Source organism: Pelodiscus sinensis, chromosome 1 (genome assembly GCF_052426305.1).
Source record: "Pelodiscus sinensis isolate ZL-2025 chromosome 1, ASM5242630v1, whole genome shotgun sequence".
Classification (NCBI taxonomy): domain Eukaryota; kingdom Metazoa; phylum Chordata; order Testudines; family Trionychidae; genus Pelodiscus; species Pelodiscus sinensis.
In genome coordinates, this window is record NC_143052.1 from 142,873,330 (window position 1) to 143,012,089 (window position 138,760).

Consider the following 138,760-nt stretch of genomic DNA (forward strand, 5'->3'; position numbering starts at 1 on the left):
ACCATCTATCAATATTATAGCACTGGCTGAACTAGATTTACATAACCACACCTAGGATCTCTTTCCTATTCCAGCATGAGCTGTATTTACATATCCACAGTTGAATACCTTGCAGGGCTAAACAACTGAATGAGCCTACCCACACCAGGAATCCTTTCCCTTTCAGCTGGCTGCACTGGAAGCAATGGTTCAGACACTACTTACTTCAGCATGGGAGTGAGGGGGAGATGGGTCACCTGAATTGGGAACCTAGGTCTAGTCTGAGAAGAAAGGAGTCAGCACACACAGGGAGGTGACTTGGTGATCCTTTAATGCAGTTAGATATTGAGTGGAACGGAGAATACATGAGAATACATGAGTCAGAAGTCAGTGGCCCTCTGTTGTTCCACTGAGGAGAAGGAACCGCCCTTCTTCTGTTGGCTGGCCAGGCTCTGACCCTACTCCTTGGGGACCAGCTATTTCCCCCTATTGCCCCCATTGATGGGTTTCCACAGCAGAGCTTTCATGTGGATGGGGCATGACTAGCTCCCTCTGAAAACTGAGGACCCGGAGCAAAGAATGTTCTGGGAAAAGGTGAGTGTGGGGGGTCTCTTTACCCAGAAGGCTCTCTGCTCCTGTTCAGGCAATGCCAGAGGAGGAGGGAAGAGAGAAGTTTTTCCCTGACATAGTTCCCGTGGAACAGAGACCCCATTGCTCATGACTCCCCACTCTGGCACAGCCACAATGGGCTGGGCTGGTGCACAGAGCAGATGGGATGAAAGGTCAGCCGATCTGCTGGGACATCTGACCTCAGCACCTGGTACCCGGTGAGATGGCAGGGTCCTAGCGTGGGAAGGGTCTATTCCTGTGACTCCTTGGCCTCCCCATATTGGCGCATGGTCTCCAAGATCCAATCTCGGTAGCGCCCCACTCTGGTGTAAAGGCCGTATGTGCCACACTGTGGTCCCCAGGAGACTAGCCCCCCTACATAGTACTGACTGTCATTGTGGGGATCTGTGATGGCAAAGGCTCCGCCACTGTCTCCGGCACAGCTGTCCTTCCTGCCACCTCCTGCACAGATCATGTTCTCCGTGAAGTGGAAAGTGGTGGCATCAACAGATGATTCCGGCTTCACATTGCGGCATTTTTCCATGGTGACCACGGGGATCTGGGCCATCATGAGATGCTGGACTCTGTCCCGCTTCTCTGTCCGGCCCCAGCCGGATATGTAGCCCACTCTGCCGTCTGTCAGCTCATACTCAGGGGAGGCACCAGGGAGGCAAAGTGGTGAGATCCTGGGGCCCATCTTCACCGGTTCTATCAGCCTCACCAGGGCAATGTCGTTATCAAAATTCGTCCGAGTGTTTGGGTCTGCCACCTTTGTCCAGCCGGGGTGAATGAACACTTTGTCTTGCTCCAGCTGAACGGCCTCCTCATCCTGGGATTGATGGCGGATGTTGATCGCGCCAGCGTACATTGTGGACTTGCCTCTTGAGTCATCCAGCACATGCGCCGCAGTCAGCACCCACCGCTCAGAAATGAGTACCCCACCTCCCCGGGGGTTTGGGAATAAGACCTGCCAGGGGAAGTTGCCTGTCTTAGCACGAGTGCCCCCAAAAATCCTCTGTTGATCCTGGATGGGTGTACTGGGGAACCCACAGACTAGAAGGAAAAGAGAAAGGGAGAGACACAATAGGAGAATTACCACTTGCTGAGTGATGCTGTCTGTACCTCACTGACAACCCCATAGTCCCCTCTCACCTGCCTCCTTGACACCACCGTGGTTCAACATAACCCTTGTCCATGGCAGCACTGTGTCAAATCATTTGCATCCAAAATTTACAGGAAAGAAAATATAAGGAATAGGGGGACAGAAAGGGCTCCTGCTGGCAGGGGAACTGAGGGGAGAGAGAAGCCCTGCCAGCCAGAGGGGCTGTGGGGAAGTGATGGCCCCTGGCAGCTGAGGTGAGGCTGGGGGAGAATAGAATCCCAAAGGCACTGCCCTGACTCCTTCAGCCCCACTTTGCCATCTCCCTGCCCTGAAGGACCCGGGAAACACAGGATAAGTCTTCTAGTATTCCAAATATTTTCATGTTTTTCTACCTTTTCAATATATTGATTTCTTTGTAAGGGAGTATTTGGTACCAGCCATAGGAAACATTAAATCAGACAAACCTTCTCTTCTAGATAATGTATATAAAGACTGTGTGAGTCTGAAATATACACTGATTTTACACATATTTACTTTGATCTTTTGTCCTTCGTATACAAACCCTATCAGAGGGAGCCTGCAGAATGAGTCACAGGTGAGAGACCCACCTGCAGGAGCTCTGGGAAAAAATGGTCTCCATACCAGCCAGAGGAAAAGGCCTGTCTGGAGCTAACTGTAGCAAGAGGCAGGAACAACTCCTGCTTAAGATGAAAGGGGCGGCCCTGAGAGAGGATATTCAGGGTAGTCTGGGTTGCAGAGAGTTAACACTTTACCATTTCTTAGGGGTCTAGGCTGGGCTTTCCAGCAAAGGTGGGCAGAATATGCCTCCTATTGCCCTGCTCCAACAACTCTTAGGCTACGTCTACACTGGCATGATTTTCCGGAATGCTTTTAATGGAAAAGCTTTCCATTAAATGCATTTTCGGAACAGAGCGTCTAGATTGGCAGGACGCTTTTCCACAAAAGCACTTTTTGCGGAAAAGCGTTTGTGGCCAATCTAGACGCACTTTTCCGCAAAAAAGCCCCGATCGCCATTTTCGCGATCGGGGCTTTTTTTTGCGGAAAACAACTCTCTGCTGTCTACACTGGCCCTTTTGCGCAAAAGTTTTTCAGAAAAAGACTTTTGCCCGAACGGGAGCAGAACAGTATTTCCGCAAAAGCACTGACAATCTTACATGAGATCGTCAGTGCTTTTGCGGAAATTCAAGTAGCCAGTGTAGACAGCTGGCAAGTTTTTCCGCAAAAGCAGACGATTTTGCGGAAAAACTTGCCAGTCTAGACACAGCCGTAGAGTGTGTCTAGACTACATGGCTCCATCGACGGAGCCATGTAGATGAGGCAGGACGACAAAGGGAAATGAGGCGGTGATTTAAATAATCGCTGCTTCATTTAAATCAAAATGGCCGCCACGCTGTGCCAATCAGCTGTTTGTTGGCACAGCGCGGCAGTCTAGACGGGGATCTGCTGACCCCAGAGCCCTTCGTCGGCAGATCATTTATGCCTCGTGAAACAAGGCTTACAGGATCTGCCAACAAAGGGTTCTGGGGTCAGCAGATCCCCATTTAGACTGCCACGCAGTGCCGACAAACAGCTGATGGGCTCAGTGCGGCGGCCATTTTGATTTAAATGAAGCAGCGATTATTTAAATCGCCGCTTCATTTCCCTTTGTCGTCCCGCCTCATCTACATGGCTCCGTCGACGGAGCCATGTAGTTTAGACGTACCCTTAATGAGCTGCTGAGCCCAGGAGGGGGCTGCAAGAGAAGCTGCAGCCCAGAGAGTGTGGAAAGGGTTTGTGGCCTGGGGAGGATGCATCTGACTAAACTGGGGAAGACCCAGCGGGAGGTTGCTGGGGACATTGAGCCTTTTTGTTTACCTGCTGGAAGGGGATGAATTTTAATTTGTTTGAACAGCTAAAACTTGAGCACCAGCATAGCCAAGAGCAGGGAAACTGAGGCATCAGGGTCAAATACTGTCTGTGGTGAGACCTGTTTTGGCTCACTAGAAGACCAGCAGAGCTTATGTACAGGCCAGCTGCTCCCTCTGATCTTTCTCAGGAATCCACCAATCTTAGAAACACCCACTCTAATGTGACTCAAAGTACTCAGTCAAATCCCACCCTAGGAAAGGAACCAGCAATTTTTCAGGCAGATTGGGTCAGCTGTCTTTAAATTAGAGAGAAGTGTTATACACACACACACACACACAAATCTGAGACACATGTGTGCACGTGCACACAAACACAGACAGTTCTTTGTGATACCTGGGACACACACTGGAAGCTCTGTTCCCATCTCTTCGCTGACCCATTTCCCATTGTCTGCACACTGATACTGCCCTTGAAAAACACAGAAACATGGAAAGGCTTTCAGTACAAAACACCATGAGCATGTGACCAAGAGCTCAGGGGAACTGTAGCCGGAAGGGATGACTGTGATCACCTTGTCTGATCTGCAAAACACAGGCCATGGGACTTCGCTTGATTTATTATTTCCCTTGTGGGCTTGAACAGATCTTTTAGACAAACATCCGATCTTGATTTTAAAATTGCCTGTGATGGAGAAGCCAGAATGGCCCTTGGTCGGTTGTTCCAATGGATTAGTTCCCCAGCTTGTTAAAAAGTTGCCTTATTTCCAGTACAAATGTGTCTGGCTTAAATGTCCAGCTACTGGATCTCGTTATACTTTGGGATGTAAGACTGAAGATTCTGTTATCCAAATTCTGGTCCACATGGGGGTACTTATAGTGGCAGGGGGAATCTCAGACCCAAAGGCCACGTCCAGCCCCCGGCTTGCCTGGGTCCAGCCCCCTGAGGCTCAAGGCCCCACCCAGCATTGGGAAATCTGTGCTGTCATTCAATCTCACCACGGGTATGGAGCACACAAAATGTACTAGGCTACTCCCGCAAGCTCTGGTTTGCGAGGGGAATGTGGGATGTGCCTTTCTTCTTTCCAGTCAGGGGCCATATGAGTGAGAGGTGGGGGGTAGGGGGCATGGTGTTTTACTTGTGTGGCTCCTGACTAATCTTCCTATGGGTGAGTGGCCCCTGTCCCAAAAAAGGTTCTCCACCCCAACGTATAGACTGAGGTCAAGTCACCTATTAACCTTCTTTGTGATGTTAAATAGATTGTACTCCTCAGACCTAACACTAAGACATACTTTCCCTACTTTTAATCATTCTCATAGCCCTTCTCTGAATGCTCCAATTCAGCAACCTCTAACGTATTAGGAACACAGAACTGGACCCCGTATTCCAGTAGTGGAACTGGACCCCTTAATCCTCATTTTTTGAGGAGTAACATTAGTTCGAAGGGGTTTGGTTCAAACTAACGTGTCCCAGCTCACACTTTCACTTTTGAAACAGCTGGCATTAGGAGTAATGCGCCGGCGAGATCATGCTAATGAAGTGCGGGATATTTAAATCTCCGCTTCATTGACTATTTTGAATACCTGCATTTTCATCCCTAGTTCGAACTAGGGTGCAAGTGTAGACATACCCTAAGAGCCTATCAAGCAGTGGCAGTACTGGTGATGCTGCTAGACAATATTCACTTCTCGTGGTTCAGCAAATTCTCTGGTCCAGCACCGGTCAGGTCCCAAGGGTGCTGGAGTAGAGAGGTTCAGTCTGTAATACATGACATGCATCTGACGAAGTGGGTCTTTGCCCACGAAAGCTTATGCTCCAACACTTCGATTAGTCTATAAGGTGCCATAGGACTCCTCGCTGCTTTTTGCAGATTCAGACTAACACGGCTACCCCTCTAATAGTCTGTAATACAATCTTCCTACAGCTATTCAGTATTCCCATTTATGCATTCAAGGATCATGTTAGCTCACACAGCGTCACACTGGAAGTTCAGTTCTCCACAATGACCCCCATGTCTTTGTCAGGACCATGGCTTTCTAGGCTACAATCCCCCACCCTACAAGTGCAGCCTACCTTCTTTGTGTCTAGTGTGTACAGTTACATTTGCTGGGACAGGTCATGGTGTATCAATGATGTGTCCTTTTCATTATTTACCATGGCCCCAATTTGTGTGTCATCTCCAACCTTTATCAGTGACGATTTCATGTTTTCTTCCAGCTCACTGATAAAAAGCCTAAAAAACATCAGGTCAGAAACCAATGTCTGTGGGACCCCCAGTGGAAACCTGCCAGCTCTCCCCTTCTGAGACCTATCAGTTAGCTAATTTTTCATCCAGTTAATGCGTGGGAAGGGAGAGAGTCCTGTGCAAAGGAGGGAGAACAGCCCAGTCAGCAGCAGTGTGGCCAGCACAGTGGCCAGTGGCCATTTCACAGGGCCATCGGCTACAAGCCCACTCAACACGGGGATTCCATCTGGGTGCGGCTGGGCTACAACACCCAGTTCAGGCTTCCCTGAGAATATCAGCCCAGCTGCAGGCCAGGGGTCTGATGGGGGCAGTCAGAATACAGCAGTTAGACAAGGCTCTTTCTGGGCCTGTAATGCCAGGCGGATGTGAGGGGGCTGGGGAATGCCTACCGTCCCCGCGGGTTTGCAGAGCGTAGTAAGGCTCTTCACAGACATAGCGGACAGTGGCTCCGTACAGAGTCTCCTCAGATCCTGGCTTGTAGGTGGCTTTGCCATTGGCAATAGTGCTAGGGGGACCACAGTCCACAGCTGCAGAGAAAGACACAAAGGCTGGTTATCAAAGGGGCACCCCTACTGGCTCACCAGGAACCGCGGCAGCACCTCACTCCTCACTGGGTAGGCTCAGATCCCATTCCCATCCCCCGTGGGTCACCCTTTCCCCCAGGTGTAAGGCCAGGCTGGGACAAGCGCTGATAGGCCCAGACCCCATCTCCAGTCACCGGTAGCCGCACAGGAACGAGACGCTTACGGACGCATTTGTAGTGTGAGTTGCTCCATTCTCCATTGCTCTGGCATCTGGCCTGAAAGGCTGGCAGGCTGTCTTGGGGCTGAGAGAAAGCAGAGTGTGTGTCAGCTACCGAGAGAGAAATGTAACAGGACTGAACTTCCCAGCAGGGGGTTTCACGATAGGCAGGGGTGTCTGCACAGCAGCTAGGTACAGAAGGAGGCAGAGTGCTGAGCCAGACAAGGCTACCGGCCTGACCTGTCTGCAGGGGGGCGGAAGGTGTGACATGGGGCTAAGCAGGCCCAATGGTCTCATCGGCCACAGCAGCATCTTGTTCCATGACCATGAGGGCATCCAGAAGCCCTCCAGAGCTGCGGGGGGAGGGCTCCCCATTTGGTCAAGAACTTCTGGGATGAGATCAGCACACAACATGTTCTCTCCCTGTTGGGTTTTTGGGGCCTGGCCCTCATTTCCTTGCTGGGCAGGGGAAGGAGACGGCGCTTCGGAGAGTCTGGGCGAGACACTGAGAAGTGAACAGGGACATCTGGGCATCTGAGGGGAAGGGACTGGAGGGAGCTTACCGTCACAACCTCATAACCTTTCACGCAGGTCACCGTCACATAGTCCCTGTAGCTGTACTTGTCCTTCAGGGGGTCAAGCACAGAGTTCGGGGTGACACTCTGGGGACAGGGTATTGCTTTGGGAGGAAAGAGTGTGTCAGTGACTGATCGGTTTGAGACTCATTCCTTCTCCTTTCCCACCTTTCACTCTTTGGGTACGTCTAAACTACATGGCTCCGTCGACGGAGCCATGTAGATTTGTTGTTTTGGCAAAGTCAAATGAAGCCGCGATTTAAATGATCACGGCTTCATTTAAATTTACATGGCTGCCGCGCTGAGCCGACAAACAGCTGATCAGCTGTTTGTCCGCTCAGCGCGCTAGTCTGGACGCTCCCCTGCCGACATCAAAGCCCTTTGTCGGTAGTCCCGGTAAACCTCATCCCACGAGGAATAACGGGGCTGCGACAAAGGGCTTTGATGTCGGCAGGGGAGTGTCCAGACTAGCGCGCTGAGCGGACAAACAGATGATCAGCTGTTTGTCGGCTCAGCGCGGCAGCCATGTAAATGTAAATGAAGCCGTGATCATTTAAATCGCGGCTTCATTTGACTTTGCCTATGTGTCTAATCTACATGCCTCTGCCGACAGAGGCATGTAGTCTAGACACAGCCTTAGAGTCCTAGCCAGTGATCGCCCTGTCCCCCAACCACAGGGATCTGCTTACCAAGCCACCTATCCATCCTCTCCTCCGAGAGCAGCAGAGCGAGTCTTTTCCCAGCCTAGAAAAGGATTTACTTACGGTCCCCAGAGTAGCGCATTTTCCAGCCTTTCTTTTGTATCGTTTTGTCTGTTTCAAAGACAATGTCAAGAATATTGCTCCTGCTTTTAATTTCTGAAGGCCCTGGGAATGTGTTGCCACAATAGGGACCAAAATGTTGTTGTCCATCTGTGAACTGGGAAAATAATAAACAGGAACCAATGAGAAATTGGAAGAGAAAAGCAGGGGGGGGGGAGAGAGAGAGAGAGAGAGAGAGAGAGAGAGAGAGAGAGACAGTCAAAGGGTGTGAGGGGAATTTTTACAGGCTATACAAGTGAGGGGAAGGAAATCTCTAGGGGGCACATCTGGGATGAGGGGTAACCAGGAAGGGGGGAACCCTGAGTGCAAGGAGAGGGAAACCTCTAGGGGAACCTGGCTGGGACAAAGGGTGAGCAGAGGAAGGGGATCTCCTCTCTATTTCCCACCACCTACCGTTAAGCTGTCGGGGCAGTTCCCTTCGTTGTCAGCTGGTTCCACATCAAAGTCCCCACTCCTGATGTTCAGCACCACACGGTAGCCCGGCTCCAGGACCACACGGAATTTACAGCGCGCGCTTTCAGGGTATTCATCAGGGTAGTTGGGGCTGGAGATCTCCCCTGACAGCTCCGTGAATACATTCCCACTGCAGTTCACTAGGGTGAGGAAGGAACGTGGACAGGGAGGTCAGGAAGGGAGATGAGGGGCAAGCCCCTTGCATTAATCATGCTGAAACCCTGCACCAGCCAGAAATTAGAGCTCGTCTCTCCCTGGGGTGCATCCAGAGAGGTCTGTGCTCCCACCCACTTTCTGGGCAGCCCATTTCTTAGTGTCCTGAGCTGTGGTGCTTCATTTGGGGAGACAGTGGCACAGATCTCCCTGGAATGGGGGGGGTTGCACCTCAGCACCTCTCCTTTGGTTCAATCTCACACACACCCCTTTTCCCTGGTTCTCCCTCTTCAGCCTTCCAGAAAAAATCCCCCTTCCTCTCTGAGGTGTGCCCCTCCCACACCTGCACACAAGGCTTGTGTGGCCCAGCCAACAAGGGCTTTGCCTAGCTGGCAAGGTGTAACACTTGGAATGTAACCCTCTGGCTCCCTGCGCATTTTGGGCTCCACACTAAGCTCCTTCGGTCTGACACTCTTTCTACAATTAAGGATCCTATTGTTGTCTCCAGTACCCCAGGTGAGGTCTCCCCTGAGCTCTATGAAGAAGGGCTGGGATGTGAGGCCCCCAAGACTCTCTCCTGTGACTGAGCACAGTGTCTCAGTGGGGTCTTCTCAGCACTGTATTGACACTTCCTGCTCCAGGAAGAACACCTCCCCCGGTGCAACCCCCAAAACTGCACTGGCCTCTCTGGAAGCAAAAACACTTTGCAAACTTCCCATTTACTGGTCTCCTTCCTTCTTTGTTGCCTCCCATTGTTTAGCGCTACAGGCAGTCCCCGAGTTACGCGGATCTGACTTATGTCGGATCCGCAGTTTATGAATGGGGCCGTCTCCCTGGTCTCCAGCAGACCAGGGAGAGGAAGCAAAGCCGCGGAGCACGCGGGCAGCGGACAGCCCAGACACGTCTGGGCTGTCCGCTGCCCACGTGTTCCGTGGCTTTGCTCCCCGTCCCCCTGGTCTGCAGACCAGGGAGATGGGGAGCAAAGCAGAGCAAAGCCGCGGAGCCCAAGGGCAGCAGGACAGCCACGGCGCATCTGGGCTGTCCCGCTGCCCCCGTGCTCCGCGGCTTTGCTCCAGACGCCTGCAGTACAGCAGCTGGGGTGCTGCTGGTTGGTCCCGTAGCGCCGCTCTGGGCGCTACTGGACCAACCCGGCAGCACCCTAGCTGCTCTGCCCCAGGCGTCCTGATTCAGCCACTGCTGGTCAGTTTCAGCAGCGGCTGAATCAGGATGCCTGGGGCAGAGCAGCTTGGGTGCTACTGGGTTGGTCCAGTAGCGCCGAGGCGCGGCGCTACTGGAGCAACCAAGCAGCACCCAAGCTGCTCTGCCCCAGGTGTCCCCAAGACAGCCGCTGCTGAAACTGACCAGCGCTGACTACAGGAAGCCCAAGGCAGAGTTGCTCTGCCCCGGGCTTCCTGGAATCAGCCGCTGATCAGTTTCAGCAGCAGCTGACTTGGGGACGCCTGGGGTTCTTAAGCTGAATCTATATGTAAGTCGGAACTGGCGTCCAGATTCAGCTGCTGTTGAAACTGATCAGTTTCAGCTGCGGCTGAATCTGGACGCCAGTTCTGACTTACATACAAATTCAACTTAAGAACAAACCTACAGTCCCTATCTTGTACGTAACCCGGGGACTGCCTGTATTCCCCCACATGCGGATGGTGAATCATTTTGCTATTCCAATTCTGTGTCCCACTGGCTTATTGTCCTGTGTTCCTTGTCTATTGCATCCCCTTCCCATGTACCATCCCCTGTGCATTTCCTTAAGAGCCAGATCACAGATGGAGAAGCTCCTCCCAGTTCAGAATCAGTGGTGCCTATACCCCCTCCTGCTGTTGGAGACAGTATGTGTGAGGCCCTCACCTCCACATGTCCTCTGATCCTCATGCAGGAAGTACTCTGGGGGGCAGGAGCAGAAGAAACCCCCAATGTAGTTATTGCAATAGTGGCTGCAGGTCTCTTCCATGAAATCCGTGCACTCATTCACATCTGCAAGAGGTAACAGGACACCTGAGTGAGCCAAGCAGGGGAGAGGAAATAGGGAAAGAGGGCAGGTCCAGGAGAGGAGTAAACAGGCACTGCTGCCAAGCCAGAAGGGCTCTAGAGCGGAAGCACTGGTGCAGAGTGCCGACTGGCATTGCTGGGGAGAAGCTCACTCGACTGGGGTGTCTCCCCAGGGAGAAAGCTCTTGCTGCCAAAGCCCCTCCCTCCTGCCAGACCCTGGACACTGCTGTGCGAAAGCTCCTGGCTACTGGGCACTCCAGAGAGGTGGAGGCAGCCCTGAACTTACCCACTGCGATATAGTAGGCAGCAAAGCCAGTAAAACGCTCCTCATTGGAAAAGTCTGACTGGAAAGTCACAGTCATCTGGTTATACGGGGCGTAGAATTCTTCCAGGATAGGGGAAGCAGGGTCTGTGCTGCGCTTTCGCCCACAGAGCGGGCCCTTGACAGGATGGCCACCAGACAGGATCTGCAGAGGACCAGAGGAGACTTGTCACACGAGGGAAATGTGTTGTGGTTGTCAACGTCTGAGCCCCTTGGCACAACAGCAACACGTCCCATGTCCACACTCCAGCTCCCAGAGCCCCTCAGTACTGTGCAGCCAGTTACGCTGTGTGGTTTATGGTTGTCTGGAGCTTAACTTTGAGCCATTTCAGGCTAAATGTTTGGGCGCCAGCAGGAAGGCCCACAGCACCTCCCATGGCCAGTGACTGGAAGAGGGACATTAGCAGCGGCGGGGAGTGGAGCTTTTCTAAAGGAGGCAGTGAAGGGGGGACTTAACTGGAAGGCAAGTGGGGAGGTGAGACTGGACACTTGGCTGGCAAACTAGATCAGAGGCGGAGTGGCTGAGACAGCTGGAGAACGGAGCTGGCAGCTCTAATTATAATCCTGTAGTGAGAACGGGTGACCAGAGAGCATTGAAACTGAATTGATTTAAATAGTGCTAGTGAGGATGCCAGGCAAAGCTCAGACTGGTTCAGCCATGGCTAGTGTAGACGCACTGAATCATTTCTGCTTCAATCAGTTCAGCACGAGGCAGGGCTAGTAGGTCCCCATACCAGGCCTGGGCTCCCATACATAGCTCTGCTGATGACCTTCAGTTCTTCCCCACAGGCCCTGCTGAGCTCTGCTGCACCTCAGTCCTGCCCCACAGCCCTCTGCTCCCGAGTGGGGTGGAGAGGATACTGTACCGTCACAGAGTCGTACTCGCAGTTCTGGGATGGCTCTATGTCTAGGTGGGTGAAAGAGAGGCGGATGCCGAACCCTGGGGGGACACTGATTTCCCAGGACTCCTTCACATCATTGGGGTATCCCTGAGGGTAGTTTGGGGACAGGATCTCGCCGTACATGGGAGCTGCATTAGCCCAGGCCAGAGGGCAACAGAGGATGAGCCACCTGAGAGAGGGAAGAGGAAGGCAATGTTACAAGGGTGCTCTGCCTCTAGCTATCTGGCAGCCGTTACTAGAAAAGTGCCAATGGGTGGCTCTGGAGATCACTATGTAGCATAGTTCCAGAGTTTTGCAGACTTGCTGTGGTACACTGAAAATGGCTTCCTCCTTACACAGAGCTCTTGCCAGGTGTGACATGGGCACTGACTCCCTCCCCAGCCCCAGTCTCCCACTTCCTTGGGTGCTGGGAGTGCTAAAGGGGTTGAGTCCAGCACCCCTTTGGGGTTAGTCCTTGCAGGGGAACTAAGTCCTATTCTCTGTCCCCATCCCGTGCCCTCTGGGATCTGGGAGAGCCGTAGATAACTCCAGACTCCAGAACCGATGCAAGACTCAAGGAGAGCAGCACTGGTCATTGCTTTGCGAATAAGCCAAGCTCCCATTGTATACCCAGCAACTCACCACTTCCACAAACGCTCCATCCGGTGTCCTTCCTGAAAGGCTCAGCTTCTGGACTTTGGAGTGACAGGACTGGGGCAAAAACAACAGCCTTGATCAGTGAGCTCTGTGTGTGTGCGTGTTTGGGGGGCAGGACAATGGCTTCAATGTCCCAGCTAAGGGAACCTGACAAAGCAGCTTTAGTTCCTATGCCTGGAGAAGCTCTGCCTCTCTAAATAACAGCACCTTCTGCTCTCTCGCACCCCAGCCCCATGGTGGGGTATGGGGGCCAGTACAGACTCAGGGGAGAGGGCACCCCTCTGAGTTACATACACCCCCCCCCCAATCACACAGCACCCTCAAGCCCCAGGCTGAGGTATTTGGATTAGTCCTGACGCAAGGTAGAAAGTGGCCCCACTGCTGAGACACCCCACCCTTCAGTGCAGAATCCCCTGTACTATGCTCGAGTCTGGGGACACTGCTCCCCAGATTAACCCCTTTCTGACCCAAGCAACCCAAACAATAGCAAAGGGGAATGTTGTTCAGGCCCTTTTCTAATGTTAGTTTTGGAGCTTTTACCTTCTCTCTCCGTCTTTGCCTGTTTCTCTCGCCCTGTCCTGTGTCTCTTTTTTCTATCTCCAGACCACATCCTAGCCCGTCATGTGGCGATTGGTAGGGAAGGGATTGCGCCTTTACTACAGTCCTGTAGCACCCCCTGCTGTGGAGTGTGGCACCCCGGCTTCTCCTCAAATGCTGCTCTTTCCAGTGGAATTTCCAAAGCCTGTTACACAATCCCCTTGGCTGAGTCCCTGGGTGGGAGCATGTGGATCGGGGCTGGCTTAGCACATGTTGGTTTTCAGGGAAATCAGGTGACTTTTGCAAAAAGAGAGGGCAGCGGAAAGTCCAGCTGGAAGGAATTCATCTCTGACACGCACACTCCCCCGCTCCCAGGAGACTGTCAGTGGAGACCAGGGGATTTCTGGAGAAGGAGGAGTCCCAGTGAGAAGCTGTCAATGAACACTTTCAATAAAAGGTGCAGGCTTTTCAGCCCCGGACAGGCACAGGGCAGCTACCACAACCACACTGTCCCCTGCTAAAGTGCATCACCATGATCTCTTTTGGGGGGAAAGGGCCCATTCACTTCTGGTCTCTCTGCTTGAGGCTGCCAGAGAGGGACAAGCTAGTGCCCATTGTTCTGCTGGTTTTTGCAGTGTGAGCCCTCGTCATGTTAGGCACTGGGCTGAGAGCCCACAAACTTCTTTCATATACAACCCATCAATTGGCCATGAGATTCAACATGAGGCCATCTTGACAGTCAGCCTGGGTCATGTTAGAAGTGGGACCCTAGAGAAGTTTCATGTCCTATTCCCACACATTCCCCCTAAACCAGCCAAATTGAGGTCTTATTGGAGCCTGTGGCCTGGTGGTGAAAGGGCCCTTAACTCCTTCCTCAGACCTCCCTCCACCCCCCAGCCTCCTCAAACGAGCCAACCCTCCCATCCTGACACTGGATTGGGAAGAATGCCCAGCTCCCATTCATACACACTCTTAGCAGTGAAGCATTGCAGATCTGAAGGCTTCACTCAGAGCGAGTGACTTTCAGCTGCACATGGCTAACGTGCTAGCTACACCCCACAAACACCACCTTTTTTCTAGTGTGGGTGCAGGGTAACATCTGTCTCTTGGTTTTAGCTGATAGAGGTGTAACCTGCAAAAGGCAAGAGTTGTTCTCTGCCTGGCTGCACACATGCATTCCTCTCGGCCATGTTCATGCTGGAGCTGGTGAGTTTCCTGCCACAGCACCTATCAGGATGGCCCATGTACTCTGTGCATCCTTTTGGCCCTGCTGATGCTATGTAAGAGCAGCATCTCCGCAAAGTCCCTTCCTTACTTCTCATCACCCAGAGAACAGACCAGAACCATTTACGGTCAAAGAAATCTTCTTTTTTGTTTTCTTCTTCAGAAAATGGCTTGAACCATCACTGAGACTCCTAGGTTACTCAGATTAGGTCTGGGCCATCAACACACGTCTCCCCAGCACTGCAGCAGAAAGATACCAGTACTGTGCTGTTGACCCTGGTAGCATCTATGGGATTGAACCCAATGGTGCTGTTTTTTACCTGTCGTCATCAATACTAACAACCCCACAGGTTTATGAGCAGCAAAGGACTTTCTCCAGAATCACTTGTAGTGCAGGAGTCTACCACACCTGTGGCAACTCCTTGCTATTCCTGGCCTGTCAAGCTTTTCAACTCCAGTGCAGAGACTGTTAACAGTACTGGGGTGGGTACCACCTAGGAAATATGGCAAAGACTCAACTCCTCTCAGAGACTGGGAGCTGGGTGATAGTGGTTAGAGCAGGAGTCGTTAGCCAGGGATAGGAGATGGCAGGTGGAGATGGAGTCAGAGGCCAGATACCTGGGCCAAGGGCAGGGGTGCCATTTCAGATTTTCATAGGTGGGGGGGGGGTCTGACCTGTGCATGCCATGATGGGTGGGGGGAAGAGAGTGAGAGCATGGGGGGCAGACTGAGGAAAGAGGCTTCAGCAGTGTTACTGAGCATGCTCAGTACAAGGCAAGCACCAAATGGGGAGGAGAGGACCAACCTCATCTGCCCCCCTACACACACATATTCATCACCTCTATCCGGGGGCTACTAAGGCACTGGGAAACTCTAGCATTTTTGGCAGACAACTTAGCAGTAAGCTGGCAGGAGCATTGTGTCTAATTCCTATATGAAAGAAAGACAGTTTAAATAAATATTAGAACCACTCAGCTCTAACACTAACATGACATCTTGTGGCAAGTCACTTAGGGGACACTGGTTAGCCTTAAAACTTTAATGTCTATTCTTACTTTGTTTACTAACTCCATGGAGAGAGACAGACTCTGTCAGGCTCCTGGGCTCTATCTCAGCTCTGGCAGGAGAGTGGGGTCTGGTGGGTTACAGCAAGGGGGCAGATATAATTCAGTTCTATATAAGAACATGAGAATGGCCATACTGGGTCAGACCAATGGTCCTTCTAGACCAGTATCCTGTCTTCCAGCAGTGGTCAATGCCAGATGCTTCAGAAAGAATAAACATCCTGATCCATCTCCTGTCGCCCATTCCCAATTTCTGGCAAACAGAGGCTAGGGACACCATCCCTGCCCATTCTGGCTAGTAGCCATTGATGGACTTATCCTCCTTGAACTTATTTTGCTCTTGTTGGAATCCTGTTATAGTTTAGGCCTTTCCACCATCCCCTGGCAAAGAGTTCCACAAGTTGACTGTGAAGAAATAATTTGTTTTGTCTTTTTTAAATCTGCTGCCTATAAATTTAATTGGGTCAGCTTCTTGTGTTAGATCAATGAAGGAATAAATAACATTTCCTTATTCTATTTTTCCATACTATTCATGATTTTCTAGACATCTAACATATCCCCCCAACCTTTTAGTCATTTCTTTTCCAAGCTGAAAAGTCCTAGTCTTGTTAATCTCTCCTCATATGAAAGCTGTACCTTACCCCTGATCATTTCTGTTGCCCTTTCTGTACCTTTTCCAAATCCAATAGCTCTTTTTTTAGATGTGGTGACCAGATCTGCATACAATATTTAAGATATGGGCATACCATCATTTTATATAGCGGCAATATGGTATTTTCTGTTTTATCTATTCCTTTCCTAACGATTCCCAATATTCTGTTAGCTTTTTAGTTTTCAGACTGACACTGCACATTGAGTAGTTGTTTTCAGGGCACTATCCACAATGATTCCAAGATCTCTTTCTTGAGCTATTTTAGACCCCATCATTTTTATATCTATAGTTGGGTTTATATTTTCCCTGCATTACATTCCACTTAGCAACACTAAATTCCATCCACCCTTGTGTTGCCCAATCACCCAGTTTTGTGAGAATCCTTTGTAACTCCCTGCAGTCAGCTTTGGATCAGTTCCTGTTTACCCCTTTTTCAATAATATTTATAAGTTTAACACAGTGATCCAAATGCAATTCCCAGCAGCACAACACTCATTCCTACTCTTTTCCCCCTATCTTTTAAGTGTCATGCCTGGCAATGTTTTCATGATGATCTAACAACCCTTCAATTACTGGAATGCCCAGCCTTTTGTTATTCTTAATCCCCCTGCCCCTCCCTCTTTTTATAACAAACTCCCTGCCCCAAAAGCAAAGCTCAAACTCTCTTGCATTTAACAACTGCCTCTGGAGTCAGGGCATTGGCTTTAAACAGACCTCAAGTATGAAATCCAAGGGCTCCAACTTCAGGGGGCTACTTCCCTCTTAGGCCCCCATATACGGTGCCCTTGGCCAAGAGTCACAGACTGAGTCAGAAGTTAAGAACAGGAACCAAGGGTCAGAGCTGGGTTACTGGAATGAGGCAAATCAGGGGCAGGACTGGGTCCAAGGCAGGAGCAGGGCTAGAGCAAGGCTGGAAAAGCTGGGAGCAAGGCTGGGAACAAGCAGGCACAGGAGCTACCACAATCATAGGCAAATGCTCTGAGCAGCCACCAAATTGCTGCTGCTGTTGGGCTTATAGAGTTTCTCTGCTCACTCTTCCAACCAGTCTGGTGGGGTTGCCAATCAGGCAGCCTATTACAGGCTAGCTGTGATCATTAGGGGCATGTCTACACTAGGAAACTATTTCAAAACAACTAAAATTGATTTAATAACTCCCAAAATAACAAAATTGAAATATTGTGTGTCCTCACTACAGGAAAGCCTCACAATTAGTCTGGGACAGGCTCCATTAATGTGGACACACTACCTCAACTTAGAATCCCAGGAAGTACTGAAGCATAATTAGTTTGAATGATTCTGGGGAATAGTTATTTTGAAATAGCCACACTGGATGGACCATGCCCAGTTACATTATTTCTCTGAATTATGAACTCCAGGGAGACAATCTTCTCCACGACTGGACCCAAAACCAGCTGGGAACTATCAGGAGCTTAAAGCATGGCCAGCATGGCAGGGTACCTGTAGGGCCTGAACAGTAGCTGCATCCATGGAGCTGTTTGCTGCTCCCACACCAATGAAAATCTGTTGGAGGGAAATCCATTAGGGATCCCCTGGAATGTGCAGCTGGACAGACACCTGCAAATGAAGAGCCCCTAAATGGGGCTCAGAGTGCACCTCAGTGAGAAGTAGAAGAGAATCTCTTCTCTGAGGGTACGTCTACACAGCACCATTATTTCTAAATAACTTAGTCCGTGTCTACACAGCAGGCAGTTCTTTCAAAATAATGTCGAAATACTATCAGACTGGTGAACTTCTTACTCCAACTCCTATGACCCTCAGGCTGCGTCTAGACTGGCAAGTTTTTCTGCAAAAGCAACCACTTTGGCAGAAAAACTTGCCAGCTGTCTACACTGTCCGCTTGAATTTGTGCAAGAACACTGACGATCTCATGTAAGATCGTCAGTGTTCTTGCGCAAATACTATGCTGCTCCCGTTCGGGAAAAAGCCCTCTTGCGCAAATGTATTTGTGCAAGAGGGCCAAGTTTTTTTAACGGAAAAACTTTTCTGTTAAAAGCATTTGCGGAAAATCATGCCAGTCTAGATGTAGCCTCATTGTACGAAGAGTAAGGGAAGTTGGAGGAAGAGTGCTCAATTTCGAAATAAGCTATTTCAAAATAAGCTATGCAATTGACATAGCTCAATTTGTGTTGATTATTTTGAGTTAAGCCCTGCAGTGTAGATGCACGCTAAAGGGCCAGGTTGGTTTTTCCCCCACCAAGCCAGGGTTGGCTTGTTTCCCTGAGCCCCATGGCATTTGTACATGGCAGGCCAAGGTGGCATGGCCAGACTCACCACAACAGGCGCACGGGTGGCGCTGACAGCACCATTCCTGTTCTTTGGGGGTCAGTCGCTGACAAGCCAGATGAGTTTGCATCAACTCAGCAGGCGATACAGATGCTGAGGTCATGGGATTCAGGTTCCAAAGATCTTACTTTCTCCTCCTTTGGCTCTGGCAGTGGATTATCCCTGCAGATGGAAAAGTCCTCAAGGGTATCCAGGGTGTCTCTACAAAGGCAAGTTCATTTTTGATTTCTCCCCACAAGCAGCCTGAGGACTTGTGCCCGTGCACTGCTTCATGCCACTCAGTACCCACAGAGAGGTGGCCGAAGAAAGGTGCTGCTTAGCAGACCACTGGGCCCTGCCCCTGTCAGAGTCCTCTGGGCATGGCTTCAACTGTTCGCGCTTGGCATGGGCCACCACAGATGGCTGGCATGAATTGATGAAAGGAATCTAGTTTGATAGCACCAAGTTATGGCCATTCAGCTGTAGGGAGGCCCACTCTAGCACTTCTCTCAGCAGGCTGATTACCAGGGCCACGTTGGCCAAGTCAGAGGCATAGATTTGGGGATGCATCAGAAGCAGAAGGCGGCATTGGAATGCCCATCAATTCCCATTGAGCCACTGGGGCAAGGCTATTGCAGGTGCCTGTGTGGGGCAAGGTACAGCGTGCTATGATCACAGCACAGGATTCTCAGGGCCGAGCTGCCTCTCTTGCTCCTACAGATGTCAGTTGTCCAAGGTCAGCTGCACAACAACTTGGCCTGCAGTTTTCCATTATCCACCTGGAAGCAGAGAGACAGTCCAATGCTTCCAGCTGCTGTGTAGGTCCATCCTTCTCGCACGGGGCTTGGTGGTCCATTAGGCAGTGGGTGGCCACTCGTAGCAGCCAGAGCCAGAGTCCACTGTCATGACACAGGAGTCAAAAGTAAGTTGGGTCGGGATGGGGCAGGTCAAAAGCAGGAAACAAATTGTCAGAACTACCAGCTGGTAACTAGATTCAGGCTGGGTTAGGATACCAGGGGGACAGTGGCAGAAGATAAAGTGGAGGTCAGGAACTACAAGTCAGATACTAGGATATCAAACTGAGGGGTGCTAAGCGTACATAGTCAGTCCTGCTGAGGTGGGGGGGGGGGAAATGGGGCAGTTTCTCAGGGGCCCAGCATTTCAAAGGAGCCCAGGGGCTCCAGCTACCACCACTACTGTAACAGCACAGTTGCTGTGGCAGGCTTGGTGGCCGAAGACCCGGGCCCCTTTGAATTCCTGCAGTAGCACTGCTCTGCCACTCCATGCGGCTCAAAGGGCTGGAGAGAAGGGGACAGCACTAAGGACTGACTGACAGCCCCGCCTCTTCTGCCCAAGACTCCGCCCTGGGAGCCAGGCCCTCCCACACCTTGCCCCCAGAACTGCAGTGGCTGTTGGCCCTGCTGCACATAGCCCAGTACATGATGCAGCCCAGTTGTTCAGACAGCTTCTTGTGCCTGCAGCGAACTTAAGTAGGGCTCCTGGGCCAATCAGCCACTCTGGGACTTTGCCAGTCAGACCTCAGGGTGGGCCCCACGCTGCCACTAGACATCATGGGTCTCAGGTAAGCTATTGCTAGCAGGCTGCTAGGTGAAGCCTTTGACCGTCTGGGTTTGAGACGAGTGGGTCATGGTTGGGGTCCTAGAAATCCATGTGCCACAGAAAAATGTGGAATTTCCATTTTTACAGAGAATCTTTAGTTCTTACATTGTGTGAAAAATAAAAACATATTAACTATTAACTAAACTTTACTGAAAGTACCAGCATCATTTATTCAGTGTGTGCAAACGCCCCCTCTTGTGGTTGATTTTTGAATGTGATTTAAATTTACATAGCTGAACATACTCCAATAAGTTGCTTCTGGCCTATTGAGGTTTCCTGATGATATCTACAGGTTCATGTTTTAATGCATCTCAAATTCCACTGCAGCCTGCTGCTGTGAGCAATTAGAATTATGAATAGATGCTGAGCACTTTAAAAATCACCTAAAGACCATGTCACTGAGTTTGACAAGGACAAATTTCACACTGCTGGTAATGTGTTATTCTGTACTGTACACAGAAAGGCTGTAGATAATGTTTCAAGGCAGATAATTGTAAAACACATGGAAAGCAATAAACACAAACTGAATGAAAAGAAATTAAAGAAGAGGCTGAAACAGCAGGACCATCACTAAAGAAACAATGCGCTGTGCCTGGATCATCCAGCTTTTTTGTGCATTTAAAAAAAGCCCAATGTTCTGCAAATATAGAATACACACTGAGAAGTATTTGATAGACATACAAATAGTAATTCTAATAATTTTATTTGATTATATAGATTGGTGACACTGGTAAGCTTTACACTTGCTTGAAAGTTGTATGTCAATAAAACGCATATGTTCAACTGATACATAGATACGTACAGTTTGAACTTCCCTGGTCCAGCACTCTTGGATCCTCACCTGACCCGAACTGGGGAATTTGGCAGACCAGGGAAAGTCAATGCCAGCCCCTCTGCTGCTGTTGGCTGGGGGCTCTGCCCTGGCAGCCCCAGAGGATGATGAAGTGGGGATGCAGGTTGATGCTAGGGGAAGAGGCAGGGTAACAGTGGAGCCCTAAGGCTGGGGGACGGAAGTGCAGGATCACAGCTCCCTGGTCATGGAGCTCTGCTGCTGGCTGCAGGGCTACACTCCCAGCCCCCCGGACTCGGGGTTCCATAGCCACCAAGCACCACCCCCACCCCCACTCTTTCCCCTTTCTTCATGAGCTTGAATGCTACAGATAGCTACTCCAGAACCTCTGGGAGGGTAGCAAAGGAGTTAGGGTATGTCTACACTACCCTGCTAGTTCGAACTAGCGGGGTAATGTATGCATACCGAACTTGCTAATGAAGCCCGGGATTTGAATTTCCCGGGCTTCATTAGCATAAAGCCGGCGCCGCCATTTTTAAAAGCCGGCTAGTGCGAACCCCGTGCCGCGTGTAGCCGCGCGGCACGGGGTTCGCACTAGCCGGCTTTTAAAAATGGCGGCGCCGGCTTTATGCTAATGAAGCCCGGGAAATTCAAATCCCGGGCTTCATTAGCAAGTTCGGTATGCATACATTACCCCGCTAGTTCGAACTAGCGGGGTAGTGTAGACATACCCTTAGAGAGCAGGGCCCTTGGCTCCGCAAGTGGTGTTCTCGTCCATCCTCCCTGTTGAAGGGAAAGGAGGGTATGTCTACACTACAAAGTTAGTTCGAACTAACGGACGTTAGTTCGAACTAACTTTCATAGGCGCTACACTAGCGCTCCGTTAGTTCGAATTTAATTTGAACTAACGGAGCGCTTAGTTCGAACTAGGTAATCCTCATTCCACGAGGATTAAGCCTAGTTCGAATTTACTAGTTCGAATTAAGGGGTGTGTAGCCCCTTAATTCGAACTAGTGGGAGGCTAGCCCTCCCCAGCTTTCCCTGGTGGCCACTCTGGCCAACACCAGGGAAACTCGTCTGCCCCCCTCCCGGCCCCGGACCCCTTAAAGGGGCACAGGATGGCTACGGTGCCCGTGCCAGGTGCAAGCCTGCCAGCACCCAGCCAGCAGACCCTGCACCTGGCACGGATCGAGCCACACACCCGATGCCCCCCAGCCCTCCCCCTCTTCCCGGGACCAGGCTGGCGGCTCCTGGGAGCTTGCCCAGGACAGCAAGAGGCGGGCACCCGCCTGGGCTAGTGCAGACATCGTGGACCTCGTCCACGATCTCCGCACTAGGCACAGGAAGGTGGCCGGCTAGGGCAGGAGAGCTGCCAGCCTGGCCACCCAGGAGCAGGAGTGCATGAAAATCAAGGTGGTCCACTGAGACCCCCGACCCTGAGCCCTGAGCTTACAATGGCCGTCCTGGGTCAGACCAAAGGTCCATCTAGCCCGGTAGCCTGTCTGCCGACAGCGGCCAACCCTAGGGACCCTGGAGGGGATGGACCGAAGACAGTGACCAAGCCATTTGTCTCGTGCCATCCCTCTCCAGTCTTCCACAAACTTTGGGCAGGGACACCACTCCTACCCCCTGGCTAATACCACTCCATGGACCCAACCTCCATGACTTGATCTCACTTCCCTTTAAACTCTGTTCTAGTTGTAGCCTTCACAGCCTCCTGCAGCAAGGAGTTCCACAGGTTGACTCTTTGCTTTGTGAAGAACAACTTTCTCTTACTAGTTTGAAGCCTGCTACCCATTCCTTTCCTTTGGTGTCCTCTAGTCCTTCTTTATGGGAACTAATGAAGAACTTTTCTGTATGCACCCTCTCCACCCAACTCCTGCTTTTAGAGACCTCTATCCTGTCCTCCCCCCCCCCCCCCGTCTCCTCTTTTCTAAGCTGAAAAGTCCCAGTCTCTTTAGCCTCTCTTCATATGGGACCTCTTCCAAACCCCTGATCATTTTAGTTGCCCTCCCCTCTCCCACCCTCTCTCTTCCCCTCTCCCACCTCCTTTTCCCAGTCTCCCCCCGTTTTGTTCAATAAAGACAGATTCCATTTTTGAACACAATTGTCCTTTATTTTGTACATCAAGAAAAGGGGCTAGGGAAGGGTAAGTGGAAGGAGGTGAGGGAGGAATGGGGTACGCACCCCCGATGGGGAGGACTGGGCTGGCTCTGCGGGCTTTTGGGGTGGAAGCTCTCCTGCAGCCCCCCAATTGCCCCCTCTCCCCAGGTGGCAGCCTGCGGCAAGTGCAGCCGGTCTGATGGCCGAGTGCTGTGATGTGCCCAGTGTGGGTACTCCGGGCACTCCAAGCCAGGACTGCTTTGCAAGCGGGGCACCCCTGAAAACTGTCTGTCCGGGGTGGGAGTCGGGACCCTTTAAGCACAGCCCTCGGCTAGCCTGAGACAGCACTTCCATGCTCTAAGTCCTCCTCTGATGCCCTGCCGGCACTGCTTCCGGCCATCCTTAAGCCTGGCTCAGGGTCCACTTAATGTGGACATGCTAGTTCGAATTAGCAAAACGCTAATTTGAACTAGTTTTTTAGTCTGGATCCGTTAGTTCGAATTAGCTTAGTTCGAATTAACTAATTCGAACTAAGTTAGTTCGAATTAACGTTGTAGTGTAGACGTACCCGGACTGGGCAGGGATCGTCGAATTGAGGACGTAAATGCGGGGTTGCGCAGGTGGTGTCGCAGAGAGGGCTTTGGTTTCTTTGACCATGGGACTCTGTTCCGGGCACAAGGATTGTTAGGAAGAGATGGGATCCACCTAACGAAGAGAGGAAGGAGCATCTTCGCGGGCAGGCTTACAAATCTAGTGAGGAGGGCTTTAAACTAGGTTCGTTGGGGGACGGTGGCCAAAACCCTGAGGGGAGTGGGAAAGTCAGATACTGGGAAGAAATGCAGAGAGGAAGGAGCAAGAAAGGAGGACCCCTGATTCGAATGGAGAAGATAGTGCAATCAACTGGTTACCTGAAGTGTTTGTACACTAATGCGAGAAGCCTGGGCAACAAACAGGAAGAACTGGAGGCCCTGGCCCAGACCAGGAAATATGATTTAATTGGGATAACAGAGACTTGGTGGGATGACTCGCATGACTGGAGCGCTGTCATGGAAGGGTATAGACTGTTCAGGAAGAACAGGCAGGGGAGAAAAGGAGGAGGAGTTGCACTATATGTAAGAGAGCACTATGATTGCTCTGAAATCCAGTATAAAGAGGGAGAAAAACCTGCTGAAAGTCTATGGGTTAGGTTTAAAGGAGCAAACAACAGCAGTGATGTTGTGGTTGGTGTCTGCTACAGGCCACCGAATCAGGTGGATGAGGTAGATGAGGCTTTCCTCGGACAACTGAGCGAAGCTTCTAGATCGCAGGCCCTGGTTCTCGTGGGGGACTTTAATCACCCTGACATCTGTTGGGAAACCAATACGGCAGTACACAGGCAATCCAGCAAGCTTTTGGAGAATGTTGGGGATAACTTCTTGACACAAGTGCTGAAGGATCCGACCAGGGGCCGTGCGCAGCTTGACCTTCTGCTCACAAACAGAGAGGAACTAATAGGGAAAGTGGAGGTGGGTGACAACCTGGGAAGCAGTGATCATGAGATGGTAGATTTCAGGATCCTGACCAAAGGAAGAAAAGAGAGTAGTAAAATACACACCTTGGACTTCAAAAAAGCAGATTTTGACTCCCTCTGAGATCTGATGGGCAGAATCCCCTGGGATGTTAACATGAAGGGGAAAGGAGTCCAGGACAGCTGGCAGTATTTTAAAGAAGCCTTATTGAAGGCACAGAAAGAAACCATCCCGACACGTAGCAAGAGAGGCAAACATGGTAGGAGACCGGATTGGCTTACAGGGGAAATCCTTGGTGAACTTAAGCACAAAAAGGAAGCTTACAAAAAGTGGAAACTTGGACAAATGACCAGGGAGGAGTTTAAAGGTATAGCTCGAGAATGCCAGGGGGTTATCAGGAAGGCGAAAACGCAAATGGAATTGCGACTGGCTAAGGATGTGAAGTATAACAAGAAAGGTTTCTACAGGCATTTTAACAAGAAGGTGATCAAAGAGGGTGTGCGGCCCCTAATGGATGAAGGAGGTAACCTAGTGACAGATGATGTGGGGAAAGCTGAAGTACTCAATGCTTTCTTTGCCTCTGTATTCATGGACAAGGTCGGCTCCTCGACTTCTGTGCTAAATGACGCAAGATGGGATGAGGATGGACAGCCCGTGGTGGGTAAAGAACAGGTTAGGAACTATTTAGAAAAGCTAAACGTACATAAATCCATGGGTCCAGACTTAGTGCATCCGAGGGTACTGAGGGAGTTGGCAAATGTCATTAAGGAGCCTTTGGCCATTATCTTTGAAAAGTCATGGAGATCGGGAGAAATCCCAGATGATTGGAAAAAGGCAAACATAGTGCCCATCTTCAAAAAAGGGAAGAAGGACGATCCAGGGAACTATAGGCCGGTCAGTCTTACCTCGGTTCCTGGAAAAATCATGGAAGGGATCCTTAAGGAATCCATATTGAGGCACTTGGATGAGAGGAAAGTGATTAGGAATAGTCAGCATGGATTCACAAAGGGCAAGTCGTGCCTGACCAATCTGATTAGCTTCTATGATGAGGTAACTGGCTCGGTGGACATGGGAAAGTCAGTGGATGTGATATACCTTGACTTTAGCAAGGCTTTTGATACGGTCTCCCACAATATTCTTGCCAGCAAGTTAAGGGAATGTGGATTGGATATATGGATGGTAAAATGGATAGAAAGATGGCTAGAAGGCCGGGCCCAGTGGGTAGTGATCAACGGCTCGATGTCAGGATGGCGGTCAGTTTCTAGCAGAGTGCCTCAAGGTTTGGTTATAGGACCGGTTTTGTTCAATATCTTTATTAATGACCTGGGTGAGGGGATGTATTGCACCCTCAGCAAGTTTGCGGATGACACTAAGCCGGGGGGAGAGGTAGATACGCTTAAGGGCAGAGATAAGGTCCAGAATGACTTAGACAAATTGGAGGATTGGGCCACAAGAAATCTGATGAGGTTCAACAAGGGCAAGTGTAGAGTCCTGCACTTGGGATGAAAGAATCCCAAGTGTGACGGACCCAGCGGGGTCTGCACTAGGGGCGGGAGAAGGACCCCCCTCTCTGAGCAGGAAGCGGCCGCCGCAAGCGGCAGTAAGCTGCCCGGCGCTGCACTGCCGGCCCCGCCGCGGCAGGGAGCGGGGGCGGGCGCGCTCTGGGGAAAGCGGGGCAAGTCCCGGGCCGCGGAAAGACGCTCGATCAGGGCGCCGCAATTCGCGTCATGGGGCCGGATCGGAGAGCCCCAGAGGAGGCGGGGCTTACGCCCCAGACGTCACTCGCCCGCGACTATAACCGGGGCGAGGAGACGCTCAGGAGCGGGGGAACAAGAGGGCAGCCATCCTGGCTTCCCGGAACACCAAGCACCCAGCCCTCCGGGCGACGAAGAAGGACGACGCAGGCAGCTGGCGACTCGCCCTGGGACGGGCACGGCGTCTGCGACGGGGTGAGTGATTCCACCTGGCGCCGGCCAGGGGGGCCGGCGGAGGGGGAGTGGAAGGAGCCCGAGGCGGGACCGTTCTGGCGCCCATGAACAGGCGAGTTTTGGGCAGCTGCCCTGCCTGCCGTGGGGGGATCGCTTTAAAGCACCCACCCCACTTAGGGCCTCGGGCTGGGACCCGGTGGTGAGGGCGGGCCCGGGTCCCCCACTCCCCACACCCCCTACCTCGGAGTAGGTCCCCGAAGCTGTAATAGTCCCCGAGAGAGAACGAGAGAGAGAGAGACTGAGACAAGAGGGGCGGCTCAAGAGCCCCGGCCGGACCCCGGCCGGGGGCCGCCCAGGAAGGCACCGGGCCGGGTCCGCCGAACCCCCTTGGCCCATACAGGGCAAGGGGTGATCGCACCCAGCCCCCGCACACTTACGGACCCCGAATCCAGGGCCAACTAGACTCCTGGAGGCGGTGGGTTCGTGGAGCCCCACCCCCGCTCCGCCGGCCCCATCCCAGGACGCGGGGGAGTGGCGGGGTGTGGAGCTCGCACCCTCAAAACCTGCCACACCAAGCATAGTACAAGCTGGGGACCAACCAGTTTAGTAGTTCTGCAGAAGAGGACCTGGGGGTTACAGTGGATGAGAAGCTAGATATGAGTCAACGTTGTGCCCTTGTAGCCAAGAAGGCTAATGGCATATTAGGTTGCATTAAGAGGAGCATTGCCAGCAGATCCAGAGATGTCGTTATTCCCCTTTATTCGGCTTTGGTGAGGCCGCATCTGGAGTACTGTGTCCAGTTCTGGGCCCCCCACTACAAAAAGGATGTGGAGGCATTGGAGAGGGTCCAGCGGAGGGCAACCAAAATGATTAGGGGACTGGAGCATATGACTTATGAGGAGAGGCTGAGGGACTTGGGTCTGTTTAGTCTGCAGAAGCGAAGAGTGAGGGGGGATTTGATAGCAGCCTTCAACTTCCTGAAGGGAGGTTCCAAAGAGGATGGAGAGAGGCTGTTCTCAATAGTAACAGATGGCAGAACAAGGAGCAATGGTCTCAAGTTGTGGTGGGAGAGGTCCAGGTTGGATATTAGGAAAAACTATTTCACTAGGAGGGTGGTGAAGCACTGGAATGGGTTCCCTAGGGAAGTAGTGGAGTCTCCATCCCTAGAGGTGTTTAAGTCTCGGCTTGACAAAGCCCTGGCCGGGTTGATTTAGTTGGAATTGGTCCCGCCTAGAGCAGGGGGCTGGACTTGACCTTCTGAGGTCTCTTCCAGCTCTATGATTCTATGATTCTATGACATGGATGCAGCTCATTATACTCACATCAGCAGGACTCCATCAGCTCTGTGTCAACACACCCCATTTATGCCTTTGGCCCATTTGCTGCCTGTACCCTGCTCCTGCAAGCATCTCCCTGAAGTTTTCAGTCCCTGGGGCTATGTCTAGACTGCAGGCTTCTTTCAGAAGAAGCTTCTCTGGAAGAGATCTTCTGAAAAAAATTCTTCCAAAAGAGAGCGTCCACACCGCCAAAGTGCATCAAAAAACCAATTTGCTTTTTCAACAGATTGGCTATGTCTAGACTACATGGTTCCATCAACAGAGCCATGTAAAATAGTTTATTCGGCATAGGCAAAGAAGCGGGGATTATCAGTGTGGACACAATTATTCACGAGGCATACCATAGTGGTCGACAAAGGCTTCCCTTGTCAACCGCGGCATATCTAGACTGCTGCGCTGTGCCGGATCAGCTGATCATTGGCACAGTACGGCAGCCATTTTTATTTTAACGAAGTGGGGATTATTTAAATCCCCACTTCTTTGCCTATGCTGAATAAACTATTTTACATGGCTCCGTCGACGGAGCTATGTAGTCTAGACATAGCCATAGTGTCCACACTGAATGGACACTATCTTGCATTTCAGCTGTGATTGCTATGGACGGAGTGACCACCAGGGCACCTGTGCTTTTTCCTCTTCCCTCTTCTTGCAAAAGCTCTCCCTCTTCCCTGTCCACACACACCTTTTTTTGAAAGAGCTCTTTGGGAAAAAGGCTTCTTCCTCATAGAAAGTAGTTTACCAATATCAGAAAAACCCCTCTGTTCTTTCAATTTTCTTTCAAAAGAACGCAATTTCAGCGTGGATGTTTTTCTGAAAAAAACTTTCCAGTGTAGACATACCCTGGGATAGAAATGTTTCTGCTGCTGTTACTTCCCCTGACTCTCATGAAATGCATGGAGCAAAGGGCAACTGTGCTACAATGGAACGGTCTTCCTGGTTGCTTTCACATTGGTTGGGAGGACATAGTTTGTGGCAGGGCCAATGACAGAAGTCAGAGACAGAGTTTCTGTTCCAAAATACTGATAGATCCTCTAACCCCGTCCACTACATGAACCCCATCTCTGCAAACCACTGAGATGGCAGAGCTTGTAATATTTGTATGCCATACAGTACACACTCCAGGTGAGTCATGAACTCTCCAGTTTTCTGATTAATGGTGTTCCAGCAGTTCAGTAGCTTTTGTCCAGTGTTAGGGGGCATTGGCAGAGCTGTGGGGGGCAGGAGCTTTGGGGGCAGAAGGGTTGAGGTGCACTGACAGCTGGGGGTAAGGATGAAAGGTGGCTGGAGAGCACTGACAAAACTGGGGTGCAGGGAGTTGGGATGCAGGGAGGTTGGGGTGCAGGATGGATTTGATGAACTGAAAGAGTTAGGAATTCTGGGGGATTGGGCAGCATTGGCAAAGCAGTGCTGAGTAGGCAGGTTGGAAGGCAGTTGGAGAGCAGGGTGGTTGGGATGCACTGGCAAGACTGGGAGGTACCAGGGGGCTGGTGGCGGATGCAGGAAGGTGACATCCACTGGCAGCGCTGCAGGGTGCAGGCAGATAGAGGTGCAGGGGAGCTGGGATTTGTAAGGAAGTGTACTTGCCAATTAAGCCTAAAGGGGGCCAGAAGAGCCCATTCCTGGGGTATTGCTGTACACACAGGATCGGAAACCAGATGAAACTGGGAGAGTTGGTCCTGGGAAAACCCGACTCTATCAATTTAAGGACCCATGGTCAGGCAGGCTGTAATGTAGGCTGGAGAAGTGCTCCCTTTTCCTGTAGTCCTGCCCACCTGGGAGAAGCTCCCAGAAGCAAACTACTGCCTGTCTCAGAACAGGGGGGATGTAGCTAGGCAAAGGAAGGAAGGAAGAAGGCTAGACTTCTGCTGACCAGAATAAGGTTTCTGTGGAGGACACAGTGCTGGATTGATGCACAAGCTAAGCTACAGTTTAGGGCCTCAGATTATGAGCGGCATCTAAATACAAAAAAATTACTAAATTTCATTTTTGGTAATGACATTTGTTAATGACAACATAGCAGGGCCTCAGCTAGGGTTGCCAGGTGTCCGGTTTTGAACCAGACAGTCCAGTACTTGAGCTTTCTGTTTGGGAAACAAATTGAGAAAATAAAAATGAGAAAATAGAAATGTCCGGTATTTTCTAAATAAGATGTAATGTCGATTGTGATGTGATGTCAAGTGTGTCCGGTATTTTTGTTGAAACCATCTGGCAACCCTAGCCTCAGCAAGTCTTAATGGAGCCCTGAGAGGACAGGAGTATGGAGATGGGTATGACATTTACTGTGGGGTTGTTGTGATGCACTTTATGTTTGGGGCACTGAGGACTAGACTGATTTATTTTCAGCTACTGACCCCATTTCAGGAGAATTTCCACAGGACCTGCTCTGAAGAGAGGAGCCAGATAAAGGGCCTTGCAGAAACGCCTCTGGCCACAAGAGGGCACCTGGTGAATTGCAACTCTCCTACCAGATGCACTAGCTGTGCTGGGGCTGCAGGCTGGCTGGATTCAAAGGGAATGGGATACACTGGGGGAGCTCAGGGTGTCAGGGATCAGGGTACACTGACAGAGCTGGGTGGATGCAATGCTTCCCCTTTATCCTCCTCATCTCACTGCCACTTCAAATCTCTTTCCGTATTTCCCGTTCCTTTTACCCTAGTGCCCCTCCCTTCTTAGGAACTATCCAAGTGTCTGTTTCTCCCACAATTCTTCATTTATGTTCCCTTCAAAGCAAAATTACCACCCATGACTCACATATTGCAGCATCTCCATCCACTCAGTTCAAATCTCCTTTTGTCCTGGGTGGGGGTTGTGAGTAACTTGTCCTTCGTTATATTAATTAAAGGATGAAGTTCACAACTATCAGATCTGTGATTCATCCGTCATTAGTACCTCTCAGTACTAGGCAGCAGAAAGAAACTGGGGGGAGGGTGGTTTCTGGGAGGCCAGTGATAACTTACAAATCTCTTGATCAAATGACCCCAAATTTTTATCCCTAATGCTATTGTGCACTCTCATCAGGCACACCATATTTCAAAGTAACCCAACTAGCTATTTGGATTTTAGTGCACTTATGAGAGCTGAATGAGTGTAAAGCACATACAATGGGGAGAATGGAAACCCTCTAGATCAGTAGTTTTCAACCTGTGGTCTAAGATTTCCAAAGGGGTCCGCACCTCCATTTGAAATTTTTAAGGGCCTACAAATGAAAAAAGTTCTAGCTTTCTGTTTTGTACATATATAGATGCATCCATAACGTACAAAGATGCATTTTCTTAAATACTGTTTTCAGTTTGGGTCCCCCAAAGATTTAGCAAATGCCATGAACTACCTATGGCTCTCAACAGATTGAGAGAATTTTGACTAGTATCACATCAATAATTTTATATCCATCTCTCTCTCTCTTTCCCTCTCTCGCTCTCTCTCAAAAAAAAGCCCCAAAACCTAGAAACTCTTTTTAATAGCTATTTCTGTGGACTCATATCCCTGTAACCCAGTGGTGGGCAAATACCATCCTGAAGTCCAAATGGGCCCCCACCACTATATTTACCTGCGCCTGTGCAGGTTTTGCAATCATAGCTCCCGTGGGCTGTGGATCGCTGTTTCCAGCAAATGGAAGTTGCAGGAAGCAGTGTCCCAATCCACACCATTTTCTGCTGCTCCCATTGGCTGGGAATGGCGAGCCGTGGTCAAGAACTGTGATCACCGATACCTGCAGAGATGCAGGTAAATATAGCAGCAACAGCCCACCAGGAACTAGCCTTACTGGGTCACCACCTTTTTATTGCCCTCCCCTGCTGTAACCCCTAGCTAAAATGACTCCAAATTTGGATTACTAATTCCACTCTTTGCTCTCCTGAAGTATACCACATTTAAAAGAATCCAACTGAACATGTTAAAATTAGAGGACATAGAAAAGTCCACCCTTATACAAATGTCATGACAGCCTTAAGTATAGGATTGCTCCTGCACTGCTATAATATTATTGTGCATGTAACTCTTCTGCCCAGGTAGCACCAGCAGCAGCCAATATCCAGCAGTTCCTCTCCATCCATCCGACACAGAACTGGCTCGAGCCCCCACTCAGTGACCTGGGAAATTTACAAACCCCTGGGTGCCTCTGGGCGGCAATGCAACTTGCAAGCACAGAGTCTGAATACAGAAACAAAACCTTTAATAAAAGGGGAGGGAAGTATCGTGGCATTAACTTGGGAAAACACCCCAGACAGAGCTCATAACTAAAGCCACAAGGAACAGTCCCACTCCAAGTAGGTTGGGCAGTGTCCTTTTCCTCTCTGATTCTTAAGTCCAGCAATGTAAATGTCCCCTCACATGCCCAACCTTTCTCTGACCCCTTCTCACAGTTGCTGCCCTTGGTCAGTGCTGACCCAGAGTTCAGAGGTGCATCCACAGCATTCACCTCCCATCCTAAGCAGGAGGGAGGTAAAGAGGCATCTTACTCATTCAGCTGGTCACTTGCCATCTGCCTGCTCTCTGCTAAGCATTTGTCTCACCTCTCCACCACCACCCTACTGTGCATTCTACAGCCACCCTGCTGGCTTTCAGTCACCATCTGCTGCCATCCACTTCTTGGTTGTGACTTCTGCCCCTCAATCTCCAGTAATTTCAGATCTCAGTGATTTCAACTAAGCACAGTTCTACTTTTCTGTATTTCCACAAAATTACAAATATTGGTAACAAAATTGTAGCTATCCCTGCATTTAATCAGTGTGGATAAAAATCAATTATTTTTTTAAATACAAAAAATCAGATTTCTTTTATTTAATCAGATTTTTGAGAAAATGTTTTTGAGGAAAAACCCTATCTAAAAATAGCTTTAATTAAGATACATTATAGCTCAAAGATATCTCATTATGGAATAGGGATTATAAATTCTAATTCTATAGTATGAAAATATTTCACCTCTCTCTCTCTCTATAAAAAAAAATGTTCCTAGTGATGTCATCACATTACTCTGTGTCCACAGGAGCCAAGCCCCACCTACTTCCCACCTGGCCCTCCACAGGGCCCATGTAGAGACCTGGGGCTGCTGTGCTGTAGCCCCTTCCTGCCCCTTCTCTCCCCAGCAATGGGACAGGGGATAGGCTGAGAGACCAGGGCTGGTGTGGCTTCAGTTCCGGCCCTCCCCAATGGCTGGGGGGGGGGGGGGGGGGTGAGAGACCAGGGCGTGGCCCCAGCCCTCCCCAGAAGCCAGGGGGAGAGCCGGGGCTGCCTACCCCCAGAGAGAGGAGGGTTGGCGAGCATAGCAAGCAAGGGATGCAGCCCCCAGTAATGTTTAAGAAAAGTTTTGTAAATGAGTTCCAGCAGTTCAGCCAATGGGACTCAGTGCTCAGTCGAAGATCCCACCAGAGATGCTCAGTTTTGCAGTTCTCAGACTGCAGATTTGTGTCTCCAGTAGCAACATGCTTGTTAACGGTAAAAATGTTTTAAATAAATTAATAATATAAAGAGGTGAGAAATAACAGGCCTCAACTTGTTGCCCCTCTGCATATTTGTGCACAGAGTCAATCCCTCACCTCTCTCTAAGGCTGTGTCTAGACTACATGCCTCTGTCGTCAGAGGCATGTAGATTAGACACATAGGCAAAGGTAAATGAAGCCGCGATTTAAATGAAGAGGATGAAAGCTGCATTGAAGAGGATGAAAGGAACATGTCTAAACATACAGGATCTTCGGGTTGGTAAACTTTTTATTTCATACTTCTGTTTTAAGGACTGCCTGTCTTCCTTCTGGACTATTCTTGAATTCTCATATTGGAGCAAAAAATATAGTTATTACCTATGGTGTAAAAATACAGTTATTACTCTATCATTTTTGGTCCAGTTGTGATAAAAATAAATAGCTGAAATAGGCAGATCTTCCTTTTACAATTTCACCTTTAAAGTAGTTCTGAATGTCAGTGAATGCAGTGAGTAATACTAAATGAGCAGGCTGGTAATAATAATTAAATAATTGTATTGATTTATTTTGTTTAGAAGAATCAATCCTCAACATATAGGATTCTGAAGACCATCCACCTTCAAGATTACCATCATTTTCTACAGTTTCAGAGTTACCTGCCATTGATCCTGTTTCAGTCACATCATATATGTCACATAGCCACAGTGTATCCCCTGTAGCAAAAAGAAAAAACCCTCCATCATCCAGAAACAACCATAAATAAACGTGTTATAAGAAGCAGCAGATGACGAAAACAGGTAATTGATAAAGAAGTTGCCCTGTTTGTTTATGCAACAAATTCTCCATATGACTGAGAACCCACACTTCATTAACATGGTTCGATCATTTTGACCATGATATACAGGCAGTCCCCGGGTTACGTACAAGATAGGGACCGTAGGTTTGTTCTTAAGCTGAATTTGTATGTAAGTCGGAACTGGCGTCCAGATTCAGCCGCTGTTGAAACTGACCAGCAGTGGTTGAGCCACTCCTCAGCGCTACCGGACCAACCCGGCAGCACCCCAGCTGCTCTGCCCCAGGTGTTCCCAAGTCAGCCGCTGCTGAAACTGATCAGCGGCTGACTACAGGAAGCCCGAGGCAGAGCTGCTCTGCCCTGGGCTTCCTGGAATCAGTCGCTGATCAGTTTCAACAGCGGCTGAATCTGGACGCCTGGGACAGAGCAACTGGGGCACTGCCGGGTAGGTCCCCGCAGCGCCGTACCTCGGCGCTGCGGGGACCAACCTGGCAGCATCCCAGCTGCTCTATCCCAGGTGTCCCCAAGTCAGCTGCTGCTGAAACTGATCAGCGGCTGATTCCAGGAATCCCGGGAATATTTTAAATTTCTCATATTGACTTGGCTGACACAGTCGATTTAATTTCTGTGATTTTTTAAAGTATTTCATTTAACTATTTTAGTTAAAAACAATGTTAACAAAACCAAACCTGACTGTAAAAAATGTGAATGTTTAACTAAATTCAAAAATTCACATGCTTGTTTTGTTAAAATATTATTTGTTTGCTGTTGGAAAAAATCTAGAATACATTATGTTGCTGTTTGAGTTAAATAAGATAATTTAAATGTTTGTCTGGTGATATTCTCCTGCTTACTACAGCAAGAAAATCCTCCAAATATTAATGATTAACCAGTTGAACTGTAGATAGTTCACCTCCCCATGACTTCATAATTATCTGCTTCTATTACCTTTGGTAAATGAAATAACCAATCAATCATTCATTTTCCTGATGTAGCTACAGTACTAATCTGAAAACTTTTCAAAATAAATTACTGTTTGAAAATGTGTGATGTGTACATTCTAAAAATGAAACCTACATCTATCTCTGAGTTGTGAAGAATATGTATTAAGAATGCACTTTTAGGTAGAAAACCATGATTCAATCGAGTCTTCCTAACTAGTAATTTAAATACATTTGATTTAAATCAAATCCACCCTTCATTTCATACACACACAGCTGGTGTTGGGTCACTAATTAAGTTGATTACAATAAGCAAAATATCACTCCTTCTAACAAATCTGAGCAAACTGTATTTACATAGACACATCCAGGGTCTCTCCACACTACCAGCTAGCTGTAAGGGATACCTTCCTTCAGCTCCTGTTTACATGCATATCAATTTCCACATTATTTATTATTCATGAGGTAAATCTACATATAGCTAATTGCTCATGAGAGTTTTTAAACAGTGGCTTTTTTTTAAGTGAGATACAAACACCACACCTCTGAAAAATCAATTTGATACTAATAAAATGACTTTCTAGGAAGGAGTACTGCAGAAAGGGATTTAGGGGCATTAGTGGACCACAAGCTAAATAAGAATTAACATTCTGACACAGCTGCTTTAAAAAAAAAAAAGCAAACATCATTCTGGGATTCATTAACAGGAGAAGTCATTCTTCCGCTCTATTCTGCGCTGATTAGGCCTCAACTGAAGTACTGTGTTCAATTCTGGTTACTACATTTCAGAAAACATGTGGACAAATTGGAGAAGGTCTGGAGAGAAACAAGAAAAATTATTAAAATCTAGAAAACATGGCCTGTGAGGGAAGACTGAAAGAATTGGGTTTGTTTAGTCTGAAAAAAAGACAGCTGAGGCTACATCTACACTGTAGGCTTTTTGTGCAAGAAGCCTTTTGTGCAAGAGTTTTTGCACAAAAACTTCTTGTGCAAGAGCACGTCCACACCTCAAAGCGCATCTCAAAAGCCATGTGCTTTTGCGCAAGGAGTGTCCACACTGCACAAAAACTTGTGCAAGAAAACTCTGATGACCACTCGCAGAATGGCCATCAGAGCACCTGTGCTTTTTCCCATAGGGGTTTCTTGTACAAGAAACCCCTGCAGAGCGTCCACACTTGCCTTTTGCACAAAAAGGAGTTATGCCTCATAAAAGGAGGTTTAGCTACACTGGAAAAAGCCCTCTCTTCTGCCATTTTACTGTTGATTTACTTGCGCAAAAGCGCATTTGAGTTGTGGATGCTCCACGGGATTTTGCACAAAAGCAGCCATTTTGCGCAAAAACCTTGCAGTGTAGACGTAGCCTGAGAGGGGACATCATGATAACAGCTTTCAAGTACCTAAAAGGGTGTTACAATGAGGAGGGAGGAAATTTTCTCCTTAATCTGTGAGGATGGGACAAGAAGCAAGGGGCTTAAAAAGCAGCAAGGGAGAATTAGGTTGGATATTAGGAAAAACGTCTTATCAGGGTGGTTAAACATGGAATAAATGGCCTAGGGAGGTTGTGGAATCTCCGTCATTGGAGGTATTTAAGAGCAGGATAGATAAACACCTGTCAGGGAGTATCTAAATGATGCTGGGCCCTGCTAGGAGGGCAGGGGACTGGACTGGATGACCTCTCGAGGTCCCTTCTAGTTCTAAAACAGGTTGAACTTCTGTGATCTGGGACTGTCTGATCTGGCAACATCTGTGGATGTTGTGGGACTAGAGAGCCTCAGCAGCAGAGGTTTCCGGCAGCTTAAAGTAGAGCCAGCTGACAAGGCCAGCAGAGCAGTGGAGCCTGCGGGGCACCAGAGCCCGCAGCCAGCGGGGCAGGGAATCTGCTGAGGAAACCGGAGCTTGCGGGGCAGCACAGCCAATAGGGCCGCTGGCACCACTGGCTGGGTGGCAGGGCTCCACAAGGTCAGCAGGGTCGCTGGGAGCTGTGGCTGGGCCATCGGGAGCTGCAGCGGGGCCACCAAGAACTCTGGCAAGGATGCCACAGCTTGCAAGGCTGGGAGGCTGGGGAGAGGAGCCCAGCGGGGAGGTTGTTGTCTCCCCTCCCATGCCTTCTCTGGTCCAGAAAACTCCCTTGGTAGCCAGACCAGGGAGATCCAACAAGTTTTCCATTATTCTAAACATGAGGGATGACAGCTGAAGTGTGGTTGCATTGACATGCGAATATATGCAAATAGCTTCTTTCACACTGACAGGAATGAATACAAAGATCAAGGCAAGACTACACAACATGCAGGCCCCATTTAAGCCAGTTCTGCTGATATTAATACAAAGCCATATTTACCCAATTTCCACCCATATGACAGCACTTTTAATGAGTAATGACAGTCCAGGAATGTAACTACTAAAACGTATATCAACAGAAGACCATTATACTGACTTCTTTTTTGTTTTGGCTCCCACCCCTGGGCCACGTGTTGAGCCCTGCGTAAACCCAAACTTCACTGCGGGCCACGTGTTGAGTAGCCCTGGATTGTTGGAATATATCTAGGGATCCTGGAGCGTACCTAGCATCCTTCACCTGAGAAACAAGCTATTTGTGTGTGTTTGTCTTGTGAATGGAGAATCGCAGCTCACCTGACTGTTAAACACTGTTAAACTAAACTTCTTACATCAGGAAATTTCTTGGTAAGTCCAGACTCTAGAAGGCCTAGTATGATTCTTGTTTAAGAAGTTTGTTTCTGATATTTCTACCTATTTGCTGTCATTTCAATCTCTGTTCTTTGTTATGAAAGTGTGCCTTTATTCGTTACAAAGCAATGTACTGAAACGCTCATGGTAAGTCAGGTGCTGGAAAGGGTTACAACTCACAGTTGTGTGTAGGCACAGGCATCATAATCACAGTTGGGAGAGGGGTTGGGAAATTTTGGATTCTCAGAGAAGGAAAAAGGGTGTAAGGGGGGGCGAGTTTGCTGGACATGGCATTTTGAATTTGCCTCAGTGTGGGGCCAACCTGTGTTAGCTCATTTTGCTGTTTCACCGAGTACTTTAAGATTTCAGTCTGTTCCTCTATGACCTTGATCATGCGTTCTGTGATCTGCCTGGCAAAGGCCTGGTTATTTTTGCAGGTCCTGAGTTCCCTTTTCAAGCACTGTTCCCAATGTCTGCACTCACTCAATAACTTTGTGAACCAAACTCTCCCTATTTTTGCAAGGGCATCACCTTATCTGTAGCAAGTGCTCCAAGGCAGCGAACACCAGAGCCATCAAGGTCTCTGATATGGAACAAAAGACACCAAAAGAAATTTCTTAACATTGAGTCCTACATTGTAACATTTCAGTTTTATAAAAGACTTTCCTACCATTTTCACTCATTGTCCCACTGATCCTTGAACGGAACGCATCTCAGCAAATACCATAATCATGGAGGGTAGAGGCATCAGTGAATACACACAACATAGATTGTTGCAAGGGCTAGACATTTCCCTTTGCAGGAACAAACACAGTCCTTTATTATGCCACATTTGTCCACAGGCAGGTAACATTGTGGCTCCCTGCTCAGAATAAGCAAGGAAACCAGTACACAACTTTTCCAGGCTTGTGGCTTTTGCCCTGCTCTTTATGCAGTTCACTTATACTCTGCTTTGATTCCTGCACAAGAGACTGATGAATGGCAGGGACAAATCATCTGTAAGGGAAGGGAGAGGACAGAGCAGCACTACCATGGAATTTTAAGCAGAATCTGAAGGAATGCTTCCCTTACAGCTAGCTGGGTGTGTATATGTAAATACAGTTTGCTTCTGCTTTGCTTAGATTTGTTAGCTATTCAGTCAATGGACTGTAAGCAACTTGTGACTCAACACCAGCTATGTTTGTATTAGATGCAGGGATAGCTAAAATATTATTACCAGTGTTTTATAACGTGGGAATACAGAACAGTGGGACTGTGCTAAATTGTCCCAAAGGAAAGGGCTCAAAGGCTACATCTGGACTACAGAGTTAAATCAGAAAAAGAAATTCAATTAGTGGTACACAAATTGCATATCTTTCTCCAATTTACTTTCGAAAGAGCCTTTTCTGAAATTTGGCGTGTCTACACGGCACCAAATTTTGGAAAAAAAGTGCTCTTTCGACACATCCCTTATTCCTCAAAAAACGAAGTTTACAGGGATGGCGAAAGAGTATGTCCACTTTTTCGAAAAAAAATTCAGAAAAGCAGATGCATTCCTTGGGCCTCAGCATTGATACCAAAGATATCCCGGAAAAGCAATGCAAGTCTAGACGTAGCCACAGTTATCAGAAAGAATCTTGCTAAGCAGGGGCTTGACTTTCAGTGATCTGTAAGAGCAGAGGGAAGGTCATTGTGGTTAGGAGGCAGTGCAGTCTTCTGGGCAAGGCCTTCTGAACATGGTTTTCCTGGCTGTTTGGGCTCTTGAGGTGTAAACATTTGCTCCAAATTCAGTGCTTGCTAGAGGATGGGGATCTGTGCAAGTAGCCTCTTGGAATAAATGTTTACACCTCATGAGCCCAAACAGCCAGGAAAATCATTCATAGGTCTTATGGAGTCTTCCCAGGTGCCCTGGCTGCCCATCACACCAAACACTCCCCTGCTTGGACCATGAAGCAGCTGCTGGATCTTATCAGTGTATGGGGAGAGGTATCTGTTGAGTCCTAGCTGAGAGTGACCCGTCTTGATGCATGGTCTTCTTGTGCCCATAATGGTGTTCTCATATCAACTAATATCTACCCCACTCCCTTCACTCCTTGTGAATGGGGAAGTAATGTCCCTTGGTTGGTGTGTGAATTTCCCACATCACTAGGTGGAGACTTCAGCCAGTTCTGTGTTGGAGGGATGGAGAGGAATGCTGGGTGCTGCTGGCTCCACCTGGCAGAAGTGTTACAGAATTTTAAAAAGAAAATCTTCAAAAATATCTCTCCAAAATTTTCAATAATCTCTCTGGGTATGTCTACACTACAGCATTATTTTGAAATATCTTATTTCGAAATAGTTATTTCAAAATGGCTTATTTTGAAATAACGCATCTACACACAAAATGCATTTTGAAATAGCTTTTTGCTATTTTGAAATAGCACGTCCACACTAAGTGGCCCCTGAATCACATTTAAGACCGGCCAGAACCAATTCCAGCAGGGCATCATGTCAGGAGTTACTTTGTGTGGCTGCTGCCTGAGGCTATCCGAGGCCTGTGCTTAAAGGGACCCCCCCCCCAGAGGCAAGTTCTCAGGTTTCCCTGCTTGCTTGCCTACCTCAATGAGGGACAGCAAAGCATATTGCCTCTGCGTGCTCTGATTGCTCTCACTCAGGACTCCACAGAACTCTGCAACATGGAGCCAGAGCTACCCCTGGGCACTCTGATGCTTCTCGTGGATGCATTGCTGTGAGCCTGGCTTCACTTTCTGCAGTCTGCCATCCAGGAGGTCCATCGGGGAGCTGTCACTATCCAAGAGCCTCCCTGGTCTGCCCCACTGGGGGCTTGTGCCTCATTCCTCCCTCATGTCCTTCCACTTACCCCTCCCTAACCTCCTTCCTGATGTCAAATAAAATACATGTATTTTCATGAACACAAACTCTCTTTATTTAACAAAACTGGGATTGGGGGAATGAAACTCTGGTGAGACTGGGGAAAAGAGGTGGGAGAGGGGAGAAGAGAGGGTGGGAAAGGGGAGGGGGAAATCTGGAGGTGGGAGCTGGAACGGCGGACCAAGAGGAAGAAGGGGGAGGGGAAGCTCAGGGCTCAGGGTTGGGGTTCTTGCGGGACCAACTTGATTTTCATGGGTTCACATGTGGCCTTTGGTGGCGAGGCTGGCAGCTATCCTGACATAGACGGCCTCGTTCCTTCATCTAGTGCGGAGATCATGGACGTTGGGGGCATCTCCCCTAAACCTGAATAAGGCCCATGATCTCCACCCTGGACCAGGAAGGTGCCTGCCTTCTCTGGGCCCTGGCAGGCTCCTGGGAGCTGGCAGACAGCTCCTGGGGAGCGGTGGAGGGCTGGCTGCCAGTGGCTTGCTGGCTCATGTTTTGGGGCCCCTGGGTCAGGGGCAGTGACTGCTGGCTCTGGGCTGGCAGGCTTGGAGCTGGCACAGGCACTGTGGCCAGAGTCAACCCTGAGAGGGAGGAGAGAGAGGAGTGTTCTTGGTTGAGGCTGGAGTGGCCACCAGGGCACCCTGGGAAGGCTGGAGGCCCTCTATTTCGATATAAGTGTCTACTCAGCACTTATTTCGAAATAGCTATTTTGAATTTGGCATTATTCCTCATGGAATGAGGTTTACCAAATTCAAAATAAGCGCTCTGCTATTTTGAATTAATTTCAAAATAGCGGTTTGGCTGTGTAGATGATAGTAAAGTTATTTCAAAATAACGGCTGTTATTTCGAAATAACTTTGCTGTGTAAATATACTCTCTCTCCTCTCTCTCTGGCTATGTCTACACTGCCATTTTTTTCCCCAGAAGATATGCAAATCGTGCTCTCATTTGCATATCTTCTGCCAATCCTTTTTGCGGAAGAGGTTTTGCCAATAAAAAGCTGCATGTAGGCAGGGCCATTTGTCGGAAAAAAACCCTTTTTCGCAAGATCCTGTAAACCACATTTTTGAGGAATAAGGGATCTTGCGAAAAAGGGGGGTTTCTCAACAAATGGCCTTGTCTACATGGGGCTTTTTATTGGCAAAACCTCTTCTGCAAAAAGGATAGGCAGAAGATATGCAAATGAGAGCATGATGTGCATATCTTCTGCAGAAAAAAATGGCCTCAGAATTCCATTGAGATCATGGCAAGCATCAGCATGATGCTTGGACATACTGATTAGCTACACCACAGAGATAAGTGCAGCTTATAGAAACACCTCCCTCTGTTCCATTCTTCAGCCCTGCACCCCACAGCCACAGCCTGCATCTCATCTCCTGCATCCTGATCCCCAGAAAGCTGCTATTTAAAACTAGCTATGTCTGACAGCAGTGGACAATAGTTCTGGCTGCCAGACTCCTCTCCCCATACACTGATCAGATCCTGCCGCTCTGTGGTAGTCCAAGTGGGGGAGTGTTTGGTGAGATGGGCTGGCATGGGCACCTGGGAAGACTCCATGAGACCTCTGCATGCTGAGCCAGCCCACAGAACAAGAGGAAAAGGGGGTGTTCCTGGTGTTCAGGCAGGAGGAAAAGGGATTTAAATGTTGAGGGGCTTGGAAGAGGATGGTGTGGGTAGTTGGTCACTTGGCTGAAGGGCAGCAGAGTTCAAGCTGCTGACCACAGTAGCTGATAGGAATTATGGGATACTTCCTGGAGGCCAGAATCAGTGATAAAATGTCTTGAGGTGTCCACACTTGCATGTTTGTTGACAACACAGAGAGAGGAAAAGACAAAAATCCCTCATGGAGCTGGAAGTTTTTTGTCAACAAAAATGGACGTTTTTTGTGACAAAAGTTGTGTTGAAGTGTGCACATTCATGCTCTTTTGTTGACAAAAGGCACTTTTTTTTTGCCCGTGTAGACAGTCCCTTAAGGAGCAGCATATCTGTGAATTTTGTGTGTCCAGCAGATCAATGGCTGGGCGTTCAAGGGGAGGCTCAGAAGGCTCAAAGGTTGGATTGTGGCATTGGTGGGAAACGTCTAGACTACATGGCTCCATCGACGGAGCCATGTAGATTTGTTGTTTTGGCAAAGGCAAATGAAGCTGCGATTTAAATGATCGTGGCTTCATTTACATTTACATGGCTGCCGTGCTGAGCCGACAAACAGCTGATCAGCTGTTTGTCGGCTCGCGCATTAGTCTGGACATTCCCCCTGTCGACATCAAAGCCCTTTGTCAGCAGCCCCGGTAAACCTCATTCCACGAGGAATAACGGGGCCGCCGACAAAGGGCTTTGATGTCAGCAGGGGAGTGTCCAGACTAGCGCGCGAGTCGACAAACAGCTGATCAGCTGTTTGTCGGCTCAGCGCGGCAGCCATGTAAATGTAAATGAAGCCGCGATCATTTAAATCGCAGCTTCATTTGCCTTTGCCTATGTGTCTAATCTACATGCCTCTGCCGACAGAGGCATGTAGTCTAGACACAGCCGTGGTTATCTGCAGAAGGACAGCTGAGCCTGTACAAGCTAAGAGGGGACTCAGAGAGCTGACCCCTAGAAGGCATGGATAAGGCTTCCTTAGGCAAAAGGCAAATGGTAACAAGGTGCCTCGCACCCTTAGGTACCCTCAGGAAGAGTCACTGCTTCCAGAGACACAGAGACAGCTGGGTCCATCCCACATAGGGAACCATGTAATTACAATGATGGGGACCCTTCCTTTCCCCACAAGCCCTAATTGCCACTGTATGTCTAATTGTGTTTACCATTCCCTTGAGGACAGGGACTGTTCTCTCCTATCTACTTTGGGAGCCCACAGCCATGCGCACACACACACACACACATATATATATATGATAAATGATGATGACAGTGATGATGTACATGCAAGTTGCATGAATAATATATGGGGGAAATGCAAGGCTTAGCGATGCGTGAGAAAAGAATCTTACAAAAATGCAGACATGCAATTTGCATAAAATAAATGATGTATGTGAATATTATATTAATTATGCGCATACGTTTTCATAAGTTAATTGTGTAAGAGAAACACTCATAACATCAGCAACTGCAAAGCACAAGCCGAGAGCACAGCAGAGGCACGGTCATCTCTGCACAAACATTTCCATATTCAAGAGTAATATTAGCTTAAGATTATTAATCGAGGGAACTGCCCTGCTTTGGCTATTTGCACTACTCATGAAGCCGTGACAATAGGAGACACGCTCCAAAAAAGCAGGTGTAAGGCTAAATGAGGCGGACAGTGTCCCAGGCTTATTAGCATATGATTAATATGCATGAGTTTGGATCACGCCCACTCTAACGGTATTGTAATTTAGCTGGTGCGGCGGTTGGGACGCACCATCCGCTTCTTCCGTTCGCCTAGTGCCCGACAGTAACCCCCATCACGCCTCCTCTTCCCCCTCCCCTGACCGGCTCTCTCCTGTCCCCGCCAGAACCAATGGGGAGCCCGCCCCCGCCCCTAGCTCTGGGCCCCGCCCCATATTGCCCAATCAGAGTCCGACTGCCGGAAGAGGCTCCTCCAATCGTTGGTTGACAGGGACGTTTATTGCTCCTCTCTCACGTGGGGGTAACCTTTGCCTCAGTTAGCTTTGGACCCTGCCCCGCTGCCGCACACTAGCCAATGGGAGGCGGCGCGAGGAGCGCGGCAGGAGCGGCGCAGCCAATGGCTATCGAGGGGGAGTGTCCTAGGTGAGGGGGCCGCGCCGGCGGCTGCGGTAGCTGCCGGGTTCCGGGAGCGGCGGCGGGTCCGGCCGGGCGGCCCGGGAGAACATGGCGGCGGCCGGTCTGTACCTGGCCCAGGCCGCGGAGGCGCTGGGCTCCTCCGAGCAAGCGATGCGCCTCATCGTCTCCATCTTCCTGGGTAAGGGGGGGCCGGCGCCGGGCGGGGGCGAAGGGGCTGCGGGGGGGGAAGGTCTCGCGGGCGCCGGGCCCCCTGGCGGCTGCGCATCCCCTGAGCGCGCCGGGGCTGCAGCGCGGCTCGTGTGGCTGAGCCGCGGGGCCAGTAGCCGCCTGGCTGCACCGACCCAGCGGGGCGTGGGGAGGCCCCCGCGTGGCGCAGCGGCACGTTCGCCGCGGGTCACATCCCGGGCTGGACGGGAGCGCCACGTGCAGTGTCGGAGAGACAGCCCCGGGCGGGCCCTAGGCACCTGGGCATCCAGAGGGGCCGAGGTGGTAACGAATCCCAAGGGCTTTCTCGCTGGGGAGAGAGCAACAAGAGAGGCCTGCCTTGTGTGCTTCTGAGGCAGTCCCACCTGCGATGCTGCCTTGAGCTGGACTCTCAGTTCTGGAAAGATATTTGGCAAACTGGAGGGTGCTCGGGGAGGTGCTGTGGGTGGCTGGAAGAGTCACACACGGGTTCAAAGAAGTCTGTTTCCCTAGCTTTCTCGAAGTTGTGACATGAGAGGTTGGTAGCTGACAAATAGCTGAAGGGCCTAAACCTCTACTAAGCAAATACACTCTCATTCATCACAGAAACTAATGTAACTAAAAGGAATGAGATAAAGGGAATGAAAAGTGGTGTTGGGTGCCCTCACTCTGTGGTGGAAGAAGCTGTGAGACTGGAAACACCATTCTTCAGAACACTTTACATTGGAAAACCTATGTGGACATAGAGATAAAATAGTTTTGCCTGGGTGACTGTGCAGGGGATGTAAAACTCAGGACTTTTTTTTTTCCATTCCCTGCTTTGTCCCTGTATTGTGCAACTTTGAGCAGGTCCCTTAGCTCCCTATGCTGCAGTTTTCCCATCTATAAAACAAGGGTGAATATATCTATATTGAGGGATTTTGAAGTTAAAGTACCTTGTCTGCAGTATACTTTAAAGCCTTGGTACTGTATGTAAGTGCTAAGTGTCACATGTACCATAAATTACACATGGTCTATCTTATATCTGGATGGGCACACACATGTGCCTCTGTGCTGAACATCTCTAGAGAAGCATTTCTGCTTAGCTGGGTGTAGCTAGTTCCCTGCTAAGGCATAGGCACCCTATTAGAAGGATGCCCTGAACTGATATCATTCCAGTAACTACCAGGTGGGTGAGATAATGAGGAATGTTTATTAGTTAATAGCTTGGACACACCCCCAATGCTTCATCTAGAATAGAAACTGTTGCAGAATTAAATCACTGTTAAGATCAATGTACACCACAGAGAATAGCGTCAGCTGATCTGTATATGCTACATATGCAATGATTGAGTGTCCCTAGCAGTGGTATGGGACCAAAGAAGAATTTTCATAGACAAAAGATGTGAACTTGAAGTTTCTTGGATTTTGTGAACTTGGAACGGTTGGATAATAGGATCTATTTAAGTTGTATCCCTTTCGCTCTTCCAGCCTGAGTGGCTATTGCTGCTGCTAAATAAAGTTGCTTTGTCTTAACTATTGATTTAACAAAAGGCATTGTTTTAAACCAGTGAAAACTAGAGTTCCTTGAAAATGCTGATATTAGCAAGCAGGAACTCAACAGGCTAGTAATCTAATGCAGTGTTTCTCAACCTCTTTTTATAAAGTACCCCTTTTAAAAAAATTTAAAAAGTACCTCAGTACCTACAGATTTCAGACACACAATTTTTTTTCTACAGTTGCAACACATTTGTTTAAACTACTTAATCGTAGCTGCAAAGGCGATTATTATTTTTGTACTTTTTACACCCAAAAATTTCAAGTGCTGTAAAACTTAACTGAAATTTGGAGAAAACTGAATTTTTTATTTAATATTGACATACACCCCCCCTCCTCTCCCCCCAGATTTCTCTCAAGTACCCCAAGGGTACTCTTACCACTGGTTGAGAAACACTGTTCTAGTGGCCTTTTTGCCCTGTTGATCTCCATTTCCATGTGTGAAAATTAGTGTTTGCTGCATATAGTTTTTTATTCATGGTTAGAAGTGATATGTAAGTACTGTAACCAGTTTTGATCTGGGGGCCTGGCCTACACCGCAAAGTTAAACAGATATATAAGCCACCTTGCCTTGATCTAGTTGTGTGTGTGTGTGTGTGTGTGTGTGTGTGTGTGTGTCTACACTTAATTTTGTTTCCCATTGACATAGTAACACTGCCTTTCTGAGCAGCATAGGGCCACAATGGGTGTTGCATAAGTGCAGTCCTAGTCTAGCAGATATCCCATAATGTCTGATGTTGGTCCACTATTCAAGTGTCACACAGTGCACAAGGCCCCACAAATTTGTTTTCACGGCTGTCTGGGTTAGCATCCCCCATTGTTGTGTGCACCACATTGGCTGCATGCTCCATATATGCCCTTGCTTGGCATAGATATATTGGATCCCCTAAGGTTATGGGGAGAAGAGGCTGTGCAAGTACAGCTATGGTTGAGTTGTAGAAATGCTGACATCTCTGAGGGGCTTATTTAGGGCGTGAAGAAGATTGAGACCAGAAACAGATGCCTCGTGAAAGTGAGGGAGTTGTGGCAGGCATATCAGAAGGCCAGGGAGGCCAACAGTCAATATAGTGTTGAGTTGCAGACCTGCCACTTATACAAAGAGCTGTATACGATACTTGGTAGAACCACCACAGCCCTGCACACTACTGTCAATACTCAGGACCCTGGTCTGAACAGCAAAGAGGATGGAGGAGTCTGCACCTGGAAAGTCCCAATTGTGCCATGAGCCAGGACCTGTTTGAGACTTCACTGCAGTCTAGTCAGTCTTGGCAATCAAGCACAAATGAACCCAATGCAGGGGAAGGAATCTCAGGTAAGTGTAAATTTTATTTCCCACTACAGTGATTGTGCCCCCAATTTAACAGGACACAGCTATCAACTTTGCATTGATTTATCCAAACTAGAAGTAGTAGTGGTACAACAGTGTTGTTGTCTGTAGGCAGGGAGGACCATGTGGAGCAGTTTGTGTATACTGGAATGTCCCTTGAATCCTCTGGAGAGATCTTAAATAAACTTTCACTGAGGTACTCTGTAATCTTCTCCCAAAGGCTTCTAAGGAAGCAATCGTATTTCTCCTCTGCAGTAGAATACTTTGCTTGCAACGCAGCAATAATTTCATCAGTCACCATTGTAGTACACAGACTAGCAGCATGTGGGCCTGAGTGGCTTTGGAATGCCATCAGCTTACTGCCTTTCTTACCCTCTGGAGTGAGATCAGCAAAAATCACCACTGCCTGTGGAAAATGGTGCCAGTATTCTATACCATTGCCCTAAACCAGTGTTTCTCAAAAGAAGGCCATGGGCTGCTTTGGGAAAGCTGCTAGCGGACCTGCACCACAGTATTTACCTAAAGGGGCCATAGCCACGGAGCCTCACAGCTCCCATTGGCACTGGTTCGCCATGTCCAGCCAAGGGGAGCCATAGGAAATGGCAGCCCAGGCTATGCAGCTTCCTACAGCTCTACTTGGCTGGAAACAACGAACCAGCATCAGTGGGAGGTATGAGGCTACGGACTCTAAAGGAAACAAAGCAGGCCAGTGGCTCACTTTGAGGAACATTGCCCTAAACTCATGGTTTCATCGAGCCAAGGAAATCTCTTCTCATTTCCTTCATGCATGGTGGTCATTCTTTCATGGCTGGTGCTGTGAATGGCACTTGGGGGTCAAGAACTCTGAAGCAGAAATGTCCATAAACTTAACTTGTTTAACACTTTAGAAGTGCAAGGGAAGGGGAGAAATCTGAATCTAAGTTTTGCTTTCTGTTGTAACCATCTTGACTGACTATAGTACCTCTTCATGTTTTCTCTACAGCTGCTACCACTGCATCCTTGCAGCTTTCCGCATCGCACCTCTGGAACACCTGAGCCAGATAAAGAAAGAAGATGACCTGTTAGTGAGATCCTGCATGCCAGTGCTGCAACAGAGCATGAGCAAAGGGCCTAGAGGGTCAACATTGCAGTTAGCCTAGAGAAAGGAAGAATGGAGAGGAGGGGCCCAGGAGTCTCAGCTGGTAAAGGAGAGTGAAATGCACCAGGACATAATGGGGCTTTTCAGGCAGCAATCTCAGATACTGCAGGTGCTGATGGACCTACAGGCTCAACAGTTTCTGGGCTCACTTTCCTCAGCAGCCCATTGAGAACTCCATTATCAAACATCCCTGCACCCTTTGCCCCCCCCCCCCACACATTTCATATGGCATCAGGAGCTGCTGCACTACCCCTACAACTCTATCCTGCAGTACTTTAAAGACAATCACAGATTCATATGTAGTGATCTATGAAAGCCACAGTTGGTCTGTGTAACTGAAATGGACATGAATGTTCTTTCCCCTTCATAAGTTCTGTTCTGTTAATTTATTAAATTTTATAAAATATTTAATGTGTTTGTTTTAAAATTGCATTCTTTGGCAAGGGGGTTTACACTAGGGATGTAAAATCCTATTTAATTGGTTAACTGGTTAAATGTAATGTTTAACTGGTTAATCAGTTTGAAGCAGCATGGACGGGGAGGCTGAGCTAAAGCAGCCCCCTCTGCCTGCGGTGTGCCTGTCATGGATGGGGCTGCTCCAGCCGGGCTGGAGCACACCTACCTGTGGGTGCACCTGACCTGGCTGGAGCAGCCCCCTACCCATGACAGCTGCTCCAGTCTCCACTAGTTAGCCAGTCACATCCCTAGTTTGCACTGATTTGGTATAATTTAGAACATAATTCATCTTTCAGTTCGCAATGTATATTGCTGAGTACTTAGCAATTCTTAAAGCACAGTTACTACACAGTGTCACACAACTCATAGGATCAGTCATAAACAAAATTAATAGGTGCATTGACAGAATTACATTCATACATCTATACCAAGCACCACACAGTTCTACCAGGTTTTGCTCTTTTGTGGCCTGTTAAGAACACATTACTGTGACTCACTCTTGAAGTGGTCTTTCTGAGCTCCATGTTATGTTCTTTTTATAGCCTTTGTGTCTGGCTGTTCAAACTCAGTAGGTAGCAGCTCTACCTCTGCCCTTAACCCTAGTGGAAACTTTTCTCCCTTTGCTCCAAAGATGATATGCAGGACACAGCAAGCAGCTATAACTAATGCTAAGGTTGTCATGGTTATTTTTAGTAAAAGTCAGGGATAGACTACAGACAATAACAAATATTTACAGAAGTTTGTGACCTGTCCCTGACTTAATGAAAATAACTATGACAAAACGGGGAGGTAGGAGGGTTCAATACCCACAGCTGCTGGAGCTCCAGGATCCCTCCCTGCCCATGCCTCCTGTGATGGCAGGGATTTGTGGAGAGACTGTACCAGCTGATGGTTCCAGTCCTGTTGCTCTGTGGCTCAAGTGGAAAAAGGCAGAGGCGCCTGGAAGTCAGATTCTATAAGCTTGTGACAAAACCTTAGCCTTTGCTATAACCATTGGAATTTTGTCTTGCTGCGTTCCAGTCTTGCTATTAAACAGTGCCAGCATCCCTTTGATCTACAAAAACACATTCAACTGTTCTGTACCTGCTGAGCCCATAGTTAAATCTCTCCTTGGTGCTGTCAAGGGGGCCAGTGTGATGAAGTGATGAGTTGTCTTAATGTTGTGTATGAATACTGTTCATAGTATAGAATACTGTTCATAATATTGTATATGAATACTATTCTTCAGTTTCCCTTGTCTGCTACATTTTTAAATGGGTGGTGGAAAGGGCTGTTTACTCTTGGCAGAGTCTCAGCACACAATGGCTACTCCAGTGGTCAAACATCTGATGCTTAGCAACTAATGACCACAGGATGTTGACACCCTCTGCAGGAAGCAGCTGGCTGTGACCTGTTGGAGAATAAAGTTTTAAGATTGGTAGCCAGGTGTTCTGTTTCCTGGGGTAAAACAGGTCAGTGGAACAGAGAAGGAACCAGTTGTGGGTAGTGTGGGCCATTCAAAGGAGGAGAGAGCCCTGTACTCTGGATAGTCAGCTGTAACTTTTCTGTTGTGTATTAGCTAAGTATGTTCTGTGCTGTGTTCCAGACCTGTAATAAACTTTCCTGTTTTAACAATGCTGGCTAAGAGTCATTCCAGTCGAAGGAAGTGTGCTTGCCTTCCCAGTGTCCAAATCAAGTGGACTCACTGAGGAGAGCTGACGGAGTAAGCAGGGGTACTGAACACTCCTAGAGTTCAAGTTCATGAGGTTGTGAAGCCTCCTGGGTGGGGGGGCGGAACCTGACTGAGGGGTGAACAACTATCAAAGGGTCCTCTCAGGGACTGTTCCAGAGCTGTGCAGAAGCATCAGACCTGTGGATCCATGACATCCATTTTACAGCTTCATGAACCAGGGTAGCAAGTAGTAGGTTGTGGTCCCCAGGATTACTGTTGGCATTTCAGCATTCCCAATGGCAATCTGCTGGTTAGGAAAGAGTTCCTGCTTGGGGGGGGGGCAGAGGAAGAGGAGGAGAGAGAGAGATCCTGCACTTTTCTTGATCAGCTCATTGATATCAGGGAAGTGTATCCAGTGATCCACAAACACTTGTATAGCCAAAAAAGTAGTCTTTTTTATGTATTATTATTATTTTTATTTTATTATTATTATTCTGTGGTAATGTGGTCTGGTGCAAAATAGGGATAAATGTCCTGCTGCTGTTCGGAAACCCATTGCAGCAGATTCATTCATTGTGTCCTGCATATTGCCAAAACTCTCACTCCTTCATAGAAGGAAGAGATTAATGGTCTCCCACACTTTCATGATAATGGCCCATCTAGTGGATTTTCCCACTTTGATTCTCAGCTGAGCAGTTGCAATCAGATCTGATATTACAAATTTCCACAGGGTGATCACCACTAATTTCTTCAGTATCACAGCTCTTTTTGCATTCTCTACTACAGGGCTAAGGCCAAAAGTTCTGCAATCACTGCTAGTCATCCCAAGGCTGCATTACAAAGTGATCCCATCAGTCTGTGCTCATTTCTCAGGCCCAGAAGTAGCACTTCACTAAATGCAGCTGTTCCATCAATGCCATCATCAGCCTTTAATTGTTTTTTGACACATCTCATAGCATTCTGTCCTGAGAAATTCTCATGGTCCTTACTGATACTGCAGAATCATGTGTATTGTGCTTCCAACATTCATGATGGTGATGTAGAGCTGTGCATGATCCATATTTCTATCACAAATGGTAGACCGCAAGCATGAGTTGGGATTTTGGGGAAAAAAGGCATGAAGATTGTGGGATATAGATAACATTATGGAATACACACTTGGAAGTTGACCCTTGGCTTCCTGTCACCCCTGGGCAACTCATTTCTGCCCCACTATGCAGTGCCAAAACTTCCCAACTGTGCATTGTTACATGCATTCCTGGTAAGCATGCATATGGCTGATTATGAGGAGCCAAGTATACACAGATTTTTGTCAACTATGCCTGCATCTACCAGGACTCTGCTGAGTCCCTTTGGCACCATTACAAGCTTTTATATGAGAAGTGAAGAAAAGGCTTCAAAATGAGCCGCTGAGATGGCCCGATATCTCTTGCTGACTAACATGTGTAGTTCTGCTTTGAAGGAGAAGCAGCTAAAGTTGTAGATTTTAACATTGACTTGGACTACTGTGATTCTCTTGAGTCTAATCTGACCTGCATAATTCAGGTCAAATGGCATCATCCAGAAATTCTTGCACCTAGTTCATGATGGAACTAGAGCATATCTTTTAGAATGGGGTGTGTGAGAGACAGCCCACGGGCCAGATGTGACCCATCAAGCCTTTTAATGTGGCATGTGGCCTGCCTGAGGCACAGAACAGCTCTATGCCACTCAAAGCAGCTGGCTGCTCCCTGTGGCTCTTTGCATGGCGCACAGGGTGGAGAGGCTTCATATGCTATCCCTGCACCCAGCACGGTCTCTTAGCTATTGTCCAGAAACTGGACAGTGAGAACTGAGAAATTATGCTGGGGGGGGGGGGGGAGCGCAGCATGAAAAGTCTCCCCACCCACCTCTGCAGCACAGACAGAGGAATTGAAATAGCTATGTAATGTCAGTATGAGTCTTGAGTGGGCATTCTTATTTTGGAATGTGTATCCACACAGATTTGTGCCAAAAACCAAAAAGTGTGAATTGCAACCAGACCCACTGATGGGGGAGCAGAGCCTCAGGTTTTTAAAATTGCTATTGGAGCACTGCACAACACACTTTTATGTAGTTCTGAGGGCAGGAGTGGAGCATACCACACTTTGGCAGCATGGAGGACTGGCTGCTCCCAGTACCGCCTCATCTACTTGAGGCCCTGCCCCTTCCGGGAACATGGAGCTGCTTTTCCCAAATTGTACAGGGGCCAAATTGCACAGGCTGTCTGCTCCCCCTCATTGTAACAGATATAATTTTAATCTCAGTGTAGCCAAGCCCAAAGATGAGGGAGAAAAGGAGAATGCAGGAGCAAGAACTTCAAAGACAAAAATAGCAGTCTTCATAAAGAGGAGTATAGTTTCCCCATGAGCCGTTCAGAATGTAACAGTAAGATACTCAGTACATGGTGGAGTCATTGGTCACAGCTCTATAACTGGGATTGTGTTTTGCACTTGCACATCTTGTGTATGAAGAACGCTGTGTAACTTCCCCCAAAATTATGAAGTGTTTTAATCAAAATAAAAAAGTTAGCACTCATTTTAGAAGTTGGTGCCCAACTATATTTATTCTAAATGACCTTAATAGTGGAACTGACTGTCAACTAAGGTACTGACAATTGTATCTAATTATTATTAATAGCCTATAAATAGGGCCAGGTCAGCAGTTTAGGTCATTCTTAAATGGGACCTATATGACGTTGGAAATAACTTTACTTCTAAGTAGAGAGAAGATGAGACTATAATAAGCGGTGGCATTAATGTAATGTAATCATGCATACAGATGTTCCTCACCCACTTCCTGACCAATGGGACTGTGTCTGCAAAGAGAAGCAAGAAGCTGTAACTCTTATCAATATCAGCATGATCGGATGTGTAGCTGAGCCTCAGGAAATATGTTCATAGTAGGAATGTTAAATTTAGATTAATTAACTAATCTTATAGTCAATGGGATTTCTATAGACTATTCAATTAGTCTATAAGGGCGCCTCCACCTTTGAACTGTAGCAAGGACTCTTGTATATTTCAAAAACTCAGGCACTGCAGGGAGTGGGGGGCCAGTGGGGAAGTCCCCCACTGGCCCCACACTAGCTTCTGCCTTTGAGATATACAAAAGCCCCGCCAATGCTCTTGTACATTTCAAAGACTGAGGGGGTCCCCCACAGGTCCCATGCTCCCTTTTGAATGTACAGAAGCCCCATTAGGGCTCTTGTGCATTTCAAGGTCTGAGGCAAGCAGGGGGCACTCCCTACCTCGACTCAGCCTTTGAAATGTACAAGAGCGTCAGTAGGGCTCTTGTACATTTCAAAAGGAAGCCCTGCAGGGAGCATGGGGCCAACAGGGATCCCCTGCTAGCCCCATGCTCCCTGCGGGGATTGTACATTTCAAAAGCAGAATCGCAACAGAGGCAGCGCAAGCAGAGACCTCTTCAGTCCCCAGTCGCACCATTTCCTGCTGTGCCTCTACCTCCATGTGGAGATGGTGCTTGGGGGAACCACCTTTTAAGCTGGCTCCCCCAGAGTGCTGGCTCCTGTTCCCTCCCTCCTCTTCCCTCCCCTCCCCCCCGCTGCCTCTCTCTCTGATCTAGACAGCAAGGGTGGGGGAAGTGACTATTTATATCACTAGTTGACTATCTGATAAGCTTCTGCTTATCAGATAGTTGACTAGTCTCTTAGGGTATGTCTACACTACCCCGCTAGTTCGAACTAGCGGGGTAATGTAGGCATACCACACTTGCAAATGAAGCCCGGGATTTGAATTTCCCGGGCTTCATTTGCATAAGCGGGGAGCCGCCAGTTTTAAAACCCCGCTGGTTCGAACCCCGTGAACTACTGTTACTCCTCGTGAAATGAGGAGTAACGGTAGTTCGAACTAGGAAGCCTAGTTCGAACTACCTAGTTCGTGCCCCATGTAGCCGCGCTGCACGGGGTTCGAACCAGCGGGGTTTTAAAACTGGCGGCTCCCTGCTTATGCAAATGAAGCCCGGGAAATTCAAATCCCGGGCTTCATGTGCAAGTGCGGTATGCCTACATTACCCTCCTAGTTCAAACTAGGAGGGTAGTGTAGACATACGCTTACATCCCTAGTTCATAGTGGAGAGCCCCATTTTAAGCAGTTGTTTGCCTCTGGACCGGGCTGGTGTGTCTTCATTTTCTGTGTTGGACTCTGGCAAGTATGTTTATTCCTCTGAATACTGTCGTACCTCGGTGTTTTCGTACCTCGGTACCTTCGGTGGTCTGGACTGTCAGTGTCAGCGTCGTCTGGTCAGGGTTGTCCTGGCGCGCTCCTGACAGGACCTCTACTCCGTTGTTAAACTTTCGGCTGCGTGCGTAATAATCGATACTTCCTTTATCTAGAGTGTTAGACCCCGTGCACTTGGGTCAACACAAGCGATCTCTGAGAGGCCCCGGAAACGACAGATGCAGGCAAGGTTTGAAATCAATTGAGCAGGTTTATTGTCAAATGCGAAGCTCTACCAGTTGGTAACAGAGATCAGTACAGTATTACACCACTGGGCACTATGGCCCGCGTTGACAAGGTACCAACAACAGGCAGGCCTATTGCCATATAACAGATATTAACAGCAGTTAGTCAAAGTTAAGCTACTGTGCACTCTGTAAGTTTAGGCAATGACACCTGCCGTTCAGGCGCCTAGTGCGCCCCCCCCAAGGTCGGCTGGAGAGCACCCTCTGCGGTGTCCTTTTATAGACAGGTACAAACAACTTACATCATTTCTTTACGCACCAGGTTACCACCCTCTGTTGCCTAGTTACCACCCCTCACCTTATGGAAGGGGGACTTACTTACTATCCTTCATACTGTCAATTCCGACCTGGTCCTGAACCTAGGTTGGTATGTGCATTAGTTTTTAGGGAGTTTTTGTACCAAGACATTTCTTATTAAGATGTTCCATTACTCCCCTTTGGCTTACAGTCTGTACCCAGTGCCTCCCCGTGTCCTTCCATGCTCGACTTAACTTACACAATCGCACAGTTAGCAATAGGGCCCCTTTCTTGGCTCCTGTTACTGAACCAAAGTCTTGCTCACTAGATTGCAGGCCTGTTGCTGTTTTCATGTTATAGGCCTCTATTTAGGCCTGCTGACTCCATGTTACTGACCTCAACTTACTACAAATACCACAAATTTGTAAACTTGTCAGCCCAGTAATTAATGGTGGAGCCAAGAGCAATAGGAATTATTAGGGATGCCTGACAGTTCCCAATATAATATTTTGTTTTTAGTTGCCTATAACTTTGAAATTTCTCTTTGGGTGTCAACCTCAGGCTAAATTTTTTTTTTTTTTAAAGGGCGGAAGGCAGAAGTTTCCTCCAAAATTGTTCATCTGTTTCTGAAAATTATGTTAAAGGAGGAAAACAATATTTCCCCCTTTTTTTTTTTTTTTTTTTTTTTAAATCCTTGAGACATTTTCTTTGAACAATCCTGGGGTACGTCTAGACTACATGGCTCCGTCGACGGAGCCATGTAGATTTGTTTGTTCAGCAAAGGGAAATGAAGCCGCGATTTAAATAATCGGGGCAATCTGGACGCTCCCCTGTCAATATGAAAGCCCTTTATCGACCTCCCCGGTAAACCTCATCCTACGAGGCATAATGGGGAGGTCAATAAAGGGCTTTCAAGTCGGCGCGGGAGCGTCCAGACTAGCGCGCTGAGCCGACAAACAGCTGATCAGCTGTTTGTTGGCTCAGCACGACAGCCATTTAAATTTAAATGAAGCCGTGATCGCGGCTTCATTTCCCTCTGCCGATCAGCCTAATCTACATGGCTCCATCAATGGAGCCATGTAGTTTAGACACACCCCTAGTATCCCCATTCTTTGGAACAGGGATTGAAATACATGTCCAGTGGCAGACAGCCTTTTGCTGTCCCTGTGAAAATATGTCCAAATTTGGCCAAGTTTATAAGTCTCTGAAATACCCGTTTGCATGTTTTCAGTGGAGATTTGCAGAGCTTAACATCTAAACTCTCCAAATATTCCATCCTCAGTGAGCATGATCCATTCCCTCAAGGCTCCATGGTACATTTTGTATGGGACACTGAAGATGAAGCAGGGTTATGTAGTTAAGGTGGTTGTTGTCTATAGGTCCCCTACCTCATAATTAAGGCAGTTGAATGCTGCCCTGGAGACTTGAATTTGTTCCTGTCTCTACCACAGAATTTTTGTGTGATAGTAGACAAGTTACTTAAACAAGACTTTTGACAGATAGTAGCTAATTTTATATTCCTCAGATTAGGTAGTCGAGTAGTTGACTACCCAATAAGCCTCATCTTATCAGGTCGTTAAGTTGACTACTTGCATTCCCCACCCCCATGCTGCCTCTGTATTAGCAACAGCAAGGTGGGGAATGTTGCTGCCTTGTAGCTGCAGCTGAAGTCAGTGTGATACAGTTAAGTGCTAGATAATGCTAATTACTCTGGAAAAAAAATGCCTTGCATTTGAAATTGGGCATCTAAAAATAGTGGAAACTTTTCACCCTTAATCTTGCACCTCCAGTTTCCCTTCTGTACAATGCAGATAAAAATCATATCACCTTCTAAGGGTGTTGTGACGATAAATTAACATTTGTGAAGCTATACTATTATGAAAAGTGCTGCAGAAAAATCCACGAGGAAATTAATAATTTGTCTTCAGAGCAGGATTTTAATAGTGTGAAGTAAATAAATCGTAAAGCCTCACATTGGACAATGAGAAAACAAAACATTGAATAACTGCCTATTCAAATGAGTACTATTCAGCCTCTGCACTAAATGAGGAAGGAATCCTGTGGAAATAATAGTATATGATTATGTAATTAAAGACTGTATCATAATGCTGAATTCAGATTACAAAAGCTGAGGCAAACTTAATTCTTGGGCTACTGGAGAGAGGGACTACAAAGCCCAGAAACACACATACTCACTAATGGGCACCAAAGGATTATGGCTTGGTGATGTATGGTATAAACCTCTTTTCCTGTCTGCACTAAGTTATATTCCTGTCTTTTCCCCTACCCAGGATACCCTTTTGCCTTGTTCCAGCGCTATTTCCTCTTCCAGAAGGAGGTCTACCTCATTCACCTGTTCAACACCCTCACGGGGCTCTCAATTGCCTACTTCAACTTTGGTAAGAGGGACATGGGGAGAAATATGCTGCTTGATTCAGAGCTCGCTGCAGTTTGAGAACCAGTGGTGAGGATCTGCTGTGTTGATCAATTCCCAGTCCATCTCTCTCTACAGGGATGCAGTTCACACACTCCCTGCTGTGCATCCTGATCCAGTTCCTCATACTAAGGCTAATGGGCCGTACGGTAACTGCTGTCTTGACCACCTTCTGCTTTCAAGTAGTAAGTGCCATGTTCTTTTCTGCATTCATCTATAGTGGGAAGCCTGCCGCTGCTGCTCAATTCTTTATTTTCGAATAATGAGCTTGGAGGGGATAAAAAAAGTTTTGCTGGACTAGTCAGCCTGAGTAATTCATACCATGGTCTCTTTCAGACATACCTTATGGCTGGTTATTACTTCACTGCCACAGAGAATTATGACATTAAGTGGACCATGCCACACTGTGTCTTGACTCTCAAGCTGATTGGTAAGTGATGCAACTTTTCCGTTCACTTAACACACACTGTCCGTACTTTCCCTCATCCTGCCCCAAAAGTGAGAGGTGTTTACATTCTTTGTGGTTCAATATATCCCTCCAAAGATGGTTTCAGCATAATTCTTTTCTTTCTCTGTCTCTAGGCTTGGCCATCGATTATTATGATGGAGGGAAGGATTTGGTGAGTGAAGCCCTATCTTTCTTCTCCCCCCACTTCTTTTCTGTGAGTTGGAGGCCAGAGAAGTCAAGTTCTGGGGAGACAGTCAAAGAGTTAAATCCCCGGTTTAGCAAAACCACCACTAGGAGGGTGCATGTGTGCATATAGAAGGGAGGGTCATAAACCCCAGAGTGAAAAGGGATTATCTGGGACAATAATAATCGCAGCTCATAAAATCCATTCCTATGGGCTTCTGGTTCCCATAAGACCCCATAGGGGTCCTTCCACTCCCCAGTCTGACAGATAGCTCAACACTGGGTAATAGTTCCTGTGCTCCTTTCATTTGGTTCAGTCTCATAGCTGTTCTCCCCTCTTCAGTCGCGAAGCGTGCCTATCCCTGTAGATGACCTGTCCTTTGCCCCTGAGAATAAGGTTCAGTTGAGACTTCCAAGGAGAATTCCAAGCAATAAAATTAGTGAGTAGTATAATGGGCTTGTGCCTCCAGGAATGTATCCTCTTGCTGGAAAGTGTGAAACTCAGCAGCGGAGCTATGTATGAGTTAGAGTGTGTGCATGCCACTGCAGACTAGAGGAGACTAGGGGTGTAGCTATTATCGCACTTGGCATCCTGGAGAGAGGCGTGCAGTTCCCCTTGTTGAGGGATCAGCCAAGAGCATGAATTCCCTTGACTGGATGTTTAATGAAGATACTGTTGAGGGGCCGGAAGCTTATATCCATAGGAATAAATGAACCGGTGAATACTTTGAGTGCAGCAGTTGATAGCTCAAACCGGGAGGATAATGGATTGGGTTGTTACATCCAGGATTAGTTTAGGGAGGGTTTAGGGCTCCATACAATGGGTGTAGCGGCTCCATGAGAAAAAACTAATGACATTTGTATGATCTTTTTGTTACTAATTTTCTGATAGTTTTCGGGGGGGGGAGAAATTGTAAAAAATAAAAATAGAATTCCAAAACTTTGTCTTATTATTTGGGTATCTATTGAATTAAAAATCACAATATTTTAAGGGCTCTGCCAAATTTTGAAGACCTTGTAGGGGCTCCGTGACTGAAAACGTTTGGGAAAGCCTGGTCTAGAGCAATGTTAACATTGCTCCCTTTGATGTAGGAAGTCCTGACCGATGAGCAGAAGCAGTTTGCAGTCCGTGGAGTTCCTACCTTACTGGAGGTCTCAGGTTTCTCCTATTTCTATGGTGCCTTCATGGTGGGGCCCCAGTTCTCCATGACAGACTATCAGAAACTGGCAAGGGGTGAGAAGACTGATGTTCCAGGCCAGAGACCCAACAGGTAACCAGAACCACTCTGGCTCCCTTCCTCATGAGAGCTCCAGAACCCTTTATCAAGATATTCACATCAGTCCCTGCTGTATCTAGCACCACATTGAAGCTCTGCGGTCAATACTGACTCTCAGGGGGATGCAGCTTCGAAGACTCCCTGCAAACTTGCCACAAGACAATGCCCTCCTTAGCACTGTTCTTGTCTGTTGTTTTGTTTTGACTCTGCAAAACCCAGTGCGACCCAGCCCAAGAACTCTGGTGAGGTCTTGATTCCAGTTTCTGGTGGGGATTGTTACTGAAGTAGATCCTCCTTCAGCTCTGTCTGAGCCCTCATCTCCACTTCGGTTTTTAGATGTTGTTCAATTTGGAAGTCTTGAATTTCTTTCCAACATTTGATCTCCTTTCTTTTCCCTTTCTCAGCCTTGTGCCTGCTGTCAAGCGCCTTATCCTAGGCCTCTTCTTTCTGGTAACTTATGCCCTGTTGAGCCCATATGTCTCTGATGAATACCTCATCTCTGATGCATACCTGGTAAGTACTAGTCTTAGCAGTTAAATTTGTAGGAACTAATCTATTCATGGAGGTAGCTACTCAAGTCAGGAATTGTAAAACTAGAAAACTAAATGGAAGGACTTTTAAGGATTGTCTAGTTAAATATCAATAAAAAGTCAGTAACTGCAAATGTTAAGCAATCCTCTCCCTCTCCCTCAGTAATTCAGCAGCACTGCATGCCTGTGGGCTTGCATTTAATGATGAACATGAATATTTAGTTATAAATTGAACAAGAAACTTAGTGCAGTCCTGTTTCTGTTAACTATATTTCCTGATCTTTTAACGATTAGCCTTTAATAATTACATAACAAAGTTATTTGCATATAGTATCCAAGGATTTTTTATATTTAAAAAAGGTAAAGAAGAAATCATGAACCATTTATTTTCAAGACTTCACAAAGTAAGCATTCCTGAATGCCAACGCAACAATGAAGGCTCCACTCTAGCTCCTGCTTGTTTGTCAATGTTGTTGCTTTAAAAACAAAATAAAAGTGACTCGGGATGTCAGTGGTTATCCGGTGACCCAGCTTGGCTGGAGAAGCCCCATGCCCGACACAGACAGGGTGCTGCTCCAGCCCAACCAGGCCCGTTGCGCTGTGGAGGATGAGAGGGCACCCAAGCCCAGCCAGAACAGCCCATACTGAGCCCCTAACCCAGACTAAGCAGCCCACTGCGCCACAAGTGGCTTTCCAGCCTGGCCAGAGCAGTCTCCGTCTGTGGCAGGAGACTCCAGTCTAGCTGGGCTGGAGTGGCCCCATGCCCATCCCCATTTAACTGGTTAACTGGTTAAACATGTTTAATTGGTTAACTGATTAAATGGGATTTTACATCCTTAGTAGTGACTTTACTCAGTAGGTCCAGCTCACTCTTCAGGTTAACTCACTTGAGTTTGAAACTGATCTAGTTTTTTGAGATCCTTGGAGGTGTGGCTGATTTCTCCCTAACATTCATCAGTTTTGCTACATAACTATGAACAAATAATGACTTTCATTTTTTAAATAAAAATATTAACTCTAAAATGCTTCTGAAATGGTTATGATGTTACTGCCCCAGGTGGCATTTGGCTATAAAATAGTTGGATTACAGGAGTTTACCTATTATTAGCCATATAAAATTGAGTCTCTCTCCTCTAAACACTAGATCAGATTAGAGAAGTGAGATTTCACGTGCTCAGACTTAATAATGCTGTCTGTGTCTCAGTACTGCTGACTTGCTTGATGTTTAGGGTACCCAGGCTCTTGGGTATTCCAAAATCGTGAATGTGAATCCTTCTACTGGATTGCTGCCCTAGGATTGCAGTAGATGTTCTGCAAAAGCGCAAATATAACCCTTTGACAGTTATTGACCACTATTTTTTTCCTTCTGAATTCCCTTTGTATCTCTGTAGGAACAGCCTTTTTGGTTCCGCTGCTTCTACATATTGATTTGGGGCAAAGTGATACTCTACAAATATGTCACCTGCTGGCTTGTCACGGTGAGTCCAGAAGGGGGATGTGCCCTGTAAAAACCTCCACCTTTAACTTGAGTAGGACAAATGCATACAAACAAGGAACCGTATAGCTCCTCTGATCAGCCCTCCTTCAGAAGGGCTGCTGTGGCAAAGAGCTGATTGGAAATGTTTTGACAGAAGAGGTTAATCAGAAAATGGTGATTCAGTGAACACCAAACTCTTTGTGGAATAAGGGAAAACTCTTGAAATTTCATATTTTACCATCCACTTGAGTTGTGACATTATGGGGAGGGAGACGTAATAGCCAGACAAGGAAGGTGAAAGTATCCTGCTGCTACCCAGTCCTCCCTTCCTAGCTAGCAGAGAGACAACTTGTAGCTGCTTACTTTTGCCATTCCCAACAGTAGGCACTGTGCCATTGCAGGGGCGGGGGAGTTCTATAACTGCCCAGTAGATGCTGCTTTTCCCTGATTTGTGTAGTTTCTCACAGGAAGGCGTCTGCATCCTTGTTGGCCTTGGGTACAATGGCCAGGATATGAGTGGCAAACCAAAGTGGGATGCTTGTGCCAACATGAAGATTTGGTTATTCGAGACAACACCCTTCTTCACAGGGACCATTGCTTCCTTCAACATCAACACCAACGCCTGGATGGCGCGGTGAGCAGGGGTTCCTTTCACGGTCAGAACACCAGTCTCAGTTTAGGCCCAGGCCAGAAGTAGGGGGGCTTGCTGGGGTAGGGATGTTGAGAATGGAGCATGAAGCCTTTTGTCTCTAGCGCACTGGTTCTGTCATGCCCCAGAGCAGTTGTGATGGAAAGTTTTTCCCATCTCATGGCCATTCGGTGGTCCCTTTAAATTATATGGTCCAGTTCCCACTTGGGTAAGTGCTCAGTCATGCAAAGCATACACTTGCCCCAGCACTTGAGTGCTCTCAGCAAGTACCCCATTATCCAGGATCTCTCTAGTGCAGGGCTGAGACATATTGACTAGGCAGCAGGAATAGCTCTGCTCTTATCCCACTGAAGGCAAACAGAGGCTTTCCATCTCCCAGAACCCATGTCCCCAATGTGCAGAGAGGAAAGGAGCTAATCAGTCAGAACTGCATTAAGTTTCTCTTCTTGGCTCCAGTTACTTCTTCAAACGGCTGAAGTTCTTGGGTAACAAGCTGCTGTCACAGGCATTAACCCTGTTCTTCCTGGCTGTGTGGCATGGGCTGCACTCTGGCTACTTGGTGTGCTTCCAAATGGAGTTCCTCATAGTCATCGTTGAGAGACAGGTATGCTGTGTCCAATATGTTAGCAGGGAGGTGGCTTGTGATAGCCAAGCCCTGTGGGTTCTAAAGACTTAGGAGTCTGTGGCAGCTCTGAGAAACTACTACACTGGAAACTGTATCTATATTTATATATGAAACTGACCTGTTCCTTGCAGGGTGCATTGATTTTTAAATCATGGTGATTTAAATTACTGATTTAAATCAAGTTACCAAAAAGCTAAGACTGACTATGCTTAGAGTTCCCTTAATTTTGGAGTTAGCACCATTGAACTCACTGGCACTTTTATTTTTTGAGAAAACAAGTACAGAATTGGGTTCCCTTGGAAAAGTTGGATTATGCTGAAGTAAAATAGAGAATAGATTTATAGCATCACCATTGTGGTCTGTGACCATGATGTTCCAAAACAAGGGGCATGTACTATGTAATATAAAACTGGCAACTCTAAATTTCTCTTATTGCAACTTTGAGTGACAGATTCTAAACCTAGTTAACTAATTAAACAAGCCATAAGGATTAACTGAACTAAACTATTTTTTTCTAGCAATGTCCAACATACCAAACACCTTGGGAGTCTGTTAAATCACACTTACACTGAAAGGTGTAGAGTCTTGAAGAATGATGGCAAAGTAAATTATTTAAGTTGATTCACTCAGCCATATCCACACCTTCATCCACATCATTTTCTCCCAATAAGCAGTTTCTTTATGATGTTTCATTCTGGCAGCTAGACCCTGCAGACTTTTAACAGAGTTCAAAAAAGAACTAGATAAGTTTATAGAGGATAGGCCCATCAATGGCTGTTAGCCAGGATGAGTTGGAATAGTGTCCCTTGCCTGTTTGTGAGAAGCTGGGAATGGGCAACAGGGGAGAGATCACTTGATCACCTGTTCTGTTCAATCCCTCTGGCATTGGCCACTGTTGGCAGACAGGACACTACGCTAGATGGGTCTAATCTGGTATGGCCGCTCTTATGTTCTTCTTGCAATGCTTACACTTAACACATTTTCTTTTTTACTCAAGGAACAAATTGCATCAAAATATTCCCAGATGGTCATTCTTATGCTGAGAAGCCATGACACTTTTGCTATAGAAAAACTATGGGAGAATATAGGAAGCTCTGTGTGTGCTGAATGTCTTCCCTTTTCTTTCTTGTCAACTCCACTGTTCCTTTCTATGCTGCCTCTGTCCTTTCCTATATATTGCGTGTCTGTCTTTAAAACGATGTCTTAACTCCTCTTCTGTGCTTGGCCATGGTCCACCACCACATAAGCACAGAAATAAAAACAGTCCTATCCAGCTTGTGCTTTTCTTTGCACATATTACTTTTTAGTATGCTGAAAACAGAAATTGAAAGCCCAGAATTTTCAAGAAGCAAGAGCTAGTATTTAGGCTGGACAGACTAGAGCCATCAGTTCATTTTTATGAGTCTATTAGTGCATGTATAGCATGTTTGTGATGAGATTTAATTGTAACTGCTGTATTTAATTTTAAAAATTTAGTATTTTATTAATTTTAAAAAAAATCAAAATCTGATTAAAATTTTAAAAATCTATTTTTAAAAAATTATTCTCACCTTGGTTCCTTGTGTATCTGCATTTTATATCATATCGTTGCTCTTAAGTGGGCTCCTGGCATGTGTGTACACAATCCATAATTCCGTCATAGATGATGTCAGAGAGGAAACCAATTTGGCATATGGGTAGAAGGTATTTGAGGCTATGTCTAGAATGCAGGCTTCTTTCAGAAAAAATCTTCTGGAAAAACTTCTTCCAAAAGAGAGCATCCACACTGCAAAAGTACATTGAAAAAGCGATCTACTTTTTCAAAAGATAGTGACCATTCCGTGTGGATGTTATCTCGCACTTAAGCTGTAATTACTGTGGACCAAGTGGCCACCAGAGCACCTGTGCTTTCTTTCCTCTTCTTTCGAAAGAACTCCCTCTTCCCCGTCGAATGGCTTCTTCCTCATAGAATGAGGATTACCAATGTCGGAAAATCCCCTCTATTCTTTCGATTTTCTTTCGGAAGAATGTGATTGCAGTGTGGATGCAATTGAAGTTTTTTCGGAAAAACAGCAGTCTTTCAAAAAAAACTCTGTAGTATAGAATAGTGATAGAAATGTAGCCGTGTTAGTCTGGTGTAGCTGAAGCAAAATGCAGGACAATGTAGCACTTTAAAGACTAACAAGATGGTTTATTAGATGATCAGCTTTCGTGGGCCAGACCCACTTCCTCAGATCAAATAGTGGAAGAAAACAGTCACAACCATATATACCAAAGGATACAATTAAAAAAATGAACACATATGAAAAGGACAAATCACATTTCAGAACAGGAGGGGGATGCGGGGGGGGGGGAAGGAAGGAAGGAAAGTGTCTGTGAATTGACAATATTAGAGGTGGGGAGAGTGGGATGTTTGTGAGCTAATGGTATTAGAGGTGATAATTGGGGAAGCTATCTTGGTAATGGGTAAGATAGTTTGAATGTTTGTTCATTCCTTTTGAGTGTCGAATTTTAACATGAATGACAGTTCAGAGGATTCCCTTTCAAGTGCAGATGTAAAAGGTCTTTGTAGCAGAATGCAGGTGGTTAAGTCATTGAGAGAGTGTCCTTTTGGGTTAAAATGGCAAGAAACTGGTTTTTCTTTGTGATCTTATCTGATATCTGTTTTGTGGGCATTAATCCTTTCGCGAAGTGTCTGAGATGTTTGTCCAATGTACATAGCAGACGGACACTTTCGGCACATGATAGCATAGATTATATTTCTGGATGCGCAGGAATATGTGTTCTTGATCTTATAACTCGGTTAGGTCCAATAATGGTATCAGCAGAATGAATATGTGGACAAAGCTGGCAACGGGGTTTGTTGCAAGGGAAGGTACCAGGATTCCCCAATTATCACCTCTAATACCATTAGCTCACAAACATCCCACTCTCCCCACTTCTAATATCATCAATTCACAGACACTTACCTTCCTCCTCCCTCCCCCCCCCGCATCTGTCTCCTGTTCTGAAATGTGATTTGTCCTTTTCATATGTGTTCATTTTTTTAATTGTATCCTTTGGTATATATGGCTGTGACTATTTTCTTCCACTATTTGATCTGAGGAAGTGGGTCTGGCCCACGAAAGCTCATCATCTAATAAACCATCTTGTTAGTCTTTAAAGTGCTACATTGTCCTGCATTTTGCTTCTGTAGTATAGACATACCCTGTGGCACTTGGCACCTGAGAAGCTTACAAGCATGTGGTCTGGATGCATCTGTTAAAACTATCAACAGTGAAAGTTAGTTTATAGTAAAGCTGTCGAGTGATTTAAAAACTTGTGATTAATCCTAGCTTTAATCACACTGTTAACCAATATTACAATATAATTTACTTCAATTTGTGGGGGATTCTATGTTTTCAAATTGAGGGTCAGGGATGGGGAGTTTGGGTTACAGCTTCCCACCACCACCTCCCTCAGGAAGTTATGGGCTGGATCTGCACCATCTCTACTTCCCCCACAAAGCTATGGGTTGAGACTGAAGCTGCTCCTGCCTGGTCCCAGCTTGCAATTCTGGAACTGACATTCAGCCCCCACCCTACACACTCAATGCCTTCCACTGTGTCCCTAGCTATGCCATTAATGCATTTAAAAATTAATGTATGAATTTTGGCTTAATTGCAGGTGTTAATTATGGGCTTGTCTTTGCTGGTACACATTCTTGCCAAAAACTGCTTTTTGGTGACAAAACAGTGAGAGCATTTACGCTGTAATGCAACTTGTGTCCGTTTTCTGGCAACAAAAAACTTCCACTCCAGTGAAAGATTTATCTTTTTCCCCTCCGTTTATTGTCAAAAAAGAGCTAGTGTGGACTCTGTTCTATTGAGAACTAGCTTCTGCCAGTATCCCACAATGGCTGTCTACACTGCAAGTTTTTGCTGGCACAGAGAATGCCAATGGAGCGCTCATTAGCATTTGTGCTGTCATTTGCATATTCTCTGCCGATTGTTTTTGCACAAAAACTTCTTGCACAAAAAGTAACAGGGTAGACAGGTCTGTTTTGCGCAAAAAAAACCCTCTTTTGTGCAAGATCGCTTATGCCTCAAAAAAGGAGATGGCTCAGATGGCTGTCCTCAGTGTTTTGTGTTCTTTTTTTGCCCTGGAGGTATGCACCCCTCCCCTTTCAAACTCCAGGAACTGTCTGACAACTGAGTGAGCTGCCCCCTTTGGGGAACAAACAAAGAACAATTCATTGGAGTGCTTCTGTTCTACTGCTGCCATTCCTTAACATGGAAAGCTCACAAACCTATGAGGGAATCCCAAGAAGCACAGGGATCAGCTCTGCTTTACCACAACACTGCACTGAGAGATGTTTACCCACATTGCTTTGCTTTCTCTAACCACAGGGTACTAGCAGAAAATGGGAGGCAGAAAAATTGGTTTGACTGGTTTTCACTTTTAGTGACTTTTGCACTTCGACAGCACTTGTTACCAAACCTTTCTATTGTAAACATAGCCTGTGATTAGCTGTAAACAAGAGCTGTCGTTCTCTTCAGAGTTCACATTAAAACTCGACTGAACTTTTTTCAGTCATTTAACTGTCTGCAATCTGAGAACACTGCAAGAGCACAGATCCCAATTCTTAGATTATTGAATGCACAGGCCTTGTGCATAATGGTTGTAGATGCCAAGTTACAGTAGGAATATCATACTGACTACTCTTTCCTTTTTTTGTCAGGTCATGGACCTCATGCAGGACGCTCCTGTTCTGAGGGCCTGGGCCTCCATAACGATCCTGAAGCCTCTCTACTATGTGCTACAGCAAGCTATCCACTGGATGTTCATGGGTTATTCACTGGTACCATTCTGCCTTTTTGCCTGGGACAAGTGGGTCAAGGTACACAAGAGCCTTGAAAAAGGCAGAAAGACTAGGGGGGCTGAGGGGGAAAAAGATCAGCATGTGAAGTAGCCACTAACTCCCTCTCTCCCCCCCCCACAGGTGTATACATCTATTTATTTTGTAGGCCACATACTATTCCTCACTTTATTCCTCACGTTGCCTTACATCCGCAGAGCACTTGTGCCAAGAAAAGAAAAGCTAAAGAAAGCAGAGTAACAGTTAAAAGGTAAGGCTGAGGTACAGCTGGGGTAGGGAGAGCTGAGGATTAGAACAAAAAAGGGGAGGGCAAAGATATGTCAGGCTTATGGGGTAACAGATGTGAATAGGGGATACTTAACACTTGACTGTGCCTGTTTCCTTTCAGTTTGTACCGTGTGTGAACTGTCACAGGTGATGGACTCATCCCTTGCTGAAGCATCACCTGCCAAGTTTGCTGTGTTCAAGTTCAACCGTTCTGTCAATGTGATGATGGGAACAGAGAGTACAGGGTCAGAGACCCCACTGGTGAGGGGTGCAGGGAGCAATGCCCCTCCACTTCCCACACCCTCTACATGTTGCCTTATCTCTGCTGCTCTCTGGTGGACACTCCTTTCTGCTGAATTCAGATGATTGTAAAGCACTAAACACCACCACTATGTGGGGATGGAACCACCTCGAATTTTTTTACTTCAGTCATCCCAGATAAAAAAAAGTTGTTCTGTTATTTTCCCCCTGCCCCACTCTTGCTTCAGTTGCTTTTTCTGGTGAGTGGGAGGGGTGGAACCCTCTTCCCCAGGGAACTGAGTTCAAGTCTTAAATATCTGCAGTGGGAGACCTCTTTGGCTCACATTTATCAGTGTGTGTCCTGAGTGAAGGTTACTCTTGATTGGGCTGTTCACTGTTGCTGAAGGATAGGTTTATGGCAGTAAAGGTCATAGTATAGGCAGACACCCTCCAGCATCGCTCCTGTCCCTTTACTCGCCTTCAGGTAAAGTTGCAGCACAAACAAATTTTTATCAAAAGTGATTTTAATATGGAGAGAACAGTCCAGAGGGGTGCCAGTTAGCCTTCAGCCATGGCAGCAGCTTGTATAGAAAGAGCTCAGCACTTAACTCCACCACTGAACCTTAAGCCAAGGCTAACTCAATACTCCCCACACATGCATGAGTTTAAAAAAAAAAAAAAAAGCTACCAATTCTAGAAAGGTCAAACAGTCAAACTTCAGAGACAAGTATGGCAGGCTCACACCACTCCCCAAGCCTCCTCAAAGGCTGTGGTGATCTTTGCACATGTCAGGGCAGCAGAAAGGGGATAGTTACTGATGGAGATCATCTTCTCTGCGTAGTCAACATTCAGCTGGGGAGAGAGAAGGAACCAAAACAATCCATGTTGCTCTCCAGTTAGTTAACACCCCCAGCCACTGACAATCCTGAGGCACGCTTCTAGTACTTTCCACGCTATAGAGGGCAATCCACCCAAAACTCATATGCACCCACTCTTGAACCAAGTTGGAACTATTATTGACCCACAACACCTTGTATTCAGGTGAAGAAAAACAAGGGTGTGGCATATGATCAAAGTTTCAAGACAATTCCTGTAGAAAACAGAAAGGGACTATCCTGCTAACAGCACGCCTCTCGTGGGAAAGAGTCTCCTACTTCCCCAGAAAGGTCTACTGCTCCACCAGGCAAATATAGGAAAAGAGATGCATCAGCCTCCACTGCCCTTACCGAGCCATGGGCAAAAGCTCCCACAACAACTGCAACAGGCTCTGATGTGGGAATCAGTTCATGCACGTCCGTAACATTGGGGACGGAGAAAGAGGTGCCTATCTTCATGCAGCCCACAGGAAGATGATCAGTCACTGGATTCTTGATGACCTGCATGTGGAAGCAAATTTAGCTGGAGGTTTAGAGATGAGAACTTGGGATTCAACTTTTCTATACAGGATAAACTTAAACAACTAATAGTGTGGTAGCACTTTAAAGTACTAACATACTATTTGCTTAAGTTTATCCTGTACAGACTAACTCAGCTACCCCTCTGAAGCTTTTGAACTTTTCTGTACAGTAGCACAGTCTCTTTCTACCACATTCTCAGTTCTCAATGAGCACCACAAAATCATTAAGTTGCCCCTCAACTGTTAGGAAATTTGTTACCTTCAATAGTTTCTGGGGTCCATCAGCTGCACGGACACTGAGTTTATGTAGCAGCTGAACTGGAAGGAGAAAGAATGAGGAAGTTTCATATCAACATTAGAATATCCATTCTTCAGCAAGCTGAGTTGGAAAAAGGCTAAAGTTTCATGTCTGAAACTTATGATTTCCAATGCATGGGCAATGCAGAACCTTCCCTTGTGGCAACAGCTCTCCTCCCACTCTCCCAAACCATCTCTAACTGGTGTTTATATCCCCAGATTCACAGAAGGTTCTGCTCTGACATGTGAACAGACCCAGGGTTTGTTTTCTGTATTGCCTTCCTCTGCAACAGAGTCAACTCATGGGTTTAAACTAGTGTAAACTGTGGATTTTCTGTAGCAGTCTTTACATCAGGATATGTGGACTTCCCTAACTTAGCAAAAGGATTTGGGTCTCTCTCAGCAGCTGGGTGGCTGTGGATCTGGTCTGCAATGTGCAGATCAAAAGGGACCAGCATGCTTGCTCATTTAGTCTGACCTTCAAATCTGAGTCTATATTGATCTTTCAATGTTTTCTAAAAAATGTGAGTCCTGAATATTTATGGCTTCCTTCCATCCTATGTTGCTTCATTCTGAAAGCCTCTTCCCCCACCCTAAACTACTGAACCTGGAATTCAAGCGGGGGGGAGGGGGGAGAGCGTGAGGAGAGAAAGGTGATGATAAAATAAAGACAAGCTATAGGATCACAGGGTCATAAAGCCAGGAGCTGGAGGGAAAAAAAAAAAATCAAGAGCCAGTTTGAACCTCTTACCCATTAGACCACAGAATCGATCAAAGGTTCGGGGAATCCTGGTCTGGGGATTGACTTCAATCAGAACATTTTTCTGGGTGTGGATGTAAACCTGCAGCAGACCAGCCCGGTTCAGGGGACTATCCATGAGCATTAAGAGGCTCTTAAGTGAGAAAGCACAAAATGGAGAAAGAACATGACACTAGAGAATGTGATGCTAAAAAGGAGGATAAACTCAAAGGCACCTGGGTTTGGGCACAATGACCAGGAAGGGACTATTCTGCTAAGGCTGTAGTGAGGAAAGAGTCCAAAAAGCTGCACTTACTGTGCGGTTAGAGTTGTCAGATGGTTTCAACAAAAATACCGGACATACTTGATATTACATCTACTTTACATCTTATTTAGAAAATACTGGACATTTATATTTTCTCAATTTGTTTCCTGCACAGAAAGCTAAAATATTGGACTGTCTGGTTCAAAACTGGACACCTGGCAACCCTATGTGCTGTAGCAAGATGTAAAGGGAAAGTCGTTTACATAAGTAACGAGATTTTTAAATTTAAATAGCCACGGAAGGATTCAATAACAAGCGGATCTCTCCTTAACGGGGAGACCAGAGAAAACGTTCCCTTTTGGGTAGCTGTCGCATAATCACCTCCCGCAGGGGTCGTACCTGGTGTGTGATGTCAGGCCTCACCTCCCCTGGGTCCCGGCCGCTCCGCAGCAGCAGCGATTTGTGCTTGTCGCAGTTCAGCAGCTCGTAGGTCTTCCCAACCTGCAGCCAGAGCAGTGAGGGGAGCGTGAGAACGAGACGGGGGCGATGAGCTTCGCCAGGCCCAGCCCGCCCGGTTCCCCGGCACCTTAACGGTCTCCAGACTCGCTCCCTCGAGAAGCACCAGAAGCCGCCGCCGCTGCGCCCGGGGCCGCTTTGCCTCCTGGGCCGGGTCTGTCTCCTCTGCCGGCCTGCGCAGCTGCCGCGTGGGCGCCGCCATCTTAGGACCGGAAGTAGCGTCACAGCTACGGCTCCTGCTCGCTTGAATGGGGACCTCGCGGTCCCTCTCGCGGCGCGGAGGGCCAAGAAATCGGCCACTTGCCTAGCACTTCCGGTGCGCGACAGGCTGCTTCCGGTAAGAGGACGGAACCATCGGCGTCACGTGCTCTGTAACCGGCTCTTGGCCCTACTGGCCGCTAACAGGATCCCAATTAACCAAAATGGCGCGCTCGGTTCCCGTCAGCCTTACCTGAGGCGGGCGCGTCCTTAGCCCGTTTTTAAAATCTCAGGTCGCCATCTTGGAAAAGGGGAAAGCCGCTTCCGGTCACCTGTTCCCGTCGGAGGGTTAGAGCGCGGACACTTCCGGTGCCCTTTCTCCCTCCTGTGCGGCAACGTGGGGGCAGGTGAGGGCTGGCTGCTGGCCGGGGAGCGCGACCCGAGTCTCTCGTGCCGGGCGGGGGGGAGGGGTTGTCTGTCTCACTCACTGTCCGTCCCGCAGCGCCCGCCTGCCCGAGCTCGCCATGGCCCAGAACCTGAAGGACTTGGCGGGGCGGCTGCCGGCCGGGCCGCGCGGGATGGGCACCGCCCTCAAGCTGCTGCTGGGAGCCGGCGCCGTCGCCTACGGAGTCCGCGAGTCGATCTTCACCGGTGAGTCCCGCTGCCGCCGGCCCCTCCCGCCAGCCGCCCCCTCCCCGCCCCCTTGCGCGCCCCTGACCCGTTCCCGCTCTGCCCGCAGTGGAAGGAGGCCAGCGGGCGATATTCTTCAACCGCATCGGTGGGATCCAGCCGGACACGATCATGGCTGAGGGGCTGCACTTCAGGTAGGGGGGTGCTTGGAGGGACGAAGGTTCCTGGGGTGTGAGCCCTAACCCTGGGTTCTTTGGTGGGCACTGGGCCCATGGAGGTCTCCTAACTCCTACAGAAAACGACCGCCAGACCAGCAACCTGAGTGGTTGGACTGTGCGCCCAGAGCTTTCTGCTTTGCACTACTTTCTGCTGCTTGATCAGATGATAGCAGCCCACAGGCCAAATAGTGGGGTATGGAGGACGTGCGGGGGTTAAGTGGCAATACCACCCCCAAGCGGGGTAGGGGAGGGACACAGCTTTCCAGCATGTGCAGGAGTGGGTGACGGCAGGGTCCCCACGACTGACCACATCCTTGGTGGGGTGGCAACTCAAACAAGTAGCTGGAGTGTCTTGTTTTTCCTTTGAAAATATGATCGTTCAAGTCCTAAGTTAGTCCTTTAAATATTGTTTTATCCTTCTTTGATATTCTTCAGTGTTTGATCTCACTGTCTCCCCCCTCCTCTCCCACACGTTCACGCTCTGTCCCCAACCGCTTTCTCGCCTTCTTGATACCTCTGTTTACTGTATAACATTTAATCCTTGGCGTTTCAGAGTTCCCTGGTTTCAGTATCCGATAATTTATGATATCCGAGCTCATCCCCGAAAAATCTCCTCCCCAACAGGCTCTAAAGGTGAGACCATTTTCTTAGGGCACAGTCCTTTGCCAATTATTTCTGTATTAGCCCAGCACTAGAATATTAGAGCATGTTGTGGCGCCTAAGCAGAGCTGAGCATGCACAGGATTGGAATAGTGGGATGGGGCTGCAGTCCAGGAGTAAAACTTTATCAGTTAGTGGAGAGCCTATGACTGGAATATTGGCTTGGGGCCTGCAAATTTAGGAGTATTGGCAGAGCTGGAACATTGCCAGGCTGGAAGGTGATCCAGTCAATCTGATTCTCTGTCTCTTAGATCTACAGATGGTGAACATCTCTCTGCGTGTCCTTTCACGCCCCAATGCTGCAGAGCTGCCCAAAATGTACCAGCGCCTGGGTCTGGACTATGAGGAGCGGGTCCTTCCTTCCATTGTCAATGAGGTGCTCAAAAGTGTTGTGGCCAAGTTCAATGCTTCCCAACTCATCACTCAACGAGCTCAGGTAACCCTATGGTGGAGGACCTGGAATGGTAGAGCTTGCCTGGAGTTAGCTATCCCCTCCTTCTTCCCCACTCCCAACCCCCTTCACAGCACAGGATGGACAAGGGACAGAGGTGGGTGTGGAAGGATTATCTGTTGGCACCAGGTTCAAAGGCAGTGGATACTATGAGAAACCTCCACTGGCTTCTGGTGAGTGAGGTGGAACTTTTGGTTCTGGTACGTGTTGGGAGCAGTAACAGGGAAATGCAGGAAAGAGGTCATGGAGGCTAAATGTAAATTTCTTTACATTGGCCTATGGTCAATCTATATAATATAGACAGAGTACACTGGCAGAGCACTGCTGTATCAAAAAGATTTTATAGAAAAATTCTTATAGCCCAGAACCACACCATTGAATCTCCAGGGATACAGATCCCAAGATGGAAGAATGTATTACTGGCCTCCAGTTTAAAAAAAGCAATTTGAGTGCACAGTGTGGAGAGACATCAAAAGCAGGAAAACCTAATGGCAATAATGGGGGTTTTAACTTCCCACACGCAGCCTGGTCCAATAGCACAATGGAAGCTTTTCATCAACATTTTAAGTGATAGCTGTTCCAAGAAGCAAGTTCTAAACTGCACAAGAGAGAAAATATTTGTTCATGTTAGTCTTAAGAAGCTGTCATGAAGTTACAGTAGCACAACCACTAAATAATCATAACCACAGTTTAATAAGATTCAACATCTTTTGGGCTCCTACGATACCAACAAGTGACACTAAACTTTAGAAAGGGGGATTTCAATAAAATGAGTAAGTTAGTCAAAAGAAGTTAAATGATAAAGAAGCAGATAAAATTCCAAGAGATAGAATTGATTCTACTTCTAAAAAAAATAGAGAAGACATGGGCACTGTTGAACTAAAAAGGATCCTGAAAGGCAAAGAGTGAATCCGTATGACTAACTGAAGATGCTATTCAAGCCAAACAGAAATCCTTCATAATTTCAGAAGCTAGTCATTATGAAGCAAATGAACGGGTGAATACATTGTAGCAGGCAATGTGGAAGAGGAAAATTTAAAGGGAAGAGATAGTTTGAAGAGAAAATAGCGAAAGTCATAAAACAAATTAGATTATTTTAATGTATCAGAAGCAGGAAGCCTGAGAAAATTGGTGAGTCCCTTGGATTATCAGAGGTTTAAGAGTACGATTAAGGAGGATAAAGATTTGATTGAGAAGTTGCATATTCTCCTGACACCAGACTTCAGCACTGAGATGTTAGAGGGATTCCTATAATTTTCTGTCCTTTCTGATATGAAGATGAGGTCCGTTCCACATTGATCATTTACAAGGCAATAAATCACCAGGCCCTGCTGGGATATAGCTCAGAAGGAGTTTCAGGATGAAGTATTGGAGTTGCTAAAAAGAATAGTCGCTTTCTCATTAGCAGCCTCTTCTGGAGGATAGAAAATGGTACTTGCGCATATAAGAGAAGTAATGGAGAAAGGAGAAAGGGATATATTGTATATTCAGCAGTGAAGAAGCAAAATATGCAAATAATAGTTATTTGGGTTAGTCTGGACAAGAGAGGGACTGGGAGGAACTTTAAAGAGACCCGGACATGCTAGAGAACTGGGCCACGTGCTACCAAATGAAGTCCCTTGTCAGGGAATGCAAAATAATGCATGGGGGGTGGGGGGAGCTGAACCTCTGGTTTACTTTATACTGCAGGATTCAATATTAACTGTATCAGCTCAAGAGAGACCTGGACATCACAGACAGCTCAGTCATAGCCTCTGTGGTCAAAAAGAAAAACAGAGTATTAGGAGACATATGGAAAAGGATTGTGAATAATACAGGGAATATTGTAATGCCTTTATATACATCACTGGTACAGCCTTCTCTAGATACTGTGTGCAGTATTGATCACGGCGTCTCCAATGGATATTGCAGGCTGGAGGCAGTTCAGAGAAGAGTGGAGAATGATCAGGGGGTCACTGGGATTGTTTCCTTAGAAAGGAGACAAATAGGGGACATAAGTCTCTACAATAATGACCCCTGTAGAAAAAAGAGCTCCGAAACTTCTCTTGGCCTTGTCTCAGAACAAGTGAACACCTACATTGAAAGGTGGGAAATTCAGACCTCATAGTAGGAAACGCTTCCACGCTGTGTGATGTAAACTTAGGAAATCATTGCCACGAAAGTGTTGCTGAGGACTGAGAGAACTCAGTTAATGGCAACATTAACATTTTAACAGCCCATACCATTTTTGGAAGGGATATTAAAATTCATGCTCCAGCATTTAAGCTGATCTCTGACTTTTAGAGACTAGGCCAAAACCTAATAGGGGTCACATTTTTCCACATCTGTTGGCTGCAGGGTCTCTTATAGTTTTTCCGTGCAGCAGATGGTCCTGGCCTCTGTAGGACTTGGATATTCAAGGGTCCTGGCTACCCAAGAATCCTCTCCTTGTTATTCAGGATACTAGGGACCCTAGGAAGTGGACTGAAGGAGAGGGAGGCAGTGATGCTTTGGAGAGAATGGTAAAGGAAGAGTTCAGTGGGTTACAGTCCTCCTCCTCCCCACCCTTGTATTTCAGGTCTCTCTGCTTATCCGACGGGAACTGACAGAGCGAGCCAAGGATTTCAGCCTCATCTTGGATGATGTGGCTATCACAGAGCTGAGTTTTAGCCGTGAATACACAGCAGCTGTTGAGGCCAAGCAAGTGGGTGAGTTGGAGCTGCCTGCAAGCCCAGCCCAGTGCTAGGAAGTGAGTACGCTGGAGTGGCCCTTATGGTTTGGAATTCTGAGCACATCTGCCTCTGTGACAGGTGAATGCTAGGATGCTACTGGGAGCATCAGCCACAGACAGCTCCATTCCTTTCCTTTTCGCATCAGGCAACTTAGTGCCACAAGTTGTGTCTCAATGGCACTAGCATCCCAGGGCTGTAGTCACAGTCAGCTCTTGCCAAAGTCTGGGTCCCTTGGCCAGCATCCAGACCTGTGTATTTGACGGGCAGCATTTGAAAGTGCTTTATCATGGAAGCTGGACTAAAGATTCTCCATCCCTGAGTTGCCATTGCTTCAGGGAGCTCCGCACCTTTAGTTCCTGACTCTTGGTGCTTGTAGCTGTATCGTGGTTGTGCCTAGGGGGCCCCGCCGCCCTGTGCTGGATACAGCCAACACATCCTTAGGGGTTCCCTTTCTAAGACGTGGACAATAATGATGAGCTAGGCAAGGGTCCAAGATACTGTAATGGCAGGCCCTGAGAAGCACAAGCCCCAAGGAACAGACTGTAGGAAGGATCCTGCCATGGGATTTAAAAAGATGGGACCTGGTTCTGATGTCTCTGATTTTGGCCTTTTCCCTCCCTAGCTCAGCAAGAGGCCCAGCGAGCCCAGTTTCTGGTGGAGAAGGCCAAGCAGGAACAGAGGCAAAAGATTGTCCAGGCAGAGGGGGAAGCCACGGCTGCCAAGATGATATCCTTTTCGTGCCCTGGGGAGGAGGAGGGGTTGGTCAGAGTGTCTGGCATGGGCTGGAACACAGGGTGCCTCTGTCAGCCTGAGAGGTGCACGCACAGGGACTGAAGGCAGATGTGACTGGTGTCACTCTTCTCTGGGCAGAGCAAGGGGGCTGTCTGTGTTCGCCTTTGGTCTTGGTGTAGGCTGGAGCCTCCATTCCCAACTGACAGTTGACTTGATCTACATCCAGCTCTTGTCATCCCATTGCCTGTGGCTTGGGGGGGGCATGTGCTGTCCCTGGAGCCAAAGGTCAAACTGATGCCATGCTCATTGTTTCAGACAGAATGTGGTTACTGTTAGGAGGGGAAGCTGGGCAAGGGTCTGTTAGAAGATTCCCCCTTAACTTACTGTGGGTCCCACATTGGCGAAGCATTGAGCAAGAACCCAGGCTATATCAAGCTGCGCAAGATCCGAGCTGCCCAGAACATCTCCAAGACTGTGAGTGGGGTGGGGTGGGGTGGGGTGCCTGTCTCATTCTGCTTCACAGTCCTGTTTGCACACCCCACAGCCCAGAGGCCATGTGATGAGTCAAAGGCGAATGTGACCTGCTTCCTCCTGACCTTTCCCCTTTTCACCCCACTGTTCTGTCAAGTGGGGGTTGCCTGTACTGATCTGTGATCTTGGTGGGGGAGTAGGAGCCTCCCCCCACCGTAAAGTCAGATCTATATCAGCATCCTATACCCAGCCACAGCTACCGAGAGGCCCCAGTACCTGTGGTGTGGGAAAGGGGCACATGCCTGCTTGGGTGTCAGAGGTCAATGTGATGGAAGATGGAATGAGCACAAGTTCTCCAAATCTGATGGCCCTGGATGTAGGGCATGACTTTGTCCTTATTCAGACTGGTACTACTGTAACTAAGATGTGCTCTTGTACCAATAGAGAGCTCCAGGTAGACCGGAGGCAGGCAGAATATGGACCAGATACAAACGCCCCGCTGCCCAGCAGGAGTGCCCTGCTTGTGTCCCAGCACGCTGCTCAAAGCAGCTGGTTGCAGGGGCTATGTGCTTGCTGTGTGCCCTTGGGGGAGGGGCCTTGCATGCTACCCAAGCCCCGGCACAGTCTCTCAGCTTACCTGGGCTGTGCTTGCAGCGCAGGCAGCACACAGAGTATCCCTCCTGCCAAAGGGGGACACAAAAAGCACATGGCCCACCACAGCCAGCTGCTTGGAGCAGCATGTGGCTGTGACGGAGGGAGCCTGCCTGAGGGGCCTGCTAGGCTGCTGGTCCGGAGCCGCCTAAGGTGAGCGACTCCTGGCCAGAGCCTGCACCTGCCACCCCACTCCCTCCTGCATACCAATCCTTTACACTAAGGTTCCTTTCCCCCCACCTCCATCCCAGATCCTTCACCTCCTCCATTAACAAAGAGTGGAGCCCTTGACCACTTACCAAATTCTTGCAGTGGCCTCTTATCAAAAACTATTGCCCACTCCTGATGTGTAGACCTTTGGGATTTGATTGTAAGCCTAGCTTCAATTGATTCATCTGGACCCAGTTCTGTTTTAATTTATGGCAACTCAACAGAAACCAGGTTTAAATCTGATTAAGAATGTCCACACGATTTTGCACCAACTTAATTACATTTGTGTTTAAACTGAGTTTAAAGGGTAACTGGTGCAGCCTTGGCAGGTGTCATAGATCATAGCAGTGTAGGGCTGGAGGGGACCTTGAGAGGTCCTCTAGTCCGGTCCTCTACTTGGGCAGGGCCAAATAAACCCAGAGCATCCCTCACAAGTATGTGTTCAGCCTGTTCTTAAAAACCTCCCTGAAAGCCCCCGGGTCATCACCTCCCAAGGACCCAGACTACACTCAACAGCACAGAGTCCGTTTCTTTCTTTCTTTCACACTCACACACACAAAATGTCTGCAAGGTAGCAGTTGTAAGGAGGTGAAGGGGCCTCATTGACCCCACCCTTCTGCAAACTTGCCCCCACTTCAGCCATCCTGCCCTCACTTGGTCTGTCTTCCAGATTGCAGCGTCGCAGAACCGTGTGTATCTCACAGCAGATAACTTGCAGTTGAACCTACAGGATTCGGACTTCACCAGGTAAGGTGGTTCAGAAAGACTCCAGAAGGTGGATTCTTCCCTTTTCCCGAAGCTCACTCCCTCTGTATATGAATGTTAAAGGCGTTCTGAGCCCCCAGAGATGTCCCTGAATCCTATTTCCCTTGAGTAGGGCAGTCCATGGATTGTACGGGAGGGCCTTGCTTGTCTGTATTTATACTGTTATAAAAGGAGAGATGTCTGTCACGCTGTCTGTCACAAAGAACATTTGAGAAGAGAAGTTTCTAGGCGGAGGCAGGCCACTAGCCCCGCCTACAGCCTCGCCCCCTTTGCTGAGGCCCCTCTCCCACCCTGGGGAGGGGAGGAAGAGGTGCAGTGTGCCGAGTGTGCGCCACCCCCATCTCCCACAGGGAGCGGAAGAGCATGTGCACACCTGCCCCAGCATCCTTGGAGCAACTGGGAGGGAAGAGGCCACATGGCCCCAATGTCCCCTTTCCCCCTGGGAGCAAGGAGGGAGGAGGCCACATGCGCATTTAATGCACAATGGGACCGGTAATGCAAGTCTTGCTAAAGCTCAGGTCAGATCAAGTTAAATCTAATTGTTTTTCTCTTTTCTCTCTCGTGGCTGCCTCTCCTGCCCTGCAGAGGAAGGTAAGGCACTTGTCACTTTGGGTGATGCCTTTTCCAGCGCATGGGAGCAGGGCTGGTGGCTATCAGCAGTTCAGGCCACAAGGGAAGTGCACCATAAGGAAGAGGGTGGTCTAGGGGTTTGAGCACTAGCATGACACTTGAGTCTAGTTCTCTGCTACAGACTTTCTGTGTGACTTTGGCAACTCCGTGGGAGTTTGGTGCTTAAGTGCCTGTGAGAACATAGGCCTTCACATCTGTCTGCTCCCCAGCTGTACATGGACTGGTAGCACTGTCCTAGCTCCCAGGGATGTGCTGCGGGCAGATACGTCACACTGTGAGGTGCCCCAGTGTGACAGGCAGGCAGGCAGGTGGTGTGGGGAGCCCAGGCTCAGGCAGGCTGGGATCATGGAAGGAGGCAGCTTGCATGGGCATTGCATGCTGTAGGTGAGCTCTGTTGTGTGGAGGGGGGCTTTCTCCATGCAGGTTCCTTTTCCTCAGAGGCTCTTTCAGCCCCCTTGGAGTGTAAACTCCCTCCATGCTCTCAAAGGTCTCTGGTGTTTATGGTTCTCTCCTGCCCCTGCTGAATCCCACCTGTGACACGGGTAGGCCAGCTGCTAGAGTGGGGCTTGGGAGTCAAGACTCCCGGGTTCTGTTTCCGCTGTGGCCGCATCTTGTGCGACCTGGAGTTATTTCCTCCTCTGCCTTCGACTCTGCCACTGTAAGAAGGGCTGAACGGCTACTTCTCCCAGGGGTCATGGAGCTTTGAGAGATGCTAGTTTAGCCAGGACTGGAAGCCAGCTCTGTTCCCGGCGCTGCTACTGGGGCATGTGGACAGGCTGGATCTGCTGATTAAACTCTCCCTGCCTGTGCAGTCTGTAATGGCTCACTTCTCTCTCCTGCAGTGACAGCCTCCTAATGAAACAGGGCAAGAAATGAAGCCATTCACACCAGCTGGCCGAGCGAGTGACTTGGCGAGACTCCTCCTCTGCCTGGGCCCTCCCCTGGGGCCTGTTCGCTTTCATCGACCGCCACCTCACCCCCTTCGAAATTCCCAATGCAGTGGCCTAGTTGGTCCCTGTTTCCCAGTGTTGGGAGCCCTCTCTGCCATTGGGTTTCAGCAGTTGGCTGGTTTAATTCCTCCTTCATGTGTGTGCTGTCCAATCCCATTTGGAGGACCAGTGAGAGCCCTTGGGGACCTGTTCACACCCCGCCTCTTCTAGAGCTTGGATTTTTATAGGGCTAGAACCATAACTGCTGTCTGCCAAGCCTGTGAGGCCTTTATATTTTGGTACCAGCACCCAACTTTCAGTTCGATGACTATTGAGTTTCTATTCCTCCCCCCCACCCTGTGGGAAGCTCATGGATGAAGGCTTTCAAGGGGCTTCTGCTCTCAGATCACACAATCTAGTCTGCTCAGTGATTCTTTCAGAAGTTTGTAAAAATAAAAAACTCAAAATGTGTCCCAGGTGTGTGTGGGGTGGAGACTGTATTTTGTGTATCTGGTGGGGTGGCAGTGGGGGAGGGGGAAACCCTCTTTTGTGCTACAGGGGACAGATGAATGGAGTTGATGCTCTGCTGCCAACACACACTGATACCCAAGTCTGCTGCACTTGTGGCAAGGCCTGAGCGGTGAGACGCTTCATGGAGCCTGCTTGCTGCCATTTCAGCTGCCTGAGCCCAGGGCTGGAATAAGGCCCACAGCCCCACACTGCCTGCTTGGGAGCTGGCTGAGCAGGGCTGTTTAATCAGTCCTCTCCATGCATTGCTTGCTCAGTACCAGCTAGATTTAGGGTAATGACACTTCCTCCCCAACACCATCTTCATCCCTTTGCTTTTCTCAAAGCTGAATTAAACTGTCTTTTTTTATTCTCATGTTTCCTGTAGGAGGCCTGCCCAGCACCTCCCCTCCCATCTGCTGCTGCAGGGTGAATGGGGTGGATGTTTTGCTGAGCACCTTGCATGGTGCCAATACTTTAAGCAGTTTCCTTCTAAGGCTGTGTCCACACTGGCGCATTCTTGCATGAAAATGGCTGCTCTTGCGCAAAATCATGCCACCTGTCTACACTGGCCGCGTGTTCTTGCGCAAGTAAACTGACGTTGTATTGTAGAAAATCAGGGCTTCTTGCGCAAGAGCTCTTCCAGAAAAGGCCAGTGTAGACAGGCAACATTAATTTCTTGCGCAAGAAAGCCCTATGGTTAAAATGGCCATCAGAGCTTTCTTGCGCAAGAGAGCGTCTACACTGGCATGGATGCTCTTGTGCAAAAGCACATGCCAGTGTAGACGCTCTCTTCTAGAAGGGTGCGTCTAGCTTGGCAAGATTTTGCGCAAAAGCTTGCCAGCTGTCTGCACTGGCCACTTGAATTTGCACAAGAGCACTGACTTTGTAATGTACAAAATCAGTGCTTCTTGCGCAGTTACTTTCACGCTCCCGCTCGGGGAAAAAGCCCTCTTGCCCAAGAATACTTGCGCAAGAGGGCCAGTGTAGACAGGGAAGAACTGTTTTGCGCAAAAAAGCCCCGATGGCTAAAATGGCGATCGGGGCTTTCTTGCGCAAAATCGTGTCTAGACTGGCCACGGATGCTTTTGTGCAAAAGCATCTGTGGCCAGTTCCGTTAAAAGTATTTCCGCAAAACTTTTCAATTAAAAGTATTTCTGTAAAATCATGCTAGTCTAGACGCAGTCAAAGAGTTTTTGCAGAAGAACTCGTCCATAAAAGAGTTTTTGTGTGAGAATGTGCCAATGTAGATGTAGCCCAAGGCTACGTCTACACTCATGGGCTGTGTCTACACTGGGCCACTTATTCTGGAAAATCAGTCGCTTTTCCGGAATAAGCTGCGAGCTGTCTACACTGGCCCTTGAATTTCCGGAAAAGCAACGATGCTCTACTGTACAAAATCAGCCGCTATTCCGGAAAAACTATTCTGCTCCCGCTCGGGCATAAGTCCTTATTCCGGAACACTGTTCCGGAAAAGGGCCAGTGTAGACAGCCCAGTAGTCTTTTCCGGAAAAAATGGCGATCGGGGCTCTTTTCCGGAAAAGCGCGTCTACATTGGCCCCAGATGCTTTTCCGGAAAAGGGCTTTTCCGGAAAAGCAGCCTGCCAATGTAGATGCTCCTTTTCCGGGAAAACTGAATAGTATTCCGTTTTAAGCATTTCTGGAAATTCATGCCAGTGTAGACACAGCCATGGCTTCTTATGCAAGTACAGCCATTCTTGCGTAAGGAAATTTACAGTATGGTGTGGTGAGAGAGGGCTTCTTTTTTATCAGGTGTAAGCACTCTCGTGCAAGAGGGCAGTGTGGATGCTCAGCAGGGGTTTCTTGCGCAAGAAAGCCCTATGGCGAAAATGGCCATCAGAGCTTTCTTGTGTAAGAGAGTTTCCACACTGCCATGGATACTTTTGTACAAAAGCACAGCTTGTACATGGCAGTGTGGATGTTTTCTTGCACAAGAACCCCTGTGTAAGATAGTCTGGTGCAAGAAGCCGCCAGTGTAGCCATAGCCTAAGACCGTGGTCACCAACCCATCGATCGCAAGGCCTTGCCCAGTCGATTGCAAGGCATTCGGGCAACCCCACTCCCCATTTTCCCCACCCCCGAGAAGCCCCGCTACCTACCTCTAGTGTAGTGCCGGCTTCCCGCGGGGTGGACAAAAGTCCTGTTTGAAGCCCGCGTCACTTCTGGGAGTTCTGGAAGTGCACGGGCTACTCCTCTCCTACAGCTCTGTTGCATGCTGGGGGAGCGGGCGTCGGTCCCAGAGGAGGAGTGCGGAGGCTTCCCAGCGCTGCTAGCGCTGAAGGGGTGACTTGAGAGCAGGGGTATCCCTGTGCTGTAGGAGTGGGGGTTGGCCCCGGGGTTTGGCTGGGCTGGGCAGTGCCACAGGAGGGGGGTTTGGCCTTGCTGCAGGAGGGGAGGGCAGGGGTTGGTTGGGCTGGGCCAGGCCGGGCTGAGCTGCACTGTGGAAGGGGGGTTTGGCCCCGGGGCAGGTGCCCGCGGGGGTTGGCCACGCTGTGGGAGGAGAAGGGATGGGCCGGGCCATGCCGTGGAAGGGTGGGGTTTGGCCCTGGGGCAGGCACCCGCGTGAGTTTGGCCCTGCCACGGGAGAGGGGGTTGGCCCCGGGACAGGCACGTGAGGGGGTTCCCTGCCCCGTGGGGGGGAGCGGAGGCATGTGCTGTCTTCCCTCTGGGAAGGGGAGAATCCTGGGAGGAGGCAGATGCAGGGGACTCTCTGCTGCCACTGGCACCCTGCCCCCACTCCCCAGACCCTACTCCCCTGTCCCCAGCTACAGAACTCTGTCCCCATTCCCTGAACTCTGTCCCCACTGGCATCCTGTCCCCTGCTGCAGAACCCTGTCCTCTGCCCTCCCAGCACCTTGTTCCCTCTCCCCTGCCCCCAGCCGCAGAACTTTCCCCACAAAATGTATAATTATAAATGCTTCATTGTAGATTTAAATAGCATGAATAAAAAACAGACCATTTATTTCATAACTATAAACGAGATTTTAATTTTATATATTACATAATTTTAAAATAAACTGTTTATCAGCGGCTACGTCTAGATTGCACCCCTTTTTCGTAAAAGGGATGCAAATTAGACATATCGCAATTGCAAATGAAGCAGGGATTTAAATCTCCCCCACTTCATTAGCATAAAAATGGCTGCCACTTTTTTTCAGCACAGAGCTTTGCCAGAAAAAAGCGCCAGTCTACTCGCGGAGCTTTTAGAAAATAAAGCCTTTTCCGAAAGATCCCTTATTTTAAGAGGAATAAGGGATCTTTTGGAAAAGGCTTTATTTTCTGAAAGATCCCTGACTAGACTGGCGCTTTTTTCCGGCAAAGCCCCGAGCCGGAAAAAAGCGGCAGCCATGTTCATGCAAATGCAGTGGGGAAAATTTAAATCCCCATGGCATTTGTAATTCGGACTTGTCTCATCTGCATCCCTTTTCCGGAAAAGGGGTGCAGTGTAGAGACAGCCTAGATGTAGCCAGAGTGTGTAAGTAAGGGCTGGGGATAGCAAATGATGGACAGGAGGAGAATAGAGAGGGCGGGGCTTCAAGGAAGAGGCGGGGCGGTAGATCTTTACCTGTTCTGAGATTTTAAAAGTGATCTTCGGTGTAAAAAGGTTGGAGACCACTGGCCTAAGAGGAATCAAAACTGCTCCCGGACCGCTGGTGGGGAGAGCCTGGAATTGCAGCAGCTGGGGGGGCTTCTCCCCAGCTCTCTTGCATCTGCCTTTCCTAGCCCAGGTGCTCTAGAAGGGGAGAGGCTGCCCCTGGGCCCTCTGGCTGTGCAGTGCTGAGAGAGCCCCACCTGTCTCCCAACGAATTGGCATTGCTGCGCACATGGTAACTGATGGGTGCGAGGCATCTGAGGCTCAGGAGAACGCTATTGCAGTGTAAGTTGCCACGTGCCTCCTTGTGTGTAGATGGCAAAGTGATGTCAGAGCTGCTGTGCCGGGGTTATGACAGCCACGAGAACAACTGGGTTCAGAAATGAGCGAGCTATTTTCCTGGAAGACAGCTCTATCCATGGCTGTCAGCCAAGGGGGCAGGATGCAGCTCCATGCTCTGGGTGTCCCAGAGCCTCTGATCACCTGAAGCTGGGACTGGGTGATGAGATGGATCACTCAACCGTTGCCTGGCTCTGTTCAGCCCTTTTTGGGGCACCTGGCACCACCCACTAGCAGCAGCTGGGGGCAAGAGAGGTCATTGCTCTGACCCAGTGGGGCCGTTTGTATAGTCTCATTAGCTGCTCCCTGCTTTTGTCATGCCCCAGACTGCTGGTTCACACTGGCACCAGGCCCATTAGTGGGGGGACACTTACCATTGGGTTAAGGAAATGGGGGCAGCTAGCCCAGGCTAGCACCATCTGTAGGACCATGGGTGGCATGAACATGGAGCTGGGCATTGGGTTCCAAGCATGGGGGGAGAATACAGCTCTGGGGGACAGGAATGTGACCACCACCCTTTCACTGCCTTGCTCTGTAGCTGCTGCTTTCCTGATTTCTGGCCCACAGAGCTGGCTAGCCAACAACCTGCCAGCCCTGAATGGGTCACTCAGCCACAGGAATCAACCGTCCCCCCCTTGTTCCTATAAAGCCTGGTCAAAATCACCTTGGCTTTAAAACACCCAGACTGGGCCCTGGGGAGCCTCATGGCTGTTATCTCAGCTCCCCTCCCCCAGCTCAGGGCGCTCTGCCCTGCCCCATAGTAGTGTTTGGGGCCTGCAGTGTTAAACATTCACTTCAGGCAGCATTGACCTTTCCTCTCTGCTTCTGCCAGAGTCCCCAGCCACCTTGCAGCTGTGGCACCGCTTGGTGCACTCTGACTTTCCTGGGACAAACGAGCCCTCTGGCTTAGCTGCATGCCACCTCCTTCCCCTGCACGGGCATTGTTCAGTGCAGAAACAGCCCTCACCCAGGACTCATCACCCTTTTCCTGCCAGCAGGCCAGCCCTCACACCACTCCCAGCCAGGGCTTTTGCAGGCTCCACACATCGCCCTCTCCTGGGGCCAGGCAGGTGTAACCTCTTGCTCCCAAGCCTCCTGGTTACGTTTTAATCTCACCATATAGGGCATGATGAAGACTAGGCTAGTGTGCGGGGTTGCCTGTGTGGTCTGCACTACAATGTTACATCCAGGTAAAGCGTCTTACCCAATCACATCAGTGTCTATGTTGCTGTTTCTGCAGAAGTGGGGCCCTGCTACACTGACATAACATCACCTCTGCAGGCGGCTTAGTGTGTATATCGACGGCCACATTTACTGCCCAGCTGCTCTCTCAGTGGGTAGCAGCAGGTCTCCTACCTGGGCCTTAGCAGAGGGGCTCACAGCTGGAGCTCTCCCTGTGCACCCTACAGCCAAGAGGCCGTGCTGTGAGCTCTGAGGAGGGCTTGGTTTCCCTTCAAGAAGCAACCCCCCCCCCCGGTGAAAATGCCATTCTTGGCAGTGTCACAGCTGCTATTTCACATTTCCTCTCTGGCTGCCAGCTGCAGCGCAGGGAGTGGCGCACTAGTTCTGATCCTCACATGGGCAAACATTTGGGCTGTCAGCCCCAGGGCCAGGCTGAGGGAGGGAGAGGAGGGCTCTGGCTGTGAGCCTTCCATAGGCAGACAGCCAGAGCTGGAGCTGAAAGGTGAAACAACAGCAGCAGTGAAACTGTCAAAAATATCAGTTTCGCTGCTGATCCGCTCCCTGCTGTGAAACTCAGCCCTGCAGTGGCTCACAGTGGTGAACTTGGCCACGGCTGACAGCTTTTGGGGGAGCCACTGCTGTGAGCCAGTGCCTGCCTGGTAGCTGGGTGGAGCCAGCTAGGAGCCCCGCCAACAGCTAGGGCAGCCAGGCTATAGATGACAATGTCGCTCAGGGCCCCACTCCAGCTGGCGGACGTGCACAGTGTGAGGACATGCACCACTGAGAGAAGCAAGCTGGCCATTAATCACTGCTTTAAATACTGCAAGGGGTAGCTGACTGAGTCTGTACAGGATAAACTTAAAAAACAACAAATGGTCTGGTAGCACTTTCTAGACTAACAAAACATGTAGATGGAATCATGAGCTTTCATGTGCACAGCCCACTTCTTCAGCTGACCAGAGTTTTGAGTTTAGGATGTGCAGACTGAAAATCAATAGGGACAAAGGGGGGGTGGAGGAAAAAAAGAGAGGGGATGGGAAACAACGAGCAAAGGGTATGGAAATATCAAAGGGAAAAACAAGTAGGCAGAACTGGCAATCTATAAACACCTGGGCTGTGTCTACACTGGCACCCTTTTCCGTAAAAGGGATGCTAATGAGACACTTTGGAATTGCAAATTCTGTGAGGGATTTAAATATCCCTACTTTCAAGTAGGAATAAGGGATCTTCCAGAAAAGGGCTTATTTTCCGCAAGATCCCATCTAGACTGGCGCTTTTCTCCGGCAAAACCCCGAGCCGGAAAAAAGCGGCAGCCATGTTCATGCAAATGCCGCAGGGGATATTTAAATCCCCCGCGGAATTTGCAATTTCGAAGTGTCTCATTAGCATCCCTTTTGTGGAAAAGGGTGCCAGTGTAGACACAGCCCTGAAGATTGGATCGTTGAAAGGAAACCGATCAAAGGATAGTAATAGTTAGGAAGGGTGTGAACGCTAGAATCTACAGACGGACGCAGCCTTTTGAGTTTTGCTCTCTTTCCCCCATCCTGTTCAGTGTCACATGCAGCACGAGGCACGGAGGGTCCAAGCATCTGAAACGTTCCTTGTGCCAACCAGCCACTCCCCTGCCTTGGCAGGGCCAGGTTAACACTCTCTTGTTTGGTTCCTTAAACAGCTTTTCTTGTTCACAAACGCACACACAGTTTGGCACGGCAGCCCACACTGGTCAGCGGAGATCTTAGACAAGGCTCTTGATTGCCTGCACTACGGAACAGACCCTGCTCTTGTCACCACAAGGTGTGAAGTGACGCAGGGCCCAGGCCCAGCCAACACTGAACAGTCTGGCCCAAGCAGCAGGCTTGTAGCTGCAGCTGCAGATTGAATTCTTGGCACAGTCATTTAGGACAAGAAGCGACTGACTTGCTGAGCTGCCATTGCACAGCTACTGCCTCCAAACCCAGAGGTGGCTGCATTTCAGTGTTTGGCAAACCAACCCTTGACATGCCCTGCACAACCAGCAGTGAGAGAGCCCAGCTAAGTCACTAATTCTGGGAACACACAGAAGCTAGTCTGCACGAATAAGGGCAAGTTTTTGAGCAGTTAGGACCTCAGCTACTGGCTGCTTATGGTAAAATCAATGGGCGTTGGCCACAGCCCAACTCAGGGCCAGTGAATGGGACCAAGCTCCTTTCCCCACCAGGGCATTGGCTCCTAGGGGCCAGCTGAGGCACTGGCTGGCTCGGGCTGGGTTCAGAATCCTGTCAGGCACTGGGTCCAACCCAGAACCACCACATCAATGGACTGCCGGGCACATTGGCAATCCCCCCCACAGCAATGACACTCCGCACACAGAGACACCCTGCCAGCAGGTTCATGCACCAGTCCCTGGCGGAAGCAGAGACTGATTGTTCCTCTCCTGCACTAGGTTTGTGCAAACCAAAAATAACTAAAACCAGCATTTTAAAAATCAAAGCCCAAGTTTTGGTGAAAACTGACAACACAAGAGAAAAAAAGAATCAAACTGAACCCCTGGTTTATTTACAAAGGGAAGCAAAACCAGCGCATCAAATCCACAAGTATATACAGCACCATAAGGAGGCAAGTGGATCTGCAAGGCAGAGGGGCTGTTGGTACAGGCACCAGGCCCAGAGAGAATTTTTCCTTGGATCCAGGGAGAGCAGGACCGGGTTGAACAGCAGGAGTCCAAAGGGCCAGTGTCAAACAGCAGCTGACTTAGCAAGAGCTGCTAGTCTCATGCCAGTGTGGAAGTTAACCCCCGTGGGGGCCTCTCTCCCATAGGAAGGGCTTGTGAAGGACAAACGGAGCTGGAGCTGACCCTGCACCGGTAGTGGCCAGGAGCAGAGAAAAGAGGCTATTTATTATCTGAAGAGAACAAGCAGCAGGCCAGAAAGCAGAACAGGTTGGACGTGCCTACAGGGCTGAGTGTGCAAGGACTGCAGGGGGAATCCCAGTCACCACGGCCTAGGACAGGGCATCTTCCATAGCTGAGGGGAGCTGAAAGGAGAGAGAAAACAGAGCAGGTGAGCAGTACTGTCAGGGCGCAACAGGGGCCGGCCTGCACTACAAAGCTGCTGGCACAGTTGCCTGGCCCTGGGGCCGAGTGGCAAAACCCCCAGACATGCGAGGCTGAGAAGAGAGGCCTCCAGTGGACACAGGGAACATGGTTTGGAGGATGGTGTCACTTGCTGATAAACCCGCCTCCTATGCTGCATGTCCAACGGGGCTCTGCCAGTGCAGCTGTCCTGGCGAAACATGCCGCAGAAACAAGGCCAGATGGGCCCCCACATGCAGATCTCCTTGGGGCAGCCAGTGAGCAGAACAAGGCCCCGGCAGGAATGCAGGCCCATCCCAGACCCCATCGCACCTGCAGCAGAAAGTCACTTTTTCTTCAGCGAGCCCTTCAGCTTCTCCTTCTCAGACGAGCGCTGCTTCCGCACTCGCTCCTCTTTCTTGCCTTTGAGGTTCTCTAAGTTCTCATACAGTGTTGGTTCCTCCTTCTGCCTGCACGAGAACAGGACATGAGAGATGAACAGGACATGGCAAGCCAGCAACAGTGGTGGGGAGGCAAGGCGGGACGGTGGTGGGGACACTGGGGAAGGGCACAGCTAACAGCGGGAGGGATGGAGTGAAAGGCCAAGGCTATCACCAGGGCAGGGAAGGGGGGAATACTTGATAAGCCTCAGCTCTTACTTGGAGGACTTCCGAGAGGCCTTGGCATGCTTGTTCTTCAGCGCAGGCGGGTACGCAATGTTCCCGTATTCGGACTCCTTCGCTTGCCCCTTCTGAGCCTGCCGGAGAGAACGAGACAAGAGAGGACTGTGGAGTGATAGCCAGCACTGCCCCGGGGCCTGGGGTAATGGAACAGGGCCGGAGGGCAAAGGGCAATGGCCTCATGCCCATATGCTGTGGCAGACAGAACATCATCTCCTGGGACTGCATGCATGGAGCACCCCGCTCACCTGCATGACATCCAGCTTCTTCTTGGTGGTCTCTATGAACTGGCAGATGGCCATGTAGATGAATTTATACTGGGCCTCAGTCTGCACCATTCCCGAGCGCTGGGCCCTTACCATCTGGATGGTCTTCTGGATGTCTATGTCACAGTCCAGCCCTAGAGGTGGCGCATTGGGAGACAGCGAGAAGCCAAGGAGCAGTTATGGGCTGGGAGCTGCTGGCATGAGTTAGACCTTTCCCCAGCCTGTGAAGTCCCCAGACAAAATTCCAAGGACACCTAGTCCCAGCAGGCCCCCTACCTAGGCTGGAGGAGACACTGATACCTTCAGTGCCCAGTTCCATTCACTAACCCTGTCTGCCTGCCTCTAAATGGCGGCCCCTCTGGGAGATCCAGTCCCTGGCCAACGCCAGCACTGCTGACTGGGCTGTTATAGCCACAAAGGAGCACGCAGGGTTCCAGCTGCTGTCAAGCGACAGCCAGGCAGCCTTCCGCCAACCGCCAGTTCCAGCTCCATGCACTGGCCCCCACCATCTCTGGTCAGCCTTGGGCGCACTGTGGGATCTTTGGCAAAGATGGGTGGCACTGGGGTAGCCACTTCTTAGGGTCAGGGCTCCAGCTAGGGACGAAGTCGCTGGCAGACGACTGGCCATGGGGCAGACGCTGCATGTGGCGCAGGAGGCTGGGGAGGATCTTACCCTTGGTGGAGATTGTATCCACTATCATATCGATGACGATGATGGTCCCGGTGCGGCCAATCCCAGCGCTGCACAGAAGGACAAGCAGAAGTCAGGAGGTTGAACCTCTAAAACCTGGGACTCTCTGGGTCGGCAACATCCATGGTCCTGCAGGTCCACGAATATTGCTGGACCAGAGAGCCCTGGCTGTCCAGGCTCAAAAGCACAGCCCGGGCTGGGCTGGAGGTGGGACGGCCAGCCTCGCAGCGCCAGCGTGGTGGCGAGTACAGCAGCAAGGAATCGGGGCTGGAGGTAGCAGGGCTGGGGGCCAGGAGTGCTGGCACAGTGCAGGAACTCAGCCCTGCCTGGGGCTAGAGTCAGCTGGGCGTGCATTCTGGGCTGGCACTGGGGTGGTGGGGGAGTGGTGGACGCAACCCTGGCCAGGCCTGGCACAGTGCAGAGCCTACAACAGGGTAGGGATCCTTGACCTCCTCTTGTCCAGCAAATTCTGTAGTTTGGGACCACCCAGTTCCCGAGGGTGCTGGACAAGGGAGGTCCGACCTGTACCCCACATGCACATTCATGCTGCTGGCTACAACCCCCAGGGCTCCCAGGCCGTCCTGCACTCACCACTGCAAACCAGCCACCTCTGGGGCGGGCACTGGCATTGTTTAGCAGCAGCCCAGAAACTGCACAAGAGATTGGGACAGGAAAGCAGAATGGGCCCTGCAACCTGAGCCGGGAGGTGGCTGGAGGGTGCTGCAATGCAAGTGCCACACAGGGACCTGTGGGAACACAGGGGCTCGCCCGGGTCGCAGGGAATGGACTCTGAGCAGTCAGGGTGTCCAGGTTACGAATGCCACCTCCAGCAGCACTGCGACCCTGGCAGAGTCACCCGGCCCACCCCCTGCAGCACAGCAGGCATTGCCCCTCCCCTGTGACTCCCGGCCCACCTGCAATGCACCACTATGGGCCCAGCCTCGGGGATGCTCTCTTGTTGCTGGTTGATTTGGTCCAGGAAGCTGAGCACCCCTCCAGGCTCACTGGGGACTCCGTGGTCGGGCCAGCTCAGGTACTGGTACTGCCAGATCTCACGCACAGCCTCGCACTAGGGGCGACAAACACACACATGGCAGGTGGTGCCCAGTTCCACCCCATTCCCACCAGTCCCTCAGGACCCCAGCCTGCTGACAAGGGTCCTAGGGTCTCGCCTGACTGCGGCGCAGACACAGCAACAGACAGAAGGCACCAATATTTGGTCCCTGCAGCCCCCAACCGGCGCAGAGGCTGGGCTGAACGTGCCCACGCACCATTCCCTGGTGCTCTCGCGTCGGCCAGTCTCCCACTTGCTTCCCAAATGAGGGGCCAGACGGGAACCAAGGCCCCAGAGGTGAAAAGTCCCGTTTCCCTTCATCTAGTGCCCTCCGAAATGTCAGGCTTGAAGGCTTAGCCACAGCTGAAGTCCCAGGAAGAACAAGTGCTCGGGGGCGTGGCACTCACATCATCGACTGGCGACATACAGAGCTGCCGCAGCTTGTACTCCAGGGCGTCGCGCTCCTGTGTATTCTCCACCACATATGGCCCGTACTCTCTGCTGCTGCCCACCTCTGGCCAGTAGGGGACGCACTTGTTCTGGGAGGAAAAAGGAGACAAGGGGATCAGTGAGCGCAGGAGAAGGAAAACACCCCAGGCAGAAAGAAAGAGGCAAAGTGTGAGTGGCTGGCAGGGGAAGGAGGAGGGATGGGTGCCAGAAATGGGCCTTCGGAGACACCTACCCTCCCTTTCTCCACCTCCCGGGTCGTCATCACAATGATGTGGGAGTTTTCCTGCCAAACCATCTGCCAGAAGTCGTTGACAGTAGCGTCCAGGCAGCCCTGGCTGGCGATGTATGTCTTAGTGACTTCATCCGGGCTGATCAGCTTGTTCTGCAGAGCAGCACAGGGGCAAGGGAAGGGCAGGGTTAGAGGAACCAGGTGTCCCGTACTTCCCACCCACCCCTACTACGCCAAGATTGGCAGCATTTCTACATCTCACCTTGATGTAGTTGGCATTGATATAATCCGCTCCGAGGATATTTGGGTCCCTGCCTTGTAGGATGACTCGTGAATGATCAACTAGGGAGACAAGGAAGGGAAGAGGTTAACACTGTACTGAGGTGCCCCCCCAGCCCAAAATGCAAACACTAGACCCATGCAGCCCACACCCTACACTCTGGACTAGTGTTTCTCAACCAGTGGTATGAGTACCCTGAGGGGTACTCAAGAGAAGTCTGGGGGGGCATCAAAATAACTGAGATTTGGAGAAAAGTGAATTTTTGTTTTAAGTTTTACAGCGTTTCATTATTTTGTACTTTTTACACCCAAAAAGTTAATTGCCCCCCTCCCAGCTATGATTAAGTTCTTTAAACAAATGTGTTGCAATGGTAGAAAAAAATGGTGTGTCTGAAAACAGGAGGTACTGGGGGTACTTATCATTTTTTTATTTTTTTTGAAAAAGGGGCATTTTATAAAAAAAGGTTGAGAAACACTGTTCTGGATCAATCCAATGGGCCCATCAAGCCCAGCAAGGGTGGCCAGATGGTTTCAACAAAAATACTGGACACACTTGACATCACATCACAATCGACATTACATCTTATTTAGAAAATACCCGACATTTCTATTTTCTCAATTGGTTTCCCGGACAGAAAGCTCAAATACTGGACTGTCCAGTTCAAAACCGGACACCTGGCAACCCTAAGCCCAGCCCCCACCTTCCCTCAGACTGGATCAGACCAACAGGCCCCTACAGCCCAGTACCCCCCTTCCCGTCTGGGCCAGCCTAGCAGGTGTGCGTGCCAGCGCCCTCGCTCACGCCAGCTTGAAGAGGGGGCAGTGCCTCACCAAACACTCAATAGCTGGGGTGGGCACCCTTTTGGGCCGGAAGGCCACTGCAGGTAGGGAAACAGTATGACGGGCTGAGAAGAGAAGGCTGAGGGAGGCTGTGCCTCCCCAAACAGCCAAGGGTAGCCAGCCCCACCCCATGCAACCCCTCCACTCCCACTCGCCCCTCCCCCATCCAGCATCTAGGACTCCTGCCCCCTATCGAACCCCTCTCCCCCCACCTCCCAACTGCCCTCCCGGGGCCCAGCCCCCATCCAAAATCCCGCTGCTCCCCACCCTTGATCGTGCTCCTGGGACCCAATGCTCCCCAGCCAACCCCCACTGCTCCCCAGCCCCTGCTGTGCCCTCCAGAGCACCAGGGCTGTGGCCCCGGCATTGGGGGAGCTGAGGCCATAAGGGGGGCAGAATAGGAGGGCTGGGAGCTAGCCGCCCCTGCACTCTGTGTTGTGGGAGTTGGGCAGGCTCCTCTCAGCAAGGCTGCCCTGACCCTTCTCCCTGGCAACAGCTTGGGAGTTGGACTGAAGGGTCTGACCGGCTGGATGCGGCCCACCAGCTGGGCCTCACCTCCCTCTGTTCTATGCCCTTAAACACCCTGTCAGGGCACCTTGTAGCTCATCCTCGCAGCAGGGCAAATAATCCCCAGGCGACTTGAGGCTCTCTGTAGGGTAACTCTAGGCAGGGCTCTGACAAGTCTGCACTGTCCCTCTGCGGCAGCCCCCTCCCGCTGAGGCAGGAACATGCAGGCCCTGGATCTCTTCCCAATGGGAGTGCAGGACTCACAGGGCAAGATGTTTTTGTACCGGTTCTTCCCCTTGTTCTCAGGTCTCTGCCCCTCATGCCGGTCATAAAGGTGCTTAGCTTCCTGTTTCTGCAGGCTCTGAAAGGGGAAAGGTAGTTGTCAGGCAAAGCAGCCCGCTGTGACAGGTGAGATAGTGCTGAAGGACAGGGGAGAGCAACAACCTAGGAGATTCATGAGATCTGGGTTCATTCCCTGCTTTGCACAGCTTTTCTCTGCCTCAGTTCCCCAGCCATAAAGAAGGGCTAATGCCCCATCCCGCCCTCCCTAGCATAGCATGGGGACAATATATTCATTGAGGACTGTTGGGTGCTCAACTTCGGGAGGGGGGGAGGACAGGTACAGAGATGACCTGCCATTGAGAGGCCATGATAGGAACACATCCATTAATGGAGCAGCAAAAGAGAATGTGGTTGGGAGCAGGGTCTCCCAGGAGGGCCCAGAGACCGTCACAGCACAGTCACTTACATCAAACTCCTCCCAGAAGCCAGCCTTGGACATCTCCTCAGCCGGGCTCTGCTTGTTCAGCTCATGCACTCTGCTCTCAATGTCTGCCGCGTTCACTCTGGTGGCATAATAGGGCTGGGCAAAGAAAAAGGGAAAGGCTCGGTGAGCAAGAGACATAAGCTGGAGCAGGACACATGCTATAGACATATGCTGGGAAGCCCCCCAAATGATCCCTGACACAAGGACACAAGGACCCCATTTACCTGTCTCAGGTACACGTAGGATCCAGACACCTCCTCGATTCCAGTCTTCTTGAAATGCTCCACCAGGTCTGCCAAGCTGTCGAATCTCTCAGCACCTCCGACTGTGTACCTCCCATTCTGAGAGAACAAGGTGTGTCATTCACATCCCCAGTGGCCCCACTGCCCCCCACGGCACAGTTACAACCTGGGCCTGGGCATGTTGTTACATGAGGGCACGAAGCCCGGGGAGGTCTGGCCCTGTTGAGTTTGAAGCCCATGTTGTATGTGGTATGCGTCACACCCACCTGGCAATACAGTAATTCCTCATTTAACACTATCGATATGTTTCAGAAGATGATCGTGTTAAGTGAAAACTTGTTATACGGGGTCAATTTTCCCATTGAAAATAATGGAAAAGGTGGGGGTTGGATTTCAAGTGGTGGTGTCTGTTGGGACCGGGACATAAGGTTGGGGGAGAAAGAGGGCTGGGTTACAGCAGGGAGGGGAGATGTTTGGCTCTGGGGAAGGGTAGGGGAGGAGAGGGGAGGGGGATTGGGTTGGGAATATGCCCCTGTGACGGATCTGCCAGGACCCACACTGTATCCAGCAAGGGGGGGTCGCCAGGGAACAGTGCAGTGAGCGGCGAACCCTCCGCCGCTTTTCAGGGAGGCGGGGGAAGCCCCGCACAGCTGCCAGCAATGGGACGGCTGGGGAAATCGTCTTATTCCGGGGACGGTCGTGTAATTCAAAAAACATTCCCTAAAAAAAAACCTCATGCTATCGCGAAAACGTGTTTCGCAGGCACGTGTTAAATGAGGAATTACTGTATAGCAACAGAGAGCTTGGTCTGGTGACATGTAACTTGAAAGGCAGTGAGCTAGCCCCAGGTGTCCTGCTGCATGGCTGGAAGCCCAGAGAGGCCAACTTCCCCCACTCTTGTTAGAAGTCAGTTGTTGAGTTTCCCCATAATTCACCTGCACACACTCCCCATTCTCCCAAGCCCAGCACTGTTCATGGTGTGGAGTGAGAGAAGACCTAGCAATGTGTGGACTGGTAGTATCCCCCAGGTTAGACTTAGGGTATGTCTAGACTACATGGCTCCGTCAACCGAGCCATGTAGATTTGTTTATTGGGCAAAGGGAAATGAAGCAGCGATATAAATAATAAACCTCATTCCACGAGGAATAACGGGGCGGTCAACAAAGGGCTTTGATGTCGACCGTGGAGCGTCCAGACTAGCGCTCTGCGCCGACAAACAGCTGATCAGCTGTTTGTCGGCTCAGCGCGGCAGCCATATAAATTTAAATGAAGTGGCGATTATTTAACCCTACAACCCTAATCTACATGGTTCCGTTGATGGAGCCATGTAGTCTAGACACAGCCTTAGGGTCCTCAATATGGTCTTCTCTCCAGCATGTAACGCCTCAGCTTCTCCTCAGAGCTCAGGAGCTCATTTCCCGAGTGCCCTATGAAGTTTGAATAAACCTACAGAGCCAAGAAGTCCAAAAACAACTGACCCCTTTTGCTGCCATCTTCCCCTCTGGCCTCCTAGTCACACTTTGTTCCTTGGTCCAGGTGCATAAGCATCTGCTGAAGTCTCCAGAGTCTCCTCTCCTTCCCTCTCACGGGCTCCTCTAAAGTGTGAGTTCCCACTGGCACCCAAGCCCACAGCTCCCTTCCTGTCCTTCTGCTACTTCTGTCCGCACTAGACTCCTCCCTCATCCTGGATGCAGCAAAATCAGCCATCCCCCATGTTAGAGAAGAAACAGGGGACCCACAACACAATAAAGAGGTACCCCATCCACTCCTGGGTCGCCTGTTTCTTCTCTAACACTCCACAGGCGCTGCTCAGACCAGACAAGGGCTAAGGAACCCCACACAAGACAGCCCAGCCCTCTGCATGGATTTCATATCAATCATTGGAGGCCAACACATTCCAGCCGTTTCCTCTTGGTAAAACTAGATCAAAGGCTGCCCAGCAGCCACAGAGAAATGTTTTCTTCCCTCCCTCTGCTTGCTCCCTTCCTTGTACCCTGCCCCATCTCACCTCACACATGATCTTGACATGGGTGACCTTGAGTCGGGCCCCAGAGGCACCAGCAGCCCCAGTCGGTGGCACCTCAGCTTTGGGTTGGTCAGTCAGGACAGACAGGACAAAGTCACCAGGTTTGCTGAGGCTCTCCCGCACCAGGAAAGTCCAGGGCACAGCCTTGGACTGGAGCAGAGACTCAGCTGCAGGGCCAGACAGATGCCCATGGTACCATCTGGGTGAAAATGTGAGAGAATCAGAAAAGCACTGGGGGCTGCTTGGCCAGAGGGAAGCCAAGTAAGGGAGAGGAATGAGGCTGAGGGAAAGACGTGAGGGAGCTACAGTCAGGAGGGAGATGAGTGGGAGGTGCCTGAGGTGGAGCAGAGCCAGAAGGGACTAGGGACATGAATCGTTCAAAACAGTTAACCGGTTCCATGATTAAAATTGTACCATTTAGCTGGTTAACCACCGGTGGGCCAGCACCAGGGTCTCACGGGCAGGGTGACCAGATGGTTTCAACAAAAATACCGGACACACTTGACATTACATCACAATCAACATTACATCCTATTTAGGAAATACCAGACATTTCTATTTTCTCATTTCTATTTTCTCAATTTGTTTCCTGAACAGAAAGCTCAAATACTGGACTGTTCGGTTCAAAACTGGACACCTGGCAATCCTGCTCACAAAGCTGTGGGCAGGCCTGCCCCTGCCTGGCATGCACTGGGGCCTGGGTCGGGGCTGCTAGCACAGTCAGGGTATGTCTACACTACCCCGCTAGTTCGAACTAGCGGGGTAATGTATGCATACCGCACTTGCTAATGAAGCCCGGGATTTGAATTTCCCGGGCTTCATTAGCATAAGCGGGGAGCCGCCATTTTTAAATCCCCGCTGCTTCGAACCCCGTGTAGCGCGGCTACACGGGGCTCGAACTAGGTAGTTCGGACTAGGGTGCCTATTCCGAACTACCGGTACACCTCGTTTCACGAGGAGTAACGGTAGTTCGGAATAGGACCCTAGTCCGAACTACCTAGTTCGAGCCCCGTGTAGCCGCGCTACACGGGGTTCGAAGCAGCGGGGATTTAAAAATGGCGGCTCCCCGGAAATTCAAATCCCGGGCTTCATTAGCAAGTGCGGTATGCATACATTACCCCGCTAGTTCGAACTAGCGGGGTAGTGTAGACATACCCCCAGGGACAGGTTTGCAAGCACAGCCCTGGCTACCAGCATTGCCAGGTGGAGCCGAGACCAGAGTCCCACCTGCCCCCATCTGGGGCTGCTGGGGCCCTACCTGCTGGCCTGACCTGTCCAGGTTCCCACCACCCAGCCCGTCCGGTTAACCAGTTACCTAGCAAGCATTCCGATAACCCTAATGCTCACCAGGTAATCAGATAACTGGTCACCTTTTACATCCCCAGGAGGGACAGGACCTGAAAGGTGAGCCGGGACAGGGAGCCCAGAGGAAAGCTAAATAGAGGATGGTTTAATAAATGGGAGAGACTGTGGAGGGGGGGCTGTGAAGAGATGGAGCTGTATTTCTGGCCCAGTCCCCTCACAGGAATGACTATCCAGTCACAGTATCCCACGACTTACTGCAGGGCACAGATAGGGTCAACACCCAGAGACATAAGCACCTACAGTTACAATTCCCTCTTCATCTGAAAAATCAAATGCACCTGAAACATAACACACAGCCCCATCCCCGCAAAGCTAGTTCAATATCCCACATAGACGGGATGTCTGCATCGCAGGGGCGGGGTAAATAACCTGCCCCCGACAAAGAGAGGGTTAGTCTGACTCTGACTGGGCATCCGCTGTCTGATTTCTAAGCCTGGATGACTGTCAGGTCACAGCAGGGGTTGGTGTGACCATGGAGGTAGATCTGTCTGCTCATTGCACCTGCATTTCGCATTGTCAGTCACCAGGCACGCGTGCTGCTTCTCCCTTTGCACAAGCCTTCTCAGTTGCATGTTGGGTGTCTGCTTGACACAGGGAGCCAAGGGAACCCCCTTAGATTTGCCTGTCTCTCTTCTGTGCCTCCTGTAGGACTGACCCTCAGGAGCATCCAGCCCCTTCCTGTTGGAATTAACATTCTCTCCCACTTGCAATGGGGTGACTCCAGCATTCTTGCCAGTTTTCCTCTTGCAATTCCTTCCTGTTTTGTAATCTCTCGGGGTCAATGGTCTTTGGCTGAAGAAATCTATTATCTGCAGGCATTAAGGTTTGTGTCCTGCTACCCCTGGATTCCTGAACTGGTGATTCCAAGGAAGCCTGTCAGATGAGTTGTGATGGACTCACAAAGTTAAACAGGACTCCCACCAATCTGCCAGGAAATTTTTATTTTCATTCTCAAGGTCTTTGCTATTTGTACCAAGGCTTCTGAGAAACGACCGTGTTTGAGTGCCCGCGAGGGCGTGGCATGCTGTGTGGAGCCGATGAGGCACTCGTGAATTGTGGCCCCTCTCTGCTGCTAACACGTCTGCAGTCCCGTGGGGAGTGCGGCACTTCACAATGGTTAGCCCCCTGCTACTCAGCGGGGTCGGACACAGCTCCATCTTCTAAGAAGCTGAGTATGTGCTCACCAGCAAGAGGCTCTGTAGTTGAGCTGACTTTATCGAGGCCAAGGGCGACATGTCTCTCATGTGATGTCAGCTGTCCCTTGACATTTGGCTTTCTGTACTGACAACAGTATTGTATTTAGAATGTATTACCACAGTGGCAGCATATCTGTGGGGCTGGACTAGGCCACCTCCAACTCTCTTCTGCATTCTCAGTACCCAGCGGCTTGTGATCAGCACTTCTGACTTCAGGCAGTATTGTATTACAACACACCAGACTCTGTACAGGATCCTGTCAGCAGCAGTTTCCTCCTGATGGTCCCAGTCACATCGGAGGTCTCTGGTCTGCGCCTCCCATCCAGCTAGAAGAATTTTTCAGGGCTTATTTTGTGGGTTTTTCATTTGAATTTGTCAAATGTCCTTTCAGAAGCAGCTCGCAAATGAATGTTATTAACTTCAAACCCTCTTCCTGAGGCCGCTGTTCCCAGCCGGGTTTGACATGATAGTTGGGCCTCGTCCATCCCCTCGGAAGCACTTCACCAGTGCGGTGGCCTGGCCATGCTGTGCTGAAAGTCAGACTCTGCTTCAGCGGCTGCTTCCAGCTCTTCATGGTCTTTCCCCCTCAAACCATTTCTGCCCATTCATGGATTAACAAAACTGCTGGCAACCAAAACAACTCCCAGCATTTTTTCTGTGGGCAGCGGGTGGTGGTGCCTTAGGACTTGGAAAGCAAACGCTACTGGCTAAGCATTTTGCATGTCAGGTAAAGGGCATGGGCTGTTTGGAGAGCAAGGAATGGCTCTGATTAACTAGCCATGGGGGTCCAGCTTATGATTTAATAACACTCTGAGGTAAATGGCTGTGGACCCTGATCACAAGACATCATATAACCTCTGTCACCAGGCCCCTGATCATGAGTGGGGCCAAGCAGTGAAGAAAGAGCCAGGGCTGAGAGGGAGCTGGGGCAGCAAGGGGCTCTCTGCTGCCCACTTTGATTTGCAGCGCTGGCCCTGTTCTCTCCCTGTGCAGAGAGGAACTAGTTAACACCCCCCCCCTTCCCGCTCAGGGAACCCACGTGATGGAAAATCTCTCAGGGAGGGAGAGTGAGAAAAGGAGCTTTCGTAAGAGCTGGGGGGAGGGAAGTTTCCAACCGCAATGGGAAGGGAGGAAGCTGCAGAGCCTCAGCCTAGGCCAACTGCCGTGACAGGAGCAAGCAGCATGCTGAGGGACACATGTGCTGTCTCACACTAAACCGCAGCCCTGCCCCAGGGCTAGGGGGACCTGCCAGAGGTTTGAGAGCACAGCACTCTGCAAACCACCTGATTTGATTTAGGGACACGGTGCCAAAGATCCATGCAAATAGTGGAGGGGAGGGAGGCAAGCGAGGACTGGAAAAGCATAGACTGAGAGGTCCATCAGCAGGGTGCTCTATGCTGGGCTAGCAGGGGCTGCAGGGCTGGTCTGAGGGGTACTGGCAGGGCTGTGAGGGGAGCCCAGGGATGGAATAGCAGGGGGCTGCAGGGCTGGTCTGAGGGGTACTGGCAGGGCTGTGAGGGGAGCCCAGGGATGGAATAGCAGGGGGCTGCAGGGCGGGACTGAGGGGCACTGGCAAGGCTGCAAGGGCAGCCCAGGGCTAGGATTGCAGGGGGCTGCTGAGCAGAACTGAGGGGCATTGCTCACACAGTGCACTCTATATAAACTCAGGTCTCTTCTTGTAACTAACATCACAATTTTCACTTTTAGCAACAAGATATAAATAGCAAAACCAATGAGACAGCGGAAGTCAAAGTTGCCAAATATAAGTGGGGCCCATATTGAAATTTCACAAACTTGTGTGCAAAGGAGGAGAGAGGGGGATATTTGTTAATTCATTTGTTGATCTGGAGTGGGGGCTGGGTATGCTGTGAATCCCAGACAGACTGATACTGAGTCTGTTTGGGGGAGAAGAGGGACACCCCATGGGAATGAGCTCCTCAGTCCCTACAAGTGCAGGGTGAAGCTGGGGGAGGACGGGGGGGGGGGGTCTGTTTCCTCCATACCTCTCTGCAGTGGGATCGGAGCAATTCAGTGGATACCTCAGGTCTATTACAGTCCCATCTTTATCCTGTAGTGAACCTTGCTGCTGTGTGTAGTACTCCACGAGTTCAGAGAGCGTGGCAAACTTCTCCCCTCCATAGAGATCATAATAATCCCCAGTGTTCTGGATACGGATGTGCGTCACCTGGTCACCTACCCTGAGGAGCGAGGCAGAGAAAAGTCAGGTGAAGAACAACACAGGATCAGAAAAAGTGGAAGGGAAAGTAATGTCCCTCCTATGTGTCTCACGATGGAGGCTGGGAGAATTGAGCCAAGAAGTACGGAGGGAGAGTGGGTCAGACAGTGTGGCCCCTCAAGTACCTTTCAGGGAGGGGGCAGGATGAACTGGAGGGAGGGATGGAGCTGGAAAGCACAGCCCCTTATCTAGCTTGAGCTGGGGATGGGCTAGGCAGTCCCGAGGAAGGGGCAGAGAGCAAAGCGCACACAAATCCCTGAGGTGGCGATGGTGTGGCAGGACGGGGTCTGAGTTACTCACCTGACCGAAAGAGAGAAATCTCCCTGGTTCTTTCGACTGGGTCTAGCCAAGAAACTTCCATGAACTCCTCGTCCCTTGAGTAGGGACTCAGCCTCCAGTCCGCTCAGGTCCCTGTGGAACCACCTAGGGAAGAGCAGAAAAGCAGGAAAGGGTGAAGGCTGACAGGGTAGCCAGCTGTACCTCTATGAGGGGCCCATACAGTGAGCAGGGGCTACCTCAAAAGGATCCCAACTTTTGAGGGGATTGGACAGCAGATGGCCTGGGAAGAGCCTCTGTCACACGCCCCTGGGAGATGATCCCAGACCCATCTCCCAGAAAGGGCTGTACCGGGGGAGAGGGGGTAGAGCAAGCAAGATAATCCCCCACCACCTCAGTTCCCCTCTTACCTCACCATCCTTGAGGGAGAACAGCCAGGGCCTGGGTAGCTACAGCCAAAGGAACTTGAAAGACGTAAAGAAAAGAGCTTTTAAAGCTGGCAAGAAAAGGGAAGTAAGCTCCTGCCGCCTCTGCCCGACTCCCTTATGCTGAGCTCCCGACACGTTTCTCTGGCCATCTACCTCTCCTGTGTCTCCCTCGCTCAGTCCATCTGCCTCTTTCTGCCTCTGCCTCCCCTTTACTCCCCGACTCACTCCCTCTCCCTCCGGGGCAGGGCACAAAGAGAAGCGAGGCGAGTGCGCCGCTCAGACAGCACACAACTCAAGGAACAGGAAGCGTCGCTTGGCCATCAGCTCCTCAGCCCTAAGCTGCTCTGCACAAACTTCTGCTTCTCCTTTTGCCTCTTTTCTCCTCCCTTTTTTGTCTCAGTTATTCTGGGTGTCTTCACCACCCCCCACGGTGGGGTTATGCTGGTGAGCTCTTCTGTAGCCCTGTTTACACTGAAACTCCCCCCCACCCGCCCACCCCAAGCACGTCAGGAACACGCTTCACCCCAGACACTACACTTCTTGCAATGGTGCAGAGCAGATCACGGCATCAGTGCGACTGCAGTGCACAGCTGCAGGCCAATGCAGACAGCCAATGCTGGCCCAGCAGCTGCAGTGGTACACTTCATCCCATCTCCAGCTAGGCCACTCCAGGGAGGTCCTAAAGCAGCCAAAGCTTGTGCTCAGCTGTTCCGAGCTACCTAGCTGAGCATGAAAGTGCTCTCACAACACTCCTGCATGTCAAGGAAGGATTATTCCCATTATACAGATGGGGGACTCAGGCACATGTTAGATGACATGACTTGCCTCAGGAATCTGTGGCAAAGCCAGGCATTGATCCCAGGTTTTCCAAATTTCAATCCAGTGCTCTAACCACATGACCACCTTGTTGTCTCCCCTCTGGCCCTGACTGTCTTTTTTGGATGGGTTTGTGAGGTGACAGTTGTCAGTGGATTGTCAAGGTTGGGGCTACCCAGGTTACTATTCAGAGTACAGCACCGATAGCTACAATGGCATATGCATCACCCGATGCAAGCAGCATGGGGCCTGCAGAGTCCAAATACAGCACATTACAGCCAAAGTGGCTGTACTGGAGATGCACAGAGAAATGTTTATAGCTATGGCATATGGGGATGTTACAGAGCAGGCCCACCTCAGAACTGACTTTCCCAGCCCCCCATTTAAGAGGAACCTGGAGGTCAAAGGGAAGGGATCCTGCTTCCAACTGAGGTAGGGGAGGCTGGTCCTTCCTCCTGGCCACAGGAAGAGTGCTCCAGGAAATGGGGCTCTGGGTGAGAGATGGACACAGGCTGAGTGTTTTGTGGAGATTTGATCATTAGAGTACTGATAACTAGTGACCGTAAGAAGTGTTCAGTGACTTTGCTGCCTGGTGGAAAGGTGGCAGATCCCTAAGACATCCAGACAGACTACTAGTGGCGGCTGAGGAGGAGCTTGTGGTGCACTCTGAAACCGATGACACAGGAAGGGGAAGGAGAGAAGCCCAGGAAGCTAAATTTAGATTGCTAGAAAGACTGCTTAGCTCTAGGGCTGTGCAGCAGCTTCCTCTGAAACACTTCCAGTTCCATGCAAAAGGCCAGTCAGGCAAGGGGAACTTCAGAGTCTCAAAATACAGGTACAAAGCTAATCATAGAATCACAGAGCTGGAAAAGACCTCAGCAGTCATCAAGTCCAGCCCCTTGCCCAAGGAAGGACCAATCCCAACTAAATCAACCCAGCCAGGGCTTTGTCAAGCTGAGACTTAAAAACCTCTGGGGATGGAGATTCCACCACTGCCCTAGGTAACCCATTCCAGTGCTTCACCACCCCCCTAGTGAAATAGTTCTTCCTAATATCCAACCCAGACCTCCCCCACTGTAACTTGAGACCATTGCTCCTTGTTCTGCCATTTGTCACTACTGAGAACAGTCTCTCTCCATCCTCTTTGGAACCTCCCTTCAGGAAGTTGAAGGCTGCTATCAAATCCCCCCTCACTCTTCTCTTCTGCAGACTAAACAGACCCAAATCCCTCAGTCTTTCCTCATAGGTCATGTGCTCCAGCCCCCTAATTATTTTGGTTGCTCTCTGCTGGACCCTCCCCATGTCGACATCCTTTCTATAGTGGGGGGCCCAGAACTGGACACAATACTCCAGATGTGGCCTCACCAGAGTCGAATAAAGGGGAATAATCACTTCTCTAGATCTGCTGGCAATGCTCCTCCTAATGTACCCTAATATGCCATTAGCCTTCTTGTCTACAAGGGCACACTGTTGACTCATATCCAGCTTCTCATCCACTGGAATCCCCAGGTCCTTTTCTGCAAGAACTGCTGCTTACCCCCTGCCTGTAACAATGTTTGGGATTCTTCCGTCCCAAGTGCAGGATTCTTCCGTCCCAAGTGCAGGACTCTGCATTTGTCCTTGTTGAACCTCATCAGATTTCTTTTAGCCCAATCCTCTAATCTGTCTAGGTCACTCTGGACCTTATCCCTGCCCTCCAGCATATCTACCTCTCCCCCTAGGTTAGTGTCATCTGCAGACATGCTGAGGGTGCAATCCATCCCCACATCCAGGTCATTAATAAAGATGTTGAACAAAACCAGTCATAGAACCGATCCTTGGGGCAGTCCACTAGAAACAGACCACCAACTTGACATTGAGCCATTGATCACTAGTCGGTGGACCCAACCTTCTAGCCAGCTTTCTATCCATCTTACAGTCAATTTATCCAATCCACATTCCCTCAACATGCTGGCAAGAATATTGTGGGAGACCGTATCAAAAGCTTTGATAAAGCCAAGGTATCCACTGACTTTCCCATATCCACAGAGCCAGTTACCTCATCATAGAAGCTAATCACATTGGTCAGGCATAACTTGCCCTTCGTGAATCCATGTTGACTATTCCTGATCACTTTCCCCTCTTCCAAGTGCTTCAGAATGGATTCCTTGAGGATCCCTTCCATGATTTTTCCAGGGACTGAGGTAAGGCTGACTGGTCTGTAGTGCCAATGAGTGTCCTTCCCTTTTTTAAAGATGGACACTACATTTGCCTTTTTCCAATCATCTGGGATCTCTCCCGATCTCCTAATAATAAGGAGGAATTTACATTTATCAGACACAGGGATTTGATGTGGAGGGAGGAAGGGCAAAGGAGAGAGAAAGGAGAGAATTTGTACAAGCAATGGGCTGCAACTTAGCCAAGGAGGAACTAGATTACTGGCACAGAAAAAATAAAGTGTGGGCCGGGGAATTGCTTCAACTAGAACCGTGCAGCAGCCAGTAGGTGCTAAGGAGCACTCAGGCCAGACAAAGCCACCTTGTTAGAGAGGTCAATGATTCAAAGGCATCACTCTCCAGTGAAGAGTAGGCCAGAAATTACAGCTCCACTGTAGCAGGGGCAGGTTTAGATCACAGGGTGGCAGAATAAGGAGTTAAATGGCAATAGGGCAAAATTCACCAGGGTGTTTACACCCAGATGTGAAGTAAAAGTCAGGTGAACCAAAACATCTGGCCAACAAAGAGCCTTTTAACAGGTTTTACTGAACCAGACAAGACTCACAAATCAAAGAGATACCACACACCACACTATCTGGCTGTGAACTACCCAGTGAGGTCATGTCAAAAAACAGAGGGGAGGGAGTACTGCTAAACCCAGCACATTCCAGAGGCTCCACTCAGATAAACTATTCTGCGTGGAGCAGACCACGTAGTAAAATGTGTATGGACCCAAATCCCAAGTCATAAGTACACAAATGTGCAAGGTGATGCTGCCTGCAGACCAGGGAAAGGTTTTCAGTGTACAGGGATGAGGGAGATCGCAGTCAACAAAGTCTAATAAAATCCTGCTAAATGGGTGATTCCAACTGTGTGATTGTCCCAAGGGGACAAGGCTTAGAGAAGCAATGTCTTGGTACCTGCTTGGGACAGGCAGTACTAAAGCATGCACAAGGAGACGCTAGTCTCAGTTTAGCTCTGTGGAGTCAGTTCAGGAAGTAAGTGTAACCGAGCCACTAAATAATAATTATGGTAACTATGTTGATAACAAAAGTAATTGTAACTACACACAGAGCTTTTTTTGTGACGGTACTGCCTGGTACTCAGTACTGGCACCTCCATATGAAGTACTGGCACCTCCAGTCAGAGCTCAACAACTTTTCCCCTGGAGTACCAGCACTTTTTCTTTTACAAAAAAAAGCACTGACTACACATATAGATCAATGGATCCTAAATTAGCTGTTGCCACTCCATAAAGAGATTGTTGCTTCATTTGTCTGAAAACTTCAACTTAGTTCTCGGCAGTGGTAAAAAAGGCCAAGAGCACAGTAGGAACCATTAGGACTGGGATACAAAATATGACATAGCATAATGCCACTGTATAAATCCATGGGGAGTCCAAACCTTGAACAGTGTATCCAGTTCTGACTGACCCGTCTCAAAAGAACAGAGTGGAAGTTGAAAAGGTTGAGAGTAAGGCAACAAAGATGACCAAGAGCAATGGAATAGTTTCTGCACACGGAGAGACTAAAAAAATTAGGGCTGTTGAATTTATAAAACAGACCATTAAGGCTGGGAAGGAGATATGAGAGGTCTATGAATGGTGTGGAAAAAGTGGTTAGAGATGTGTTAGTTACCCTCTTTCCCACTATAAAAACTAGGAGTCACAAAACTACAAACCAGAGGAAGTATTTTTCACACAGTACACAATTAACCTGTGGAACTCATCGTCAGGGGTTGTGACCATCAAAAATATAACAGGATTCACAAAAGAACTAGGTAAGTCCATGGGGGATAGACCCATCATAGGTTATTAGCCAGGATGCGTAGGGATATAATCCCATGTGTTCCTAAGCCTCTGACTGACAGAAAAGAATGACAGGGTTGGATCTCTCCTGTTCAGTACACTCCCACTGAAGCTCTGGTACTGGCTGCTATTGGAGACATGATAATAAGCTAGACAGAGACAATTGGTCTGACTCAGTATGGCCATTCTCATGGTCTTCATAGATTCCAAGGTCAGAAGGGACCAGTATGCTCATCTAGTCTGCCTACTTTTTTCACGTATGTCAGAGAATTTCACCTAGTGATTCCTGGATCAAGCCTATATCGAAAACTGGCACAGTGACAGTAAAGAAAGTTTAAAAATAAATTAGGATACTAGTCATTGGGGCCATTAGGTCAAAAGTAAAGCAATTAAGATCTTCAAGTTCATAACGGAGGACATTTAAGCATGGATATTATGAGAGTCCATTCAGGCAGGCTGACCTTTGAATAAGAGTGAAAGCAGCAAGACATAGAAGCAAGACATCTTCTATTGCCCATTCCTAGCTTCTGGCAAATAGGGACAGCACTCCTGCCCATCCTGCCCAATAGATGATAGGTCCAGCAATGGCTATGAACTTATGGTTCTTTTTGAACCCTGTTAAAGTGCTGGTCTTCACAACATCCTCTGGCAAGGAGTTCCACAGGCTGATTGTGCGCTGTGTAAAGAAAAACTTCCTTATGTTTTGTTTTAAACCTGCTGCCTATTAATTTCATTTGGTGACTCCTACTTCTTGTGTTCCTTATCTACTTATCCACACCAGTCATGATTTTATACACCTCCATCACATCTCCCCTTAGTTATATCTTTTCCACATTGAAATGTCCCAGTCTTATTAATCTCTTTTCCTGTGGCTGTTCCATACTCCTCATCATTTCTGTTGCCCTTTTCTGAACCTTTCCCCATTCCAATATACCTTTATTTGAATGAGGCAACCACATCTACACACAGTATTAAAGATTTAATTGCTTTCTATAGAGGCACTAAGGTACTTTCTGTCTTATTCTTACCCCTTTCTTAATGATTCCCAAACTTCTGTTCGCTTTTTTGACTGCCACTTCACACTGAGGCTACATCTAGACTGCAGGATTCTTGTGCACGAAGCTTTTCACTGAAGAGATCTTCTGCAAAAACTTCTTGTGCAAGAGCGCATCCACACTGCAAAAGTGCATCGAAATCGAAAAAGTGATGCAATTTTGTGAAAGAGAGCGTCCACACTCACTGGATGCTTTTTCACATATAAAGCCACCTGGAACCAGTTCTAGCTAGGCTTTAGGTTACGACACATGCTTAAAGGATCCCCCTGGACAGCCACTTCTCTGTTTCTGCTGCCTGCTTGTGGACCTCTGTTGAGGGACAGCAAAGCTTCAGCAGTGCCTGCTGTGGTTGCCCTGTTCTTTTTGGGGACACCACAGCTTTTTGCTTGGTGTGTGCTATAGAGTGGGCACTGCCCCTGGGCAGGTGACAGCCCCACACGGCCATGCTGCAGTTCCTGCAGCATTTGCTTCCAGCTGCCTACATGTTCCTGCTTGAGGTGTGGACGCTCCGTGGGTTTCTGCGCAAAAACCCTGTAGTGTAGATATAGCCTGAATGGATGTTTTCAGAGAATTATCCACAATGACTCTAAGATCTTTTTCTTGAGTGGTAATAGCTAATTTAGACCTCATCATTTGCAATGGATAGCTAGGGAATGAGGTTTTCCAGTGTGAATTACTTTGCATTTATCAACACTGAATTTCATCTGCCATTTTGTTGAGCAGTCACTCATTTTGTGAGATCCTTTTGAACTAACTGGACTGAAATTAACTGCAATCCAGGTGTCCTTGCGGAGGCTCAATGAAAACCTCTGCTTAGTGGGCAGAAGCCATCAAAGCATGAAGCAAAGCTATAAGATACAGCCCAATGGACTGGAGAAAAATACTGGTCCTATCCCAGTGCTGTCACGCCAATCAGTGGGATTGCCCTCACTTGCAATGCTGCGCTCTGCTCTAGCTACTCTCTCACGTCTGAAAAGACTGGGACTGCTCAGAGAAGTAACAGGTAAGAGGAGACAAGAAAGAGACCTGGCACAGCAGCAGTATGGCAGCGACTAGAGACTGGGAGTGCAGTGCGCTAGGCAACACGTTCATATCAGACACAGGTACAGCCTCTGCCCCAAATTGCCTATTATCTACATCAGGGTTTCCCAACCTATGGGTCACCATTACATTTCAAAAGGGTCACCAGGTGTCTCCCCAGGAGACTTTTTGTGAATTGCCCTGGGTCACCAAGTCTTCCTGAATTGTCGGAATGGGTCCCCCTCTGGAAAAGGTTGGGAACCGCTAATCTACATCGATGAAAAAAAGTCCATGTCTACACTGCCAGCACCGCTGCAGTGGCCACTTCCGTCAACAGGCCCAACCCCATGGGAGCACTCACCGGGAAAATTCTACAGTGGCAGAAGGGGTTTTTCTGTCAGTGTAGTAAATCTCTCTCTCTAGGTCTTGTCTAGTCTTTAATTCTGAGTCATGTCACTTTGCCACTGTAGCACTTTAGTGAAGAAAGACGCTACCTATGTTAGCGGGTTGTAGTTCTCTTCTCAGCATACGTATTCCATCTCCCAGAAAAGCAGTGGCTGGGTTGACAGGAGAATTCTCCTGTGGATCTAGCACTGTATACACTGGGGCTACGTCTACACTATGCACTTTGCCAGAAGAGGCAATGTAAATTAAGCGCTGATTAGCATTTTCTTGTGCTTCATTTGTGTAATCTCTTCCAATCCGTTTTTGTGCAAGAGGTTTTTGCGCAAAAACATGCAGCGTGGACGTTTCCTTTTTGCACAAAACGCCCTTTTTGCACAAGATCCTTATGCCTCTCCCCATCCACACTGCATGTTTTTGTGCAAAAACCTCTTGTGCAAAAATGGATGGGAAGAGATTACACAAATGAAGCATGAGAAAATGCTAATCAGCACTTCATTTAGGTTTCCTCTTCTGGCAAAGCAGCTCAAAAGTTTGCTTCTATCTCCAACAGAAACTAGTCCAGTAACACATATTACCTCACTCACCTTGTCTCTCTGACCCCATGAGTGAGGGTGCTGTGTGCCTGGGGGCAAAAGCAAAATTACCCCACACACCCCTCTGCCCGGCGGGGCCCCAAATCAGGCGCACAACTGAGCCCGACCCTGGGGGGGGGGGAGCTTGTACCGTGTTTTCCCCTGTGCCCTCGTCTGGGGCCAGGCCCCTGCACACACTAACCCATCGGCAGACATGGAGGAAGGTGAGGCTAGGGGTAGAGAGGAGGCTCCAACCAATGGCGGTGGGCAGAGGAGGAGCAGGAGAGCTGAGGGATGACAGGGGGAGCAGAGGGGGACTAAATTGGCACCCTCTAGCATTGCGCCCAGGGGCAACTGCCCCCTCGTTCCCCGCTTGATGAGCATAGCAGGATTCATAAAAGGACTGAATGTTATATGAATGACCAGAACCCTCACACTTACTTTTGATCAGAGAAAACAGAAGGATAGAATGTCTCCTGCTTCTGATCATAACCCAGGAATCAAGATGGATAAGAAAGAAACCCCTCGTGGAAACACGTTATTGAACAATAAACTAAGGGGTTTTCTGCACCTTTATCCAACACAGCTGACTGTGGCCACTGTCAGAGACAGGAGACTGAACTGGACAGACCAGATCTGGCAATTGCTACCTATGTTCATACTCTGCCTGGACCTTCCTCCAGATGAGAAAGGACATTAGTGGAAGACAGCCAGGAAGACAGCACTGGAGCTATGCCTCAGTGTTCCTGTACCATGGGCATGGGAGCAGCTAGGGAGAGGAGACTTCATTAAGGCTCCTCATTCCCTTCTGACAGTTCTACAGCACTTTAATTTCTTGCGGTACTGATCCTGGTTTAGAAGTCAGGCTGGGAGCCATGTGGAGGGGACCCCATGATTCGTGACAATGTGGAACCCACACCCTTCTGCAGATTACAGAATTTCAGCAGCTGTTTCTAAACAATTCAGCTGCCAGCCCTCTTGGCTGTAGAGGAAGCTTTCTGAAGGTGCTTTCCTGCAGTGCTGTCTGCTGGAGTCTGCACAGCAAATATGTCTGGCGAGTGCCCAAACTCCTGGGCTCCATTTCCAGAGGAGGAGCAGGGCCAGTGAATTAAAGTGGGGAGAGGCCTGGCCTCTGGCAAAATTATGGCTTTGTCTTTGATTTGTTTTAGGACAAGGGCCAGTCCCTTCCCATCTGTGCCTTGGAACAAACGAGCTTTACTTTTGCTAGGGTGAGCAGTACTGACCCCCATCTCTCCTATAGCCCCCTTGCCCACCCTCTCCATTGCTGCTTTCCCCACATCTGCCTCTCACTTCCCAGCTCTTTCTCCCATCACAAACCCTACAGCCAAGAAACCCCTTGGAGAAATACACTCACCCACAGGATGGCATCAGGCCCCTGGTCACAGGGATCCTAGCTGAGAACCCTCAGCCCAAGGACCCTACTGAAAAGGAGACAAACAATGCTGCTGATACCAAGGAAACAGGAAGAATTTCCTGAGAGAGGGGCCCAGGACTGAAGCTCATTACAGACTCAGGCATGGGGGTGGATGTAGCACCCAGAGGGAAAGCATAGCTAATTTCATAGAGCCAGGAACAAAAAGGTAACTGGACCTAGATCACGGCTAGTAAGATTCCCGACTCACCTGCATCTAATCCATTCAGTAAGGCTCTGAATGCCGCTTACTCTCCAGCCCTAATACTTCCTCCCTCACATGATCACAATAGTTGAGGGTGAGCTGGAGCAGAGAGATGAGGAAGCCTGAGCTGAGGCAACCAGGCCCAGTACAAAGGGCTTCCCAGATCACCACTTGCAAATCTCTCCCTGCCCGGTAGTTAATAAATAAATAGGCGGGTGGGGGAGGAGACACATGGGCAGGGGAGCAGGTGAGCAAGGTAGGCACTGCCTGTTCTCCCTGCCTCCTCCCCACCAAACCTTCAGCCTCCCTGGAGATCTAACAGTATCACAGAGGATTAAAGCAAATTAAACTCCTCTGTCATCTGGAAATAGCCACCTGAGCCACAGCTCCTGGCCCTTCCAATCCTAGGCTCCGCACACAGCCTTGCTAGTGCCCCTCAGCCCTGCCCTGCAGCCCCCTGCTATTCCAGCCACGGGCTCCCCTCACAGCCCTGCCAGTGCCCCTCAGCCCTGCCCTGCAGCCCCCTGCTATTCTAGCCCTGGGTTCCCCTCACAGCCCTGCCAGTGCCCCTCAGTCCTGCCCTGCAGCTCCCTGCTATTCCAGTCCTGGGCTTCCCTCACAGCCCTGCCAGTACCCCTCAGTCCTGCCCTGCAGCTCCCTGCTATTCCAGCCCTGGGATCCCCTCACAGCCCTGCCAGTGCCCCTCAGTCCTGCCCTGCAGCTCCCTGCTATTCCAGTCCTGGGCTCCCCTCACAGGCCTGCCAGTGCCCCTCAGCCCTGCCGCCCCCTGCTATTCCAGCCCTGGGCTCCCCTCACAGGCCTGCCAGTGCCCCTCAGCCCTGCCCTGCCGCCCCCTGCTATTCCAGCCCTGGGCTCCCCTCACAGCCCTGCCAGTGCCCCTCAGTCCTGCCCTGCAGCCCCCTGCTATTCCAGTCCTGGGCTCCCCTCACAGCCCTGCCAGTGCCCCTCAGCCCTGCCCTGCAGCCCCCTGCTATTCCAGCCCTGGGCTCTCCTCACAGCCCTGCCAGTGCCCCTCAGCCCTGCCCTGCAGCCCCCTGCTATTCCAGCCACGGGCTCCCCACACAGCCCTGCCAGTGCCCCTCAGCCCTGCCCTGCAGCCCCCTGCTATTGCAGCCCTGGGTTCCCCTCACAGCCCTGCCAGTGCCCCTCAGCCCTGCCTTGCAGTCCCTGCTATTCCAGCCCTGGGCTCCCCTCACAGCCCTGCCAGTGCCCCTCAGCCCTGCCTTGCAGTCCCTGCTATTCCAGCCCTGGGCTCCCCTCACAGCCCTGCCAGTGCCTCTCAGCCCTGCCCTGCAGCCCCCTGCTAATCCAGCTCCCCAAACAGCCCTGCCAGTGTCACTCAAATCCCAGAATACCTACATCCCCTACAAATTTAGTGCCCCCTTTTATTTTTTAAAAGTGATTACACCAGAAATGCAGAATCATGAAGCTGAAGCTATGTCTACACATAAAATATTACAGATTACTCCTACCACAGGTCCCTTTTATCAGCCCCTGAAGACAACCTGGAGGTCTGCATTTAAAATGCTATTGTCCTGGGTCAGTGCAGATCAGTTGTGAACAACTTGAGGCCCTTTGGAATTCTGTGCATGGCCCATGAGCCATTTTGTTTACTGTTGCCCACACACAGGATTGAGATTCTGCTAGTTTTCGTCCACACTTTTTCCCTACTCATATTACTAAAGTGACACGCATGAAAAGCAAGGGCACATGACATGAGGCGTCTGCTGACTGCACATGACAACACTGACAGAGCTGTGCACGCTCTCTGCATCCAGCCAAAGCACTGCTGTGGTTCAATCGGCACACCCCACAAATTCTAGTTACATTAGTGCAGTTTGCAAAACAACTCTATCCTGGGAGACTGTCTTGGTTAGGACAATTTTGTGACCCACTGAGATGAAGGAGGATCTCTCATGCGGCCCACTCACCAGCCCAGGTTGCCCCTTACTGGGGTAGACCCTTACCAACAATGGGGGGATTCTGTCATTACTGCAGAAAATCCACCTCCCTGAGAGGCATTACGTAGGGTGATGGAAGAATTCTTCCATCAATCTAGTGCTGTCTACACAGGGACTTGGGTCAGCTTAACCAAGTCAGTTAAGGGCGTTACATCCCTGAGCAACATAGCTAGATCAATCTTATTTTCTACTGTAGACCAACCCTGAATTATAAAGACCTTCATGCTCAATAATTGTGAAACTTCTTAAATTTCCTGCATCAATATGTTATTGTTCCCCTTATTTGGGGTCTTTGTCACATATTGTTTGTCTAACCTTGCCTGGACTAGAAGACTAAATTGTATTTACAAATACCTTAGCAAATATGTTTTGAACAATGCATTGTTAAACGTTATCTTTTAAGAAGACAGAGTTTGACACCTTTTAAAACACAAGCTTGCGGTGGTAAACCCTAAGATCCCTCTAACTATGTTAAACACGCCTAAACTACTGTGTAAAAATGTGTTAGTGAAGAAGTGCCTGCTGCAATATTTTTAAACACAATCTACTTTTCTAAACTAGACCCACCCATTGCATTGAATAATGGATCCTTGACAGGTTGAGAGATACACGGAGCCCCACCCCAAATGCCTGATGTTCCAGTCCTGAGCCCCCTTCACTCTGCTGCCTTATGTCCTGGCCTACAGCACTCCCTGTAGGATTTACAAGGTTGGAGGTTTAGAAAGTGTCAATTGGTTTCAAGCCTTCTGCTTCCAGGCCTAAGATTGCGATTCCCCATACCACACATCTTGATTTCCTTAAATTTAGCTCATGCAAGGTACTTATCTCCTGAAGGCAGAACTACACAGATTAGGGGATTACCAATAAGGGGGAGGGGAGAGGTAACCAGAGCTCCCTTCTACCTTACATTCAGTGGGGCGTGCTCTCTTTCCCAGGAAGCAGCGCTAAGATCCAGACTGGGTACACACTCACTGAGAAACACATGGGGACATTTTCAAAGCAGCTTTTATTCACAAGCTCAAAAAACAAAGATGCACAAAGAAACCAATTGCTGCAGAGTTTCCAAGAAGTAGGGGGCTTTTCTGGCAAACTGTAGCACACTGATGAGTGGTGGAGAGCAGTCCTGGAATCCCACTTGTCAAAAACTCTCACAGGCATGTAGTGTGGCATGACTTGGCCCAAGAAGGCCAGCAGAGGGTCCCGGTTTTCAGGAGACAGGCACACCCCCTGTCCCAGCCCCGTGTGGGGGCAGTGTCATTGGAGGCAGGAACATGGCTTTTAGCTTCCCAGACATGTTTGCAATCTCAGGATCCTGGGACTCATAAGATTTTATCAGTCGGGCAAATTTCAGGACACCTAAGAGAAAGAAGGGGAAGGAAGAAAACTGCTGGGAAGAGATCTAGCTGGTGACAGTATTCCCCAGTACCCCCCCCCCGGTAGGTTTTCCAAGGATACCATCCTGTGGCCAGACAAAGGAGCTGCAGGTGGAGAATACTGCACATGTGGGTCCCACGGCTGCACTAAAGTGCTGCTTGCACTGCCCTTTCCCCGGGGCCCACACCGCTTTGTGCTGCCTGCCCTCGGCGGGAGCCTCCGACACAAAGGCCGGAAAGGGAAACCACCGCAGCCCGGCTCTGCCCCGGCCCGGCGAACCCACCTTCCCCATCGCTGCTGAAGCCGTAGGCTTTGATCACGTCCTGCTGGATCTGGGTGGCCACGGGCAGCAGGAACTGCAGCATCTTGCCCATGTCGTTGCAGGCGTTGTCCCGGGCCTCCTCCATGCGCTGCGCGTTCTCCGGGGAGCCGAAGGCCTTGATGACCTCGGCCAGCGCCACTGGGGAGACAGGCAGAGCAGTGAGCCCCGCCCAGCCCGCCCCGGGTGCAGCGCGCTGCGAGGGCAATGGGGCGCGGGGCCGCTGGGCAGGGGCCGGGACCCTGCAGTGCAAGTCGCGATTTGCGGGGGGGGGGCAAGTCGGGGCGCGCGGGGCTCCTACCCGCCCTCACCTTTGGCCTGCTCGGCGCTCAGCGAGCCCGGCGCGGCGGGGCCCGGGGCAGCCATGAGGCGCTGCAGGCGCCAGCCGGGACCGCGGGCGCGAGCCGGCGCCGCTGACGTCAGGGGTCCGGGAGGGGCCGCAGCAGACGGGGCGGGACAGGGGCCGCGCGGCTGCGCTGCCGGGCCTGTGGGCGGGAGGCATCTCGCGCTGGGGGCGCAGCCCGGGAGCCCCCATCGCTCCCCGCCGCCCACACCCAGCAGAGCGCGAGCAGCCCCAGTCTGACATTCACCGCGGAGTGAGGCTCCCTGGCGGCGCAGAGAGCCTGCTAGACAAATACTAAAAGAGCTGAAATCACTGCGGAGAGGAGCCCGAGCGCGGGCCCCCAGCGGCTGCCAGTGCGCGCTCGCTCAGGGTGACTTGCAAGCAAGGGCGTGTAGAGCTCCTGCGGACTCTGCACAGCCCCCCCCCAAAGCACCGGCCCCCAAAACCACATGCCACGTGCTGTGAGCCCCGCAAAGGAGCGTGTATTGAACAAATTAGCGCTATGCAGATGAGGTGATTTCCTATTGGTGTAAAAACGCAAAGGCCACGCCCCCTTACGACAGTGGCGGCGGGGCCGGTGGAAAAAAGGCCGGCGCGGGGCGGGGCACGTGCTCTCAGGGCAGCTTGCACTAGGTGGGAGAGTGATAGAGGCGCCCGGCGAGTGCACAGCAGTGCCCTGCCTGCGGCGTTTGTTTACGCGCTGTACTGGCTAGCACTGAGTTGGGGGCTGCTCTCCGCCCCTCTGCAGAGCTCATAAGGCAGCTTGGCACCATGGGCACTGCATAGGGTTGCCAGGTGGCCTGTTTTTGCCTGAACAGTCAGTTATTCATGGCACCTCTGGTTTAAAAAAAAAAAAATACTGGACATGTAAAATATCTGATAGTTTGGCTATCTCTACATTGGCAAGATTTTGCACAAGAACAGTGACATTCTAATCTATGAAATCAGTGCTTCTTGCCCAAATACTCTGACGCTCCAGCTCAGGGGTAAGCCCTCTTGCGCAAGAGGCCAGTGTAGACAGAATTACTTGCACAAGAAAGCCCAATGTTTAAAATGGCCATCAGAGCTTTCTTGCACAAGAGAGCATCTACACTGGCACGGATGCTTTTGTGCAAAAAGCACATCTCTTGTGCAAAGGCACATGCCACTGTAGATGCTCTCTTGTGCAAATACTTTAACGCAAAAACTCTTGCATTAAAAGTATTTGCACAAAATCATGCCAGTGTAGATGTAGCCCTGCTGTCTGACCTGGGTGGGAGTGATTGGGGGAGAGGGGAAGCAAGTAGCACAGAGATTTTTAAAGGTGCAGTTTCCTAGCAACTTCGTTTTTTTAATCAACCAATTTTTTTCCTGCCATGTTCAGGATTTTTTGTGAAAATATCTGGCAACCCTAGTTCTGGGCATTGTCCCCCTTTCTGCTTCGAGCTCTATCACCGTTGTGTCCTCCAGGCTGGCAACCACCCTCAGACAGGGCCCAGGAGTTCTGAGTGGGGAGCCCCAGGGCTATGTCTACACTTGCGCCTTCTTGCGCAAGAAATATGTGAATGAGGCTAAGCGTGGAATATCACTGAGCCTCATTTGCATACCTAATGAGCCACCATTTTTGCAGAAGAGGCTCTTGTGCCAGAAGGAGCTGTCGATACTGCCCCTTCTTGCGCAAGAAAAACCCTCTTACGCAATGCTGTTATTCCTGAAAATAATCCGCATAGCGGCATTGCACAAAGAGGGTTTTTCTTGCGCAAGAAGGGACAGTGTAGACAGCTCCTTCTGGCGCAACAGCCTCTTCTGCAAAATGGCAGCTCATTAGGTATGCAAATGAGGCTCAGTGATATTCCACACTTAGCTTCATTCACATATTTCTCACACAAGAAGGTGCAAGTGTAGACATAGCCTGGGAGTGCAGGCTCTGGAGTGGAGCTGGGGATGAGGGGCTCAGAGCTGGGACAGAGGGTTGGGGTGTTAGGGCTCTGCTCTTGCTGGGCTGCATGGGAGTCAGGGGAGGCTCAGGGTTAGGCCACAGTAGGGGGGCTTGGGGCCCAGCCACTCCAACCACAGCAGGTGGATCTGGGCTGCTTGGGTTGTGGTGGTGAGGGGTAATCCCAGCTGACGGGTTCCAGGCTGCTCCCGGGCCTGGGCTACCTGGCTGCTGTGCTAGGGTAGATCTCCAGGGCCAGGCCACGGCAGGAGCTGGGTCCGGGGCTGGGCTGCTCAAGATGTAGCAGGTGAGGGTCCAAGCCTGGGCCATGGTTGCCTTCCAGCTTTTGCAGAAAAACTTGCCAGCTGTCTACACTGACCACTTGAATTTGTGCAAGAACACTGACGATCTGATGTAAGATTGTCAGTGTTCTTTCGCAAATACTATGATGCTCCCGTTCGGGGAAAAAGCCCTCTTGCGCAAATGTATTTGAGCAAGAGGGCCAGTGTAGACAGCTAAAAACTGTTTTACACAAAAAAGCCCCGAAGGCAAAAATGGCGTCTAGATTGGCACAGATGCTTTTCCGCAAAAAGTGCTTTTGCGCAAAAGCGTCCGTGCCAATCTAGACACTCTTTTCCGCAAATGCTTTTAACGGAAAAACTTTTCCATTAAAAGCATTTGTGGAAAATCATGCCAGTCTAGACGTAGCCTGCATGTTTTTGCACAAGAAAATTTACAGTAAATCAGAAGAAGAGAGGGGGTTTTGTGCAATAGTTATTCCTCTTTCTGCGAGGAATAAGCCTTTTTGCACAAGAGCTCTTGTGCAAATAGGTGTGTGTGGACAGGAAACAGGTTTTTTGCACAAGAACAGCCTATCAAAAGAAGTACAGATGCCCTGGTACAGATGATTCTGGCAATCAGAGATTTCTTGCGAGAGCACGTCCATGCAGTCTGAACACTCTCTTGTGCAAAAGTGCATCGCTTTTCTGATGCACTTTTGCAGTGTGGACGGCCTCTGCCAGTATCCCAACCTCATGTTAGGGTCACCATTCTCTTTCTTAACCTGGATAGTTCCTCCTCTCCTAGCAAGCAAGAAGGCATACAGAGAGGCTACATCTACACTGCAGGCTTTTTCCGCAAGAACTGTTTTGCACAAGAGTTCTTGCACAAAAGGTCTTGCGCAAGAGCATGTCCCCACTGCCATGTGCTTTTGCGCAAGAGGATGCTCTCTTGTGCAAGAAAGCTCTGATGGCCATTTTAGCCATAGGGTTTCTTGCACAAGAAACCAGTTGCCCTCCACACTGTCTTCTTGCGCAAGAGGGCTTATTCCTCGTGAAGAGAGGAATAACTCTTGTGCAAGAAGCCCTCTGTTCCGACGCCTTAATGTAAATTTACTTGCACAAGAACGCACATGCAGTGTAGACACTCTGGAAGTTTTGGGGCAAGAACAATTGTTCTTGCACAAAAAGCCTGCAGTGTAGACATAGTCAGGATGTTCTGTAAGGGGTACCATTATTCACTGTGCCCCAGCTCTGCCTCTTCTCCCCTCCCACTGAGTATGTCTAGATTACATGCCTCTGCCGACAGAGGCATGTAAAATAGGCTACCTGACATAGTCAATGAAGCAGAGATTTAAATATTCCTGGCTTCATTAAAATAAAAATGGCCGCCACGCTGTGCTGGCTCAGCTGATCGTCGGCACAGCACGGCAGTCAAGACACGGATCGGTCGACAGGGAACACCTTTGTCGACCGCTCCCTTATGCCTCATGAAACGAGGTTTACAGAAGCGGTTGATAAAAGCGTTCCCTGTCGACCGCTCTGTGTCTTGACTGACGCGCTGTGCCGATGATCAGCTGAGCCGGCACAGCGCGGCAGCCAATTTTAATGAAGCCAGGGATATTTAAATCCCTGCTTCATTGACTATAGCCTATTTTACATGCCTCTGTCGGCAGAGGCACGTAATCTGGACATACCCACTGGCTATGTCTAGACTGGTAAGTTTTTCCACAAAAACAACTGCTTTTGTGGAAAAACTTCCCAGCTGCCTACACTGGCCACTTGAATTTCCGCAAGAACACCGACTTCCTACTGTCTGAAATCAGTGCTTCTTGCGGAAATACTATGTTGCTCCTGTTCAGGCAAAAGTCCTTTTGCGCAAAAGGGCCAGTGTAGACAGCTCAGATTTGTTTTGCGCAAAAAAGTCCCAATCGCGAAAATGGCGATCGGGGCTTTTTTGGCGGAAAAGCGCGTCTAGATTGGCACAGATGCTTTTCCGGAAAAAGTGCTTTTGTGGAAAAGCATCCGTGCCAATATAGACGCTCTTGTCCACAAATGCTTCTAATGGAAAACTTTTCCGTTAAAAGCATTTGCGGAAAATCATGCCAGTCTAGACGTAGCCACTGTGTTTTGACACTGGGAGATATTTTGCAACTGGAGGTATTGCCCTTCCTTCTCTGGCTATGCCTCAGGTTTCAGCATCCCTCTAATACTGGGGGCACTCAGCTGATGGGGTGTTTCCCTTTGTTCTCCAGCCATCTCCATATCCCCAATACCACAACCTGGCACTAGGTGCTGCTAGATGATTCACCTTTTCGTCATATCATGCACAGGCTCCTTACCTCAGCACTCTAGCTTGGTAGTCATTGATACTACCCTTCACGTCTCCCACATATCAACTCTTTCTATACCCCCAATTTGCCATTAGGGCATGTGATCAGAGGTGTCACCTTTCATGCCTTGGCCATATCCCCTCTCCCTACACCCCATCTGGGAGCTAGGGCCACTATGCATCTGGGGGACTATGCTCCATTTTCACAGCCTGCAGTGTGGTGCACTGTTTTTATTTCCTCTTACTCCCAGCTCCTTTGAAATGAACACAAGAAAGTCAGTTTCTGGAAGGGTTTTTTGTTTGGTTGCTTTTCTTTTTTAAGAGCTTCATATATATATATATTTCTATATATAAATTATTAGAATGCATGTTGGGGATTGGGAATATGGGGGACTTTGGGTGTTTTTCCATAGCTTTTTTTAATGTTTTAAGTAAATATATATATGGGGACAGATCGAGATATACAACTGTGAGATCAGACACACACACGCGGATCGGAGAGTCACAAATTGCTACGCAAAACTGCCACGTCTAATGGGATGTGCATGAGTTAAAGTACATCAACTGGAATGGGTGAAGGGAAAGGGTCAGCCACCATCTTGAAAACAGTTCCAGGATATCTTGTGCCTCTTGACCACATCAACCCTCCCAAGTGGGCTGGGAGGGAGAGGGGCAATTACCCTCTTGAAAACACTCCCACAGTGCTTTGCACCTTCTGGCAATGTCTGTTCCCTCAAGATGGGAGAAAATACAGCCACCTTCTTGAAAACAGTCCTGTGGTGCTTTGCACCTCATAGCCAGGCCCAGCCCCTCAAGAGTTGTGTGGGAAAGTCACAATGTCCATTCTGAAGAGTTCCAGTGATGCCTTGCATCTCTTCACCATATTCACTCCTGAAAGGTTTTGGAGTGTGGGAAGCAGCATTGCCCATGCTTGAAAAGGCCCAGATGCCTTGCATTTCTAAGCCATATCTTACATCAGACAGGGTGGGGTAGGAGTCACTTGGAAAAGAGTTCCATCGGGGTTTGAGTAGCCCTGTTTGCTCACTCAAAAGAGAGGGGGCTGCCCCTCTATGCAGAAGTCTCATGATGCTTTCCATCTTTTATTACTGAACACAACCACTTTTCAGAGAGAAGATGGCGCAGTAGCCATTTTGAATCTCCATGACACTGTGCCGCCAGCTCTTTGCAACACCAATTGTGACTCTTTCAGTGTCCCTCTCAAAGTCCATCCAATGCTCCAAGCTTTTTGTTGGTGTTTTACTCCCCTCTCCCCTTTTCTCCCTCCCCCGCTTTACTCCCAGGGTGGCCATCTTGTTGTCTCCACCCTTTCTTCTCTTGCATGGTGCTGAGTAGAATCCAGATGTATCACTCTACAGCTTCCCCTCCCCCAGGATTTGGTTGGCTGGTTGCTCCTCTGGAGAGGGAGACATGACGATGTCATTGTGAGGGTTGGGGTCCATTTAAAGGGGTTTGTCACTTTCTTTTTTCAGGTGACTGGCAGAGGCAAGGCAATAGAAGAATGGAGGGAAAAGATGGAGGGAGAGAGAAAGAGAGAGAGAGAGAGAGAGAGAGAGAGAGAGAGAGGATTTAGCATTGTGAATTTTATTTCATCAGTTATTAAATTGCTTGCTCAGCAACTGAATGTTTGGTAAATCCCCAGAACAGTACTACCCAGTCACTTCCAAACACACATGTACAACTCTCCTTGAGACAGCCCCTCACAGAGGCAAGAGGGATTCCAGGCTCTGTGGCCCTTTTAGTCCTCTGACAACAAGATCAATTAGTGCCAATTGTGCTGCCAGCTTTTGTGAAAAGACAATACCTCAAATACTCATTAACAAGGCTTGACAAACTGCGACAAGAGCTACTCGCCAGCCCCATACCACGCATGCGCGCAGCGCTGGTAAATGGGGCGCACAGAGCGACTGGCTGAAATCTACTCGCCATGGGCGAGTAGAAACAGCGGTTTGTCGAGCCCTGCTCATTAAGCATGAGTGCCGTGGAACAGCCATCAGATGTGAATGGCTTTCACTCACTACCAACCTGGGGCCATATTAGAACTGGCGCACTGTAGAAGTGAGAGACTCCATATTCTGGTCCCCCAGAACTGGAGTCTGTTTGGATTTGGTACCTTGAGGCACAGGAGCTCCTATCCCATCTCCTTATCCCCCATCCTGGGGCCAGATATGAACCAATGCCCAAAAGGCAAAAGGTTTTTCATCACGCTCCTCCAACCCATGGGTTCTGCACACCTGTAATAATCCTCCTGTGTAGGCAGTGGCACTCCATGCAGAGGGTGATGGGCGTGAAGCCACTGCTGCTGTTCCAGAGCCAGACGCTGCAGCTCTGCTGACTGTGCATGCATGGCTTGGAGCTGATGAGCTGCAGACATGGGAGCAGAGAGAGATCCTGGCAGGTCCCTGTAGGGGGCAGCTTCAACAAAGAGAAGCGAGGAAAAGAACACATCCTGTGAGCTTATCAGCCCCATCATCCTCCATCCTGCCTGACTCAATCATACCCCATTAATAGGGCTCCGTCCATGCTGTTCAATCCAGACCTCCTGCACCCTCCCATATTCCTCTTGGGTTCTCTGCCAAGGCCTTTTAACCCTGACCTGTCAGCACCCCAACTTCCCAGTCCTTCCGCTACAGCTGCTACAGCAGCACCCAGTCTCCTACCAACCGTTATCCCATTCTGCTGCTTCCAGCTGTGCTGATGCCCTTCAGTCCTGCCCCACCGCTCCCTGTAGTGCTTACCGAACAGCTGGTGGCGCAGCACCTCATTCTCATGTAGTGGGTGAGGAAGAAGTGGGTTAGGAATGGTACCAGCGGGATATGGGATCCGAGTGAGATGCGACCCCGAGGCCAGTGGGTCAATAAGGGGATGAACAGAGGCTGAGGCTGGAGAGAGAAGAGATGGATAAATAACGCTGTGCTATGGAAGAAGGGGAAGAATGACACATCTATAGGCAGTCTGCTCTGTATTAGGGGCAGAATCCTTTCAAGGTCAGATGATGCAGCTAAATCACTTTTAGTGCCATCGTTGATAGCTGCATTTGTTTCTTGTATCCACACTAGCTCACAGAAACCTGCTCTGCGAGTCCACATGCAACATCCCTCCTCTGGAACCACCACCAGGACTGGGCTTTTGGGCCAGCCCTTCAGCATGCATGTGCAGCATGGGCATGGGAGCACATGCTGCATGCACAACGTAAGGCCCATTTCAAAAGCGTCCATTTCTTTTGGGTGCCTCTATGTTCAGATGCTCACATGCAGGCACTTCAGCTTGCAAGTACTGTGTACTGCATCAGTATGGTAGCTACCTTTTCTGGAGGGGCATATCCTGTGGAGTTAGATGCTGGAATGCTGGTAGGAGGTGCAGCAGTGTAAGGAGAATCATGGACATTTGTTTATGCCTGTTAACATTTTGATTGGTTCTCACTGCTTTGAACAGGGCCACCTGTGGATCTGTGCAGGTGTGGTGGGGTACAGGTCTGCACAACCCAACCAGGTGCCAAAGCATAGTCACCAGGTTCCCACTGAAGCACTGCCCAATAGGTTGGCATGGGTGGCACTGCTACTTTTGAGTGCTCAAAGGGATAAGGCATGTCCTCTCTTTGGTACAATCATTTTCTACTATTGAGTCCCTGGGCTTTGTTTTCCTGAGTTTGTCATTGCTGGACTTCTCCTTTTCTTTGTTTCTGTTTGGGAGGCTGAGATAGAAATGCTTGGGACCCAACTTTGCTGGGAGGATATTCCTCCAGGTCTCTCTGTCTAACTCAGCCATCAAACTTCCCCTACTCCCAACTCCTGTCCCAGCTTATGCAGTAGGAGACACCAGGTGATGAGCAAAACTGGGATTCTTTGGCATATGTCTCTGTCTACAGTTACTAGTGGCCCTGGTTTCACTTTTTCAGGTCAAGGAGTCTGGGAGCTGCAGCCACAGCACTGCCCACATCAGCACCCAGTAAGCTAGGAGCGGTCCAGGGTGCTGTGTGCGCCTGCTAGCCTCTCTCTGTCAGGCTTGCATTGTCAGGAGCTGAAACACATTGGTCCAAAAGGATAAAGACGTTTTAAAAATTGCACAGATAGTTCTATGCTATTAACTGCATCATTTACATATTTGAAATAAAATAGCATTTGGAATAGGACTCTGTGACTTTAACAAGATGGGAGGTGGAGAGCCAGGCTGAGCTGAGGCTAACCAAGGCTGCTTAGGCCTGTCCTGAATGAGGTGAAGAAGAGAAACAGACCTGGGACTCCTTAAGTATAGCCCCAGCAGCACTCCGAGGGCCTGGAGGATAGAGAGCGTCCCACCTGATCCCATCAGTGCTCAGGGCTGGACATAAGCACTGTGGGACTGTGCTGGGAGGGCCAAGAGAGCCTGTGCAGTGGAGCTGCCTGTGCCTTTCTTCTGCACTGGCACTGAACGTGTGCAAGCTGAGCCAATTCTAAGACTTGCTCAGAGACTAGAGCCAGAACTGGGAGCACCTGTATTATTTGCCGGTGTGGGTGAAATAACCATGTGAGAAGGAGCCACTGACACAACGTATGGGGAGGAGAGCACTGGCAGCTGGGGGTCCCACCCCGAGCACTCGCACTCCCCTCACCTGCATGAATGGCGTCCTGCTGGTGCAGGTGAAGGTGGGAGTGGATGTGTGAGTGCTGGTGATGATGGGGCGTCACATTGAGCATCTGCAGTCGGGCCAGCGGGTCATTGCTCAGGGCAGCTACCCGCTCTGCATGTTGCCGCTCAGCCGCCAGTCGCTCGGCGTATGACATGTCTGGCCGCAGGGCTGGGCCAGTGGCGAGTGCCAGCCGCTCCCGCTCCAGGTGGCCCAGCCCTGGATGGAAGGGGAAAGCAGGGTGCAGGCCAGGGGCTGCTTGCAGAGCCAGCCCCGCATGGCGCGGGAAAGGATCCATGGCAGCAGCAGGCACAGCATGGAGCTGCTCCAACTCAGCTGGCTTGACTTCAAAACCAGGCTTAAGACGCTCTCTCAGGTCCCGGTCCCTCAGGTCTCGTTCCCGGGCTTCGCGTTCCCTCAGCTCCCGTTCCCGTGTGGCTGGATCGCTGCTGTAGATGGCTGGCACATTATAACCCAGCAGGCCGGGGTCGACAGCACCCAGCGGCACATAGAAAGGGTGATTACGGTTGCTGGGGGACATGACGTGGGGCCGGGCATACTCGCTGAGCGTGCGCAGAGCTGGAGTGTCGGGGCCTAGATATGGCGGGACAGTAGCCACGGCACTGCCTTGCTCAAAGGATGGACGGTGAGCAACAGGGCCGAGAGATGGGCACTCCACTGGCCGGCCCTCCTGAGCCATCTTCTGCAAGAGAGCAGAGAAGGTTGTCAGTGTCTGAGACTAACAAGAGGCCCCCCCCCATTGGGGGCACTGTGATCCCTAAATATCACCCCTTGCTCAGCTCCATTCTCCCCAATGTGGGCACTGCAACACCTACCACACTTCTCTCCAACTCTCTCTCCTTTTCTCTCTCTCGCTCTTTCTCCCTCTCACGCTCCCTCTCTCGCTCCTTCTCCTCCCGGGCCTTCTGTTCAGCCTCCCTACGGACCTTCTCTACAAGATCGGCCCGTTTCTTGGCCAGTTTGGAGCCATCCAGGGGCACAAAGTAAAGATCTGTTCGGGAGCAGGAGTTGAAGCCACGATCCAGGTGTTTGTTGAATCTGTGGAAACCAGAGACATAAGTGTCAGTGTGAGAGAGATGGAGAAGTGGGAGAATAATGAGGGCTGGAACCAACAACCCTCTAATCTTTTCCATCGATATGTGGATTTTTTCCATCTATGTGTGGAATAAATTTTATGCGGGATAACGCATGTTTGAATGTGGACCACCAGTAGAAACAAAAAGCCTAGCAGTGGATGCTCTGCCAATCAGCAGGGCAGCATTTGAATTTCTGCTGAGCAGCTGCATGAGCATAGAAAACACTGGTTGGCACCTGCCTGGCAATATATCCAAGAAGGTTAGGGGTGTGCAGGGATACTGGAGCTAGTGAGGGCTCTGGAGAGCAGCCATGCCCCATGCACCTGATACTTGCTGTGTTTCTCCCCTCTCCTCCAGTCCACTCAAGGAAGGTTGGCCACTCATCCCTAAATTTAAGGGATCACCTCTAAACTCCCTTATTTTACTGATTAGTTGTATGAAATTTGTTGTCTAAATCAAACCTTTGCAGAGCAGCAGCTAATGACTGTGGATTAGCAATTTTCTACATAGAATTTAGCCTGAAGAAACCGAGCCTTTTAAAAAAGACTAAACACACAGCTCAAAAAAAATCTCCTTTGGTATTATTGTAAGACTGTCCTGAATTGCACATCTGACATAAAAATTCATGGATATGGCTTCCTGGTTGAGACTTTGGTGTTAAAACATTATACTAAATATTCCAAAGTCTCTTGAGCCCAGGCCTGTTTTTGCACTTGGAACATGGATAAGGAAATGCTAAGAAGAATTTAGAAAAATTCTGGAAAGGAAAAGGATCATTAATGGCTTAGGTGAACAGCAAATGCTTGCCACATATGGGCACTAGTATGTTTTATAGCAAAGAAAGTTCAGTGAATACTATGTGCAGGGGAAAGGTTGGGGCTTTGACACATGGCAGCATGCTCCTTCTTCTCCAGTTTCTTACAACTTATGGAATTTATTATGTCCATACTTACCTCAAATGCAGCGGGGGAAAGAATATTCTCTTTGTGAAAACAGACAGACAGAGATTGCAGAAACCTGCTACATTTTGATTCTATTAACACTGAGCTTCAAATTAAAGTTAATTTCAATTGTACATGGAAAGAGTTTTATGAATTGATTTCCCAAGATGCATTGAAATGTTGATAAGTACCATTTTAAACAGAACGCTAAAGCTTATAATAATCGTAATGTACAGCTGAGGACAGTAGAAATGTACAATTGAAAAACAAATGCATGATGTGATAAGGGAAATGGTGTTTTCCTAATATGTTCCTTAAAATAAATTATTATCCTTATTTTTCATCTGGTTTTCCCTTCCTTGCATCCAGCAAATATGGTCTCCCTGCCTCTGTGGTTCAATCTCCTTCTCCAAGCAGAATGAGATTCTCGCCCCCTCTCCCAACACCGTGACAGCCTCCTAGGTACCATAAAACAAAAGGTTGGGAGAAAAGTCCCTTGTCCCACTGTCAGCCTACCACTATGACAACCCAACCCCTCCCCCACATTCCACAGGCTGGTACTAGGTTCTAGGGGAATCCCTACAGTGCACGCAACTAGTGGGACTGTGAGCTGCTGCAGTGCAACATGCAAGCAGTCCTGGCTGGGGATGGAGCTCAAACTGGGTTGCTCTAATTCATAGAATCATAGAGCTGGAAGAGACCTGAGGAGGCTCTTCCTGGATGCCCAGCGCAAAGGCTCACCCTCCGGATAGCTCACCCTTTGTGACTCCTGTGGGGGTTCTTTGTTGCTGCAGCCCTGGATAGCTGCCCTCCCTGCCCCCTCCCTTTCTCTCTCTATCTCCATGTTCCTTCCTCTTATTTTCCCCCCTCTCTGTGTCACTTTGCTCTGCTCACCTGGCTGACTGGCTGGCATGACTTGGTACGTCCACCACTTTGGGAGCTGGTGAAGGACTCCGAGCCGGTGGCATTGGGCTCTCTGGGGGCTCGTACTCCTCCGATGGCTCTTGCTTGATTTGTGCAGCACTCAGTGGTGGTGGGAGTGAGGGAGCGGGGACTCCCATGCTGCCAGGCAATGGGGGGGCAGTGGGAGCAGGGGAGGAGGCCTTGTAGCTGCCAGCCGCCGGGGAAGAGGTCATCCTGTACCCAGGGGGCGTGGCCGCACGGAATGATGAAGCAGAGGAAGAAGGGGGTGAGCCCGGCTTGTAGGGTGCTGGGGGCTGGAATGTGGGGGCAGGTGAGCCTGCCCGCTTTCCATAGGGGGCCACAGTGGAAGGGGGAGTAGGGGGTGACACTGTTTTGTAGGGGGCTGAGGAGGAGGCCATGGTAGCTATGACAGTGGAGAGAGTGACAGAGGCAGAGGTGACTGGTGGTCCAGCTCCATGCGCAGGTGAGGGTGGAGGTGGTGGGGGGAAGGCATAGGCAGCAGGACTCTGCCCTTGGGGGTGAGCACAGACCCCGGGGTATGTCCCCTGGGAAGAAGAGGAGGAGGAGGAGGAGGAGGAGGAGGAAGAGGAGGAAGACGACGAGGCTGAAGGAGCCTGGCTGTATGTGGACTGGCTGTGGGGTGGGTAGAGACGTAGCCCATAGGCAACATGTGAAGGATGATGAGTGCCTGACTCCAAAGAGTGGGAGTAACCTCCAGGTGGCTGCGAAGGAGCTGCTGTTGCTGGGGAGACGCCCCCTCCAGGGCCATGGGCGTGGTGCTGCTGCTGTGGTGGCTGCTGGTGATGTGGGGGCTGGCCAGGGAAGGAGGCGGCAGGGTGGGAGCTGGTGTTGCCCAGGGGACGGCCATAGGGTGGTGGACCCTGGCTCCACACGGGCTGGGCGGGCAGGGAGGGCTGGGTGTACTTGGGGGGCTGGCTGGAGACAGAGAGGCCACTGGGTGGGGGGAAGGAATGGGCATAGGAGGCACTGTAGCTGGGCAGGGCCTGGGCCGGGGAAGGTGGAGGGTACTGGGCAGAGGAGCTGGGTGGAGGTGGGGGCGGGGTGGCATAGGGATAACGTGAGGGGGGCGGGGCAGACGTCTTGTCCTGTCCCATCCCATGGGGTGATGAGAGGTGCCCACTCAATGCCTGCCCCACCGTCCCAGGTGAGTTGGAGTTGGTGGATGCATTATTCAGGGGGCGCAGGGCTGGTGGGGGAGGCAGGTTGGCTGAGACATGGGGAAAGGAGGGAGCAGAAGCTGGGGGTGCTACTGGGGGATTACCTGGGGGTGTTTTCTGAGAGGGTAGGCCCCCTGCCACAGAGGCCAGGGAGATAGGTGTAGTGGGTGGGGGGTTGTGCTTGGCACTAAGGGTCTGTTCTCGCCCTCCTGGCATGAGGAGGCCCCCCCCTCCACCACTGGCTTTGGGCCCCCCCTGGACCACACTGGCAGAGGGATAAAGAGGACCATGTGCAGCAGAGGAAGAGGAGGAGGAGGCAGGTGCTGGTGGTGCCTGGGCCTGGAAAACCCTTGATGCCTGGGTCTCAAGTTGAGAGTGGTAGCCACCTGCAGGGGCTGGAGGGTGGGCTTCACCTGTTAGGCTGAAGCTTGGCTCAGGTGGGCGGGCAAGGCTGTCGGTTGCAGGGGCGGGTGGGGGGCTCTGAGGGAACAGTGGGGGATGATGGTAAGAGTGGGATGGCCCTTGGGACAGCACAGAGGATGAGTCTGAATCATTCTCCACGCTGCCTGGGCTGTAGACACTGGGCGAGGTGCTCCGGTTATCCTGGTCAATGTCCCGTGGGTCACTGCTCATCTCATCGTTGAAGCTGTGGCCATCGAGGCTGTCAACATCCGAGGGAGACTGGGGACATGGTAGCTCCTGAGGTACAGTGAGGAGGGAGGAATTAGACAGCCCCCCCAGAGCATGAGCAAAAAAGCCACCCCTTTCTGAGCCCCCAAGATTTTCCTTTCTGAAGTTCTCAGCTCTTGCTATAGGAGCTCAGAAGGAAGGTCATATTTTTCTGACCCCTCTCACATGGAGTCCCCAGTGATTCTCCCCTCTGGAGCTCCTTGAAGGCACCAAAGGAGCTTGGGAGGTGCTCCTCCTCCCCCTACTAAGGCGAGAGATTCGCAGCAGATGGAAGCAGATGTCCTTTGGCACCTTCCATCTGGTAAGCTCCCCATACTGAACAGACATTCAAGTCTGGGGAGGCAGGCAAGTATCAATAGTCCACTTGACAAAGAGGGTACCTTGAGGCACAGAGCAGGGGTGTCAAAACACATTTGGAGAAAAGAGCCAAATTCCATGTTTAATTCTATTCTGTGGCTCAGGCTATAGTTCAGAATTACTCCCCCAAAGTATAGTGGAATGCCCTCTGAGGGCAGTAGGGGGTCTTTATGTACTAACTAAATATTCAGCAATGATTTATTAACTGTTCAATGCTTTATTGGCACATTCAGCACTTGCTGGGGAAAGAAACTTGCATCTGGTTGGGCCTCTGCTATCTCTGCCCTTTCTGTCGTCTCCTTCTTTTCCCTCTTCTCTATTCTCCCCACTCTCCTCTGCATTTGCTTCCTCTGCTGCCACACGCAGAACCTACCCCATGGACTCCACTTGCACCTCCACCCTCATCCCAGAAAATAAAATGATCAACTGCTTAATGCTGACAAGGCATAAATGTCTCTGTTGGTTCTTAGGGCTTATGACATAAGCTACAGTGAAAAGAGTCCACTGTTATGCCGATTAAGGGGGTCCTCCGGAGGATGTTGTGAAGACCAAGACTATAATAGGATTCAAAGAAGAGCTAGATAGATTCATGGAGGATAGGCCCATCAATGGCTATTAGCCAGAATGGGGAGGGATGGTGTCCCTAACCTCTGTCTGTCAGGGCTGGGAAAGGGTGACAGGAAGTGGATCATTTGAGGATTATCTGTTCTGTTCATTCTCTTTGCATTGGCCAGAGTCAATGCAAAGACCTTTCTTATGAGTTATACTGGTGTAAATATAGCAGTATAATGCCGATCACATTTAGAATAGTTAATAAGCCTTTTAGAGGTTATTATTATTTTCTGTTTCAAAAGCCACCGAACCAGCAGTGTATTTGTTCTATGTCATTAGTAAACACAGTTCTTTGGACCCAACTGTGCTTGTGTGGGTTTCTTCATATTATGTTCACTGTGTAAAGCACAAAAAACCCAGAAGGGACTGAGGAATTCCCTCCTCTGAGACATCATTTCAGGCTGCCTGAAGAGCCTGGCAGACATCACTGTATCAGTTACACTCGGGTCATGGTTAGATAGCTGGCCACCTCTACAAGTAGAAGGGCAAGAAACTTTCTTCTCAAAAACTTGAATGCTGAGATTCTAGAGAATGTGAGCAAGTCCCCACAGGCTACACGAGCCCATCATGCAGAGGCCTGATGTCCCCTGCTCTATAGGAAGGATGGTCTTGTAGTTAACATATTAGACTGGAACTTGGGAGATCTGGACTCTATCCCCTGCTCTGCCCCAGACTCCCTGTGTAACACTGGACCAATCACCTCGCCTTTCTGTGCCGCAGTTTCTTCCCTGTAAAATGATATTAGCACTATGTGGATTGCCGCAACGCGTAGGGCCCCCGGCATGGAGCAGGGCCCCACTGTGCTGGGTGTTGTACTCACACAGAACAAAAAGAGCTTAAAAATCCCACACCTGCCTTGTCCATTTAGAGGGAAGCTCTTCAGAGCAGAGGTTTCTCTTACTGCACATTTGTTCAGCGCCTGGGGCGTCTAGACTCCACTGGAATGCACACAATGGGCATGGGAAAGGACTTGCTAAGGGGAAGTGAGTCAGGAGAAGAGCTGAGAACAGAAACCAGGAGGCTGAATGCCAGTCCCTTCCACTTTGAACTGTGAGGGCCCCAAAGCCCTCCCAGGACCAGGAAGAGAATTCAGGAGTGTTAATACTAGTCCCCTCTTCTAAGCACTGAACCAGAATCCAAGTAAGGCAGTTCCAGGCAGTCCAGGTACGCAATCAATGTCCCTGAATTGACAAAGCAATAAGATAGCTGATCATATCTGCTTTGAAGTCCCAGATGAGCTGGACAGAAGGCATATACTAGACCTTACAGGGATATCCTGGGGAACTACATGCTTCTGGGATTGGACAACCACTTCCTGCCCCAGAAAGAGAAGCTCTACAATGAGGCCAAGCTCCTGAAATGTAGGAGGAGGCCTCTTCTTAGGAGAGAGTTGTCACCCCCGCCAACTTGGTAAAGCCTGTTGGCCCCCAACTAACACAGTGGTGTGATCCAGCACAGCCGGGGCAGTGGGCAAGAGAGGTCCATGAGCCTGATCCAGCACAAGAGAGAACCACATCATGGAAGTGATTGTAGGATGCAAAGGGGAACTCACCTCAGTTTTGGTTTTCTTGGGGGCATTGCTGTCTTCCCCTTCACTCTCTGAAATCTCCTCCATCCGGCCCTGCTTGCCACCTTTGGGAGTGCAGGACTCCTCCACCCGTCCTTTCTGCAAGGGAGAGAAAGCAGGGGTCACACATGGAGCTCCTGGGTCCCACAGTGGGTGAGAGCAAGCTGCCACACCAGTGATCTGTACACAAAAGGACAGATTGGACAGACTGACACAGGTCCCTGGGGAATTAGGAAACACAGGTCACAAACTGGCAAACACTAACGTTGAAAAGGGTTGGTTGGAGATAAGACCTTGTTATAATGGTAGGGGGGCAGCAGGATCCCAAAGGCAGAGTGGAAGAACCAAACCCTGCCAGATTCTTGGTGAATCTCATGGTTCAATATCACAACTACTTTTCCCTACCTTAGTGGTTTGCCGGGATTTCTCGGTTTTGCCATCACTGCTAGAGGTGCTGACACCACCAGGGGAGGCTCGGCCCCGTGACCTGAGTTCCTCTCGGGGCCCGGGAGTCTCCTTCTTCCGGCCACTCCGCATTGACATCTAAGAGAAGGGAAAACACACTGAGAGCGCCCTGCAGCTCCCCCTGCTGTGCAATCCCCACACCACCTCCCAGCTGTGCTGAAGGCCTCTGTGGCACTGGTAACCGACAGCACTCCACTACTCCAGTCCTATGTTCAACACATAGCTTAGCTGAGGCATCTCAGTCCTAACCCAGGGCCCTCCTCCTTTCTCAGTTCTTGATTCCCTATGATCGCCTCTCCTTTCACATACCGAGTCTTTGTTCTGTCGAGTCTTCATTCTTTTGGGTGTGGGACCCCCATTCTCCTTGGCCCAGCTGGATGAAAACATAAATTTGTGTCACTTTCCCCCACTTCCGCTGTTCCCTGGGAGACTGAGATGATGGGCTCAGGAAATAGGGCAGGGTCAGCTCCTCCAGAAGGGGGCGCTCACTCCAGAGATACTACAGGTTCTTAGTGGACCTTGAAAGACAGAGAGGGAGACAGACAGAAAAGTGAAAAAAGAGAGTGAATTGTGTGTATGAGACCACTTCACACCAAAATCTCAGCTTGTGATAGAGATGCCAAAAATTATTACTATTATTATTATTATAGCTTGTATTTATAAGCCAGAGGATCTTCACTAAGATCATAATCTTAATGCTTGTCACTGGAAAACCGCAGAAAATTATTTAAGATTAATACGTCTTACTCCCATTGTAGTGAAGTGCTACCCATGTAAGGGAAAGAAACCAGGCCCCTCGGTATTTGGGGTGTTGAATTTTTATATTATCTCTGTTTTTTTTACATTTCATTTCCCTGCTTATTTTTTTAAAGGGGGGATTTAAAACCGCTTTAAAATGTTAGCATTTAAGTTCACAATCTTGATTCTTTTGACTTTATAGGCAGCTCTTTGCAGCTGGTCTCAGTGCAGTACCTTATAATACTCTTGCCCAGACACACAACTGTCATAGCTCACCCAGGGAAATGGTCTCCCAGTAGTTTTTGGTGAGGGGTCTCTTATGCAAGCCCAGCTCCCACAACACATATACACATACCGATGAATGCATCCGGTTTGCAATAAGCTTTATTATACTGAGATGCTTAAAAGTCCTATTCACATGGTACATCTTCAGGGGTGTCCAATAGACACAAGTACACACATTTTAACATGACTTTGCAAGTCACAAATGAAATCTGACTAATTTAACGTTGAATCTCTCCTCAGAACTAGACTCCTCTGTCCCTGAAGTGTGCCTGGGCTCTCCTGAGCTCTCCCAGCTTGTCAGGGGTCCATGCCTGAGTGCACAATTCGAGGTGGGGTTTTCCCTGCACCACACAGGACTATCCATTTCTGTGCCCCCGCTCAGACTACCATTAGGATGGATAGCACCCAAAGAGAAAAGTGGATCTTGTGGCTAAGTAATTGGGGGCAAGGAGGAGTCCACTGCATCTGAGACAACTGACTGACAGCTTTAGGAATGAGCTGGGGCATAACGGGTTAGCATAGGGAGCTTGGGAATCAGAGTTCCTGCAGTCTATTCCAGCTCTGGGCAGGGTCCTAGAAGGTTATAGCAAGGGAAGGGAGGATACCCTAGATTCTATTCCCTACTCTAGCAAGGGATTTGGACTTACTGGGTTAGAGCAAAGAACCGGAATGAGAATTCCTGGATCCTTTTTGTAGCCCTACCTCTTTGACTTGCTCTTTTACCTTGGGAACTTCTCTTTCCTGTACAGGCTGTCTTCGCACTTGCAACACAACTGGTTCCTGAAAATCACGTCTCAAGTCGGAACGTCATAACTTGGAACCCAGATCTAAAAAGCACAGGATTGAGCGTCATGAAGTCGAACCCAATGTCAGAAATAGGAACAGGATGTCAATTTATAAACCTTGTAGTTTGTGTAATTCAAATGTTGTAAAGTTGAGAACTGCAGGTCATCTGAGGCCCATATAATTTCCAAAACAAAATTAACTTACCCTAAGCCTTTACTAGAAGAATGCACTGATTTAACTTAAAACTAATTTTAAACTTTAAACCAGTGCACACCCCTCATGTAGACACACTGGAATCAGTTTCAATACTGCTTATATCACATTAGCTTAGTTTGGTTGCTGGTGTCTAAATCAATCCAGTTAAACTAATGAGATTTTGTAATATAGACAAGGCCTTATAATTAACATTTCTAAAGTGAATTTCCTCATAATACAAATACTAAAAAGCAAGGAAATTCTAAGTTGAAGACAACATTCACATACAGTTTCCAATAGGGATGTGAAGGGTTAACAAGTTACCTACTAAGAATCAGCCTTAACAACATGCTTACCAGGTCAACTGGGTAACCACTGGCCTGGCCCAGCCAGAGCAAACCTTCACCTGCACCACAGTGCAGCAGGCTATGCCCAGCCCAGCCGGAGCAGCCCCTACCCACAGCGTCCCAGTTAACTGGTTAGCTTTAAACAGGATTTTACAGCTAGGCTACGTCTACATTGGCAAGATTTTGCACAAATACCCTGATGCTCCTGCTCAGAGATAAGCCCTCTTGCACAACTGTTCTTGCGCAAGAGGCCAGTGTAGACAGGCAACATCAATTTCTTGCACAAGAAAGCCTGATGTTTAAAATGGCCATTGGAGCTTTCTTGCGCAAGAGAGCGTCTACACTGGCATGGATGCTCTTGCACAAAGGCACATGCCAGTGTAGACGCTCTCTTACTCAAATACTCTAACGCAAAAAATCTTGCGTTAAAGAGCATTTGCGCAAAATCTTGCGAATATAGACATAGCCCTATGGTTTCCAAGCATCAGCTCGGTGCCATCATCTCCTATATATATGAGAGAGTTTGTCTGTCTGGAAGTGTTCTGTCTGTTCAAGAACTCCGCCCATACAGTAAGTGCTAGGACCGCCTAATTCGGTAGGCAGCTTCCTCTATTCCTAACTTAAAGCAAGGGCAAGGTTTGGTTGTGCCAGGACAACAGGATGTGCCTGCAATGTGACTGTTTCTCATCAAATGGAAAGGGAGAGCTCTGCTAGCAGGGACAATTATGTTGTATAATGACCACAAGGGGGACAGCAAGGAGCCAGAGATGGGTACTGGGACAACTTGAATCCTATTGGGGCAGAAGAGGGCAGGGGTGGAGAAAGGAACAGCTATCTACTCTATATTTCAGAGAGAAATCCTGTTAGTCTATTTCAACAAAAACAATGAGGAGTCCAATGGCACTTTAAAGACTAACAAATATATCAGCATATGCTTTGGCGAAGTGAGCTGTAGTTCACGAAAGAATATGCTCTAATACACTAACACTATCAACCTAACATTCAATGAAGGTGCAAACAGCTCTTTGTGTAGATTCCTGTTATTGCCTTTGATTCTTATCTGCTTTAACTACTCAATCTTCAGGTGCTTACTTATTCCCAGTTCTGCCTTCTTGTTTTCCGCTTTGATATTTCCATACCCTCTGCTCCTTGTTCCCCACCCCCCTCTTCGCCCCTATTTATTTTGGGTCTGCACATCCTAAACTCAAAACTCCAGTCATCTGAAAAAGTAGGCTGTGACCACAAAAGCTCATGATACCACCTACATGTTTTGTTAATCTATAAAGTGCTACCAGACTATTTGTTGTTTTTTAAGTTTATACTGTACAGACTAACTTGGCTACCCCCTGAAGCTAATAAGTTTGTTAGTCTTTCCAGTACCACTGGACTCCTTGTTGTTTTTACTACATATTTGAGAGCCTTTGTCTGTTTGTCTGTCCCCAAGCCAGGGAACATGCACCCCTCTCCCAGCTGTGATCACTGCAGCAGCTGTGGGCAGCAGGGTTGCCAGGTGCCCGGTATTGACCCGGACAGTCCGGTATTTTTGCCTCCTGTCTGGTAAAATTTCAGAAAATACCAAACACCTAAAATGTCGGGTATTTTCTGATTTTTTCCCGGCCAGGAGGCAAAAATCCCGGGTGCTAACCTGGTTCCGCAGGGGAGTTGTCTGGCCCGGAGCAGGAAGACAAAGATGGAGGACAACTGCCGGCAGCCTGTTAGGGCCAAAAAGCCTCAAAAACATTTCTTAAAGGGGCCAAGCTGGGGTTTTTTAATTTTTTTTTTTTTTTTTAGCTTAACAACTCTTGGGGTCCTTCCTTTTTGCTCAACAACTTTGGTCTCCCCGCCTTTCTTTTCTCAACAGATTTTTTCCCTGTTTTTTTTTGGGGGGGGGGGGAAGGTGTTTGGTATTTTTGATTAAACCATCTGGCAACCCTAACAGTGCTTCTCACCTGGCCCCAAACTCCTGCAGTGAAAGAAAGTTGGAGTTGTTCTCTCTCCCTGGGACAGCCTGCATATTGAATCCCTCCTCCCCAGCTCTACTCCACCCCAGAGCAATGATTTAAATTACAAAAAAAAAAAAAAAAAAGAATTACTTGAGTTAAAGACCCAAGCAACGCAAGGTAAATCTTCTAGTAACACAATAATGACAGCACTCTACTAAACTTTTGAACCCACTCTCTTTAAATTCAACAATACTATCACCCTCAACTTAAGTCATACATAAAAATAATTGAAAATCACTGTGATGCACAATTTTAACGCCAACCTTCCAACACTTCATTATTTAATAGCTTAATAATGACAACTAGTCTTATCTCTACATAGCACACTCACGTCAGAAAGAATATGAAGCTGAACACACTCAAATTTTTTTTCTTATCAAAAATGTTTCTTATAATATCTACAAAATGTAGATCATTTTGTATATCTACAAAATGTATAACAGTTTCAAACAGACACAAGTATCATGCACATTTTTAAGTGAGGATAATTTCCCACTGGAATAGATTACTAAAGGGCGTGATAAAATCTTTCACCTGGAATCATTACATTTTTCTAAAATGTATGCAGTAATTCAATCACAAGTTATTGGGCTCGAAACAGGAATTACTAAGGCCTATTATGTAAGCCAGGGGTCAGACTGGACAATCACAGTGATACTTTCTGATCTTTAAGTTTATGAAATAGACTCATGATTAGCCTTCCACATGTACCTTCATAATGATATGGAGAGTGGCAATGACCCCCATATTTAGGGCACCTTACACTCCAACTAGCAAAGACTCTTGTGGACTGTTTATGAAGAGGCCTAGCCTCCTCTATGAGGTTTTGCAACAGGACTTTGGGGGGTGACTTTGTGTTGGCCTCATGAAAATCTTTCCAAATGTGTCTGAGTTGTAAGATGCTGAAAATTGCCACTGCATGTTTAGGATTCACACAGCCCAGCTTGTTTCTGGCTTGCTGCCAAATCATTCAAGATTCTATTTACACTGGGCACACACCGACCCAGTGTCTCACTTCAGCAGTACACACACAGTGGTCCTTCAGGCAGGATGAAGACAAAATGGATCCCGCTCCTCTCACAGTCTACATAGCTTTAGTCTCAGGCAGATGAACTGCTAGGGTTGCCAGGTGTCCGGTTTTGAATCGGACAGTCCAGTATTTGAGCTTTCTGTCCAGGAAACAAATTGAGAAAATAGAAATGAGAAAATAGAAATGTTGGGTATTTCCTAAATAAGATGTAATGTCGATTGTGATGTGATGTGATGTCAAGTGTGTCCAGTATTTTTGTTGAAACCATCTGGCAACCCTATGAACTGCACGGGAGACCATG

At 49.3% G+C, this 138,760-nt stretch overlaps 7 protein-coding genes and 2 non-coding genes across 14 annotated transcripts in view; 3 read left to right on the top strand and 6 right to left on the bottom strand.

Moving 5' to 3' along the window:
* Positions 1–293: 293 nt before the first annotated feature.
* Positions 294–13,096, bottom strand: LOC102460272 (complement C1s subcomponent). The gene is made up of 12 exons (XM_075903564.2): positions 12,946–13,096; positions 12,391–12,459; positions 11,734–11,938; positions 10,832–11,012; positions 10,405–10,530; positions 8,332–8,531; positions 7,882–8,035; positions 7,106–7,221; positions 6,549–6,627; positions 6,191–6,328; positions 3,953–4,027; positions 294–1,641 (listed from the first exon to the last, which is right to left on the bottom strand). The coding sequence occupies exons 2-12, from the start codon at positions 12,408–12,410 to the stop codon at positions 839–841; spliced, it is 2,097 nt and encodes a 698-aa protein (XP_075759679.2). The 5' UTR covers positions 12,411–12,459; positions 12,946–13,096; the 3' UTR covers positions 294–838.
* A 30,673-nt stretch (positions 13,097–43,769) lies between these two features.
* Positions 43,770–68,105, top strand: LPCAT3 (lysophosphatidylcholine acyltransferase 3). The gene is made up of 13 exons (XM_075903575.2): positions 43,770–44,062; positions 57,205–57,312; positions 57,426–57,532; positions 57,684–57,777; positions 57,930–57,967; positions 59,071–59,249; positions 59,660–59,768; positions 61,177–61,263; positions 61,730–61,896; positions 62,368–62,515; positions 67,236–67,394; positions 67,497–67,623; positions 67,762–68,105. Exons 1-12 carry the CDS (start codon positions 43,972–43,974, stop codon positions 67,611–67,613), a joined length of 1,404 nt encoding a protein of 467 aa, XP_075759690.1. The 5' UTR covers positions 43,770–43,971; the 3' UTR covers positions 67,614–67,623; positions 67,762–68,105.
* A 281-nt stretch (positions 68,106–68,386) lies between these two features.
* Positions 68,387–71,489, bottom strand: EMG1 (EMG1 N1-specific pseudouridine methyltransferase). The gene is made up of 6 exons (XM_006124134.5): positions 71,164–71,489; positions 70,977–71,078; positions 70,325–70,466; positions 69,536–69,594; positions 69,107–69,256; positions 68,387–68,732 (listed from the first exon to the last, which is right to left on the bottom strand). The coding sequence occupies exons 1-6, from the start codon at positions 71,293–71,295 to the stop codon at positions 68,619–68,621; spliced, it is 699 nt and encodes a 232-aa protein (XP_006124196.2). The 5' UTR covers positions 71,296–71,489; the 3' UTR covers positions 68,387–68,618.
* A 50-nt stretch (positions 71,490–71,539) lies between these two features.
* On the top strand, positions 71,540–80,820 carry PHB2 (prohibitin 2). Its single transcript, XM_075903580.2, has 9 exons — positions 71,540–71,698; positions 71,794–71,942; positions 72,031–72,115; positions 72,693–72,772; positions 73,051–73,235; positions 75,808–75,937; positions 76,584–76,687; positions 77,090–77,167; positions 78,696–80,820. Exons 2-9 carry the CDS (start codon positions 71,816–71,818, stop codon positions 78,774–78,776), a joined length of 870 nt encoding a protein of 289 aa, XP_075759695.1. The 5' UTR covers positions 71,540–71,698; positions 71,794–71,815; the 3' UTR covers positions 78,777–80,820.
* LOC112545984 (small nucleolar RNA U89) lies at positions 77,246–77,531 on the top strand. Its single transcript, XR_003089580.2, has one exon. It is a non-coding gene; the product is annotated as a small nucleolar RNA U89 (small nucleolar RNA).
* Positions 80,821–88,503: 7,683 nt separating the features above from the next.
* On the bottom strand, positions 88,504–112,238 carry PTPN6 (protein tyrosine phosphatase non-receptor type 6). Of its 4 annotated transcripts, none has more exons than XM_006124135.5 (18): positions 112,084–112,238; positions 111,816–111,882; positions 102,553–102,606; positions 102,167–102,289; positions 101,634–101,828; positions 97,052–97,268; positions 95,026–95,142; positions 94,784–94,897; positions 94,300–94,396; positions 92,672–92,751; positions 92,413–92,562; positions 92,138–92,269; positions 91,591–91,745; positions 90,659–90,726; positions 89,968–90,119; positions 89,699–89,796; positions 89,373–89,509; positions 88,504–89,002 (listed from the first exon to the last, which is right to left on the bottom strand). In XM_006124135.5, exons 2-17 carry the CDS (start codon positions 111,827–111,829, stop codon positions 89,386–89,388), a joined length of 1,890 nt encoding a protein of 629 aa, XP_006124197.2. In that variant the 5' UTR covers positions 111,830–111,882; positions 112,084–112,238; the 3' UTR covers positions 88,504–89,002; positions 89,373–89,385. The 4 variants fall into 4 exon arrangements, with proteins under 4 accessions (XP_006124197.2, XP_006124198.2, XP_075759720.1 ...); XM_006124136.5 differs by having other exon boundaries at positions 111,816–111,879; positions 112,084–112,226; XM_075903605.2 differs by lacking the exons at positions 111,816–111,882; positions 112,084–112,238 and adding an exon at positions 105,425–105,668.
* A 2,808-nt stretch (positions 112,239–115,046) lies between these two features.
* C1H12orf57 (chromosome 1 C12orf57 homolog) lies at positions 115,047–116,352 on the bottom strand. The gene is made up of 3 exons (XM_075903621.2): positions 116,064–116,352; positions 115,717–115,893; positions 115,047–115,415 (listed from the first exon to the last, which is right to left on the bottom strand). The coding sequence occupies exons 1-3, from the start codon at positions 116,116–116,118 to the stop codon at positions 115,267–115,269; spliced, it is 381 nt and encodes a 126-aa protein (XP_075759736.2). The 5' UTR covers positions 116,119–116,352; the 3' UTR covers positions 115,047–115,266.
* On the bottom strand, positions 116,350–116,410 carry LOC112545982 (U7 small nuclear RNA). Its single transcript, XR_003089578.3, has one exon. It is a non-coding gene; the product is annotated as a U7 small nuclear RNA (small nuclear RNA).
* Positions 116,411–121,020: 4,610 nt separating this feature from the next.
* ATN1 (atrophin 1) overlaps positions 121,021–138,760 on the bottom strand; it is a 41,839-nt gene continuing 24,099 nt past the window's right edge. The window contains exons 2-11 of one of the 3 annotated variants that reach the window (XM_075903623.2): positions 134,822–134,925; positions 133,385–133,593; positions 133,016–133,153; positions 132,596–132,709; positions 128,177–130,083; positions 126,081–126,303; positions 125,230–125,947; positions 123,377–123,520; positions 122,873–123,053; positions 121,021–122,114 (exon numbers count right to left, since the gene is read on the bottom strand). In XM_075903623.2, coding sequence (XP_075759738.2) covers positions 122,081–122,114; positions 122,873–123,053; positions 123,377–123,520; positions 125,230–125,947; positions 126,081–126,303; positions 128,177–130,083; positions 132,596–132,709; positions 133,016–133,153; positions 133,385–133,462 — 3,537 coding nt within the window. In that variant the 5' untranslated portion in view covers positions 133,463–133,593; positions 134,822–134,925 and the 3' untranslated portion in view covers positions 121,021–122,080. Of the gene's footprint in view, positions 122,115–122,872; positions 123,054–123,376; positions 123,521–125,229; positions 125,948–126,080; positions 126,304–128,176; positions 130,084–132,595; positions 132,710–133,015; positions 133,154–133,384; positions 133,594–134,800; positions 134,926–138,760 lie in introns of all 3 variants that reach the window. The other 2 variants (XM_075903631.2, XM_075903634.2) reach the window with 2 other exon arrangements.

What these genes read in the sequence shown, in the direction of transcription:
- LOC102460272 (XM_075903564.2), bottom strand. Translation starts at nt 12,410, where the DNA reads ATGGAGCGTTTGTGGAAGTG. An exon ending in GGATCAGAGGACATGTGGAG is followed by an intron (nt 8,532 to 10,404) that starts GTGAGGGCCTCA and finishes TCCTCACCCTAG; the next exon opens with TGAACTGCAGTGGGAATGTA. An exon ending in ACTGCCCCGACAGCTTAACG is followed by an intron (nt 8,036 to 8,331) that starts GTAGGTGGTGGG and finishes TTATTTTCCCAG; the next exon opens with TTCACAGATGGACAACAACA.
- C1H12orf57 (XM_075903621.2), bottom strand. Translation starts at nt 116,118, where the DNA reads ATGGCTGCCCCGGGCCCCGCCGCGCCGGGCTCGCTGAGCGCCGAGCAG. An exon ending in GAGCGCCGAGCAGGCCAAAG is followed by an intron (nt 115,894 to 116,063) that starts GTGAGGGCGGGT and finishes CTGTCTCCCCAG; the next exon opens with TGGCGCTGGCCGAGGTCATC. An exon ending in CTTCAGCAGCGATGGGGAAG is followed by an intron (nt 115,416 to 115,716) that starts GTGGGTTCGCCG and finishes TCTTTCTCTTAG; the next exon opens with GTGTCCTGAAATTTGCCCGA.
- LPCAT3 (XM_075903575.2), top strand. Translation starts at nt 43,972, where the DNA reads ATGGCGGCGGCCGGTCTGTACCTGGCCCAGGCCGCGGAGGCGCTGGGC. An exon ending in ATGATGGAGGGAAGGATTTG is followed by an intron (nt 57,968 to 59,070) that starts GTGAGTGAAGCC and finishes CCTTTGATGTAG; the next exon opens with GAAGTCCTGACCGATGAGCA. An exon ending in ACCAACGCCTGGATGGCGCG is followed by an intron (nt 61,897 to 62,367) that starts GTGAGCAGGGGT and finishes TCTTGGCTCCAG; the next exon opens with TTACTTCTTCAAACGGCTGA.
- PTPN6 (XM_006124135.5), bottom strand. An exon ending in GATTTCTCTCTTTCGGTCAG is followed by an intron (nt 101,829 to 102,166) that starts GTGAGTAACTCA and finishes CTCGCTCCTCAG; the next exon opens with GGTAGGTGACCAGGTGACGC. An exon ending in CCCATAGTGGTGCATTGCAG is followed by an intron (nt 90,727 to 91,590) that starts GTGGGCCGGGAG and finishes CCTTCTGTGCAG; the next exon opens with CGCTGGGATTGGCCGCACCG.
- EMG1 (XM_006124134.5), bottom strand. Translation starts at nt 71,295, where the DNA reads ATGGCGGCGCCCACGCGGCAGCTGCGCAGGCCGGCAGAGGAGACAGAC. An exon ending in CGAGTCTGGAGACCGTTAAG is followed by an intron (nt 71,079 to 71,163) that starts GTGCCGGGGAAC and finishes CTCTGGCTGCAG; the next exon opens with GTTGGGAAGACCTACGAGCT. An exon ending in GGCCTGACATCACACACCAG is followed by an intron (nt 70,467 to 70,976) that starts GTACGACCCCTG and finishes TTCTCACTTAAG; the next exon opens with AGCCTCTTAATGCTCATGGA.
- PHB2 (XM_075903580.2), top strand. Translation starts at nt 71,816, where the DNA reads ATGGCCCAGAACCTGAAGGACTTGGCGGGGCGGCTGCCGGCCGGGCCG. An exon ending in GCTGAGGGGCTGCACTTCAG is followed by an intron (nt 72,116 to 72,692) that starts GTAGGGGGGTGC and finishes TTGGCGTTTCAG; the next exon opens with AGTTCCCTGGTTTCAGTATC. An exon ending in CCCAGAACATCTCCAAGACT is followed by an intron (nt 77,168 to 78,695) that starts GTGAGTGGGGTG and finishes TCTGTCTTCCAG; the next exon opens with ATTGCAGCGTCGCAGAACCG.